The sequence below is a fragment of the Tamandua tetradactyla genome, chromosome 13 (assembly GCF_023851605.1).
Source record: "Tamandua tetradactyla isolate mTamTet1 chromosome 13, mTamTet1.pri, whole genome shotgun sequence".
Lineage (NCBI taxonomy): Eukaryota > Metazoa > Chordata > Mammalia > Pilosa > Myrmecophagidae > Tamandua > Tamandua tetradactyla.
In genome coordinates, this window is record NC_135339.1 from 53576866 (window position 1) to 53721044 (window position 144179).

At 40.4% G+C, this 144179-nt stretch overlaps 1 protein-coding gene and 2 long non-coding RNA genes across 3 annotated transcripts; 2 read left to right on the forward strand and 1 right to left on the reverse strand.

Moving 5' to 3' along the window:
• Positions 1-221: 221 nt before the first annotated feature.
• LOC143653152 (uncharacterized) lies at positions 222-57536 on the reverse strand. The gene is made up of 3 exons (XR_013161124.1): positions 57359-57536; positions 50915-51034; positions 222-650 (listed from the first exon to the last, which is right to left on the reverse strand). It is a non-coding gene; the product is annotated as an uncharacterized LOC143653152 (long non-coding RNA).
• PPP1R3C (protein phosphatase 1 regulatory subunit 3C) lies at positions 38877-43594 on the forward strand. Its single transcript, XM_077125454.1, has 2 exons — positions 38877-39092; positions 41134-43594. The coding sequence occupies exons 1-2, from the start codon at positions 39079-39081 to the stop codon at positions 42071-42073; spliced, it is 954 nt and encodes a 317-aa protein (XP_076981569.1). The 5' UTR covers positions 38877-39078; the 3' UTR covers positions 42074-43594.
• Positions 57537-57657: 121 nt separating the features above from the next.
• On the forward strand, positions 57658-62015 carry LOC143653153 (uncharacterized). Its single transcript, XR_013161125.1, has 3 exons — positions 57658-57788; positions 59596-59708; positions 61915-62015. It is a non-coding gene; the product is annotated as an uncharacterized LOC143653153 (long non-coding RNA).
• Positions 62016-144179: the final 82164 nt, after the last annotated feature.

Here is a 144179-nt window from a genome sequence, read left to right on the forward strand (position 1 = left end):
ACTCCAGGCCAGGGCTTAGTCCTTGCCGTTTTCAAATTTCTACCTGGGGAGGACAACACTTAACATTTTAATTTTAAATATTGAGAAAGCTATAAAAAATTTCTTTAGCATTTTTCATTCTGTACATAATGAGAAATCCTCTAAAGAATTCCAAATTATAGTTAAATTTCCAAATTTAAATTGGAGAGACATTTTGTCCTGTTTAATCTTACGCTGCACCCCAGTAGACGGAACTGGAACCACCACAGCAGCATCAAACCCTCCCTGATGATAACTGGCGGCTGCACCAATCCCCTTTCCCCAGGTCCCTTGGGATTTGCTCCACAGATTCCCATCATTTTTGGTGCCCTTTGGTTTTATTTCACGGATATCTCCCTCATGACCAATGCTCCCAAGTTGACTTCTTAGATTTGCAAGGTGTCCTGTTTTGGGGGAGAATTGGATGGTTTCAGTGAGTCTTTGACACAGAAGCCAGGGGCCTGGAAATTTTATCCTGCATGATTCAGGTATTGAGAGGTAAGTGCCTGGAAGCCCAAGATGCCACTCCTCATTTGACTTGGTGAAGGTCAGAAGGCTTGGCAGAGAATAATAATATTTTGTCAAGACGTTTGCCATTCAATAAATATAAATATGCGGCCGAGGTTCCTGAGCTGAAATAAATAAGAAAAACAAAAGAGAAACAAATTGATTATTTTTGTTAGTAGAGCTATAAAGAAGGTAAAGCAGGGTGATGGGTTAGCTAGAGAAGGGCCTGTTGGATAGAGTTGGGGACGGGAAGGGGGGAAGTTCTTTAGACTGAGCACTAGGGGATGGCCTCCCTGAGGACTGACATGAAGGATCTGGCCTGGAGAAAATCCTGGGGAAGGGTGTTCCTGGCAGAGGGAATAGCCAGTGCTAAGCCCTTCAGGAGTGTGCAAACTTGGCTCATTTGAAGAGTAGAAAGTTGGCCAGCTTGACAGAGACCTTAGTGATTCAGGGTACTGGGGGACAAAATGCACATCTTTGGATCCTATTCTAAGAGTAATGGGAATATATCAGAGGATTTTAAGATTTTCTTCCATCTGAGTCTCCCTTCCTTCTTCCAGTGTTTGGATAGCAAACATATCCAGAACATGAACAAATCCAGAAATGCCACTAACAGGTAATAGTAATGCTAGAGTTATTAGTACTTCTATTAAGAACTAAAACCTACAGGTATCCCAATGGACAAAATAATGGGGTTTCAAAAGAGCTAGAAATTACTAATTCATTTACCAAATGTTAATTTCTTTTTGTTGGCTTAGAGTCTATATTTTTAGCTGTATGACCTTGGACAAGTCACTTAACTTCTCGGTGCCTAATTTTTTTCCTTAGTAGAAATGGGATAATAAAAGTACTCCCCTTATAATGTTTTTTTGAGAATAAAACGAGGATAAGTATTTGTAAAATGCATGGAGCACATGTGAGCATATGCGTTTGCTATTATTATATTACATCTGACAGCTAGCAAACTAGAACAATTACTGAAGGGCTTTTGTGAAGATTCAATTAATGAACCCCAAAGCATTGAGCACTGTGCCCAGCATAGAATCAATACTCAACAAATGTTAGAAAAGAATCATCTATTAGTTTATTTTTACTGCTACTTGTTTGCTCAATCAGCCCCTCTTTAGATTTGCTGCTTCCAAACAGAAATGATAAACTTCCAGAGATTTGTATAATTTTCAGACATTAGCTGCAGGCATCCCTGTTCCACCAATTACTGTAAACATTTGGTTTCAGCTTCCTGCTACAACAACATCACATCCTCATTTCCTCAAATAATCCTTCAGAGGCTATGCTTTTTGTAGAGAAATAAGACTATTGCAGAAGTCAGCATGAGGCACCCCTGCCTTCAGGCCAGGCCCACAGCTTATGTGAATAGCTAGTATTGGTATTCAGGGTGGTAGGTTAAGTGATTCTGGGAGCTGGCATCCACAATTTTTTAAAATTCAAATTTAGCAATTAAAATAAGACGGCACGATAGATAACAATTTATCTGGATGATGTTTTCGGACAAAGTATTCAGTGGTAGAGGCACTCTGTCGTAGTCTGGTTTCCCCAGAAGGAAGATCCTGAGATAAAGGACTATTTCTTTATTAGGGAGTGTGCAGGTTTGAAAGGATGTGTGTCCCCTAGAAAAGCCATGTTTTAATCAAAATCCCATTTCATAAAGGTAGAATAATCCCTATTCAATACTGTATGTTTGAAACTGTAATCAGATCATCTCCCTGGATGATGTGATTTAGTCAAGAGTGGTTGTTAAACTGGATTAGGTGACGACATGTCTCCACCCATTTGGGTGGGTCTTGATTGGTTTATTGGAGTCCTATAAAAGAGGAAACATTTTGGAGAATGGGAGATTCAGAGAGAGCAGAGCAGAACAACATAGCCACAAGAAACAGAGTCCATCAGCCAGTGACCTTTGAGATGAAGAAGGAAATTGCCTCCTGGGGAGTTCCATGAAACAGGAAGCCAAGAGAAGAAGCTAGCAGATGATGCCGTGTTCACCATGTGTCTTTCCAGATGAGAGAGAAACTCTGACTGTGTTTACCATGTGTCCTTCCTCCTGAGAGGGAAACCATGAACTTCATCAGCCTTCTTGAACCAAGGTATCTTTCCCTGGATGCCTTTGATCGGACATTTCTATAGACTTGTTTTAATTGGGACATTTTCTTGGCCTTAGAACTGTAAACTAGTAACTTATTAAATTCCCCTTTTTAAATGCTATTCTGTTTCTGGTATTTTGCATTCCAGCAACTAGCAAACTAGAACAGGGAGCATGAGCCCAAAGAGCAGGAGCAGGGACAGAGGATGTAAGCAGAGATAGAAGGAGAGCCAATTCCAGGTTGCGATACCAAGTTGGTCCTGCTAAGTACTACTTAAGTGCTTGGTCCCTTAGGAGCATCATGACTGTCCTCTAGGAAGCAGAAGAAACCACATATCAGAATAGTCCATTGGGAGAATAAAGGGGGAAGACTTTATTTATTGATGCATATCTCCCACTGGGAAAGGTTTGTCCCAATGAGGTGTTAACTCCCCCATTCCTCCATGTTGCATATGTATGGATTCTAGGGGTCCAAAGGGAAGCTCCAGGTCAAGAAGCAGGAAGTCTCAATGCAGGTGAGGCATGTCCTTTACACATCTATGGAAAGTTGCTTAGAGCCAACTGTAGTGCTGGTCTCTGCAGCAGCTGGAACAATGTGAGGCTGAGAGGATGTAAAGTAGAAGTATCTGATACACATAAGAAGTATCTGATACACATTCATTCATTCAACAAAAAGTTATTGCAGACCTACTCTTTGCCAGGTAAGGGGATAAGAGATGGTCTATGCAGCAGTTACCAAGCAGATACAACCTTTACCCTTGGAAAATCCACTGTCTTGTAGTTGCTGTAAGCTTTAATGGAGGTAAGTACTTAAGTAAGCGTTCAATATCTAAAAGCTGTTATTATTGGTTTAATTTTGTGGCATTGCTGAAAATGAGTGAGTCTGGGGTAGCTCCCAGAGATCTCTCTCTATGACTTACAAGCTAAAACAAAATAATTCCATCATTGTTAAAAATGATGTATGCTCAGTATATATTTACTAGGAATGCAATATTAAGTTAGATGTTTTACTCTAGATAAATCAATTTTTAAAAATCCTGAAGTGCTAAAATGATGACAAAAAGTTTAGAATACCTGGACAGTTGCAAAAGTTCTCAAAAGGAAGTTGAGCTTTAGGGGAACCAGCTTGAAGTGAACTGGTTTGGGTCCCCCAGGATACCATACAGAACAGTGAGAACTTTGATGACTTTCAAATGTTTACTGATTGATTGAGCCTTGCTAGGACAAGAGCATGAATTTGAGTTTTAATTCAGAGCTTCTCCTAACTTTGTAAAACCAGATCAACGCTTCATTCTATCTTCCTGTTGTATGGCCCAGACTCCAATGATGGGGGGATATTTCTAGCAAAATGCATGGTTTATGGAGTCATCCAGACCTGGATTCAAATTCTGGCTCCACCACTTTATAGCAGAGTGATTCTGACAAGTCACTTAAGCTCTTTTACAATTTCTTATTTACATATGGGGTTTGTTGTTAACCTTGAAGGAGGTAAGTACTAAACATAAGGCCTGATAAAGAAAGTGCGCAATAATTATTAGCTATTATTAATAGTTTTATTTTGTGCTTAAAATGCATAATACTCTAAAACACAGAACAAACGCAAACATTCCTATTTTGATCATTCCGTTCTACATATATAATCAGTAATTCACAATATCATCACATAGTTGCATATTCATCATCATGATAGTGTCTTGGAATATTTGCATCAATTCAGAAAAAGAAATTAAATGAAAATAGAAAAAAAAATTTATATATACCGTACTCCTTACCCCTCCCTTTCTTTGATTACTAGCATTTCAAACTAAATTTATTTTAACATTTGTTCCCCCTATTATTTATTTTTATTCCATATGTTCTACTCGTCTGTTGACAAGGTGGATAAAAGAAGCATCAGACACAAGGTTTTCACAATCACACAGTCACATTGTGAAAGTTATATCATTATTCAATCATCATTAAGAAACATGGCTACTGGAATACAGCTCTACATTTTCAGGCAGTTCCCTCCAGCCTCTCCACTACATCTTCAATGACAAGGTGATATCTACTTAATGCGTAAGAATAACCTCCAGGATAACCTCTTGACTCTGTTTGGAATCTCTCAGCCATTGACACTTTGTCTCATTTCACTCTTCCCCCTTTTGGTCAAGAAGGTTTTCTCAGTCCCTTGATGCTGAGTCTCAGCTCATTCTAGGGTTTTTCTCAATCCCTTGATGTTGAGTCTCAGCTCATTCTAGGGTTTTTCTCACTCCCTTGATGCTGAGTCCCAGCTCATTCTAGGATTTCTGTTCCACATTGCCAGGAAGGTCCACACCCCTGGGAGTCATGTCCCACATAGACAGGGGGAGGGTGGTGAGTTTGCTTGTTGTGTTGGCTGCAGAGAGAGGCCACATCTGATCAACAAAAGAAGTTCTCTTGGGGGTGACTCTTAGGTCTAATTTTAAGTAGGCTTGACCTATCCTCTGTGGGGTTAAGTTTTATATGAACAAACTCCAGGACTGGGGGTTCAGCCTATAGCTTTGGTTGTCCACACTGCTTGTGAGAATTTCAAGAATTCAAGTTGGGGAAGTTGAATTTTCTTCCATTCTCACCATTCCCCGAAGGGGACTTTGCAAATACTTTTCCACTCACTGATCAAGTCACTCTGGGTTCTCCCTCGTTTTAAGGTCAGAAATTAGGCTCTGCTTCATGAAATCCCTGGGAACTGGGCTTCTGGTTTATTTTGGTGTGTCCTCCATTTCCAAGGTCCTTCGTGGCCCAAATGTTGACTAATTCGAGCCAGTAGGAAGGAGGAAGTGGTTAAGAAGAACAAAGCATGATACCAGCTGTCCCTTAAGGCTCCTGGAAGGTGTCACCTGAATTTCTGCTTACATTTCATTGACCAAAATGTAGTTACATGACATCACCAAGAAACAAGGGAAAATGCAGTGTTTATTCTGGGTAGCCACGTGTCCAGCTAAAAGTTCTATTATGATGGAAAAAGTGGAGGATATACTTTAGAGGCCAATTATCATTCTGTCACAGAGAGCCATTCTCAGGCATCCAGACAGGGGAGAGTCTTGGGAGACTGATGGAGTGTGATGAAATAGGGGAAAATAATTCTTATAAGTAGGTAGCATCTGATAAATTGGATTTTCCTTTGCTCTTATCAAGAAAATATTAAATGGAAATATGCTGTCCAATATGATAATCACTAGCCACACATGACTACTGGTCATATGAGATATGGCTAGTTCAAGGTGAGATGTGCTCTGAGTGTAACATACACAATGGATTTCAAAGATGTAGTATAAAAAAGAATGTAAAATGTCTCAATAATTTTAATAGTGCCTGCATGTTGAAATGATACTTTGCATGTACTAGACTGAACAAACTATTTTATTAAAATTAATTTCATCTTATTACTTTTTAAATTTAAAATTATCTATGTGGCTTGCACTATATTTCTATTGGAAATGCTGATCTAGAATGTCCTAAATGTTATATAGAATCAGCTTCCACAGAAAGGAGATTGTACATAATACCAAGGGGGATCATTCCCTGAATGAGTGATTAAAATAATGATACATTCTCTAACATGGTGTTCAAAGAGGAAAATTTTGGCACCATATCTGGAAGTGCTGTCCAGGGGAGGGGATTCAGTGTTCCCCACCCTTGCAAGGGACAGATCTGAATTCCATCTCCCCTAAGAGCATCAATTGTCCTCCACTTTATGAGTGTTGCTTCATTGACCTCTAGTTCATTGAACCACTGTAAGGTTCCATTTTAGATTTACCTTTAGCATTTCTATGAATATATTCCCCACACTGAGAAATGAACTAGTAAGTCAAGTAATCTGCTTGGAGGAGTGTATTTCTGAATTTCAATTTAAAATAATGCTAATTAATGACAGAGTCTGTGCATTTTTATTTCTCTTCCTGTCACGGCTCCCCAATATCTAGGGCAGTGTTTCTCAAAGTATGGTCCATGGGCCAGCAGCTTCAGTATCACCCGGGAGATTGTTAGAAATACAAATTTGCAGGCCCTACCCCAGACATAATCAATTAGGAATTCTGGGGGAGGGGCCCAGCAATCTGTTTCAACAAGTTCTCTAGGTGATTCTGATGTAAACTAAAGTTTGAGAACCAGAGGGTAAAGATATCTTTTTCTTGCCAAGTAGATCTTCTTTACTTACTCCCACAAGATGGACTCAATAGTGTTTTGTTTTTTTTTTTAAAAAGGATCCCCCTGTTTATTTGAGAGGAAAAATACAAAGAATTGTTAGTTATCTCTAGGTTGTAAATAAATGTGATATTACATTTCCTGCTGGTTTCCACATGAATGAAATTTGGTGAAAAAAAAGAAAAGAAAAAGAGAACTTTGAAGAAAATGTAAGGGACTGGAGGTTCTTCTTTGGAGTACAAGCTCCAAAGCCCACCTTTTCCAACCTCACTGCTCAGCCCTGCTCTTTGCTTTACTGGAATTCCCCCCATAAAGTGGGCACGGCTGGTAGCAGCTAATCTGTCCAAGCTCCACTTGGTGGCTCTGATGGTTAACTCGTCTTTCTGACCCCTGTCAGCCTCTGTTCCCATTCCCCCACCCGCTAGCCTGACACCCATCGCTGATGGACATTCTTTTCTTTCCCAGGCAGCTGTTCTGTCTTCCCCACTTAGATTCATCATGAGCAGTTTCAACATGTAAGTAAGACCTTTCCTCTCTCCTAATCCCTTAATAAGTCTTTGGTGTCTACAGATATCTGAACCTAGTTCTTCCAAGGCAGATTCTCTCTCACTCTTGACATCTGATGAATAATAATGGATTTAGCCAGCAGCAGTAGGGAAAGTGATTGTCACGTTTCATCACTAAACTCTTGGGAACCTGCAACAGTGCCAGGCACACAGATGCTGGGTCAGCCTTCCCTCACTTTATGACCAGCAATCTGAGTCCCCTTCACCTTGAATCCGACCTTCACTCCAGAGACCACTGCTGAACTTTGCTTTTGACTAATTAGTCTTTATTTCCCCAATTGGGTTGTTCTCATCTAATTTGGGGGATGAATTATAGGTTTTCTCTGACATCAAACATGCCACTGAACCTGGATTGCTGGTTGTTCATCTGACTGGTTCTCTCAGCCATGGTTTTTCATCTGGACACTGCAGAAGTGTTCTAGCTGGTCCCTTCACTCCACTCTAACCACCGGCATGGGCCATTCTCCATATAGCACTCATGATGTCACCTGTTAAAACTCTGTTGCTCAAATTCCCCAATGGCTTCCCATTACATTTATAACCGAAATTTAAAGTCCTTACCGGAAGCTATAAAGTTGTCCATGATGTGATCTCTGCCTATCTCTCTGAGTTAATTGCCCATCCTCTTCTCCTCACTCACTACTCCTCTAGCCACAATGACCTCCTTTCTGTCCTTAGAAACGCCAAACAAGCTCCCATCTGAGTCTTTCTCCACTCTCTCTCCAGCACCTAAAATAGTGACTGGCACATAGTAGATATTCCACAAATATTTGTTGAATGAATTAATAAGAAAAGACCTGGACCAGAACTGAATATCACTCAAGCCAAGAGGAATCCCATAATCCTGGGTATACCAGCTGGCTTTGGGGATCCTGTATTGACGACAATGAAGCACTTTGCTTACACAGCTCATCTTTACCCTGAGCACACGCCCAAACTTCGCTGCCAAGCAACCACTATTTGCTTATATAACACTAACAAAAATAAAAGTGTGCATCATAATAAAATAGGTAATAAAGCATTTTATTGTTATGGTTTACTAGACTTTGGGCAAAAAAAGATGCAGCTAATGACTTCCTGATATAAAAGAAGGGGTCACAAGTTGTTTGTTGTCAGGAAGAATAACTCAATTGCAATTTAGTATTCAGAAAGTGTTACCTAAGCAACCCAGGACTTTTTTTGCTTTTTTTTTTATTAACGAAAAAGTAAAGGAATTGAAAAGAAGTAAATGACAAAAGAATTGAGGGCAGGATTTGTTCATCTAATTCTCCACTGTATCTTTAGATAGTCTAGTGTCTAGCATGGTTACTGGGGGATAACTAGGGATAACCATGTTATATTTTTCCAACCCAATTATTAACACCTCTAATTAGTGAGCCACGTGGTAAACCTTAACATACAAATATACAAACATTCTATTTTTTTATTTTAACATTTGTTCCCCCTATTATTTATTTTTATTCCATATGTTCTACTCATCTGTTGACAAGGTAGATAACAGGAGCATCAGACACAAAGTTTTCACAATCACACAGTCACACTGTGAAAGCTATATCATTATACAATCATCATCAAGAAACATGGCTACTGGAACACAGCTCTACATTTTCAGGCAGTTCCCTCCAGCCTCTCCATTACATCTTGAATGACAAGGTGATATCTACTTAATGCGTAAGAATAACCTCCAGGATAACATCTTGACTCTGTTTGAAATCTCTCAGCCATTGACATTTTGTCTCATTTCACTCTTCCCCCTTTTGGTCGAGAATGTTTTCTCAATCCCTTGATGCTGAGTCTCAGTTTATTCTAGGGTTTTTCCCAATCCCTTGATGCTGAGTCTCAGCTCATTCTAGGATTTCTGTTCCACATTGCCAGGAAGGTCCACACCCCTGGGAGTCATGTCCCACATAGACAGGGGGAGGGTGGTGAGTTTGCTACAAACATTCTTAACATACCTCCATACATGGTGTAGAATCAATGGCTCACAATATCATTGCCACATTACATTTTTGGCACACAACCTTCCAGACACATGATTATATATATCTCTCTCTCTATATATATATAGCATTATACATATGAAATGAGAATGAATATATGCTAAGAATTGTTTCATATGTTTCAAACACTTCATGTAGAATATTTTTTAGTCTTCACAACAAAAAGAACCTGGGAAGTTACAGATAAAAAGGTACTTCTTAACATATTATAAGGATTTCTAATTTAATAACAATACTTAATAATGGATATTTGTGGTATGCAAAAAAGTTTCATAAATAATCTTACCCTCAATCAATCTTTTGTATTACGTGTTATTATTTACTTTATTTTACAGTGAGTTTAAGTGACTTGTCTTGGGGCCAGATCTAGTTTAACTTTTCTGTCATCAAACCTGTACCATCACATTACTGATTCATTCTGAGCATGAGGCAAGCCAAAACTTCTTTTTCCTACTTGTCTCAATGTTTTACCATGTCATCCACATTTTATATTGGTGCAGTTATTGAAGTTTAGTAATGTATATATTTTTCTTTCAATAAACACTCAAAAATCTTTACCAATAAGCAGCTACAATTCTGCTCTGAGTTTGGTTCACATTAACGAATAAAACTTATGTGGTCCCTGTCTACACATATAACTTATAAGTTATATAAGTCTTATAAGGCTACAATCTGTTCAAATTATTCTAGTTGATTGACTAGGTTACCGTGCTAAAGATTTCTTGAGTTCCATTTTGCCATGCAATCTATCAGATGCACTTTTATATCATTGTGATTTGGGAACCACATTTTGTGTTTTGTGTTCTCATCCAAGTCTTTGGCTTGGATATTTAACTAGATCTCCATGTCAATTCCTTCCTTGTTGGATTTAAAGAATAGAGCTAAAGACCATGCACTTTAGAAAAGGTTCTTTGGCAAGTTTTGTAGCTGTTTGACATCTTTTCATCTTATTCACAAGGATATCATGAAAGACTTATTAAATAGTTTTCAGAAGTTGAAGGACACTAAGTATCATTATTTTCTGCTCACTAATGGTTAAGTACAAGGACTTTGTAACCTGGTCAGCCTAGGTTTAAATCCTGGCTCCCTCCACTATTAGCTATGTGATCTTGGGCACATTACTTGATCTCTCTGTACATTGATTTCCTACATTTATAAATATATTTATACATTTGAATTTATTGATAAATTATAAATGGATAAATTTCAGTAAACTGAAAGTCTAAACAAACTGGATGATTTTCTATCAAAATATAAGTGAGAAAAATGGGTTTATTAAGAGATAGAGAACCTGACTAGAAGAAAAAGACAATATAAGAAACAGAAAAGATTGTTAAACTCTCCCTTTAAGGAAAAAAACCCCACTTAAATGGTTTAACAACTGAGTTTCCTCTAACCTTCAAGGAAGAGTTAGTTTCTATGTTATTCAAATTATTTTAGACTATAAAAAGTATGGGAATTTCCTTCATTACCATTATGAAGCAAGGATAACTTTAACATTAAAACCTGATAAATAGCACAAAAAGCTTCTGATATCCAGTTTATGACTATTCATGAAAGAATTCTAAATAAAATTTTAGCAAGTCTACTGAAAAATATGAACAAAGTTGGTGGACTCACACTATCTAATCTCAGATTTAGTATAAAGCCACAGTAATCAGACAGTGTAATAATGTAATAATGTGAAAAAGAATACTCTTATAGATCAATAGAGTAGAACAGAGAGTCCAGAAATAGACCCACACATATTTATGAGCAATTGTATATTAACAAAAATGCAAAGGATATTCAATGGAGCAATGTTAGTCTGTTCAACAGATGGTGCTAGAACAAATTAGAAGGCTATATGCAAAAACAAAAAACAAAAGAGTAACAATAACAAAACAAACCTTGACCTTCATATCACCTCATATAAAGATACTAAATCAAAACTGATTATAGACATAAATACAAGAGTGAAAGTTAAAAACCTTTTAGGAGAAAATCTTTATGACCTCAGGGAAGGCAACTATTCCTCACACAGTACACAAAAACATGAACTATAAAATTAAAAATTGACAAAATGGGCTTTATCAAAATTAAAATCTTCTGTCCTTTTAAAGACAGCCTTTAGCAAGGCACAGAATAGAACATATTTGCAATAAACATATCTAATAAAGGACCTGTAGCAGCATATACAAATAACTCAGCATATATAAATAACTCAGTTCAGTTATAAGTAATAAGTAACTCAGTTCAGTAATAAGTTAAATAATCCACTGACAATACCAAATGCTGTCAAGGTTGTGGAGTAACTGGAACTCTCATACTTTGCTGGTAGGAATGCAAAATGGTATATCTACTTGGAAAATAGTTTGATAGTTCCTTATTTAGCATCTTTATAGTATTAAATGGGTACTTACCATATGACTCAGAAATATCACTCCCAGGTTATTTCCCCTAGGGAATTAAAGTATTTGTCCAACCAGGACCCACACCTGAATTTTTATGGAGGATTTATTCATAATAGCTGAAAACTGGAAACAAAAATTCCCAAAGTACATCAGCTTATGAATGGATAAACAGATTGTGGCACATTCATATAATAGAATATTATTCAATAATAAAAAAGAATGAACTATGGACACACACAACAACATGGATGAATTTTAAAAGCATTATGCAGAGTGAAAAATCTATTCACAAAATCTTAAATGCAGTATAATTTCATAATATGACATTCTGGAAAAGGTAAAACTATAGTCAAGAAATCAGACTAGTGGTTGCCAGAGGCTTGGGATGGGACAGAGGATTGACTGCAAAAGGCCCCAAGGAACATTTTAGGGTGATGGAAATATTTATAGTTTCTTGGTGCTGGTGGTTCTATGACTGAATACTTTTGTCAAAACTCATCAAAGTACACACTTAAAAATGACAAATTTACTATCTTAAATTATACTTCAATAAGCTAGATTCACAAAATTTAGCATGTCTAGTAGTAGTTTTGGAAGACTAATATACCTTAAATATATTTTAGGAATGCCAAAAGGATTTGTCATTAGGAAATCCAACAATATAATTCCTATACCAACCAATTAACTCAAAAATGATGTCATCATCATTTAATGATGTCATCATTTTTTAAGTCAGAAAAGATTTTGATACAATCAGTGGCCATTTCTAATTAAAAGTTTAATTAAAATATTGAATGTACAAAAGAAACTCTTATACAAATAGAGTGGGAATCATGTATAATGCTGTTCATAGTAAAAAGGGGGAAATAACCCAAATCAATCTATCCACAGGAGAATGGATAAATAACATGGCTTATTCATGCAATGTATTATTATATGGCAGTCAAAATTAATTACTCATAGCTACATATGAGAATATGGATGAATTTTAACAATTGTATATGGAATGAAAATGTGAGTCTCCAAAGGCTACCTGCATCATAATACTCATTTTATAAGTTAAAAACAATTATGATTTCTGTTTCTGGTCCTCAAGGATTTACTCACTCACCTTCAACTAAACAAAATATCAATTGTTTTTAGACATTTTTAACAGGCATCATAGGACTATGATCCCTCAGAGAAGAGAAACAAATAAAATGAACTCTATGATTGTCCTGGTTTTCTGCCAGAGGCACTTTCTATATCACCGAGCAGGAAGAGGAATCTCAAGTAGAACATGGTGGAATCACTGTTGAGGAGAGAGAGATTAAAGTTCACAGAGTCTAAAGTGGCTTGAAATTATAGAATAGAGTTCCATAGAGGAGAGTTCTGTAGATAAAGACCTCCAGAAGTCTGCAAGAGGTCCCCTTGAGCCTTTACTGAGTACTAAAACTCAAATATATAGAGTAAAATCCTAAAAGGTACAGACTAAGAGTAACTGGACAGCTGTGAGCTGAAAAGGTCTCAGAGCTCACAGAGATCTGGGATCTGTCAAGTTCCCACTGGCCGGAAATGAGAGTCCTTGTCAATCATTTAGGGCATTCAGTAGAGACATTGGCATGACCGTGGCTTACTAAGGGGGATAACTTATCCATAGAGAAAAGGCTACCATAAATCTTCTTTAATAAATATGAAAAAATCTATTTGAACCTCAAATAAATTAACTTCCTACCAGACAAAACTCAACATGCTTTAAAGGAAGACCCAATTACTTGACAACTTAAATCCTAATGTCCATCATCTAAAAAAAAAAAATTACCAGTCATGCTAAGATGAAAGAAAATTTGACTAATAACTAGGAAAAAGCTCAGTCAATGGAAATAGATCCTGATGCAATAGGATGATGGAATTAGCAGACAAGAATATTGAAACAGTTAATATAGCTTTGTTCAAGTATTTAAAGGAAAGCATGAAGTCAGTATTTAAAGGAAAGCATGAAGTCAGTGAGGAGTGAAATCAAAGATACAAAAAGGAACGAAATGGGGTAATGCCAGCCTTCCATACAGGAGACCTGGGTTTGATTCGCAGATCGTGCACCTAAAAAAAAAAAAAAAAAAAAAAAAAAAAAGAATGGAACTTTTAGAGAAAAAACACATGAACTGAAAAATTCACTAGGTGGGATTAATATCAGATAAGATATCATAGTAAAAAAGATAATGATACATTGCAGGCTTTATAATACACGCAGAATTAAAATGTAGGACAACAATAGCATAAATGATAGAAGAGAGAAATAGGAACACACTGTTGAAAGGTTCTTATCTGTGAAGTGGTTAATATTATTTGAAAGTATATTGTGATAAGGCAAAGATACATACTGTAAGCTCTAGAGATACCCCTTAAAAAAAAAGTGGTACAGAAAGTAAGCCAATTGTTGAGATAAAATGAAATTCTGAAAAAATACTCAAGCAAAAAGAAGGCAGGAAAAGATACAAGAAAGGGAATAAAACAGATGGACAAATAGAAATAAATAGTAATATGGAAGACTAAACCCAATTGCATTGGTAATTATATTACTGTAAATGGTCTAAACATTTCCATTAAAAGGAAGAGATTGTCAGATATGATTTTAACAAGCTATATCTAACTGTATGCTGTTGGAAGTAGCCCACTATAAGTAATAAAGGCACAGGTTAAAAGCAAAAATGTGGAAAAAGATATATCATGAAAGACTATCTACAAGAAAATTTGAATGATTTCTATTTCTGGTCCTCAACGATTTACTCACTCACCTTCAACTGAACAAAACATCAATTGTTTTTAGACATTTTTAACAGGCATCATAGGACTATCAATATCAGACAAAAGAGACTTCAGAATAAGGACTATTGCCAGGAAAAAAGAAGGGCATTTCATAATGATAGAGGAGTAAATTTATCAAAAAGACTTGATAATCCTAAATGTGTATGCACAATAACTGAGCTTCAAAATATTTGAAGCAAAACCTGACAGAACTGAAAGGAGAAATAAACAGATCCACAATTATAGTTGGAAACTTCAAAACTCTTTTTACGGTCATTGATAGAACAAATAGATAGAAAATTAGTAAGGTTACAGAAAACCTGAACAATATCATCAACCAACTTAACCTAATTATCATTTATAGAACACTCCACCCAACAACAGCAAAATACACATGCTTTTAAAGAGTACATTGTACACTGACCAAGATAGGCCATACACCATGTCACAAAACAAGTCTCAATAAACTAAAAATTAAAATAATAAAGAAATTAAAAATACAGAGTGTGTTATTTTATCACCATGGCAATAAATTAAACATTAATAATGAAAGATATCTGGAAAATCTGCAAATATTTGGAAATTAAACAACACTTCTAAACAACCCATAGGTCAAAGACAAAATCATAAGGAAAATAAGGAAATATTATGAACTGAATGAAATTGAAGGCATAACATATCAAAATTTGTGGGATGCAGATAAAACAGTGCATAGAGGAAAATTTATGGCTGCAAATGATTATATTGAAAACATTTGATATCGGCCAAGAAGAGAGGTCCAAAATTAATGATCAAAGTTTCTACCTTAAGAAGCTAATAAAAATAAGAGCAAATTAAACCCCAAATAAGTAAAATGAGGGAAATAATAAATGTAAAAAAGCAGAAGTTAATGAAATAGAAAATGAAAAAATAGAAAAAAAATCAATGAAACCAAAAGCTGGTTTATTGAAAAAAATCAATGGAACTGTTAAACTTTTAGCCAGATTGATCAAGAAAAAAGAGAGCAATTAAAATTTCTAATATCATAAAAATAAATAAATAATAGGGGAACAAATGTCAAAATAAATTTAATAGATTGAAATGCTAGTGATCAATGAAAGGGAGTAGTAAGGGGTATAGAAAAAGAATAGGGGAAACAAAGGCTGAAATATATTGGGTAGATGGAAATACTAGCAGTCAATGAGAGGGAGGGTAAGGGGTATGGTATGTATGAGCTTTTTCTTTTTTTTTTTATTTGTTTTGCTGAATTGATGCAAATGTTCTAAGAAATGATCATGGTGATGCATATATAACTGTGATGATGTTGTGAGCTATTGATTATATACCATGAAAGGAATGATCATATGGTAAGAATGTTCGTGTTTGTATGTTCTTATGTTTACAAAAATTTTTTTAAAATTATCAATATCAGGAATGAAAGAGGGGACAACCATACAGCTCCTATAGATATTAGAAAGAATATTATGACCAAATATATGGCAACGATTTGACCAGATGGAATAAACAAATCCCTTGGTAAACACAAATTACTAAAACCAATTCCAGAAGAAAAAGAAAATCTTAACAGTTTCATATCTATTAAATAGATTGAATTTGTAATTAAATACCTATCCACAAAGAAAACACTAAGAGCCAATGACTTTGCTGGGGAATTCCATCAAATATTTAGGGAAGAAATAATACTGGAAGTACATATTTTTTTCCAGAAGATAGAGATGGAGGGAACAATTTCAAATCCATTTTATGATGCCAACATTATTCCGCTTCAAAAACCAAAGACATTACAAGAAAAGAAAGTAAACCACTGATCAATATCTCTCATGACTCCAAACAAAAAATTCCTTAGGGAAATATTAACAAATTAAAGTAAACAATATTTAAAAAGGGCAACACACCACAACAAAGTGGGGTTTATTTCAATAATACAAGATTAGTTTGAAAAATCAATTTATTTAACCATATAAAGAGAACATCACATATCATCTTAATAGATGCAGAACAAGAATTTGATAAAACTCAAACCCAACCAATAAAAATAAAACCAAGCTTTCAGAAGAGTCAGATAGGAGGAACTCCCTCAACCTCATAAAAAACAACCTATGAAAAACTTACAGCTAAAATTATACTTAATGGTGAAAAACGGATAGATTTCCCTCTAAGATCAGAAACAAAGCAAAGATGTTTGCTTTCATCACTCCTGTGCAACACTGTACTACAGGTCCTAATGGGGAAAAAAGGTAAAATAAAATATAAAGCATACATATTTGAAAAGAAAAAAATGAAACTTTATTTTCAGATGTTACATTAGTGCATATAGAGAATCCTAAAATTGTTGACTATAGCAATGTTGAGTATATTCTAAACCAGAGTAAATCAATGTAGCAAGTACAAAGTCAATATATAAAAATCAATTGTATTTCTATATATTAGAAACAGCGCATTTAAAATTGAAATAAAAAACAACCATTTACAGTAACATTAAAAGATCTAAAATACTTACGGATAAAAGTAACAAAATAGATATAAGATTTGAACTCAAGATTATAAAAATGTTAGATCTCCCCTCAAATGACTTATATTTTCAATAGCAATCCCAATGGGCTTTATTCATTTATATTTGTGGTAATAGATTAACTAATTCTAAAATCTTATGTGGAAATGCAAAGTGACAAGACTGGCCAAGAAAATCTTGAAGAACAACAATGTAGGAAGACTCACATTACTAAAATAGCAAGTCTTTTTATAAAGCTATCATAATTAAGCTGGTTCAAGGACAGCGAAAGAAACCAGTGGAATAGAAAAGAATCTTGAAACAGACTCACACACGTATATTTGGGGGATCTGGTTTACGACAAAGATGGCGCTACAGAAAACTTGGGAAAGAAATTTTTGTTTTCAATGAATTGTGCTGGGACAGTTGGATATTCATATAAAAAACACACCATACACAAAAATTAAGTACAGGTACATTGTGGGTCTAAATACGGAGAGTAAAATAACAAAGCTTTCAGAAGAGAGCATAGGATAATATTGCCATGGCCTTGAGGCAGAAAAATATTGCTTAAATAGGATAAAATATGTCTTAACCTTGAAGAAAAACTTTCGGACGTTGCGATAGGTTCAGGTGTCAACTTGGCCAGATGATGGTGCCCAGTTGTTGTGTTGCTGCGGATCTAAATCATCAGCAAGCGGAATGCATCAATGGCTGGTTACATTTGCAGTCAGCTAAGGGGAGTGCCTTCCTCAATGGGTGACATTTTAATCTAATCAGCCAGAAGCTTAAAAGGAAGAGCCAGAAGAGAGAATCTCTTTCCCCATTTCAGCCAGCTCACCTGGGGAATTCATCGAAGGTCTTCATCTGAGTTGCCTGCTTGCAACCTGACCTGCGGAGTTTGGATTCATGCATTCTCACGGTTGTGTGAGACACTTTTATAGAGACTGATATTTACAGATATCTTCTGTTGGTCCTGCTTCCTTACAGAACCCTGACTCTTACAGTATCCATTAAATTTAAGAATTCCCATTCACCAGAAATCTCATAATTAGGAGAACGGAAGACAAGTAACTAAGTGGAGCAAGATTTGCAGCACATTATCACTGGTGAAGAATTTGTACCCACAATACACACAGAGCTTACAAATATGAATCAGAAAAAAGACAGGCAACGCCAAAGAAGAGTGGGCAAGGTATTGAATGGACACTTCACGCCATTATATAGATGAAAAGGTGGTCAAACTCATAATTGGGGAAATACAAATGAAAACCATATAACGTGATTCTGCTACAAATCCATCAGAATGGCTAAAATTAAGAAAGACTGATAATCAAGTGTTGGCGAGAAGGTGTAGCAGTGTGCACTCACACTGTTGGTGAAAGTGTACATTGTTGTACAACTTTTGAAAAGAGCCTGACATTATCAACTAAAAGGGAACATACTCATACCCTACAACCTAGCAATTCCAGTCCTAGGTATGTATCCAACTGCAAAGAATACCCTTGTACATTCGGACACATGTAAAGTAATGACAATAGCAATACTGCGTGTAATTCTCTGTACTGAAAACAATCCAATGCCCATCAGTAGTAGAATGGATATTCATGCAACAGAATATCATACAGCAAAGAAAATGAACTACAACTGTATGCAAAAACATGAATGTCACAAACATCATGCTGCGCACAAGAAGCCAGATAGATATATAAAATCTAATTTATAGAAAGTTCATAAAATAAGCAAAATTAAACTGCAGTTTAGAAGTCAAGATTGTGGTCACCTTTGGAGAGGAGAAGGGGGATTGGGAGGAGACCTGAGGGGGCATCCAGAGTGCGAGCAGGTTCTGTTTTTTGATTTGGATAGGGATCACATGAATATTTGATTTGTGATAAGTATTTGAGTGATAGTGTGTTTATATGTATATCCTGTGTACTTTCTGTTTGTGTATTTTATACCTGAATTAAAAAGAGTTTAAAAATATACTCATCTATTAACAAAACAATCTCACTTTTGGAATCTGTCTCTTAGAAATAGAAATATTAGTACATAAAGATTGTAATAACATTGTTTGTTGAGGCAAGAAACTGGAAGCTGCCGGAGTCTTTATCACTAGAGAAATGGTGAAAAATGATACTACAGCCATTAAAATTTTATTAGAGCTAAGTGTTGTGACCTGTAGGGGAGTTCATGGAATTCATAAGTAAAGCAAAAATAGAAAACAAGTCATACTGTAAAGCTTTTAGATCATGACTCCATTTTTTTAAAGGAAGGGATAAATATGTATTTGACCTATATGCATGTATATGTTTGCATGAATGTACAGAAAGTATGGAAAGATCTATACCATCCTGTTAACATTGATTAGTTGAGGGAGATGGTGTGCTTTGTGAAGAGTGGGCAATATTAGAGAGAAGAAGCAATTACTAATTTTTTCTATATATTTACTAAAAATTTATAATCAATTTGTAAATTTCTTATTGGACACTGATTTACACTTTTAATTATTATTGTTAAAATATTACTACAAAATTTATAACTTACAAAATTTATAATTTAAACAAAAACACTTCTAATGTATGACAGAATATCGTGCAGCAACAGAAAGGAATGAAATTGAGGTGAACGAACCCTGAGGACATTATGTTGGGCAAGATAAGCCAGAAACAAAAGGACAAATATTGTATTTACAAGAAAATCAGGGCCTAGATTGTAAGCTCTTACAACAGTCACATTTATTCCTGTGTTGTAAATGTTATTTCTAAATTCTGAAATGCGGTGCTCAATGTGTAAAACTTGGCATTTCCCTGGAACTCTGGGTACCTGTGTGACAACTAAGACGCTGAGTTAGAGTCTGCAGCTCTGAAAGTCAGCATTACTTCATACAGCACCTGTTAAAGAAGCCAAAACAGAGATCAGACTTCAATTAGAGATAGAAAAAAGGATGATCTGTTGGAACTAAGGTAAATCAGAATACAAGGAAAAGGACGATAGGGTCTGTATTTCTAAAACTTCACCTTCTGTGTGAGACCAAAGGAAGAGATGTTTACTCTGTTCAAAATTTAAATTTTTTGTAGGACACTAATCTAACTTAACCTGTCTGGCCAGTTCCTTTAAACAATCTAAACACACAGAGCCTAGAATGGGGAATGAGATCTTGTACTTTTATATAGCTTAGTGTAATACCCTGATACACTCCAGAGTATTTTGGGCAGATAATAAAAAGATATTTGAAAAATCACTTGATACCTGGAGAAAAAAATAAGGATCTATTAAACTTTTCCACTTGGGAAATTCCTGATAATCTCTCAAACATTAGGGACTCCCAAATTAATAGGCCAAGTCTTTGATTTGGAGGCTTGCTCTTACAAGATTCATATCTGTAACAGGGAAGCTAAGCCTACCTATAATTATGTCTGAGAGTCACTTCCAGAGAGTCTCTTTTGTTGCTCACATGAGGCCTCTTTCTATCTCTAAGCCCAACTTTACAAATAAACTCATTACAGACACTCCTACGTGGTACATGACCTCCAGGGGTATAAGTCTCCCTGGCAATATGGGACATGACTCCCAGGGCTACGCCTGGCCCGGGCATCAGGGGATTGACAACACTGTCTTGACCAAAAGGGGAGAAAGAATGCAACAAAATAAAGTTTCAGTGGTTAAGAGAGTTCAAATCAAGTTGAGATGCTATTCTGGAAATTACTCTTATGTAAATTTCAGCTAAGAATATATATCACAGATTGCCACATTATGCCAAGCCCCAACCAACAGTATTCCTAAAAACCCAAAAGAATACCCAGGGAGCCATTTGAGACTCTTTAATAGTTGCACTCACTAAGTTTATTTCTCAGAAACCTAAAACCTCCAGATTGTTTCTATGCCATATGACTTGAAACCCAGAGGTATCACTCTTTTCAAGAACCTCAACCAGTTGCATCCCTTATCCTATAATGTTGTCACCCCTTCTCAACATGAAAAAGTTAGAATGGTCATTGTCCAATATCCCTAAAGACTGGGAGAAGATCAAATGAGAGGGAGGACTTGTAACAGAGAAGATGGGATTTAACAAATTAGTATGACTACAGAATCTTTATATTGATATTTCCTTTTAGTCCTCAGTACATTAGAGCAGCTAGAATGAAATTGTGGTACTGTAACTTACAGCAGCCAGAAGGAAATTGTGGAACTATAACCCATACCATACTTTGAAGTTTGCTCCATAAGTACTTGTTAAACTGTACTTTGACATCTATCACTTTTCTGCATATATATTTCACAATAATAATGTTTTGAAAAAATATTATCCTTTCCTCATTAAATTGCTTGGAATGTTTACTGAAAATAAAACACACACACACACACATTCCTAGCAAACACCATACCTAATGGTAAGTAGGTACATGTAAAGAGGTCACCCACTTTTGTGCTTATGGGTATAAATAAGAGCAAGTGCTTTTGCTTCTTGATTTAGTTTTCAGGATGTTATGAAAAATATCACCCAATGGGTTGGCTTAAGCAATGGGAATTTAGTGGCTCACAGTTTAGGAGCTGAGAGAAATCCAAAATTGAGATGTCAGCAAGGTGATGCTTTCTCTCCAAAGTCTGTAACATTCTCATGCTGAATCCTGGTAATCCTTGGTTTGCATTCCTGCCTCGCATCCCACAGGTACCTCTTCTGAGTTCTGATGATTGTTGGCTCTTCACCATGGTTTTCTCTTTACAAGGCCTCCAGTAATAGGATGCAGACCCATTTCACTTGGCCACACTTTAACTAAACATAACCACCTCAAAAAGTTGTATTTGTAATGACTTCACACCGACAGGAATAGGATTAAGATTAAGTTTTTAATGGGGGAATACAATTCAACCTGCCACACTTCTCAAACCATTTTGTGATTCCCTCTCCTTTCTAGAAGGGTTAGGGAGTTACAAGAATGTGTCATGACATCCAGGGTTGGACAGTGATGTTACTGTCACTCATATTTGGACTATGGCTCATGTCCCTGTTTTTACCTATACCTACCTTTAGGGCTGCTGTCTGAGCTGCCTGATTCCTGCTGTTAGATACCCCAATGGGTGCCCTGCTCCTATCACTCTTTTTTGGAGGCCAGTGAAAGTGCCTTGCTACCACTGCCCTCTGGCTCTGGATGCTCCTTATTTCACTTCAGGATAGATGTATGGAGAAATTACTTCCCCTCAGGGTTAGATTCTACTACAGGGGTCCTATAGCAGCATAGGTTGGTGTCACAGCTCCTATAAATTTATATACTTCCTCCAGGGTAGGGTGCTAAGTAGGGGTGAATTCAAGTAACACATGTGTATCGGAAACCATTTCTCCCTTCTCACCTCAGTCCTTTTGCCAAATCCAGACCATAAAGCCAGACTCTTCTTTTCTCCTAGGTACCTCACAATCCCTTATCCCTCATGTGATTTGGCCCCTATGGGTCCCTCACACTCACGACCACTGTCCATACCAGCATGTACCTGAATGCCATCACTGATACCACAACAGGAATTGATTGGCTCATGATTTCAGAGGCTAGAAGGCTTGCTTCTTTCCAGGATCAGTATCTTCCGACTGGCTAGTAATCTTTGGGGTTAAAAACCCAAAGTTTTTCTGGTTTATGGCAATACACATGGTGACGTCTTCTCCTTTCCCTCCAGGTTCCATTAACTTCTGGTTTCTGCCTACTTCCTAGGGCTTCTCTTTCCGTGTTCAATTTCTTTTGCTGATAGGGACTTCAGTTATGCTGGATTAAGAACCACCCGCATTCCGTGTGGGCACACCTTAACTAATAACGTCTTCAAATGTCCTATTTCCAAATGTGTTCATATCCACAGGGCCAGGGGTTGGGACCTCAACATGCCTCTTGTGGGGAACCTGAGTCAATCACTACATATCTATCATATATAGCAAGGCAATCTGTGGAAAATCAAAAAGTAAGATTTGCCTTAGCTCGAGTCTCTTATAAAATGTCGTTGTAAAAACCATTCATGGCTAATTCTGTCCTTGGAACGGATTCAAAACGAGGCACATCTGCTTCCATGGTGGAGACTGAGAGGCCGCTGGGAGGTCATGCTGACTCCTTGATCGTCAGACCTGCCAGCCTTGGATCTGAAGATGGCTTCTGCTGGCGGGAGACACCTTCGTCAGGGGAGCCGCTCAGGCACCACGGCCTCCTTTACACAACACCAACCCCACTGTTAGTGGAATCACATATGCCATTATCTTTCACCTAATTTGGATCTCAAACAGATGGTAAATAAAATGCTTCCTATAAAATAATTCAGTTGCTTAATTTGGGATTTTGTTTAATAGAACTTAAAATATTTGGTGTGTTTTGTCAGTGTGTTTACTATTATATCTCTTCGACACAGTGAACATGAGTGAGGTCTTTATCTGTGAAGTAGGATTAATGGTAATACCTGCTCATTATCAAAGGATTAAATGATTAAATATATATAAGTGCTTAGTGCCTCTTGCTCATGGCCTTCAAAGGCATGCTGTTGTCCACAGTGGGAAGTTCATATGCCTTAATGCACTATTCTAGGATAAGGCACTATTTTTGGCAATGTGGTTTCATCCCCCGTCCCCCACTCTTCTCCCTTATCCTAGCTGAGCTACTTAATGCAAACACCCTACATTTCTTCATCTTGGTGCTTTCATTCCCTCTGTTTCTTCAGCCTGAAATATCCTTCTTTCCCATGTTTACCTCTCCTCTACTGCCAGGTTCAAACCCCTCAGATTTTCCTATCACCTGGGTGGGAAGGCAGCTGCTCTTTCCCTGTAGTCAGATTACTCTAGCTGGATCTCTTATGGTACCCCTACTTTCCACATTTTGTTTTATGAATTTACATACATATTTCATCTCTGCAAGATTCTAAAGGGCAGGATCTGAGTATATCTCATTTTAAGTACCCAGGCATCCGTGGCACTCAGTCTTGCTAAGAGAAGGTTTTAGTATTTTATGAATGAATGGATTAAACCTAGAAGTTAGTCTGGTGTGGCAGTGGTTGAATGTATTATTATTATTATTATTATTATTTTTGAATGGGCAAGCTCCAGGAATCAAATCTTGGATCTCTGGCATGGCAGGCGAGAACTCTGCCACTGAGCCACCACTGCCCGCCCGTCATCATATGCTTTTATCTCTGTTATGCAGTATCAATTTTCCTTGTACACTGCTATTCGAATAAGAAGTGTGAATTGTTTTACTGGTTGAAGGTATTTGATTAAAAGTTGGATTAGAAGACCTTGCAGGTTCCATCAACTTTTCGAAACTATGAGTCCATTGTCTGAACAGATGCTAAGATGACAGGCCCTGAAGCATCTCTGCTGGTATTCAGGGATAGGAGCCAACATGGATATGGGTGGAACTAGCCCACTGCAACTGATAGATTAATTTGTACCACCCTAGAATTAATAATCTAGTGCATGGTATCCTTGGACTTTCACTAGCCAACTTTCCGATGTATATTCGTGTTTATAGACAGAATCTTTGCATTGGAATCAAACTGCCTTGCCACTGAGGCCATCCTCCCACATAAAGCATGCTGCCTTTGGCATCTCTAATGCATCTTCCAGCCTCTGCCTGAGCATGTCCAATGAAGTAAACTGTCACTGGTTTTCCCATCCATTGTTGGAAGTTCAGTTGTCAGAAAGGTTTCTTTTACATTGAATCACAATTTGTGTCAATAACTTCACCTGTTAGTCCTGTTTTAGCTTCAGAGCCACAGAGAAGTCTGCTCTCTCTTTCCATATATAAACCTTATGAATCTCTGAATTTCTGCATTCTCTGAGTCGTTGCAGGCCAAACTCTTCCAGCTTCTTTGACAACATGTGGAAAAACCCTCTAGTCCTCTTTTAGATTTCTTGTTTGGCAATGATCTGAAAATGTGGTGAGCAGAAAATACTACTTTCACATCTAATTATAAGTACCACTACCACCTAGAAACATTACTATAGATGCTTCACTTGTATTGTCTCACAACAGCTCCATGCTGTTGTTCTTACTACTTTGAATTTATAGATAGAGAATCTACAGCTATAAGAAGCTGTCATCGATGGGCTCAAGGTTACAGAGCAGTAAAGAGCGAGCTCAGTGCAACGGCTTCTCAGACACACAACTCTCTACCACTGTGATTATATTTTGCTACAACAAGCTAGTTATAACAAATAGAAGTCTAATTCCCCACTTCTGCTCTGCAGTGTACACAGTCCCCATATTTAATTTGCACATAATTCAGAAAGGCTGGTGACAGAGATAACAGAGATAAAGGCCCAGTGGTGTGGCCTAAGCAAATGCAGAAGGACACTGTGTCACTCCCCATCACTGGCTGAGTTCCTTGATGGCATTGCTGCAGGCATTCCTGTGTGCATTTGTTAAATGTTTTGAACATGCTTACTTGGAAAAAAGAAACTGTCAGGGGTTAGCTGAGGGAAGAGGGAACCATGGGCAGGTGCTTCGGAGAACTGGTAGTAAATCAAGCTCAGGTTGCTTTTATAGACTATGATATTTAAAAAAAGGTGATACAAGATAAATAGCAACAATATGAAGCAGACAGTGGTGATGCTATGACAGATGTACTACAAAGTGTCTCAAGATTTCAGAGGACGGAGAAATTGCTGTTCAAGGGTGCTGGGAATCTGGAAAAACTTTGTGGAGCAGGTTGCATTTGAGCAAATTCTTTCCCAACTTTAGTTTCATACTCCAAAAAATGATACTAAAATTGGTTCTTTTCTCATAGGTCCTGAGGAGCAATTCAAGGGAGTGCTTAGCACAATGCTGACATTCAGTAAAATGTCAATAGAGTTAAATATTATTATTTGAGAAGCATTGTTAGATCAGCATCAACTACAGTTTTTAAATCATCCTGGCCTGGGTTCAAGTTCAACATGGTGTGACTAAGGACACTTCATTTCTCTGAGCTTCGGATTCCTGATCTGTAAAAGGGGGTTAACGATATCTCATAGGTAGGTAGATTAAATAAGCTAATGTTGCAAACATAGAGCCTGGAATTGTTAGCTGTGATTACTTATTATCTTTTGAGCTGGGCCTTGGAAGATAGGTAGGATTTGGGTAAGAAAAAGAATGCTTCAGATGGGGTATACCAGATGCAAAGTGTACTGTAATTCACAAAGAGATTACTTCATCTAGACTATATATGATGCATAAGAAGAAAAAGGGAGTTCAGTGATCAGAGCGGAGTGCTCTTGTAAACCAGAATGAGGAGTCTGGAGTCTATCTCTAGTCAATGAGGCCACACAGTCATGTGTACTATGTTCAAGGTCTTCCTAGATTTTCATTGCCACCTTTTCATCCTACTTCTGTGTCATAATGTCGGTAGCCAATCTCAAACTGTTCCATTATGGCCCATCATTTACCATCCTTATGACTGCAACTGCTTCTAATTGGACTCCCTGCTGCTTCTCTCGTACCTCTTTCCAACTCTTCTCTACACAGCAGCTGCTGTAGTGATTTTTTTGTATTTTTTCATGGGCAGGCCCCAGGAAACAAACCTGGGTCTCTGGCTTGGCAGGCGAGAACTCTGCCTGCTGAACCACCATGGCCCACCCTGTAGTGATTTTTGAAAGTAGGAACCTGATCATATCTCAGCTGCTTAAACCCATGGCACTCAGGGCACAATCTGAAACCCTTATCATAATATTAAAAAGCTCTGCATTATGTAGCTTCTTATTTCCTTGGTATCAGTTAAGATTCTAGTAAGAAGACAGCAAAATCCCAATGGTTAATTTGCTAAGTGTTAAAAAAAAAAAAGGGGCTATTTATAAAAGTGTGGGCAGGATTTGAGGAAACTAACAAGGGGTAGCATGGTCCCCTAGGAATAATAACTCCAGGAGCAGTAACCAGCCTTAGGTTTGAAGGACAAAGGGAGAGAGCCATTACCGAACCAATGGAGTGTCTGTATGGAGAGGTGGAAAGTGCCACCTGACCAAAGCCATGGCTGTCGGGGAATAAACACTTCCATCTCATTCTTCTCCTACCCTCTGCTCACTTGCTAGTGCTTCTCATTAGCCAAATCTAACCAGAAGCCAGAGGTCATGGGAGCCCATCGGTGAGGTCCATATCAGCTTCTTCAGGCACAGAGTAAGTTGGGATAGGGTGGCAGGGGCATTTGGAGCAGCAAGTGGAAAAGTCTCCAATTGGCCCTTTTATAGTCTGTCTAAGGCACTTTGTACCTCAAATAAGCTATTTCCTTCTGACTCCCCATCCTACCCTCTACCTACCAATGCCCTCTCTTCTCTCTAATCTCAGCATGCATATCATTTACTCAGGGAAGAAGCCATCCTTTAATCCCCCAGTTTAGATCATGTCCCTTCAGCACACAATCTCAAAACACCCTCTTATTATGTTTTGATATCCAATGGCAATTGCCTAACAATTAATTTTATAATTATTTTCCAAGTAATAGTCTATCAGATTGACAGCACGGGTCCATGTTGGTCTATTTTTTTACAGCATCCCCAGTGCCAAGCACAGTGCACTTCATAGTAGAAGCCCAATAAATATCTGTGGAATAATCGAACACCTGATATCCACATTGTCTAGTCTTCAAATTTCCCCTGTATGTCACTTAACTTTGATTAGTATAGGTCTTGCTAACTCTAGGTATGAACTTGACACCTTAATGGGCAAAGGAGACTACAGACTCTTTCAGTAAGTATATTTTGAGTGTCTACGATGTTCTAGGCATTGATAAATGCAAGGCATACAGATATAGGTCATATTTGGTACCTGTCCATAGGAATTCATAGTCTAACACAGGAGACAGTTATGTAAGTGAATAAGTACCACACACCATTACAAAAACTATTCTTGCTGTCTAAACAACTCATGTTTGGAGCACAGAGGAGAGAACAGGGCATTCAGTCTCTGTCTCTAAGGTTGAGGAAAATTTAACATTGGACATTTGAGCCAGACCTTCAAGGATGGGTAGGATTTGGCTAGGTGAAGGACTTCCCGACAGAGGGAACAGCATGAACAAAAGGGGAATGTGGCACATTAAGGGAGGGACTTGAGTGATCTGTGTGCTTTCCACAATTAGAGGTGTACATTAGCCAGCAGAAATTTCCAGGTTTGAAAGTCAATGGTGATCTAACACAAACAATAAAGAAAGGGATAAAAAAAGGAAGGGGGTCTTGGTGGACAGGTGAGGAAGGAGACATTTGGAGGCCCAAGAAGAAAAGGGGAAGTTGGACAAAAAATAGAAGTAGTAAAGGATGAAAAATGGTTTTATATATATTAAAAGGATGCCTGATGAGTTTTTTACTTAAAAAAACCCAAGAGTACATCAATCCTAGTTTTAGTATCTGACTTGTGATCTGAGAACAAATCTGCCATGTCCCAGGACAACTTGTGCTTTTGCTGAGGCTTCTAAGTATGGGGCATTGGGTACTTTGTTTGGCACCACTCTGTGGTCTTTTTGAAATAACTGTTCCTCTTAACTGCCAACTTAATAGTACACTTTATTCATTTAGTATTTTTGTCGACACTCCTCTTTAGACTGTTCCTGAAAGCATCTTTGGACAATTCTTGCCACCTCTGAATCATTAAAGAATTCACATTGTTTCAATGGCATCTTCACATTTTCTCTATAATCCGTTCAGGATACTGAAACCAGCAGCTATTTTAATTAATTAAAAGACCTGAACTTGGTCTTTTCTTTGTTGGGAGGTTTTTGATTACTGCTTTATCTCTTTACTTGTTATTGGTCTGTTGAGATTGTCTCTTTCTTCTTGAGTCAATGTAGGTAGTTTATGTGCTTCAAGGAATTTGTCATTTCATTCAGGTTATCTGATTTATTGGCATGCAATTGATCATAGTATTCTCTTATGATCCTTTTCATTTCTCAGGGTGGTGTCATGTTCCCTTTTTCATTTCTGATTTTAGTTATTTGCAGCTTCTTTTTTTTTTTCTTTATCAATCTAGCTAAACGCTTGTCGATTTTATCAATCTTTTCAAAGAACCAACTTTCGGTTTTGTTCATTCTGTTTTTTTAAAAATTTATTTATTAATTAAAAAATAAAGAAACAAAATAAAACAACATACATAATCAGTAATTCACAATATCATCACTTAGTTGCATATTCATCATTTCTTAGAACATTTGCATTAATTCAGAAAAAGAAATAAAAAGACAATAGAAAAAGAAATAAAACGAACACAGGAAAGAAAAAAAAAAGATTATATCTACCATACCCCTTACCCCTCGCTTTCATTGATCACTAGCATTGCAAACTAAATTTATTTTAGCATTTGTTCCCCCTATTGCTTATTTTTATTCCATATGTTCTACTCCTTTGTTGACAAGGTAGATAAAAGGAGCGTCAGACACAAGGTTTTCACAATCACACAGTCACACTGTGACAGCTATATCATTATTCAATCATCCTCAAGAAACATGGCTACTGGAACACAGCTCTACATTTTCAGGCACTTCCCTCCAGCCTCTCCATTACATCTTGAATAACAAGATGATATCTACTTGACGCATAAGAATAACCTCCAGGATAACCTCTCGACTCTGTTTGGAATCTCTCAGCCATTGACACTTTGTCTCATTTCCCTCTTCCCCCTTTTGGTCAAGAAGGTGTTCTCAATTCCTTGATGCTAAGTCTCAGTCATTCTAGGGTTTTTCTCAATCCCTTGATGTTGAGTCTTAGCTCATTCTAGGATTTCTGTCCCACGTTGCCAGGAAGGTCCACACCCCTGGGAGTCATGTCCCACATAGACAGGGGGAGGGTGGTGAGACCGCTCGTTGTTTTGGCTGGAGAGAGAGGCCACATCTGAGCAACAAAAGAGGCTCTCTTGGGGGTGACTCTGAGGCCTAAATTTCAAGTAGACTTGACCTATCCTTTGTGGGGTTAAGTTTCATATATGAACAAACCCCAAGACTGGGGGCTCAGCCTATAGCTTTGGTTGTCCACACTGCTTGTGAGAATATCAAGAATTCAAGGGGAAGTTGAATTTCTCCCCGCTCTCACCATTCCCCGAAGGGGGCTTACAAATACTTTTCCATTCACTGATCGAATCACTCTGGGATTCATCGGGGCATCACTCTGGACAAACCAGCAAAATCTCATGTCCTACCTGAGATTCCAAGTACTTATGGCGTTCAATCAAACTATCTACATAAGTTATATTAGGAAATGCACTAGTCAAAATATAAATTTTGTAACAAATAAACATTTTTTGCTTTAGTCTCACACAGAAGGTGACATTTTAAATATCAATTACTATCTATTTTCAGTACCGTGCAATAATGACATTCCTTTGTTCTTCCTTATGCAAAAACATTTTTAAAATTGTACCTTGTACATTTCACTATTATTATACACTCTAGGCATTCTTGGATTATACTATCTCAATCTTTAACATCTTTCTTTCTAATTTCATTTATGTCCCCAGCCCTCCTCCCTCTATCATTCTCACATGCAGCTTCATTCAGTGTTTTAACATAATTTTATTACAATTAGGTAGTATTGTGCTGTCCATTTCTGAGTTTTTTGTATCCAGTCCTGTTGCACAGTCTGTATCCCTTCAGCTCCAATTACCCCATATCTTACCTTATTTCTATCTCCTGATGGTCTCTGTTACCAACGAAATATTCCAAGTTTATTCATTAATGTCAGTTCTATCAATGAGACCATACAGTATTTGTCCTTTAGTTTTTGGCTAGTCTCACTCAGCATAATGTTCTCAAAGTCCATCCATGTTGTTACATACATCATAAGTTTATTCTGTTTTAATGCTGCATAATATTCCATCATATGTATATACCACAGTTTGTTTAGCCACTCATCTGCTGGACATTTTGGCTGTTTCCATCTCATCGCAATTGTAAATAATGCTGCTATAAAATTGGTGTGCAAATGTCCATTTGTGTCTTTGCCCCTATGTCCTCTGAGTAGATACCTAGCAATGGTATTGCTGGGTCATATGGCAATTCTATATTCAGCTTTTTGAGGAACTGCCAAACTGCCTTCCACAGCGGTTGCACCATTTGACATTCCCACAAACAGTGAATAAGTGTGCCTCTTTCTCCACATCCTCTCCAGCACTTGTCATTTTTTGCTTTGTTGATAATAGCCATTCTAGTGGGTGTGAGATGATATCTCATTGTGGTTTTGATTTGCCTTTCTCTAATGGCCAGGGATGTTGAGCATCTCTTCATGTGCCTTTTGGCCATTTGTATTTCCTCTTCTGAGAGGTGTCTGTTCAAGTCTTTTTCCCATTTTGTAATTGGATTGGCTGTCTTTTTGTTGCTGAGTTGAACAATCTCTTTATAAATTCTGGATACTAGACCTTTATCTGATATGTCGTTTCCAAATATTGTCTCCCATTGTGTAGGCTGTCTTTTTACTTTTTTGATGAAGTTCTTTGATGCACAAAAGTGTTTAATTTTGAGGAGTTCCCATTTCTTTCTTTCTTTCTTCAGTGCTCTTGCTTTAGGTGTAAGGTCTATAAAACCGCCTCCAATTATAAGATTTATAAGATATTTCCCTACATTTTCCTGTAACTGTTTTATGGTCTTAGACCTGATGTTTAGATCTTTGATCCAATTTGAGTTAACTTTTGTATAGGGTGTGAGATACAGGTCCTCTTTCATTCTTTTGCATATGGATATCCAGTTCTCTAGGTACCATTTATTGAAGAGACTGTTCTGTCCCAGGTGAGTTGGCTTGACTGCCTTATCAAAGATCAAATGTCCATAGATGAGAGGGTCTATATCTGAACACTCTATTCGATTCCATTGGTCAATATATCTATCTTTATGCCAGTACCATGCTGTTTTGACCACTGTGGCTTCATAATATGCCTTAAAGTCAGGCAGTGTGAGACCTCCAGCTTTGTTTTTTTTCCTCAAGATACTTTTAGCTATTCGGGGCACCCTGCCCTTCCAGATAAATTTGCTTATTGGTTTTTCTACTTATGAAAAGTAAGTTGTTGGGATTTTGATTGGTATTGCATTGAATCTGTAAATCAATTTAGGTAGAATTGACATCTTAACTATATTTAGTCTTCCAATCCATGAACACGGTATGCCCTTCCATCTATTTAGGTCTTCTGTGATTTCTTTTAACAGTTTCTTGTAGTTTTCTTTGTATAGGTCTTCTGTCTCTTTAGTTAAATTTATTCCTAAGTATTTTATTCTTTTAGTTGCAATTGTAAATGGAATTCGTTTCTTGATTTCCCCCTCAGATTTTTCATTACTAGTGTATAGAAACACTACAGATTTTTGAATGTTGATCTTGTAACCTGCCACTTTGCTGTACTCGTTTATTAGCTCTAGTAGTTTTGCTGTGGATTTTTCAGGGTTTTCGACATATAGTATCATATCATATGCAAACAGTGATAGTTTTACTTCTTCCTTTCCAATTTTGATGCCTTGTATTTCGTTTTCTTGTCTAATTGCTCTGGCTAGAACTTCCAACACAATATGAATAACAGTGGTGATAGTGGACATCCTTGTCTTGTTCCTGATCTTAGGGGGAAAGTTTTCAGTTTTTCCCCATTGAGGACGGTATTAGCTGTGGGTTTTTCATATATTCCCTTTATCATTTTAAGGAAATTTTTAACTTTCTATTTCATTAATTTCTTCTCCAATTTTGCTATTTCTTTATTTTTGCTCATTTTGGCTTTACTTTGCCTTTCTTTTCCTTGGTCTTGAGGTGAGAAGTTAGTTCTCTGATTTGAGCTCTTTCTTCTTTTGATTTTTCTTTTTTCTATTTTTTTTTTTAGCTTTCTTCTTTTTTTTTAATGTAAGCATTTAGGATGATATATTTCCCCTGAACATTGTCTTTGCTGTGTCCCATAAGTTTTGATATGTCGTGTTTTCATTTTCATTTGTCTCAGGATATTTTCTGATTTCCCGTGTGATTTCTTCTTGACCCACTGATTGTTTAAGACTGTTCAAGCAGTTACTGACAGTTTTGGTTACAGTTGTTGGGGGTAGGGTGATGTGATGTGTTTGTATGCATATATGTGAGTGGGAGTGATGGGTAGAGGAGGGGAAGTTTAATTTTGTCATATATGGAAGGAAGCATGATGCCTTATAAAGAGGAGACCTGTTTTCAGTTTGAACTCCTTCTGCCAAAGGTGTTTCACAACTCTTGCAATAGTCACAGTTCATAGGTGAGTCCAGAAACCAGAGTACGGAGCAGAAAAAAGCTAGTTTCAAAACAAAGTGAGCCTGGAGAGGAAAGAGTGGTCTGGTTGACAGAGCTGCCTCATCTCATAGGCTTTTGGGTTTGCAAGGCCAGAATCAGAATGCAAAAGCATAGAGATTCAGAACACTTAAGATTTAATAAAATATGGGACTGAAATTAGGGGTGTGCATCTCAGCCCAGAGAGAGCAATGAGAACATGCCTAAGCATCCAGACCTACCTAGCACAAACCAACCGAACCTGCCACATCAATGAACGGTTTTCTCCAGCTTCTCAGAGAGGAGAAACTGGAGTCCAGGAAGAGTAACATGTACGAGTATAGAGTAACAGTTCTCTGCTACTGAGTCATTGCCTCAATACTTTTTCCCTTTTCCAGAGTTTAATAGAAACCCTCCAAGCCACCAAAATTATGGTGTCCAGAGTAGATGAACCAGGATGGCAATCCTTCTGCAGAATTCCCTCTCAGAGTCTTATATGAGCATGTTGCTGTCAGTGAGCAATAGTCCCCTTCCATGAGGACACAAACTGAAAAATAGTTTCTGTACATACCCTTCCATTTTTTTCTCCAAAATGGCTAGTCAGCTCCCCATTTATTGTATAATCCAGTCTCCCTCCCCTCTTATTAGAAATGCCCACCTCTATCATATATTAAATTCTTATTTGTAAGTAGGTCTATTTATGAAGTCTTTAATTTCACTGGTCTGATTCTCTATTCATGCACCAATATCAATTTAAAAAACTCTAACTTTATGATAAATTTTAAACAGGGATCTTGTCATTATTCTTTTACAGAATATTCCTTCTTCTCATTTTGATTTTTCCTATGAGTTTCAGAATATTTTGGCTAGTTTCCATCCCTGTCCCTGCACAATCCATCTCCTCTCCCATTTTTTCAAGAGTAAGGACTTTTTATAAGAATAGAGTGTTCTTCTATATAGTCATATTAAAGTTTTAAAAACATCCTTCAGTAGTGTTTTAATGATTTCTTCATACAGCCTCTCTAACATGCTCTTTTCTTTGCCCTAACCCTCCAGTGAATATGGAGAAACTGTAAAGGCTTGGACATGTAGCTATCCATATGAGAGGATGACTCCTCCCCTATAATCAGCTTGATCCATTCTTTTCTCATTTTATTTTGTAGCACTTAGATCTCTAATTCTGTTCAAACTAGGCTGGAAACTTTAAAATACATGTATATATATTTAGTTTTTTTACTGTATACTATAACATATACACAAAGCAAAGAGATAAAAAAGCAATAGTTTTTAAAGCACTCTTCAACAAGTGGTTACAGGACAGATCTCAGAGTTTGTCATGGGCTACCATATGATCCTCAGATTTTTCCTTCTAGCTGCTCCAGAATATAAGAGGTTAGAGGGCTTAAATACTTTTTCATCATCATAATCGACTTTTTTTCCCCTTTTTTTTTGTGAAAAATAACATATACACAAAAAAGCTCTAAATTCCAAGGCACAGCACCACAATTAGTTGTAGAACAGATTTCAGACTTTGACATGGGTTACGATTTCACAATTTTAGGTTTTTACTTCTAGCTGCTCTAAAGTACTAGACACTAAAAGAGATAGCAATTTAATGACTCGGCATTCATATTCATTTGTTAAGTCCCATTTGTCACTCAGCCTACCTGATATTGTTACTTGTCTTTGGAGTTCATATCCTTCCTCCCAAAAGATTATTAGCAGGACCAGAAGGGACATCTTTGTCGTCCTCCCTCCCTCTCCTTCTCTCTCACGTCTCTTAGGTGGTGCTCTGTGCTTTCCTTAATGGTTTGCTGTTGGTGACGATAATTGTGTCTTTGTACCTGCTCAGCCTGTTCACTGCTCTTAACGTGATGTTTTAAAAGTGGGGTAAAAGGTAAAAACTCAGACACCAGAGGTAGTGAAAACTACACTTGAAACATCCCTTCAGTGTAAACTGAATGACTAGTAGCATAGTTTCTTCAGCAACACTTTTCTGTTCTCAAGCCCTCTGGGAATACACTAAGGACAGTGGCTGGCAGCTGGCACCGTTTCATTTGTAATCTCAATTGTCCCCTCATTTGTTTGAGCCACACGGTTGGAATTTTATCTAAATGTCCTAAAGATGGTGCTCCACCATATTTAAATTCTTCCCATTTTCCTGGCCTTTCCAAGTCCCACTTGCTCCTTGAAGCTTCCACAGAGATTCCATGGGGAATCCTCTTCTTTCTGAGTCCCTCTGGCCTCACTCTGGGTTTCATGTTAGTCCCGTGCGGTACTTGAATTTTTCCCAGAAATTCACACACTTGGGGCATGGACTCTAGAGCCAGATAGCCAAGGTTTGAAACCTGGTTCTGCCACATTCCAGCTATATGATATTGGACAAGTTACTCAAACTTGTCAGACCTAAATTTTCCTGTCTATGAAATGAGGATGACAATCACGGTTTCTGTCTCACAGGATTCTTAGAAAGATTAAATGAGTTAATAATATTGGTTAATATTTATACTATTAACAAATAATAAAAAAATAATGAAATTACCCAATGAGAACAATGCCTAGGACTTTTTTTTTTTTATTAATTACACCCCCCCCCCCCCCCAATACTGGTGTTCCCGGTCAATGTGGCTAAAGAAGGAAGAAGGCATTGGTGAGGAGAGAGCTTACCATTCACCGAGAACTGTGAGCTGGCATCTCTCTGTGCTCAGAAGTAAAAACCCTGCCCCTTTTAATCAAAATGAGCAGTTCTTAACCTCATGGATGCCACACCGTGGGTCTGTCCCAAGATACAACATGGTTAGGGTAATGACAGCTTTATATGAATCACATTAAGATTAAGTTCTTGAATGGGCACTAAAAATAGGGCAAGGTTGCAGAAAGTGAGTTGGCAATCCTGGGATTGCCAACCCCTGCACCCCTGAAGGGAAATATCCCTGGTAATGTGTTGAGTGGATGGTGTAAGAGACCTCCTTGTGTAAGCCATACAACCATCAGCTTCTTGTTTGGTAGCTCCTTAAAATATTCCCCGGGTGTTTCATGAGTTTAAATTTGCTTTTCTGTAATAAAGATGGTAACATCCTTGAGGTCAAAAGGTTATGGCTCACACGTCCTTGGAACCCCCACCCCTCCCCTACCACATACCCAGTCCTAGAAACACCGCGCAGCTCAATAGGTCGCTGTTCATAGATTTGTTAAGGTGGGCAGGAGAATGCAGTGTTTGGATGCTGCCAAACCACAGGTGGAGAAAACCCACAAATAATAATAAAATTCTGCACACTTCCTAACCCATATCACTGTGCAACTCCCAATAACACTGATTCAGTGTCAGGTCTTCGCATCCCATAATGAAGGGCAGTAAAAGCCAAGAAGGAGCTAAAGAGAGGGGTCTGGACTATTCAGATGAGAGGTTTGTTGAATGTCGACTCCTCTTAGGAGCTGGTGCTATTTTCCCACATCTCCCATTTGAAGGAGTGGGATGGGTGAGTGCTACTAGGGCATCAGTCAGCACCAGGGGGCAGGAGAGAAAGCAGCATGAATGGAAACAACGCACCCTCAAAAGGGCTGTGGGAGCAAAAGCATAAGGTATGCGAAAGTCTCCAACACAGTTCTTGGCACCTAGTAGGAAGGCTATTCATTTTAATTGAATCTGAAGGTTTAAAAACTCTCCTAAAATTACTTCTTAATTACAGAAGTCGTCCACATCATACACCAATGGAAAAAAGACAGAAAAGCAAAACAGCAAAGAAACTTTGAATTATGCATAACCTCACCACTCAAAAACAAGCACTGTTATTATTTGGTGGAGCCTATTCCATTTCCTTTGCATATAAACTTTCCTCCCAAATGGAATTGTAATAAATTTTTGTCATTTTATGTTCCTCCATAACTTTAACTGTCAGCATACATTCTTTAGCTCAATATATGGGTAGAGGAAAAAGCTCTGCCCAGGGTTCTAGCTTTGGTTCTGAAAACTAAACAGCCACTGGCAAGCACCTTCTCTGGGTGTTAGATGCCTTATCTGAGGAGTCTGAAATCCATTAGTCCTAAGGCACCTCTCACCTCTATCATTCTAATCGTTTATGGATATTAAAGGAAGGCAGTGTGGTGCAGTGATTATGGTTTGGGCATCATTAACAATCCCATCTCTGCTTGGGAGATCCTGGACTGGTTTCTTGACCTCTCAATGCCTCAGTTTCCCTATCTCTAAAATAGGATTAATAAAAGTAAACACAAAAATGCAGGGTTATTGTGAGAAGTAAATGGATGACACCGATTATATAAAATACTTAAAACAGTGTTTGGCACATCGTAAAGGCTCAAGAAGCATAAGCTATTATCGAGATCTTATCTCAGGCCCCCATCCTCCTGTGGTAATGGAGTGAGAACTAATCTTAGTGATCCAGTAACGACTTGAGAACTAACACGGGTTGAACACTACTATGTGTTTTTTCATCTGCACAATCTTATTCAATCCTCAGAACAACTTTATTATCCTATTTTTCAAGTGAGGAAATTGAAATTAGATTTACATAGCTATTAGGCATCAAACCCAAAGAGTATGTGTGCCTTTTCAGCTAGTTTTGCGTGGGCTGAAGGCAAGAAGCCCTTTCATTAGTGGGGATGTTTCACTTAAAAATCAAAGCCCAAACATCAAGTACCTTTTCCAGTGATATTCAGTATGAATTATTTTTCTGCACTCTAATAACCTCCTTTTGACAATTCCACCGTTTCAGTTATTTAAAGACACAGGAATACATCTATTTGTTACATTATAATTTTTAATTGACTACAGGATATCTAAGCTAATACAACAGAACTAGGAAGTGGGTTTTATAAAAAAAAATAATTTATACTTGACTTAGAAGTTTAATTCTATGGTGGTAACTGATGGCCTAAATATCCCCCGAACTAAACAAAATAACTAAACCTCATTGAAAGTAACTGTCTCAGAGTCATGAAACTTACAGTGTGATATTTTAATATTTTGATTTCCACACCACTGCCAAAAAAACTTCAGAACTGAGTTGAGGGATTTAGGTTAACTAATTTCTCTTCTAGGGAGAAAACAAGAATCGAAATACAAAGTGCCTTTTACTTAAATGTCATCTCACCGTTTTATGGGGCTCTCAGGCTTTCATAACAACATTGGCTAGGGAAACTGGTAATTCCTGGCAGCCTTCGACTATCGTGTGGCGCATTTGTGGTTTCACCCTAACCAGAAAATAATGCAACCAACTTTTGATTGCTCAGGCTAAAGTGAGGGAGGAGATGCAAGGATAACCTTAGACAATGAACAACATAAGCATGTTTAAAAAAATACATACATTTGGACCGAGCCTCAGCTTTCTGCACCCAGACTGAACTGTGCAGACCAAAAACAGATTTCAAGCAATCGACTCCTCCAGAAGCAAAAGTCAGCCCCGATGAGCTGGCGCCCGGCCTGGTTGAGGTTTGTTACTTTCCTTGCTGGCTAGCACTAGCTACGTGCGTTCCGAGCTGCCTCCACGCCCCCTCGTCCCGTCCAGGCTTAGCATTACATGGGTCTTTCCAGCTGGCCTGGGAGTCCGAGCCCCTCCCTCGCCCGTCCCGCGCCGGGGGCCTCCCAGCTCGCGTTGCGCGCGTGCAGCCAGCCGCGACTGCCTTCCCCGGCGGGAGGCTAGTGCCCCAACTGGGCGCTGGTTGGTCGCGTCGTTGGGCCAGGGGCCGGGCGATTGGTCTGAGGGATTGGTTCACGTGGTCTGGGGCAGATAAGTGGCCTCTTAGGCGCAGGACCAGCAGATTGCCGGAGCTACCGCCGAGGTGGGACGTGCCCAAGTGCGTGTGCGAAAGTGCGCAGGCAGCGGGCGCGCAGGCTCTCACAGTCCGCCGCGGCCTCTCTGCTTAATGAGCTGCACCAGGTAGGATTCGTTGCAACCTCTGCCCTGGCTTAGAAGGGAAAGCGCAGCTGCGGGGCCCCTCATTTTAAAGTGAGGGGCTTCTCCCTCACTTTAGCCTGAGCAATCAAAAGTTGGCTGCATTATTTTGGGGGCAGCGTTTTCGTCCTGTCAGTGTTGTAAATGCAGACCCCAAGGGAAGGCAAGTTGATTGACGGCTGAGTTGCTGAGTTGAATCTGGCACCAGGGAGGCCTAGGAGGTTTAATGTTTTGGCTTCCCAGTCCCCTCCAGTTGTGTTTCACAGGCAGAACTTACTTGGTAATCAGCATCCTAAACCAGAAACTGTCTTAAAATGTGTCAACTGTAGTTCTGATTCGTTCATTGATTCTGTGTGTTGTCTCTTGGTCCTGCACAAACGTACCTAGGATTTGGGTAGCTTAATTTGTGAGACAGCTGGTAGTATTGACATTGCTGGTTAGTTGGTTTAGATTGAGGGAAAAAAATTACAGAACTATATTTGCATTCATTCGTCCTCCTGCACTCTTCTTATCACGGTTTGCCATAGTAAACCAAGTCTCAGAGTTTCAGCAAATTATTATATTTAACTCTTGGCCACGATTTAAAATGCCAGGGACATCACCCAACACTAAAACTGTTTTTCTATAAATGCAGAAAAGGAAAAAAAAATTGTACTTGAAATAGCTTCTCCAGACATAACTTAGCAGAAGAGTTCTCTAAAAAATTCTGCCAGTTAACTATTATTAGGCCCATAAATATAGCGTTAGCTTTCATTTGTTCTAAATCTGTAGGTCTCTACCAGAGCAATACAGTAAAGTCTGTGAATGTTCTTTATTGTCCATTTTGTGATAATGACCACTTGTCTACATGCTTAGAGCTGCTGTGAATAGAATTACAAATCCAGATTGAGAAATGTCATGTACAGTATGTACACATTCTCTTATCTCTAAGGCTAGGGGAGAGGAAAAATTCCTAATTCCATAAGCTTGGCAATAATGTAATCATGGCTAAAGGCCAGATAAACACTCTTGGTTTAATATTGCTGAGTATGGTTATGTTTAAAGTTTTAGATAAGTTTACTGTCTTCCTAGTTATAAAAATAATGTTCACTGCCAAAACATTAGAAAATACAATAAAAGCACAAGAATAGCTTACCTATAATCCTATCAGCCAGAGACAGTTAACTTTTTAGTTTCTTTTCTATAATTTTCTCAGACTATGTAAGACCATATGGGTATATTTTATGTTTTTTAAAAGTCTACTTTCAGGTAATCAGCTTTTCCCACTTAAATATGTACTTGTCATGGACTTCTTTCTATATTAAATATAGATGATGCAAAAGTTTTGAGTGTATAAAATGCTGATATGTTTTAGTCGGTTATTTATGCAAGATGAGGAAGAGCATGATAAAGTACAAAGACAATCCTCTGACTTCCCTCCTTCCAGCCTTCTTCTGTTCAAAACCATCCCATGAGAATTTTTAATGCTACTTTTTCTTTTCAAGTGAGTTACCTTTCTAGAGAAGCATACTCAGTTTCACAGCTCCCTGTACCAGCTATAGGGAATACAGGGTCTGGAACCAGTAGTTTCTTAACTGTCTGGTCATCAGAATCATCTGGGAAGCTTCAAAAAACTGGGCCCCGTCCCCAGAGGTTTTGCCTCAGTGACTCTATGGCCCAGGAATCCACATTAAAAATAAATAAATAAAAAGAAAAAAACCCATTCCATAGGTCATTGTGACCAAGACAGTTTTGAGAATCTTTGGAGATGGTCAAATCCAACCCTTTCATTTCTCAGATGGGGAAACTGAAACCCTGAGTGTTGTAAGCAGTTAGCCCATGCCCTATAGCCAGCCTGGAGTAGAGCTAAATGTAGAATGCAAATATGACAACCTAAAGCTGTTCTCTTTACTAGATATGATAGGGCTTCCCTGATTGTTACTGTGCCACCTATATTTCAGTCAATACAAAAATAGCATATATGTATTTGGGTTCAGTGGGGAGCGTCCAGATCCACGTGATAATCCTTCTTCCTATTGCATTTCAGAATGATCCAGGTTTTAGACCCACGGCCTTTGACAAGTTCAGTCATGCCAGTAGATGTGGCCATGAGGCTCTGCTTGGCTCATTCACCACCTCTCAAGAGTTTCCTGAGCCCTTACGATAACTTTCAACGAAGACATTTTGTGAACAAATTGAAGCCTCTGAAACCATGTCTCAATATAAAACAGGAAGCCAAGTCACAGAATGACTGGAAACACTCACACAACCAAGCCAAGAAGCGGGTTGTGTTTGCTGACTCCAAGGGTCTCTCTCTCACTGCCATCCATGTCTTCTCTGACCTCCCGGAAGAACCGTCATGGGATCTCCAGTTTGATCTCTTAGACCTTAATGATATCTCCTCTGGCTTAAAACTTCACGAGGAGAAAAACTTGATTTTAGATTTCCCTCAGCCCTCAACCGACTACTTAAGTTTCCGGAACCACTTTCAGAAGAACTCTGTCTGTCTGGAGAACTGTTCTTTGCAAGAACGAACGGTGTCTGGGACTGTGAAAGTTAAAAACATGAGCTTTGAGAAAAAGGTTCAGATCCGTATCACTTTTGACACTTGGAAAAGTCACACTGACATGGACTGCATCTACATGAAAAATGTGTATGGTGGCTCTGATAGTGACACCTTCTCATTTGCCATTGACTTACCCCCTGTTGTTCCAACTGAGGAGAAAATTGAGTTCTGCATTTCTTACCACGCCAATGGGCAGGTGTTCTGGGACAACAACGAGGGTCAGAATTATAGAATTGTCCACGTGCAGTGGAAACCTGATGGGGTACAGACACAGACGGCATCCCAGGACTGTGCATTCTACCAGGTGCCTCCCAAAACTGAATCGGAGTCAACAGTCTTTGGCAGTCCAAGGCTGGCTAGTGGGCTCTTCCCAGAATGGCAGAGCTGGGGGAAAATGGAGAACTTGGCTTCTTATCGATGAACGAGCAACTACCGACTGGTCTTGACCTATCATATTCCCCAATGTAATTTTAGGTCTGTAATGCTCAATATTAGGAAGTTTCTGCTATTTTCCTTCAGTAGGTTTAGGTTTGAGCTTTTGAGACCTGGCTATCAAGAAGACAACCAATTGAGAATTTAATGTTCAGGTCTATAGGGATGACACTGCCCAACTTTGCTTTGGAGGATCAAGTAACAGCCTGAGTCCTGTTTTTATAAAAGCAATACTTATACCATTTCCCCTTCCCTCTCAATTTACTAGCTTTCATGTTGGGCAAGGAAAGATTGAGGAAGGACCATTGATAGAGACAGAAAGCTGTGTTAATGGTAGGAGGAATGTCTGACAAGTATATACAAGGAGCTCTGCAGTTCAAGTCAGTGGAAGTGAGACGTCTGATACTTAATTGTTGGGGGGAAAATGAAAGGTTATTTTGTGTTTTTAAGTTGGTTGCACAATTTTCTCCTGGAGTAATAATTTTTAGAGGGGAAAAAGATCCTTTCTATGCATTCTTGTGGAGGAAAAAAAAAAGCTTCAGGGTGTAGTTTGGTGTTGTGAAAGGTGATTATAACTGTGGAGAATCAGAATCTCAAGTGGCGCTTTTCTGGTCAAATGTGGTTTATCAAAAACCATGATTTGAGGAAAGTTTAAGCAAATCTGGCTTCGGAGTCCCAATGTTATAAGTGACCTTGTTTGTAGTCAAGGCGTCAAGCTCTAACTCTCACTATAGAACGCTGCCTGACCAAAAACCACGCCACCATCAATGGCTAACAACACAGAAGGACTTCATGTCATGAAATGATAGCTCTTTGCATGTGCCTTAATTAAATCAGAACACTGCAGTTGCTTAACCCAAATATCTGAATGGTCATCTAACTCATAAATTTTTGGCCTCGTAAGAAGGTCCACTCTGTAGACTGGCATTCTTCCTGCAATACTGTTATACTTTCGGGAATATTGTCAGCATACACATTTGCATCCTTCATATTGAAGGTGACTCATGTTTCTGCCACACTTTTTTGATGTGATATTTGAAGTGAGGGCTGACACTAGGATTCTCTAGGCAAGAATCCAGTACCTTGCACATAGAAAGGGCAGTCTATCTCTTGCCTATTTTTGTCTTGCTTTTTAGTCCTTCTATCTAATTTCTTTTGAAGTAAAAATGTTTTGTTTTGTTTTTTAATTGACATCAGTTGTTTTGGATGTGTTGTAATACATTTGTTTTGGGTGTGCGTAAATCCATTCTGTTAAGAGCCACCTATCCTTAAGGATTGGAGTCTCTGTTTGCTTCTCTCATTGAGTACTTCTATTGACAGACATTCAGAGAATGCAGTTAATTTTAACATGTGTGATCTGCCATGCTGAAAAAGTACTATAGGAATAACCCTGCTGTGATAGTATTTGAAGTTTGGCTAGCACTCACAATTTTCCTTCTGTAAATATTTCACTCTCCTATAGCTATCCTTTATGAGCTTTTCATTTGAAGAATAAATGTGTTTGATATAAGACTTGAGTATGTTTTCTTTTTCAAAACCATTGTTAGTCAAATAAGAAATCCTCAATTGAGGGTTTCCTGTTTGTTTAGGAGCTGAGCAGAGGTAGGTAAGACCAGGAATTAGATCCACAGGAGCTAGCCTCCTTCATATGGTGCTAGCCTCATCAGTGAACACTTGTCCTACCCCCTGATCATTGGGGTTGGGGGTCCAGGTGTGGTGATGAGCTGCTGTGACTCTCTCCCTGTCTTCATCTGCCATTTTTGCCCATTACACACATTCTTCTGGGGTGGGGTTTATCTTGGATGGTCACTCTCAGCTTTAAAATGGGCTGAGAAGACAGCATGGGAAAGGCCAAGGTGGCTTCTGCCTCTTGAGTTCTAGCATCTTCCTCAAGGGGCAAATCTTGAAACTGCACAGAAGAGGTGGAGAAAAATAAAATTTTGGACCCTAGGGAACTTGGAAGCTACATTACTCAAATACCCAACTTTATAAAAGAAGAAACTAAGATTCGGAGAGGGAAAAGGATTTGTCCAAGATACCGGACCCAAGTTAGGTCAGGCTGGACAATGACTTCCAGGCTGGTCAGGGACTTTTGCCTACTGTTCCTTTCCTTCTTGCATCTTCCTTGAAATCCCCTGTGGAGACCCTTCTCTAGTGGTCCCCCTTCTTCAAGAGAGCACCATTTCCAGGTAGGCATGACTCCGATCAGCTCTTGTTTGTTTCCTATGCCAGTTTGACCCAATACAGGCAGTGTGTTCCTCAGCTGCGTGTGAATGATTGAAGGATAGCCAGATCAAGGAGCAGTGCATTCCTCAGCTTTCAGTATAGGACAGAATCATCCACTTTTCACATCCTGATACCTCACCTAATAGCAGAAGTAACTCTACTTTTAAAATTTAACTCGGGAGAATGGCTTGGATTTTGGGCATATGATATTGTCTCCCCCGCAATGCCTGCCCCAAAAAAGGTTCAAATTTGGTCATCTAAGGAAGGATGCTGTTCTTTTCTACATTTATGACTCCTTTCACTTTATTCCTAAACTTAAAAGGCTGGAAGTCCCTTTGTGGTTAGTGAACTGTACATCTTCATCAATATGAACTTTTGTCCAAAAGTTCTGGACAACTTTGAGTGATCCTTCAATCTGCAAAAAGAGTTTCCTCAGCTTTCCTCTGTAGGTTTTAGTATCTTTTAATAGCTAACAGAAGCTATGGCCTGAGCAGTGCTCTCACGAGTGGGCTGGGATCCCAAACTCAGAGCAGTCTCCCACATGCTGTGTTGCTGACTCTTGGGCTCTTGAGCCACCCCTCTTCCTGCCAATGAGTGGAGGCCCACTGCTGGAGGTAGAGGATTCCTTTAAACCAGTGGTTCGCAACCTTGGCTGCACTTTGGAATCACCTGGATAGCTTTAAAAAGTACTGATTGATGCCTGGGTCCCATCTCCCAAGATTCTAATTTAACTGGTCTGAGCTGTGGCCTGGGTACTGGCATTTTAAAAATCTCCCAGGTGTTTACAGTGTGCCATCAAAGTTTAAGCGGTCTGAAGTGAAGGGTCTTTAGCCACTCCATTTTAGAGAACAGAGGGAAAAAATGACTCAGAGGATTTCTCCACCCGTTTCTTTTGATAGATCATGAAATAGAGGCCCAGAGAAGCTGCAACACATTCAAGCCTACAGAAATAGTAAAGCCTGACCTCTGTCACCTTCTTTACTCCCATACCATCTTCTGCTGAACAACTTGAACGAGGACTTCTTTTTTAGTTTTACTAATCTGTCTCTTTTTCTTCCCTGACCTTTTGCAGACAGAAATATATTAATTGAGATCATTTTAAGTGGAAGTGATGTGATAGTCTGACTCACTTAGCTTAAACAATAAGGAAGTTCATGACCTCACATTGTAAGTTCCAAGGTAGGGTGTTTTCAAAGTTGGTTAATTGAGTGGTTTAAACTTAGATTATTTCTATATCTTTGCTATCCCGTTCTCATCACTGTTTTTCCCTCTGTTCATTTTTTTTGGGTGTTTTCCCCCCACCGTGGGAAGTGTTTCTATTGATATCTATAATATATTCACATACCATGTCATTATCCAAAGTGTACAGTGAATGGTTCGCAATGTCACCCTGTAGCTGTGCATTTATCATCATAACTGACGTTCTCTTTTTTTGTGAAAAATAACATATATACTAAAAAGCAATAAATTTCAAAGCACATTGCAATAATTAGTTGTAGAACAGATTTCAGAGTTTGATATGGGTTAAAATTCCACAATTTTCAGGTTTTTACTTCTAGCTGCTCTGAGACACTGGAGTCTAAAAGAAGTATCAGTATAATGTTTCAGCAATCATATGCATTCATGAATCCTGACCTTCTCTGTATAACTCCACCATCACCTTTGATCTTTCTTCCACTCTTTAGGGCTATTTGGGCTAGGCCCCTTCTAACTTTTGTTGGTAGGTGCTGTTGATAATATGGGGTAGGGAGATGGAACTAGTTCATGTTCTGGAGAGGCTAGGCCTTCTAGGTTTCAGGACTTAGCTGGTCTAGGGACCAATCTGGAGGCTGTAGGTTTCTGGAAAGTTACCCTAGTGCATGTAATATTTGTAGAATTTTAAGTCTTTTTTTTTTTTTTTTTTTTGCACGGGCAGGCTCTGGAACTCAAATCTGGGTCTCCAGCATGGCAGACGAGAATTGTTTTTTTTTAAAGGCTTCTTTTTTCATAGAATTTTATATAATGACCTAGCTGTTCTTCAGGAGTGGCAGGAATAGTTTTGGTTGGGGTTTGGCAAGTTATGAGAGAGCGATGTCTAGCTGAAGCTTGCATAATAGTGACCTCTGGACAAGCCTCTCAACTCTATTTGAACTCTCTCAGCTACCGATACCTTATTTGTTATACTTATTCCCCTTTTGGTAAGGATGGCATAGTTGATCCCATGGTGCCAGGGCAAGCTCATCCCTGGAAGTCATCTCCCACTATGCCATGGAAACTTTCACCCCTGGATGTCATGTCCCACATAGGGGTAGGGCAATGATTTCACTTGCAGATTTGGGCTTAGAGCGAGAGAGGCCACATCTGAGCAACAAAAGAAGTCGTCCAGAAGTAACTCTTAGGCATATCTATAGGTGGGCTAAGCTTCTCCACTGCATACATAAGCTTCATGATAGTGAGACTGAAGATCAAGGGCTTGGCCTATTGATTTGGGTGTACCTAATGTTAGACACAGTATCAGGGTTTCCCCCAGAGGTAAAGTTTAATAGCTACATAGTTTTTCCTCCCATCCCTCAAGAGACTTTACCAACTCTTTTTGATTATCTGCTTAATATACTGTGGGATTTATCCAGGCATTATCAGGGTTAAAGACCCTCATTATTCTTCTGGGCAAATTGTGTTTGGACTGTTTAAATGATCTATCCAGACAGGTTGAGTTAGATTATGTGCTACAGAAAATTTAGGCTCTGGACAAAATAAACCTTTCCTCCTTTGGTCTCAAAGAGTAGGTGAAGTTCTAAAATACAGGCAATGTCTTCCTTACCTCTGTATTCTGAATTACCCTAATCCTGAACTGATCAGCTTCATTCTTATCTCTAAATACCATGTCATTCTCATCACTTTTGATTGTTCTTGTACTAACTTGCTTCCAGATTGCAAGTTGGTTGCCATGGTTTCCAGACATTGCATGTAGACATGATACCACTCAGCAAAAGAAGGGGTCCATCTCTTTCTTGTATTACTTTCTATGGATGAATAAACCTTTCTCAGAGGTTCCCCTATGCCTGCTTCCTACAGATTCCCACGCCCCACCCCTTGTCTCTTTGACCAGCACTGAGCCACATGTCTGTACATGAATAAACCTTGGAAAAGGAATGGGAATTAATGATAGTCTCAGACATATCAGTATGCTACCATCTTCAGCCTGTACCTCTATCCCTCCAGGGGCTTGAAAAGGTCCAGCTTTCTGAAAAACAGAGTTGTGTGGACAAACACTGGAACTTCACCACACAGCTCTTCTTGTCACAGGCTTTCATAAAAGGCTGAGGCCTATCATTTCAGCGGCAACTCAAAAAAATTATTCATGGGGCCAAGGTAATAGGAGTCATTTTTTAGTTTGAAATTAAAGGTAGAATTGAGTTATCCAAGGGAGTAAATAGATCACGTAATTTCAGTAGGGGTTAGGGCTGGAGTCAGGTAGAACTAGATTTAAATCTCTGCTCCAGCAGTTGTGGTGTAACCTTTACCAAGTAATGTAATATCTCCAAGCGTTGGTGCCCCCTCTTTAAAATGCAGATGATAACGATTCCTACCTCACAAAGTGATAGAATAAAATGAGGTCATGCCGACGCAGTGCTTAACAAATTATTTGGCCAATAATATGTGCTCAATAAATGTCAGTTGTTACTAATCATAATGAAAAGTTTTCCCACAAATACTCCTTTTCACAGTATGGTTCTGGTTGAAAATGAACAGCAGTGTTTGAGGTTCTTTTTTGATGAATGACAAATGTGCATAGCAAAAATAGCTATTAATAATAACTTCAAGAAAATACAAGAATAGATGGAGAATTTTACCAGATGTGTAATCTTGGTCATGAGAGTTTTGACTAGTAGTCATTTCCTCTGCTAAACAGATCACCTCACTCCAACCTCACTCCAAAAGCTTTGGAGCTTTTATCTTTACTTTGTTTCACATCCACTCCTAGCTTTCAGTTCTCCAGGGCTGAGAGTTTGGTGTATTTATTAGAGTTCTTCTTCCTGGCAGGTTTTGAATTTTAATCCACGTTTCCTCACTACACTGCGACTGCAAAAACACACACACACACACACACACACACACAAAAACCCTCTGCTCTGCTTTTCAGTGTTTTTAGTAAGTCCCTTAGCTTCCTGCTTTGTGAAGCTTCAGAATTTGGCATATCTCTTGATGGGAAAATAGGCTGAGTGTCAGGTTCAGTTTTCTGCCCACCACCTCCTGCCACATTCTCACCAGGATATTGACTCCTGAAATCTTCGATTTTCAGCTTCTTGCCTTTTCCAGAATCATCATATACATCCAGGTAAAAAAAATAGCTGCAATGTATCAGCTCATCCTAGCCATAAAGTCCTTGGTTGCTTCAGTAGCTATCTAATTCTTTAAAATATTTTTTGTGTGTGTTATTTTCTTCAAGTTGTTCTAGTTGATTGGGGGTTAGGAAGGGACCACCACAAGTTAATCTCCCATATTCAGAAGTGAAAATCTATCTGATCTTTTGATTCTCTCTGTGCTATTCCTCTTTATCTCAAGTCCTGGTTGTTTCAGTAATTCTCCAAAGACTTTAAAACAATTCTTTTCTGGTATTTTTTTTTATGCATTCATTTTTTTATTAGAGAAGTTGTGGTGTAGAGAAAAATCATGCATTGAATTCAGGATTCCCATATACCACACCATTATTAACTCCTTGTGTTGGTGTGCATTGTCACAATGGAAGATAGCACATTTTAATAACTGTACTATTAACTATAGTTTGTGGCTTTACTTAGTGATGACTCTTTGTATAGTGCCGTTCCATGGGTTTTCTGTTTTCTTTTTTTTCACTGTTGCCATACACACAATCTACCATTGCCCCCTTTAATCACATTCATATATATATAGTTCAGTAATGTTAATTATAGTTACAATGTTGTGCTACCATCAACCCCATCCGTTACCAAAACATTTCCATCAACCCAAATAGGAACCCTGTGCGTTTTTGTTTGTTTCTTGTCTTTTTTTGGCTTTTAAAAAAGGGAATTTAATAAATTGTTAGTTAACAGTTTTTAGGCTTTGGAAATATCCCAATTAATGCAAGTCTATAGAAATGTCCAATCTAAGGCATCCAGGGAAAGATACCTTGATTCAAGAAGGCTGATGAAGTTCAGGGTTTCTTTCGCAAGTGGTAGGGCACAAGGTGTCTTTTCTAGTATTTTATATGGCTTTTCTAGTTGTTCTCATCAAGCACATTAGTTGCCACATGCTACCCTGTCATAACCTAATAATTATGTCTTAAATGAAATAACTTGTTTAAAATACTCAGTCCAGTACCTCACCCTTGTGGATTTCTTCTAGAAATCTATGAGGAAGGGTATAAGCATAATTTATTACTGTAAAAATTGAAAAATCAGTATCTTTGCCTGGACAGAAAGTTATTTCACATCTGTCTCTAGAAGCATTTTATTGATTGCTCTAGTACCTAAACAAGGGGTTTAATAGTGTCCCCAGTTATACTCTGGGGCCTTGAAGATGTAAAAATTAAATATAGAGTCTAAATGCCCCCTAAAAATATCTGCCAGTATAAAACACCTAAAAATGACAGGTACAGTATTTTCTAATTGTATTTTTTAAAATGTTGCTGAGCTGGGAAGAAAGCCAGGTGATTTTAAAAGACTTTCTGCCCCCTAAAAGAAACGCAGGACTCCATAGAGATAATTGTACACTGAGGTTGGCACATGCCCTGAGGTTACTTGATAATCCCTAGGTGACTAACATTTGGTTTTGACAGCTATGGCTGCTAAGAGGATGGAAGAGAAAGGATTTAGGCTCATTAAGGGGCAGTAAGAGTGATATCCAGCCTGATTCCAGGACTAAGAAAAACACCATCAGTGAGAAAAGAAACTAATCCTGAGCACAAACAACTTTCGACTTGAAAAGATGCCTGCTTCAACATTAGTTCTGGGTAGAGAGAAAAATAAAAGCTTCTCTTAAAATTCATAACTACAGTCTGGCCCTTACATAAATTTGCAATCTGAATTCACATTTCTTGTTTTCTGAAAAACCTCAAGCCTAGAATTTATTTTAAAAATGGTCCTTGATTGCAGTACCCACAGGTGGTTGGCAGAAGCAGACACAGTGCTCTCTGTAAGAATGTGCCTTCAACCTAAGCTTCAAAGAATTTCCATCAAATATAAGCTCACACGTAAACAATAAAAAGACAAATCTTTGGCAGGATATATGAAGATAAAAGTGAGAAAGCTAAAAAGGAGAAGATTTAAAAGGTCATAACCACCGGATAGGTACTACAGAAATTTAAAAAATTACTAACAGACTATTATGAACAACTTTATGCTAATAAACCTCAAAATGCAGATAAAATGGACAAATTTGTAGAAAAGTATACAGTTATTCTTGTTATTCACAGTAGATCTGTTTTATAAAGTCATTGCAAACACTGAATTAACAGATATTGAACGATTTGCTCCTAGGGGAGATACAGGGTTAGGTTCCTGTGGGGCTCTAGTCACAATATTTTTGATATTGTTTTATGTGTATTTTTATTTCAAGACACCTTATTTAATATATACTGCTGATTCATCAACATTGAACTTACAGCCAACAGCACTATAACTCATGCTTGAAAGAAGCTTCTCTAACACACGTGTTTTCTCCGTAAGACACATCACAGACTTCTTTCACTTAAGGAACACTAGACAGCGCTTCAGCACTGCACCTGAAGATTAAAAACATCAAAAAGCACAAAAACGTGAAAAATATGGTGCTAAACGGACCCTGAAAAGGACACCTGTTTATGGTATGAGAGCTGACGCAGGGAGGCAGAGCATCGCTTTGTTTGACTTCACTGGCACACGTGCGTCTGGTGACTCAAATTTTTCATCACTCTGTACGCATCCCTGAATGGCCGCAAGAGCACCGCGTGCATTGATTTTGGGGTTACAAATAATTTTTAGTGAGTAGATGAATTCACATATAAGAAATTCACAAATAATGAGGATCAACTGTATTGTATCAAAATGCTCTCAAGAAGAAATATGAAATCTGACCAGTCCTATAAATAATAAAGGTATTGAATTGGTAGTTTGAAATCCACCTACAAACAAAACAACTGATCTGGATGGTTTTACAGGTGAGTTGTATTAAACATTTTTTAGGATAAAATATTTCCAATCTTATAGAAAATATTCCAGAGTACATTTAAAAAAGAGGGAACAATCCCAACTCACTGGGAGTTTGTATGACCTTGATACTGAAACATCACAAGGACATTATCGGAAAGGAAATTATAAGCCAATCTCACTTGTGTATAGACACAAATATTTATAAACAATAAACTATTCAAATGAAGCTGACAATGTGCAAAAAGTGAGTGTATTATGGTCAAGTTGGGTTTATTCCAAGAATGCAAGGTTGATTCAACATGAGACCATCTATTACTGTAATTTCCCATATAAATAGATTAAAAGAGTAAAAACATGGTCAATGCCACAGATATTAAAAAGCATTTATACAATTTTGTGCCATTAATGAAAATGCTCTTTCAAATTAGGAATAAAAGAGAACTTTCTTAATTTGAGAAGGTATCTACTAAAACCAAAAACAAATGAAATCTACTACAAATATCTATAGTAAATATTAAAACTCTTTTTTTTGGGTGCGTGGTCCGGGAATCGAACCCAGGTCTCCCACATAGAAGGCGGGCATTCTAACCACTAAACTACCCGTGCACCCCTAAAACTCTTTTTAAGACACGGTGCTCTATCACCACTTCTTTTAAACATTGTGTCAGAAATCCTAGTCAGTGAAATAAAGCAAGAAAACAAATGCGATTGGAAAGAAAAAAATAAAAGTCATTATTTATAGATATGTCTGCATACAAATCAAAATAACAACTATCACTGAACAATTAGAATGAATATGAGAATTTAGCAGGTTGTTGTTATAACACTGTGGAAGTCAGTCTTTAAGACAGGCCCCAGTGATCCCCACCATCCGAGAGTCACACACTTGTGCAGTCCCCTTCCGTGTTATACCAGGGTTGGTCTCTGTGACCAATAGACTATGGCAGAAGTTAGGGTATGCAGCTTCCAAGATTAGGTTATAAAAGACATTGTGACCTTCATCTTAGCTGTTCTGTCTTCTTGGATTTACTCGTTCTGGGGGAAGCCAGCTGCCTTGTTAGGAGCGGCCCTATCGGAGAGGCCCATGTGATGAGTGACTGAAGCTTCTGGACAACAGCCATCAATGAGCTTGGAAAAGGATCCTCCAGCCCCAGCCAAGCTTTCAGATGACTGTGGTCCTGGCTGACATCTTAATTGCCACCTTATGAGAGACCCTGAACCAAAACCTACCAGCTAAGCTGCTCCTGAATTTCTAACTTAAGAAAACTGTGAGATAATAAATGTTTGTGGTTTTAAACCATAAATTGGGTTAATTTGTTACTCAGCAATAGATGACTAAATACAAAGATTAACATGAAAAAGTGAACTTTTTATCTCTATATAAGTGATAATCAGAAAATGTAATTTTTAAAAATTTTTTAAAAAAGGAATATTTTACAACAGCAGTAATAATATAAAATTCTTTGGAATAAATATAACATAAGTTTCACATGACCTTTATGGAGAAGAGTATAATAACTTATTGAAAGGCACTTATACTTACAAATGAAAAACTATTCCATATTCATGCTTAGAAAGACTCTATATCATGAAGATATTTATCTATCGATTGTATGCAATGACAATAAAAATCAAGATACCAATACGTTTTTGTTTTTGTTTTTGTTTTGAATTCAACAGATTGCTTTTAATATTTGTGTGGGAGTAGAAAGGGCCAAATCAATACCGTTATCCATTGAGGGTAGGATAAATAATGAAGTTCTATTATATTATTTCAATGGAATACTAAACAAATGTAAATACAAATGAATGACAGCTACTCCCTACCAACATAAAAGAATCTCACAAGCAGCAAATGGAACAAAATGTGCAGGTTGCAGAAAATGCATATGTTATGATTCATTAACATAACATTTGAAAACACGTACAACTGAATATATGTATTTATTTTAGGAATTATATATTTGGGAAAATAACAAAGGAGAGCAGAGAATAATAAAGTTCAGCACAGTGGTTATGTCTAAGGGAGGAGGATAGATAGAACAGGAGGGGGGCACAAAGGAAAATTTAAAAGTATGGCTAATATTCTTTTTCTTAAGCTAAAATTTCTTTTATATACATTATATCTTTTATTTTGGATATAAATAATATTTATAATAAATTTTAAAATAGATTTTATTAGTATTATAAGCACCGGAGAAACTATCCCATTCACACTATATAATGTTTTATTTTCTTTTCCCTTTTTTTTTGCAGGGGGAGGGAGTGGGAGTGGAAGTTGATCTCTGCCCTATATAACCCTTAAGAATGAAAAATTGTTCTAGAATGTCTTGGATTTGAAAGCATTTTTCTGTTATCCTTTAGAATGTGGCTTGAATTCATGATAATAGATTATTTTTATTTCCCCCTCCTAGTTGCCTTTATGATTTTGAGACCCAGACTGAGTCAAATTGAGTAGAAGTTCTACTTCTATTTCATGGAAATAAATGCTAACTCCTTTTATTCTGCTAAGGCCCAGCAATTCTCTAGGTCCTTAAAGACAGAGAAGGGCTCCAGGTGGCAAGGAGGGAAATCCTATTATATTTAACAGGGCCACCACCCTTTCTTATATTCTAAATAGTTCCAGTGTGATGGAAAGCTGCCTGCTGGTATCACCACCGACAGCTACAAGCCTACACATCCCGGTCTTTCCGATTCCCAGCAGTCTCCCAGTCCTTATGTGTCTACACTGAATAAATTTAACCTGGGTAGAGAGAGGCACTCTTTTGTCTTGAGATAAGTTCCAACTCGGTTATATCACTGTCCAGGATCAGTGTACTTGAAAGCAATGATTGTGCCACACTATACGAAAAGCTCATCATTATAGCAAAAAAGTTGCTGAAACTACTTATCATTTAAAGATACGGTAATGAAGACAGGTAGTGGGGCTCCTGGCTTTTTGCTGGTACTACTCTCATGACCCCTTTGCCCCACTCATGCACTGTCAATGGATCTCAGTATTAAAAGCTCATGACAGGTAGGGTTCCACCGAATCACATGTGCGGGTGAGTCACCCACATACCTACTCTTCCAGCAGATATTTTATCCCAGCCGTTTATAACGCTGACCAGATCCAAAGTAACTAAAAGCAGCTGTAACCACAGACACACAAAGATTCAAGTGCAGGATGATGCAAGCTTCAAAATCAATCTTTGGATATTCAAAGATAGTTAGTAGTGTGTAAACTGCTTGTTCATATGTCTACCTCTGGATTTATGATAAACACTCTCTTCTGCCATTACTTTTAGATGATGTGAAATCAGATCTCTAGCATCTAGCCAGAATCTTGGTCTTGCTGCTAAGAAAGTCCTTGCCGACAACTTAAAAAAACATGGAAATGAAACAAAAAACCACCACCTCGGTAGCAAACAACAAATATTCTATGCACACGCAAACTATTTTCATGAAGGCTATCATTGTCACAAATATTGTTTTAGATCTTAAAGCTTTATGTTGGAAGTAACTTCAGTTGGCACTGAAATGCCATTTGAATTTGACTATGCTTATAGGAGTGCTGCAGCTGGACGTAGCCACCGGATGCCTGTGATTTAAGACATGATAGGGAGGTGGGAGTCTCTTAGTGCTCAAAGGTGGAGGTTGCTTTGAAATGCTATTTTTTTCAAATGAAATGCTGCATTTCCAAAGTCAGACCTCTCACAACAAATAGGTTATATTTTTGTTTTATTATACCTTAAAAATTTTAGCTAAATGGGTTCAGACAGAGATAAACAGGGTATTAGGGAAGGTGAAGGTTGCAGAGTCCCTGTTTTAGCTATGGACGTGGGGAAATGATGGCATTATACACAGAAATGGGGCATTTTGTGAAGTTTGGGACAAACTGTATTTTTGCATATACTAAGTTAGATATGACAGTGTAGCATCCTTAGAAAATTATTCTATGGATAACTGGAAATGCAGATGAGTTTTGAGCTGGATATATAAATTTGTGTATGTATGTGTGTGGGGGGTGTGGATGTGTGCAAATTTTCTAAGGCAAATTTTCCTAACTTCTATATACTTGTCCCAGTTCCACTTTCTTGTATAAGTACGTGGTAGCATCCTCAGACCTCCTGCCCTCTGACCTTTCTGCATCCACTCCACTCTCTATGACGCCATCGGGACATGTCCACCTGGAGTATACACACATCCCTTTCTAGACCATGCTCACTGTTCCCTGGGGCTCTGGAATTCCTTCATCAAACCTTGCGAGTCCACATTATGGCCTCTGTAGGCCTCAGCTCTGAGTGTGTCCTCCTAAGGGTAGAATATATCACCAGCGGCTGCTGATTTGAGTCTCTGAGATGGCTGTGTGTGGGGTGGGGATGGGAGAGTGCACATGCACAGGGCTTGAACATGTGAACTGGAGTGTGTGCTACATGAGGGTTAGGTTCCCAGTGGTGCAAGATGGATTCAGCTTGGGAAAAGATGGGAGACTGGCTGGGTTGGTGCCTCCATTTGCATTCTTGTCCTGCACCCATGAAGACTTGGGAGGCTTAGTCAGGGTTCTTCGGGGAAACATAATTGTGGGTGTATCCACACCTTTCTTCACCCTGGTCTTCTGTTCTTGCGGCCCTCCAAAAAGTGAAATGGGAGCAGTTTGCCGTCTTTTACAGGAGGGCATAGAGAAGAGGTCATGGAGACAGCAGACCAAAGTGGAACTCTGCAGAGTATCACAGGTTTGCCTTGGGTTGGGGGAGAAAGAACTCTGTCGGGGAGTGACAGAGCAGAGAATACAGAGGTTTGGTCTTTGGACTCCCTTTTGGACAAGCAATATGTCCTGGAGAACATGGGAACTGCTAGAAGGTTCCTGACCAGCCCACCAGCAGAGAAAATGATGCCGCACTGTTAGAGCTGCTGTGTTGGGGACAGATGGTCCCACAGGCCTTTGGCTCCTGGGAGTTAAGACAACTTTTAGTCCAAAGGGAATTAGCATTATCCCCTGACCCCTCTTCCCTGACCTATTCCACTGAGCGAGATTTAGCCTATCTGTGGGAGACCTACTGGAGGGAACTCTCTGGGCTCTTTCGGCCTCTTCCCCTGACGGAGATTCTTTCTGGACCTTTCAGTGAAGCCTCTGGCTTCTCTTTGTTGAGTTCTAATTTAAATTTTGATTTTTCTCTACTAAGATCTTATTTAAAATTTGGTTTGTTGTTTTACGTCTTCCCTCAGTATGGGAAATTCTCAGTCTTTTAATTCTCCTCCTTGAAAGACTCCTGTTGATGGTATTCTTTGCCCCTATGGTGCTAATGCTGTCCGCTTCCCTTCTCCCTGGAGGATGCCCCAGAGCTATGATGGCCTTTCTGTGAAACTTGAGATCTCTCCAAACGGACTCATCCAGGACCTCTCCCTTCTCATTATCCCACACTCCTCCTTCCTTCTTTTTATCACCTAAAATCTGCCCTTTAGCAAATTGGAATCCTTTCCCTTCCCACTCCAGGCCCTCAACTCCCAATAGTCACTGGAACTTCAGCCCCCTTCTCCCCATTAGTGACTCTTCAGGGGCTCAGGGATACCAAAAGCAATCACCTGAGGCTAAAATAATTAGTTGGAAACGGACTGGATATTTGGTCCATTCAAATGGACTTTGGGGGCACCCAGATGGCTGCTTGGTCTCTCTTCAGGCCCATGTCCAAAATGTAGTCCACTGCTTTCATAAATGACCTATCAGGGCAATATATATATATATTTCAAAGGTCTTCACAAGGATTGGTGTGGAAGCTTTTGCTCTCATATTAAAACGAGTGTTTCCATTTGCTAAAGCTGCCAGAATGCAATATACCAGAAATGGGCTGGCTTTTTCAAAAGGGAGTTATTAGGTTACAAATCTACAGTTCTGAGGCCATAGAAATGTCCAAACTAAGGCATCAACAGGAGGATACCTTCTCTGAATAAAGGCCAAATGCATCTGGGATTCCTCTGTCACAATGGAAGGCTCATGAGGACATCAGCTGGCCCTTCTCTCCTCGGGTTGGTTTCAAATGGCTTTCTCAGCTTCTGTGGTCCTTCTGGCTTCTCTTGGGGCATTTTTCTTTACACTAAACGTGTTTGGCTGCCTCATAAAGGACTCTCAGAAAAGACCCACCTTGAATTCCATGTCTCCATGGAAGCAACCTAATTAAAAGATCCCACCCACAATAGGTGTGTACCCACGAGGTTGGATTAAAAGAGCATGGCTTTTTGGGGTACATAACAGTTTCAAACCAGCACAACAAGTAATCTCAATTGGTCCCATCTGTCAGGAACAACAACAACCCTCATAAAACATAAAAAATTGGACAAAGACTAAAAGCTAGATCTTTTATATATCCAGTGAGTTTTGTGATTCTGTATTTATATCCAACTCACTGATGAAAGTTATAAAACTAAAGCTATAAGCTCTTTATTTGTGTCTGTCTATATGTTAATGTGTACACGTAAGGTTATATATGTTATATATGTATGATATTTTCTACCTCTGAATGGCATTACTAAATTAATTCATAAAATTCCTTCAAAGAGGGTTATTCAAATTGTTTTAAGATAAATAAGTGCTATAGAAATGAAATACTCCTAAAATCGCAGGAGTTGAAAAAATTAAATGTGTAATATTTTTTTTTAAAAAAAGCACTCATAAAAAATAACCCCAAATATTTTAAAAATTCAAGTTCACATAATTTAGGTAAATCTTTGGCAAATGAGACTTTATTGTTGGTTTAATAAAAATAGCTATGTCTTCTGAGTTATCAGTGTTAGGTACAATACTAATATATATTTTTATTCTACTTCAGCTGTTCTTCCTAAACTTATACAAGTTTACTGATCAAATAAGCTAGTATTACATCTACTAGATATTTAAGATGACAAAAAAAGTAACTTTTCATTCAACCAAATTGAGACATTATTCTGATAAAGTTTATTTCAATAAGCGGTTGTGTTTTGTAGGATGTCAGTCAGCCCTAAGATAGATTCCAAGATCTTTTGATAACTTAAAACCTTAGACTTATGATAAATCATATATGAGAGGTATGAAACATGTGTTTTTGTTAAGAAAAAGAGAGTAGTTCCGTCCTAAAGTAAAATGACAGGGTGTTGCAATAAGAGAAAGAGGAAGGTGTAGGATAAAACATGAACAGATTAAAAAAGCCACAAAAACTTTACAGAAAAGGAATTTTATTTTTTGTGGTCAAAGCTGGGTAAAATTTAATGGATTTATTGATAAAACTTTTAAAAAGAGCTTTTGTAGCAAATAAGATGCTACAATAAGCAAATAAGAATTTTTTTTTTCAGTAAAAATGACAAAATCTTCTTGGATTATTGGTTTGTTCTTGATAAGAAATTGTGGAGTAATTGGCCTAGAACGAAGAGATTCTGTTTTATCAGAATAATTTCCGGTACTTTATGTTGATTTTATCATGCCCTTGATTAAGAGAATTATGTCCTTTCACTGTTAAAAGAACTAAGCTTGTTTTTGTTTTTGTTTTTTAATAATCAGGTTACTTCCTATAATATACGCTAAAAATTGTTTTGCACTTTGGTTAAATAGAGAGTCAAGTATTGTTTCACAGTGAAATATGATCCTCTTGACAACTTTTGACATTTTGCTTTCCCCAAATCAAATACTAAATGATGTATTTTTTTTTTCAAACAGTCTCTGGGATATTCCAGAGGGCCCCTAAAAACCACAAAGAATATATTCTTTGAACTTGTAAAAAGAGTGGTACTAGAAATAGGTTTATTTGATATGGTGTGAATTGCATTGAAAGTGTTGTTAAATTAAAAGAGATGCTTAACCTTTCTTAGGTAAAATTTGTATGGACAAAATATTACTAAATATTTCAGAAATTGTATAAAGTTCCTAGAGATTTGCCAATGCCCTCACTGTCCATATGAACCGGTGTTGCTTTGCCTGATGTTAGACAATAACAGTGTCATGACATCAGTCATAACTTCAATTACTCTTAAAAAATGTTACATACCACAAAAACAACGAAATTTCCTTGTCAGGTACATGGTTTTTATAATGAACTCTCATAAGATCTGTCACTTTTGTAAAAGGTTAGTAAGTTAACCACATCCACTTTAAATGTTTTGTCACCCACAATTTTTTTTTTTGTTTTCGTCTGATGCTTCTCTGAAGGTGCTTGTAGCCAGTTACAGGCCACACAGAGCTTCATTTTCAACATAAAAGGGACTGTCTCAAAGATACATGGAAAGACTATGCCTGGTACTCTGAAGCACAGGCTTCTAAAGGTATTGTTTAAAAAACTGAGTTCATACTATTGGACTAAGTTAAAATTTCCAGAACTCTAGCTTTTTTAGTGGAAAAGCTGATGAGTTCATGCAATTGCTAGTGTAAGATAAAGGTAGAACAGAATCAGTTACATAGGACTAAATGACCTAATAAAAGACAACTATAGACTTTGTTTAAAATGTTTCTGATGCTTTAATGTCTATTTTCTGGATATAAGCAACCCCTTCTTTCTCTTTTACTTTAAGCTATCTGTAACTCATATTTTTTTTCATTTTTGTTTTAAAATAATTTCAAACTTACAGGACAGTTGCAAAAATAATACCAATCTCTAACAATGAACTTCAACATGTCGCCCACTGAGATACCCGGTTCCACCAACCTTTAAGGTTTTGCCACATCTGCTGTACCTATCTGTCTGTCAACCTGTTTCTCTGTCCATCCATCCCTCCATCCCTCCATCCAACTTTCTATTTTCTAAACATTTGAGAATAGGTTATATACAGCATTCTCTTTGAATACTTAATATTTGTAACACACAATAATTTAATAGACCAATTTTGTAAACAAAAATGAAACATTTATCATTTTCCCCCTGTCTGATCCTTCCAGAATTTAGAAACTCTCAAATATTCTTATTTTCAAGGTAATGTAATTATTTGCATTGGTTAATTAAGAATCTGTCCTCCTTGTTAACAGGATAAAATGCATATTGGCTATATAACCAAGACTTTAAAGGAACTAAGGTTAACTTTATGGAGCCAATGCTTACAAAGCCATCTTGGAAAAACTGCCTGATACTGGCTTACAGGGTTCTTATAGGTGAATAAAGAAGATCAATTGCTGGCAGGCCCAGGAACCATACAATTTTTTAGGAGAACCTCAAGGAGAGAGGAATTCACCCAAATCTATAGGTACTACAGATTAAATTTGGTGGTGAGTTCTTGGCCTGCTTTTTATTCTGGAGAGGCTTTTAAAAGTTCAATCTAAAATTTCTCATAAAAACTTCCCACGAGGCAAACTTAAGGCTTGTATGGTAATTAGCATTCTGGCTGCATTTGTGTAAATAATCAGGCCCAATTTAATTAATCCAGCTTTATTTTATAATTAAGATAATCTTTCTTTGGGATTATCTTTGATCAAAAAGTAGGTGACTGTAGAGAGATTTTACACCTTTTTGCAAACTACAAGTAACTAATAGCTTTGTGATCTATTTGTAAATTGGACTAAATTCTGTCATCTTCCATATATTGTCAACCCTCACCAGTTTTTCAATTCTTACAGTTTCTTTCAATATTTGGTTATAACTTTCCAAACCAATGTTCCCAACTTCCCTTCTACCCTCTTGACTTGATGTCACTGACAACTGAAATCTGACTGCCTAATTCCTTATTGAGACTCTAGGTTGTTTTGTAGTTGTCCTTTCCCCCAGGACATAAAGGAGTACTTCGGGCTAAAAAGCCTGATGACTTGATAAATACCTTGAAGGATTCATGGTTTCAGCAGGCCATGTGTAAACTGGGTTTCTACCTGGACAAGTTGCTTCTGCGTCATTAAAGAAGTCTGGTAAAACACTCAGGTCATTCACACCCTCGGTCATGCACACCTTCGGTCATGCACACCTCTGGTCATGCACACCCCTGGTCATGCACACCCCTGGTCACGCACACCCCTGGTCACGCACACCCTTGGTCATGCACACCCTCAGTCACGCACACCCTTGGTCATGCACACCCTCGGTCACGCACACCCCTGGTCACGCACACCCCTGGTCACGCACACCCCTGGTCACGCACACCCTTGGTCATGCACACCCTCGGTCACGCACACCCTTGGTCATGCACACCCTCGGTCACGCACACCCCTGGTCACGCACACCCCTGGTCACGCACACCCCTGGTCACGCACACCCTTGGTCATGCACACCCTCAGTCACGCACACCCTTGGTCATGCACACCCTCGGTCACGCACACCCTCGGTCATGCACACCCCTGGTCACGCACACCCTTGGTCATGCACACCTGTGGTCATGCACACCCTCGGTCATGCACACCTTATATTGACTGTGGGCAACATCACTGAGCGCATCACATCTCAACTTTAGGAAACTCAAGGAGCAGCATTGCAAAATCAAACAATTTTCATCCACCAACCTCTTAGACTTTAATACAACTTTTTTATATTAGTGCTTTTCTTTTTCATTTTAGATATACCTTTTTGAAGACGTCTGACCCTAAAACAACTGACCTTTTGCCATCACCTCTCAATAAATAATTCAACTTGTTCTCCACCAACAAAAAAAGGTGCCCTAGCTTGATGTTTTTCATTGAACAAAAGGAAGAACTGACCGAGATTGTTTATTTCTTTCTTAACCAAGCTGCCAGCCTTGCTCCTTGCACTCCCCTACCCATTCTATCCTCAGCCCTGACTCCCTTGAAACTAATCTTGCAGCTGTGGGACTGCAGAGAAAAACATTCAGGTTGCAGGGGGGATAAAAGGGAAAAGGACAACTTCAGATACCAGCTATTCCACATTATCAGCAATGCCAAGACTCCCCACCTCTTTCCCAGATGGCCTAATGGTGCTTTCTCACTGTTCCTACCCTGACTATAAAACTCAATCAACCCCCCTGTCCTCTCCAGTATTGCGTTCTATCATTTCTTGCCTACCATGATAGCTACAAATAAAGTCTTCCTTGTTCGTTTAAACCTTGTCCGGTGCAGTTTTTTGACAGCATCTTAAAGCCCTGTACTTACACATTGGTTTAAAATGTTTAAGGCAACATTTTTCTAGGTCTCTTATGGAATGCGATGATACCACTACAATCTGACAAAATTGGATTTGGGAGAAATGTTGCCACAAGGAGTCATAAAGCAATTGATCCCGTTGTTCACTTCACCTTTCCTTTGCTCTTTGGCTGGCTGACTCCCCTCACTCTCGTGTCAAAGTGTGAAGGCCACTTCTTCAGAGTCGTCTTCTTGACTACCAATCTCAAACAGGTATCCCCACGGTCTTAATTTCTCAGCTGCTACGACACATCACACTCACTGGCCTGGCTTAAACAACGGAATTGTCTCACGGTTTTGGATGCTGAAGTCTCGTTTCATCCCGAGGTCGGGAGTCCTCGACTTCCCGGTTACGCAGCGATGTCCTCTCCTTCTTCTTCTGGGTTCCTGATGACTTCCAGGTCCTTCCCCTGAGATTTCTTCTTCTAAGTCCTCCAGTAGCAGGACAGAAGCCCATCCTGATTCAGTTGGCCACACCTTACCTAAAAATAATATCTTCAAAAGGTCCTAAGTACAATGCCCACAGAAATGGGAGTAAGATTAAATACATGCTTTTTCTGGGGCTCCTAACTCAATCTGCCATATCCACCACCCTCCCTCATTTACTAATTCATCAACTATTACTGAGTGCCTCCGAAGAGCCTGGATCCAAGAATCCATGTTTTTGTGGAGCTTATATGCATTGAACATTTATTAATGTGCCAGGCACCATGTTAAGAATTTTACTTGAATTTTCTCATGTAATTCTATGAGCTGAGGACTATTATTATCACCATTTTACAAATAAGAAAGCAGAGGCCCAAAGAGTTGAAGCAACCTGCTCATCAAGGTCACTCAGTAAGTAAAGGAAGCCCAGGAAGTCTGATTTCAGAGCATGGGCATCTAACACTTCATCTCGTACCACCCTGTTCTTTTCCTTTGTCTTCGTCATATGTCTCACATTTGTACTTTTATCTGTAACATGAAATTGAGTGAGATTTTTTCTGTTATCTTGGGATGGCTGCCAATGCCCAAAGGTGAGAAGAGAGGTGCTACGCATCCCATGTTTCTAACAATTGAAGTAGTAGAACTGGTTCTAAAACCGTAAACCCTGTCCCCAATCCAAGGTTTAGGCAGAGAAGGCTGAGTTGGAGAAGGGGGCAGGGATCCTTGGAGCCCTCAGATTGGGGGAGGTGCAGAGTTAGGGGCGAGAGTATTCCCTCATCCAAGCCAAGGCAGAGCTGAGGATATGCTAAGCAAATCAAATTTCCTGGTATCAAATTTCCTGGCTGGACTGCTCACTGCCCTGGGTCTGAGTTCCAGGGGAGAAAAGTAGGGGGGAGAGAGGGCAGGGCTGAAAGAAGGGATGGATGGCAAAGGGGCAGACTCCCTCAGTGTGACATGGCAGGATGCTTGAATTTCCTATGGGTGAAATGCACACAAAGGCAGGTGCTGGGCTGGGGCTGATTTACCAGGCACCTGCTCCCCCCACCCCCCGCCCCCCGCCCCCCGCGCCCCCACACCTCCACCGCCCCGCCGCAAGACGCCCACCGTCCGGATGACAGTGAGTCCATGAGGTGGGCTACAGTTGACAAGGGCTAAGGGCCAGGAGGAAAAGCCCCAGCCCTCCTTCCTCTTTCAGAGAGCACTGCAGCCCAGAGGCGGCCGGCGGGGAGGTGAGCACAGAGCAAACCACTTCCCCACCCCCGCTTCCGCCCTGGGTCAAGCCCTCCAGCTGCAAGTTTTGGTTGCTCTGGGGGCGGTGGAAGGCTTTGTTTCAGTTATGAGATAGGATTTTAAATTGGTCTGGTTTACATTTTAATAGCTGAAAGTGTCAGGGAAGTAATGGAATCTGTCTAAGTGATCTTAAAGAGAAGAAAAGAGGAAAGGGGATGATTTGACATAGCACAGTTGGGGAAAATGATGTCACGTTTATTCTTTATTGATATGAAACTCTTTGGTGAACTGCTACGTGCATTTAAGCATGTGTTCATTTAGGGACTGTCTTCTCTAACTAGACAGGAAGTGCTGTGAGGACAGGGCAGTTCTGTCTTGTTTACTGCTCCATTTACAGTGCTTAGGACAGAGTCTGGCATTCATTTCAATGAATGAAAATAAACATTGATTGAAGTAAAAAGACACCACCGCGAGGGTGGGGAAGTTTAGTTGGTTATTAATCCTGGTATTCTGGATCTCTGACTGGACCCCTCAGTAGATGCTGTGTCAGCTTAGCTGTCAAAGGACTTAAGTAAGAGGATCTCAGGACAATGGTTAAGAACATGTGTCTTATGGCCACACAGCCCTGGATTCAAAACCCAGCACCCATTGGGGTGGTTGGAGGGACGTACCTGGAACTGTTGAACTGTATCCCAGTAGCCTCAATTCTTGAAGAAGACTGTATAATTTACAGTGTGACTGTATGCTTGTGAGAACCTTGTGTCTGATCCTTCTTCCATCAGGGTATGGAAAGATGAATAAGAAAATAAGGACAGTAAATAAATAAATAAATAAAGGGTGGGGGAGGGTGGGTGGCAGATAAGGGGTTAAAAAAATTAGGTAGATCGAAACACTAGTGGTCAGTGTGAGGGAAGGGGTACGGGGTCTGGCTTTTCTTTTTTCTCTTTATTGCTTTTTCTGGAGTGATGTAAATGTTCTAAAAATGGTCAGGGGATGAATACACAACTGTGTGATGATATTGTGAGTCACTGATTATATACTATATGTATGTAAAGACTTCTCAATAAAAATATTTAAAATGAACAAAGAAAAAAGCAAAAAACCTCAGCCCCCCACACGGGGTGCTTCGTGTCTCAGTCAAGCGACATGACATCAGAGCCTCTTTTTCTTGTCTATAAAACAGCCTCGGTCATATGGACGCCTCAGGGCTGCTGTGGAATTAAGATGAGACCTTGAATGTAAAGATGGAGCAAGTGTTCAAGAGGTGATGGTTCTGATTATTAGGTGTGTGTAAAGAATGTTTTCAGGTGGATATAGCCTGAACCACAAGCGATTTTTTGAGTAGTGTGACTTTAAGCTTACAGTGTGAAAGCTAAAACATTTGAGATTTTGGGTGTGGGACAGCCATAACTCTGTGCCTGGGACTCGGTGAGGAGGGGCTTGTAGGACCTTTAAGGTGCGTGTTGTCACAATCAGCTGGAGATTACACATGGAAAGGGGCTTTGCTAACCATGAAGTATAAACAAGTGTGAAAATGTATGTGCTCACAGCCGGGATGCTGCACGAGTTAATCATGGGCTGCTGGCTGGCTAGGGTCTTATTTATTTATAGAAATGCCTTGGGGAGCTGCAGAAGGGAAGGGAAAGGAAAGACTGTATTTCTGAACTGGAGTGTGTGTTTGAGGGACAAAGGGAAAGGGAGGGGGAAAAGGGGCAAGAGAGGAGCTTGTGGGTTCTCCTTCTTCTGGGCTTCCATTTAACACACACACACCCTGCCGGCTCCCTTATCCCCTTCGCCACTCCCTCGTCTCCCAGCTGTCTCAGTGCCTCCACCTCCTCTGGCCGGTACTGCCTGGACACCTTGTCTGACCTTGAGCTCTCACTCAATCCTTCCGGGTACTGCCTCAGGCAGGGAGAGCTGAGTCCTGGCAGAGGCAGCACTGAAAATAATTCATAATGGAAGCTGGGCTTGTTCTCTTCAAAACATGAAGAGAAGGGATAAGAGAGTCCCCCTAGCCCACCTCCATTCCCTCCCAAGTCCCTTTTGGTAACAAAGCTTGCCCTTCCTGGGATGACCTCCATCCTTAATGGGAAATGGGAGAAACATAATATCAAGACTTGTTTCCTTTCCAAACAAAAAGAAGAACATGCTGAAGTGCATTTTAAATGCTGTCTGGCAAGAGTGGGGTGAGTTGGGGATGGAGGGGGAAGGCCGACTTGCCCGTTCCTTATTAAGATATCTGGGATCCTAGCCCACATCCACTTTCTGCAGTTTCTCCAAGTACAAACCTTGCTGCTCGTAGGGCCTTCTTTCTTTCTTTATGAGGTTAGTGGTGCTCATTAAGCACCTACTATGTTCTCTTTACCATATTAGACTTAGAAGGATGGAATTGGACTGGAGCCACTAAACAAATTTCAGGTAAGACCCTACTCTACTCCAGGGCCTACCCCCAGGACAGTTAGAAAATAGAAGGGACCCTTAAGACGTTTGGAACTGTAAGGAAATTGAATGAAAGGAGCAGCCCTTATGGGGTGAAGTGGCTGAAAATAGCTTCCTGAGTGGAGATATTAAAGATGGATGACATTGGACAAAGAGGGGGGACAAGAGAGGGAGTTCTGGAAAGAGAACAAGAGCCAAGAAAAGGCAAGTAGTGGCAATGACCATGGAAGGAGGTAAATGTGCTTGACCATAGGGCTTAATTAAGCTGCAGTGAGGTTAAGGTGCAACAGAATGACAGAGGTTGAAGAAATTGCCTTTTTTTTCTGTAGGTAATAGGGAGACAAACTGAATCTTACCTTCATTTAGAAGCAATGAGAACAGAGGATTAAAAAGTTTAGCAAATATGACTCAAGGAGAGAGAGGTGGGAGGCAGGAGACTAAATGGAACTCACTGTAATAGCCTAGGTGAGAAGTGATAAAAACCTAGGCTGGAGTGGGTGGGGGACCAGTGTGCCCGATCGATGCGTGGGAGAGCAAGGCAGCCCCAGCTCCTCTGAGTCAGCTGCTTTTGTGTGAGCAGTCCTTGGCTAGACTAGCTTGGCCGTAGCTGCCCATTTAATGAGAAGTGGCTTGCACAAATGTTCTTGGTACCTGCTAATTAACTTATGTCAGGACCAAGGGTATAGCATCTGCGGTTGTTGGTTTTAGTTGTTTTATAGTTGGCAGTGATGGCCAAGGATTGAAGGTCAGTGGGCATGCATTTTATTTGGCTTAGTGAGTAGGTTTTTGATTCTTCACAAGAAATCCAGTTCCGAGAATTTTGATTACTAAGTCTTTCTTTAGACAGAAGTCTTGTGTTTTTTTAAGAGTCTATAATTGAACAATGATGGTTTCTGAGCAGACAAATGGTGAATGAGGAACTTGCATTAGAGTTTATCCATTAGTAAGAGGTATCTTCCTTAAGGACCTCCTATCTCAGATCCTATTTACTATTACTTTGCACACAATGCTAATCAGATTATCTTCTTTTTCCCTAGTTTAACAGTCCAGGGTTAAAAAGGGTTTGTTTGTGCCAAAATAGTTGTGTGTGTGTTTGGGGGTGCTGGTGGTAGTCATGCTAGCAATAGTGAAATGCAATAATAAATCAGAGAGGATCAATATAAGATAACTTTAAAAACAGAAGAAGCATAGTAGCCTGGGACCACTGAGTGTGCAAAAATCTGAATAATTTTTTTTTTTTTTTTGCAAGGCACAAAGGCATTTATTTGGGGTTTTAGAACTGCAATTTGAGAAGCTCAGATTCAGGTAGTAATCCAAAATGTGTCCTTTGTTGGCATTTCTAGACAAGGTTTTTTTTTTTTTTTAACTTTTTTAATTATATAAGATAAGATATATACAAAGCAAAGAAATAAAAAGCAGTAGTTTTCAAAGCACTCTTCAACAAGTAGTTACAGGACAGATCCCAGAGTTTGTCATGAGCTACCATATGATCCTCTCAAATTTTTCGTTCTAGCTGCTCCAGAATATAGGGAGCCAGAAGTCTTAAATATTTTTTTATCATCACAATCAAATTTTTTTCCTTCTTTTTTTTGTGAAAAATAACATATATACAAAAAAAGCTATGTATTTCAAAGCACAGCACCACAATTAGTTGTAGAACATATTTCAGAGTTTGGCTTGGGTTACAATTCCACAATTTTAGGTTTTTAATTCTAGCTGCTCTAAAATACTGGAGATTAAAAGACATATCAATTTAATGATTCAGCAGTTATATTCATTTGTTAAATCCTATCTTCTCTGTATAACTCCACCATCAACTTTGGTCTTTCCATCCCTTTCTTTAGGGCTTTTTGGACTATGACCATTCTAAATTTTTCATATTGGAAGGGTCTGTCACTAATATCGGGGAGGGAGATGGAACTATCTGATGTTCTGGAGAGGCTGGGCTAGGTTTCTGGACTTATCTGGACCAGGGACCCATCTGAGGGGGCAGGTTTCTGGAAAGTTACTCTAGTGCCTGGAACCCTTGTGGAATCTTATAAATTGCCCTAGGTGTTCTTTAGGATTGGCTGGAATGGTCCTGGTTGGGGGTTGGCAGGTTATGATAGGTAACAAGGTCTAACTGAAGCTTGCGTAAGAGCAACCTCCAGAGTAGCCTCTCGACTCTATTTGAACTCCCTCTGCAATTGATACTTTATTAGCTACACTTCTTTCCCCTCTTTTGGTCAGGATGTAATTGTTAAGCCCACGGTGCCAGGGCTGGATTCATCCCCAGGAGTCATCTCCCACATTACCAGGGAGACTTTCACCCCTGGATTTCATGTCCCACATGGGGGGAAGGCAATGATTTCACTTGCAGAGTTGGGCTTGGAGAGAGTGTGGCCACATCTGAGCAACAAAAGACATCCTCCAGAAGTAGCTCTTAGGCATGCCTATAGGTAGACTCTAAGCTTCTCTGCTATCTACATAGGCTTCACAAGAGTAAGCCTCATGATCAAGGGCTTGGCCTTTTGAGTCGGGTGTCCCTAAAGTTTGACACAGTTCAGGGGATTCCCTGATGGTAAGGTTTAATAGTTCCATATTCTTTTTCCCATCCCTCAGGGGGCATTGCCAATACTTTTTGATTGTATACTTAATATACCCTAGGATGTACCAGGCATTGCAATATTTTAAACAGGATTAAATGACCTCTTTCTTATACTGGGCCCCCTGTGTTTCAATTGTTCAAATGAGCTGTACAGATAATTTGAGTTTGATTATGCCCTACAGAAAATTTCAGTTCCAGACCAAATAAACCTTTCTTCCATTGGTCTCAAAGAATATGTGTGGTTCTAAAAATAGACACTGTCTTCCTTACTCTAATTTCTGAATTACTTTAAACCCAACCTGTTTGGCTTCGTTCTTATCTCTAAATATCAGGTTGAATATGTAAAACAGCCTCTCAAAATTCAGAAATAATAATCACCACTCTGGACGTAATGTGTCTGCTCTAAAAGCTTACAACCTAGGCCCCTGTGATCTTATAAGCATTTTCTAAAGGTGACCATACTATTCCTGTTCTTTTGTTTCTGACTTATTTTGTCTCGCTAAATGTCCCACATATTCATTCCCATTGTTCCATGCCTCACGACTTCGTTCTTTTTTGTAGAAGCACAACCTTCGTTCATAAGTATTCACCATCATTTGCCAATCTACTTCTCAGTCGGTGCATCATTCAGCCACCTGCATCATGGGGCATCATGTATAGTGCCCAAAATCCACAGTGTGGCATAATTTTATTCTTGGCCTGGTAGCTTAGTCTTTTTCTCTCCCTCCCTCGCCATTTTGGCACGTCCGGTTCTTCTAGGCCTCTGAATTACAAGCCTCACCGGCGACTAGTGATGATGCATTCTTGTCTCTTTAACCCTATTGGCCTTCTCCTTAGTCCTCCACCTGCCCAACATCCACTGCTACAAGTACACTCAGGAACAGCATCTCTATGGTCACAGTCACTCATCCGTCCTCCCTGTGTGATTGGCTACCCTCCCCTGGAGGCCACGCCCTAACTCCGCCTCTCCTCAAACTGTATATAATCCAGGGCTCGCCGAGCCTCGTGGTCTTTAGCTTCTGGTGGCCCTGGCATAAGCGTCTACCAACAATAAAGCTACCTCGCTTCGTGCCTTAATTGACTTGGCCTCCAGTCCTTTAGACCTGCAGCGAGGTCTCCTGGGCGCGCCCCTTGGACCCAGACCCCCGGCTCGAGCCCCTTTTCTGCGTGCGGCGGTGTCATCTAGCAAGCAGTGAGAAGCTGAGGAGTAGAGGTTCCCCGATAGTTTAGCGGTTGGGCCAAACCGCAAGTGGCGTCCAATGTGGGGCACCTCTCTCCTCACCCGGCGAACTCCCACGGCACCCTAGGACCTCGTCCAAGGTAAGCACCCTCGGCACTAGCCACCCAGATAAACTCCAAAGGAAGTCCTAGGCCCTAACTGGAGTGGCTAGTTGTCTCCCTAAATTTTGGTGAACATGGGTAGCAGAATTACTCGGCAGCAGGCACCACAGGTCCGTGCCCTAGCGGCACTTTTAGACACTTATAAGCAGCTGCAGGTTTATTGGGATCTCCTGCTCCCTTTTAACCCGTGGCTAGTGACTTGCCACCTGTGGAGTACAGATGCTTATGATCAGCTAATTGCTGGAGTAATGGACAAAATGGAGCACGAGGGTAAGCGTTTCCCTCCGGGGTTGCTCCCCACTCTCATTGCCATTCGCTCCTGCCTTCAGGGCTCCTCGCCGCTGACAGACGGCCGCCCGGCCCGAGCGATGGCCGCGGAGACTGATGGCTCCGATTCTGAGTCAGACTCGGTCGCCGAGTCGCTGCTCGATCAGCTTAATAATTGGCTAGAGGTAGATCCTCTGAGGGATACAAATGGCGGCCTTCCGGCTTCTTCCTCGAGTAAAGAACAAAGCCACAGGAAGAACCTCTACCCCGCCCTCCCGAAAGGGAGTGGCCAGGAGCCATCTTGTAACTCACTCCCTCCCAACACACTTCCGCCTCCTCTGGAGTTAAAAAAGCGGAATGACACTTCCTCGGCCCCTCCTCTCACAGGGGAGGAGCCTGGTCCACCATCTTATGCCCCTCCTCCGCCATTTTCTAAGGGGGAGGAGCCTAATCCGCCATTTTGTGAGACCTGTCCATCATTTTGTGACTCCGGGGCCACGGCCGCCGGCCCAGTCTGGTCTGGTAGCCCACCTGTTCAGTCCGCTGCAGCGGCATGGCCTACTGAGCCCCAGCGGCCCCTCCCGCTGCCCGTGGTTGGATGCTTCCCTATGAATCTCCAGCCGATGCAGCAGCGCCCACTTGCTTGGTATCCTCACAGTGCAGAGGCAATCAAGCAACTGCGCAAAGCGGTCAAGGAAGATGGGTTTGCGAGTCCATACGCGACCCACCTGCTAGAGGAAATGTCCACGCAGCTTAACACACCTCATGACTGGACAACTCTAGCCAGAGCTATTCTCACCCCAGGCCAGTATGTTGATTGGAAGGCGCACTTCAACTCAGAGGCCGAGCGGGCTGCTCGACAAATAGATTACCCAGGAGGGCCCCCGGGCCTCGGCATCCCTCTCAAGTCTTTCCTCGGGAGCGGTCGGTACTTCGACCCAGCGGTCTATGCCGCTGCCCCGTATGGGTTTTGGGTTCAGTTACGAGAAGTAGCCATGCGGGCCTTCCGTAATTGTTCAGCCTCCAGACCAGAACAAATTACCAAGCTAATTCAGAAAACAGACGAGGATTTCACCTCCTTTGTCTCTAGGGTACAAGCGGCTTGCAAAAACAAAATACACGATTATCAGGGGCAAAATGCGCTGGCTAAGGAACTCATATTTGAGGGAGCCCGTCCCATCTTCAGACAAGTGCTGGCAGGTGTTAGAGAGAAGTCCATCTCTGATTGGGTACTTGCTTGTTCCAACATTAACCCTTCCGCAAGAGATCTTGCTGACTCCCTAGCACTCGCACTTAGAGCTACTAATGAATGTTATCGGTGCGGCGAGTCTGGACATTTTGCTTGGGAGTGTCCTAATCAAGAGTAATGGAATTTATGAAGCAGCAGATACACAGAGTGGATAGGGAGATTGCTCACATTCATTACATGCGTTTAAAAAGGGAACTCGTTTGAGCCCCCCGTGATTGCATAAAATAAGTTCTCCTTTTAAGTCTTGTTCCTAGGAATCCAGTAACAACTTGCCCAGCGCGACACGTAGCCCATCGCCGCCGGCAGCTGGTACTGTTGCCGCCGTGACCTTCACTCAAGCCTCTGTCACTGCGGAAACTCTCCTCAACCTGACCCAAACGACCTCTCAAGCTTTGGAGACGCAAGAAAATATCAACCATCTGATGCATAGCGCTGTGTTCAATTTACAACAGCAAAGAAACTTAATTGTTCTAAATGTAAAAGCTGCTTGTAAACTTGCCTCCTCTGTTTGCAATGGACGGTACCCCTTCACTAAAATCTGTGTTACTCCTATCCCGGCTAACCATTCTATGCCCCGTCTCACCTTGTGAGACTAAATTTTCACTGCATACCTAAAAACTTCTTGCTCTAACAACTCTAAACCCTTTCTCTTATGCAGGCAACCGGCAGCAAGCGCAGGTATAGTTAGCTAGCGTTGCTCACCCACGCAACCTATAGCACTACCTTTCCTATAAAATTCTCATTATTGCTCCTCAACATTTCTCGTTTCTAGGCTGCTCATTCTCTGTCGCTGGTCTCGAGCTAAGTCCCAAGTTTTGGCTGTATGTTCAGCCTACTCGCCCGGACTGTTCTGTGGAAGAACGCAGACAAGCCCAGGTTTGACTCGCAGGCCTAGCCTCTCCTGAGGACTGATCACCCTCGGGTCGGGGACAGTGGAGGACTAGTCTCTCCTGCTTCCCTAGGCTATAACAGTCATCGCCTGCCCACGTTCCTCACACTCCCCCACGGGGGCTGCATGTTGCCAGAGTACGTGCATCTGGGTCCACCAGATGGGCACCGCTGGGTGCGACGCAAGAATCGCAGAAGAGGGTCACTCTAACAGACCTCCTCTGGCTCTTCTGGGGCACATGAGATTTGCATAAGGGTCGGCTCAGCACATACCCTTCCCCTGAAACCCTGAGCCTTGCACACAAGGGGAATCTTATCACTGCCCCTCCCAGCAAAGGTTCAAGCCCGCCACTTGTCACACAACTGTGTTCTTTAAAAAAAGGAAAAAGAGAGGAATTGTGGCATAATTTTATTCTTGGCCTGGTAGCTTAGTCTTTTTCTCTCCCTCCCTCGCCATTTTGGCACGTCCGGTTCTTCTAGGCCTCTGAATTACAAGCCTCACCGGCGACTAGTGATGATGCATTCTTGTCTCTTTAACCCTATTGGCCTTCTCCTTAGTCCTCCACCTGCCCAACATCCACTGCTACAAGTACACTCAGGAACAGCATCTCTATGGTCACAGTCTCTCATCCGTCCTCCCTGTGTGATTGGCTACCCTCCCCTGGAGGCCACGCCCTAACTCCGCCTCTCCTCAAACTGTATATAATCCAGGGCTCGCCGAGCCTTGTGGTCTTTAGCTTCTGGTGGCCCTGGCATAAGCGTCTACCAACAATAAAGCTACCTCGCTTCGTGCCTTAATTGACTTGGCCTCCAGTCCTTTAGACCCGCAGCGAGGTCTCCTGTGTGCGCCCCTTGGACCCAGACCCCCGGCTCGAGCCCCTTTTCTGCGTGCGGCAGTGTCGTCTAGCAAGCAGTGAGAAGCTGAGGAGTAGAGGTTCCCCGATAGTTTAGCGGTTGGGCCAAACCGCACCACAGTCCATCAACATGCTCAATTTTAGATAATTCCATTGTTCCCATGAGGAAGCAAACCAAGAAACATCCCCTTGCCAAATAGGAAATCTAAATCTCCTCTTAACTCTTGTCCCTTCCCCATTATTTACCTCTGCTGTTGCTGTGGTAGTGCTGATGGTTTCCTTTTGAACATAGCTCATAGCATGCAATAGCAGTTTTCCTCCTGTACCCTGGACTTAAACACTCTTTGTACAAGAATCATATCTTTGAAGTAATTCTTGCAAGAACTAATTCATTCTTTTAGTGTTAATCAGTATAACACGTAGGTCTATACAACCTCTTTCAATCTTGTTCATATTCAATATAGTAGTATTAATTTTAGACCCACTAGAGAATCACTGTCACTCCTATCTATTCCCTTACACTGGAGTTCAACCTCATTAGCTAACGGTTCACCCATTGCTAGCTTCTATGTATTTCTAAGTCCCCTATATTCTGTATTATAAGCCTTTGATTATACCTTTATGCTGGTCATAAAAGTGGAATCATACAGTATCTATCCTTTTGTGTCTGGCTTATTTCACTCAGCATTATGTCCTCAAGGCTCATCAACTTGTCATGTGCTTATATACCACATTTTGTTGATCCACTTGTCTGTTGATGGGCATTTGGTTTGTTTCCATCTTTGGGTGATTGTGAATAATGCTACTATGAACATCAGTGTGCAAATGTCTGTTTGTGTCATTGCTTATAGCTCTTCTGGGTATATACCAAGTAGTGCTATTGCTGGGTCATAGGGCAACTTGATATTTAGTTTCCTAAGGAACCGCCAAACAGTCTTCCATAGTGGCTGCACCATTATACATTCCCACCAGCAGTGCATAAGTGTCCCAGTTTCTCCACATCCTCTCCAACATTTTTAGTTTCCTGTTTGTTTAAAAGTAGTCATTCTTATAGGTGTGAGGTGGTATCTCATTGTAGCCTTGATCTGCATTTCCCTTATAGCCAATGAAAATGAGCATCTTTTTGAGTCATCTGTATTTGCTCTTCAGAAAAATGCCTATTCATATCTTTAGCCCATTTTATATTTGGATTGTTTGTTCTTTTGTTGTTGAGTTGTATGATTTATTTGTATATACAGGAAATCAGGCTTTTGTCTGATATGTGATTTCCAAATATTTTCTCCCATTGAGTTGGCTGCCTCTTTGCCTTTTGACAAAGTCTTTTGAGGTGCAGAAGAATTTGATTTTGAAGAGTTCCCATTTATCTATTTTTTTCTTTTGTTGCTTGTGCTTTAGGTGTAAAGTTTAGGATGGTATCTCCTATTACTAGGTCATGAAGATGCTTCCCTACATTTTCTTCTAGGAGTTTTATGGTGCTAGTTCTTATATTTAGGTGTTTGATCCACTTTGAGTTAATTTTTGTGTAGGGTTTAAGATAGGGGTCCTCTTTCATTCTTTTGGCTATTGATATCCAGTTCTTCCATGCCCAATTACTGAAAAGACTATTTTCTCCCAGTTCAGAGCATCTGGTGGGGCTTGTCAGAAATCAGTTGACCAGAGATTTGGTGGTCTATTTCTGCACTCTCGATTCAATTCCACTGGTCAATGCTTTTATCTTTGTGCCAGTTCCATGCTGTTTTGAACACTGTGGCTTTACAATAGGTTTTAAAGTCAAGGAGTATTAACTCTTCCACTTTGTTCTTCTTTTTTAGGATGCTTTTAGCTATTTGGGGTCTATTTCCCTTCCAGATGAATTTGGTAGTTAGCTTTTCCAAATATTCAAAGTAGGTTGTGGGAATTTTGATTGGTACTATTGTTGAATCTGGAGCTCAATTTGGGGAGAATTGACATCTTAACTATATTTAGCCTTCCTATCCATGAGCAGGGTATGTCTTTCCATCTATTTAGATCTCCTTTGATTTCTTAGCAATGGTATGTAGTTTTCTGCATACAAGTCCTTTACATCCCAAGTTAAGTTCATTCCTAAGTACTTGATTCTTTTAGTTGCTATTTTGAATGAAATTTTTTCCTTAACTGACTCCTCAGCTATGTCATTGCTTGTGTATAGAAATGTTACTAATTTTTGCACATTAATTTTATATCCTGCCACCTTACTGAATTTATTAGCGCAAGTAACTTTGCTGTAGATTTCTCAGGATCTTCCAACTATAGTACCATATCATCTGCAAATAATGAGAGTTTTACTTCTTCCTTTCCAATTTTTATGCCTTTTATTACTTTGTCTTGCCTGATTGCTCTAGCTATAACTTCTAGCACAATGTTGAATAATAGTGGTGATAGTAGGCATCCGTGTCTTGTTTCTGATCTTAGGGGGAAGGCTTTCAGTTTCTCTCCATTGATTACAATGCTGGCTATTGGTTTTTCATATATTTCCTTTATCATATTGAGGTAGTTACTTTTGATTCCTATCTTTTGGAGTGTTTTTTTTTTTATCAAAAAAAGATATTGAGTTTTGTTGAATGCTTTTTCAGCATCAATCGAGATGATCATGTGATTTTTCCCTTTTGATTTGTTAATGTGCTTAATTGATATCTTGTATTGAGCTATCTTTGCATTCCTGGTATAAACTCCACTTGGTCATGGTGTATAATTCTTTTAATGTGTTGTTTGATTCGAATTGCTCATATTTTATTGAGAATTTTCACATCTATGTTCATCAGGGAGATTGGCCTGTAGTTTTCCTTTCTTATAGAATCTTTTCCTGGTTTTGGTATGAAAATGATATTAGCTTCATAAAAATGAGTTAGGTAGAGTTCTTTTTTCCTCAGATTTTTTTAAAAGTTTGAGCAGGATTGATGCTAGTTCTTTTTGCAATGTTTGATAAAATTCTCCATCTGGCCCTGGGCTTTTCTTTGTAGGAAGACTTTTAATGACTGATTGGATTTCTTTACTTGTGATTGGTTTGTTGAGATCTTCTATTTCTTCGAGTCAGTGTAGCTTGTTTGTGTGTTTCCAGGAATTTGTCCATTTCATCTAAGTTGTCTAGTTTGTTGGCATATAGTTGTTCATAGTATCTGTGTATGATTTCTTTTATTTCTTCAGGGTCTGTGGTAACACACCTCTTCTCATTTCTTGTTTATTTGTATCCTCTCTCTTTTTCTTTGTTAGTCTTGCTAGTAGCCCATCAATTTTATTGATTTTCTCAAAGAACCAACTTTTGGTTTTACAGATTCTTTCTATTGTTTTTTCATTATCCCATCCATTTATCTCTGCTTTAATCTTTGTTATTTCTCTTCTATTTGCTTTGGGATTAGTTTGACATTTTTTCTCAAATTCCTCTAAGTGTGCTGCTAAGTCCTTGATTTTTGCTCTTTCTTGTTTCTAATATAGGCATTAAGGGCAATAAATTTCCCTCTCAGCACAGCTGCTGCTGCATCCCATAAGTTCTGATAAATTCTATTCTCATTTTCATTCATCTCCAGGTAGCTACTGATTTCTCTAGCAATTTCTTCTTTGACCCACTGGTCCTTTGAGAGTGTGTTATTTAATCTCCATATATTTGTGAATGTTCTTGTTCTTTGGTGGTTATTGAGATCCAATTTTATCCCATTGTGATCAGAGAAAGTGCTTTGAGTAATTTCAATATTTCTAAATTTATAAAGACCTCTTTTGTGCCCCAGCATATGATCTATCCTGGAGAATGTTCCATGAGCACTGGAGAAGAATGCATATCCTTGTGTTTGGGGGTATATATTTCTGTTAGGTCTAATTCATTTGTCAAGTTATTTAACTTCTCTATTTCCTTGGTGATCTTCTGTCTGGTTGTTCTATTTATAGAGGAGAGTGGAATATTGAAGTCTCCTACTATTATTGTTGAAACATCTATTGCTCTTTTCACTTTTGCCAATGTCTGTGTTATGTACTTTGGAGCTCCTTGATTGGAAGCATAAACATTTATGATTGTTGCATCTTCTTGGTGAACTGACCTTTTAATTAGTATATAGTGTCCTTCTTTGTCTTTTATGATGTCTTTACATTTAAAGTCTATTTTGTCCAATATTAGTATAGCTACTCCTGCTTTTTTTGGTTACAACTTGTGTGGAAAATCTTTTTCTATCCTTTCATTTTCAATCTATTTGTATCCTTTTGTCTAAGATGAGTCTCTTATAAACAGCATATAGCTGGATTGTGTTTCTTAATCCATTCTGCCAATCTGTATCTTTTAATTGGTAAATTTAGTTCATTAACATTCAAATTTATTACTGGAAAGGTGTTTCTTGATTCCACCATCTTATCTGTTTTATTTTATTTGTCAGATCTATATATTCTTTTCCATCTTTCTCTTTGTATTCTTTAAATTACCCTTCATGGTACTCTTCAATTCTGTGCCCTCCTCCAGAACTCCCTCTCCTGTCTTTTCCTGTCTTTTTTTTTTTTTCAGCAAGCAGAACTTCTTTTAGTATTTCTTGTAGGGCTGGTCTCCTATTAACAAATTCTTTCAGGACTTCTTTGTCTGTGAAAACTTTAATCTTACCCTCAGTTGTGAAGGACAGTTTGGCTGGGTACAGAATTCTTGGCTGGAAGTCTTTCTCTTTCAGGATCTTGAATATATCATACCACTGCCTTCTCGCCTCGATGGTGCTAGTTGAGTAGTCTGAACTCAGTCTTATTTGGTTATCCTTGTGTGTAGAAGATTGTTTTTCTCTCGCTGCTTTCAGGATTTTCTACTTCTCTTCAACATTTGACAGACTGATTAGTATGTGTCTTGAGGAAGGCCTATTTGGATTTATTCTTTTTGGAGTTTGTTGGATTTCTTTGACTTGTATATTTACGTCCTTTATGAGGGCTGGGAAGTTTTCCCCATTATATCCTCAACTACTCTTCCTAGCCCTTTACATTCGCTCTTCTTCTTCTGGGACACCGATGATTCTTATATTTGTGTGCTTTGTTTTGTCTATCATTTCCCTGAGATCCAATTCCAATTTTTCCATCTTTTTTACCTTTTGCTGTTTTGATTCTTCAAAGTCAGTTATTCTGTCCTCTATATCACTTATTCTTTCTTTTGTCTCTTCAAATCTGGTGTTTTGTGCCTCTAATATGTTTTTAATTGGTCAACAGAGTCTTAATCTCTGTGATATCTGCTCTTTTTCTATTTATTCTTTCAAATTCCTCTTAATGCTCTTCTACTGTTTTCTTGATCTCCTTTATGTCATTTGCTATCCCACTTATTTATTAAGTAGAGTTGTATGAATATCTTTGGTTAGTTGTTCCAATGTCTGTGTCTCCTCTGGTGTTTTAATTTGGTCATTAGGCAGGGTTATAGCTGTCTGTATTGTGATATGCTTAGTGATCTTCTGCTGCCTTCATGGCATGTAAATATCTTGATTGGTTTACTTTGGGAGTTGATTTCTTTCAGTAGTCTGAGGCTTTGTGTCTGCAGAACGGATATACAGCATGGAGCAGGGTACGGGGTGGGGCACTCAGTGCAGTGATTTGTTTCAGGGCAGGTATAGGTGCAGATCAAAACACACATACTACCTTAATTCAGTCAGGAGGCTGCCACTGGGAGATTCCTGTTCTAAATGGCTAATTTTCAATCTCAGTGCTGGGAGTTTTTGCAAGTTCCTGAATGAAGAAGATTTTGCCTCCTACGTGCAGGTAAATGCAGTGTAAACTGCATTTCATACTTTCCCCTGAGTTTCATGTGGCATGTCCAGTGGTAGTGACAAAACCAAGTTGGCTTATTGACTGAGACTGGCCAATTAAGAACAGGTTGTGACTGCTTTTAAGAATTTTTCCTCTATATAATTGGTGAGAGGTTTTAATGTCTTAGGAAATATAGAAATGACTGAACTGTGTATAAGAACTCTCGAGGAGCGGTTAAGAATGATGACAACATAAGATTGAGACCTAAGTGAAACTCAGTGTTGAAGATAGTAAACATTGAAGAAAAGCAATGATTGCAAGGGAGGTCAAATCATAGATGATTTGATTAGAAGTGCAAGATATGAATAATTAACACACAGGGCTCAAGGTAGAGAAACATGAGGTGGGAGTTCAGATTGCAACCCCATACACCAGCCCTGATGTAGAGCTTGGCACCAGATAGGGATTCAAAACATAGCTGTTGAATAAATGAATGCATAAATAAATGCCTCTCATTCCATCTGTGCAAAGATGACTTTTATCTTAAAAAATAAGACAGATTCCTATCTGTTTGGCTTGTGCAACGACCATTAGCACACCACAGAGATAGACTTTTGATAAAATTTGTTTATATTTTGTAAAATCTATTTTGTTCCCAATTACATGTATGAGCCAAGAAGTTCTCTTTTGGGCTTATTGTGTAGCATCTGAAAACACAAATTATAGGGATAAACAAATAAAATATCCCTGTATTTTCTTAATGACTACCAAGAGCTGCTAAGAAAAATGTGTTATATCATGAATATTTTGTTTCCCTTAAGTGAAAATTATTTCTTATTGCTGCTTTTAGAAAATAATACCTTTCAGATAAGAGTAATAACATTGTCCTTGCTTCCTTACACTCCCTCCCAACTCCTAAGAATATTGTGTTATAATGTATTAAGAACCTGGAAACAGGAGCAGACAATGCAAGGAAGGAAGTCCAAAGGTGAAAAATCTACTCAAGTAGTTTTCGGTCCCATGTGCACATTAGAGCCACTTGAGGGATTTTATAAATACAGATACCCAGGTTTATCCTCCGGAGATTCTAAATCTATTGCTCTGGGTTTAATCTCCCCTAATAATTCTCATGAGCAGCCCAGATTGAGAACCACTGGTCTATAGGGAACAGGAGAATACTGCAAGGCTTTTTAAGGTGCTCTGTAAGGGGGGTGGTTAAAGTGTCAGATAAAAAAAGAAGAAAGCGCCAAGAGAACACTTGTTTGTACTCCCAGGAAGGGCAGGGCACAGAGACGAGCTTCCTATTGCCTTTTCTTTATTCTTTCTTGTGGAAAGAACAAGTCCCAAAGTGCTGGAAAGTGCAGAGTAGGGAACAGAGACTATGTGGAGTAGAATTTATTTATAAACTGCATCAGCAAGGAAGGACTGAGACCCAGAGTACTGGGCTAAACTTTTGAGATGCCTCATTTGGCCTATTAAAGGTCTCTGTTAGTGACTTGGGCTGCATCTAATCTGGTTTCTTAATAAATGTGTATTATATTTTAATCTTATATCTTTTTAAGTCACCTCTACTCCTTTTTGCAATGAGGGGATTTGAATAAATTCGATTTAAAAATCTGTATATGGTTTGTATTTGAGGCTTTCCTCCTGTTGGAATATGTATTGCACTTAAATGGCTTACAAACTGGAGACTATGCTGGAGGAAGAGGCCAAGCAGAGAAGAGTTGTGGAGAGCAGTGAGAGGGAAAGTCTGTGGTCCCAGAATGAGGACTGGGGCACAGAAAGCCTGGGTTTCTCAGGTAGATGAGCTAGCATTTACTGACCACAAATATATGCTGGGTATCCTTGACCGATAATGCTTAACAGGAGTTTGTCAATCATCTGCCTCAAGGACCTCGATTTATAGGGGAAGAAAGTAAGGCAGAAAAGAGGGTGCAAGGCCAACACAGAAGCTTGCGTTAATTACCCTGAGTGGGTGTCAAAGCTGCAAACCTACCCCAGATGCTTTACCTGTGGCTATTCACATGTTAGTGAAAATTGCTTTTAACCCAAAAATGAGTTGCTTGACTGTCAGCTATGTTTTATTTGAAAGAGAGGATGGGACTTTGTAGGGAGTGGGGGAGGCAGGTAGGCTAAGAGAAAGAACTAATAGGTAGGCATATTAGGGCCCTTGGCACAGGCAAACTTTGGCAACTTCCCCTAAGGGTATTTGGATATTCAGAAAATTACAGGAGGGCAGTGGTAGCATGTGGGCAAACGGCCATTAATATTGAAATTCAACTAATATTTATTGAGGACATTTTGTGTGCCAAAAATTTACTTAATTCTCACAACAGCCAAGGTAAAATTCAATTATTCCCATTTTATAGAGGAGGAAACAAAGTACAGAGATGATAAGTCACTTTTACAAGGTCACACAGCTTGTCAGTGGTAAGGCTTGGCGGGAAGCCCACCAAGTCTGGTGTTCTTTTTTCACTGAGCTACCAGTGAAATATCATAAATTTCCAGGCAATATCATAAATTCTAAAGGGGACTCCAGGTTTGGAATTCGTAATTGTCATATATGCAACTGCTTATTTGGGTTTTTAGTACTTTATTTGAGAACTCAGAAAGAACGATTTGTTCACCCATCTTTAGTAGAGAATGGACCTTGTTCATGTATAAAAACCACAGGCCCACTTGTTTTTGGCTTCTCAAAGCTCAGCTGGTTAGTTTCGTTTTGTTATGACCTCCTTTTCTTAAGTAAAGGATTAAAAAATGCAATGAATATAAATAATGCTTAAGAAATTGTTGATAAACGTAGTTTATTAAATTCTTCATGGCTTTATTTTTACATACAAATTTCTTCAATTATTCTGAGCTTTAAATGATATAGTAGTGTTAGGAAAGGGGTTTGCTCCGGATTTGAGCAGAGTTATCACCGTCTTCGCCCTTCCACTTCCCACACAGTCTGTCTTCTGTCTCTTTGCTTCTTTCTCTTTTCTTGATTGTCCTGACTACACAGGTGGAACTGGTCCCTCTTGATGAGTGGGGAACAGGGAGTGTACTGTGAGGAGTCTGGAGTTAAGGGTATTTCCTAGGTGAGATGAGTGACACTTTAGAAGAAGGGATCTAAATCCCCAATAAACATCAGTCAGTAATATTTTCAGTGCCTTGATGTACTATTGTAGGCATGAAGGATGAAATGGGGAACAAGAAACGCAATTTTTGTCCTCCAGAGTTTATAATCTGGCAGGGAGATAGGTGTAAAATAAACGGCCTCAGAAATAAATATATAATTACAAATTGTGGCTGGCATGTGAAGGAAAAGTAGGAGTGTGATAAAAAATTATAATAGGAGGACCTTATTAATTACTATTATTATTTTATTTTATTGGGATTTTAAAATAAAGCTTTATTGAGATATAACTCAAGACTGTACAATTTACTCATTTAGAATGTCCACTTTAAGGGTTTTTAGTATATTCACAAAATTTTGCGACGACCACCACAATCAATTTTGGGGCATTTTCATTACCCCAAAGGAACCTCATACCCATTAGTAGTCACTCTCTGTTCCCCTAATCCTTCTAGTTCAAGGCAACCACTAATCTACTTTCTGTCTCTATGGATTGCCGATTCTGGACATTTCATATAAATGAAATAATATCATATGCAATCTTCTGTGGTTGGCTTCTTTTATTTAGCATAATATTTTCAAGGTCCATCCATATTGTAGCATATATTAATACGTCATTCCTTTTTATTGCTGAATAATATTCCATTGCATGAATAGACTATTTTATTTATCCATTTGTCAGTTGATGAGCATTAGAATTGTTTTCAGTTTTACCCTATTATGAATAATGTTGCTATGCATTTGAGTACAAGAGTTGTGTGGATATATGGTTTCATTTCCCTTGGATATATACTTAGGAGTGGAAATCCTGGGTCATATTTGCACTCTATGTTTAAGCTTTTGACAGACTTCCAGATGATTTTCCCAAGTGTTTGCGCCATTTTACATTCCTACCAACAGTATAAGAAGATTGTGATTTCTCCACATCCTCACTATCACATTGCTGTCCGTATTTTTCACTAGCCTTACTAGTGGCTGAGAAGTCGTATCTCATGGTGTGTTTTTTTAAACTGCAAATTTTATTGAGATAGATTCACACACCATATAATCCATCCAAAGTGTACAATCAATGTCTCACCGTGTCATCACCTAGTTCTGCAATTATTATCACAATCAATTTTAGAACATTTCATTACTCTAAAAAGAAAAAGAAAAAACAGACATCGAAAAAGAAAACCCTGAACACCCATACCCCTCATCCACTCCTATTATTGACCCCTAATATTGGCATGGTACATCTGTTATTGTTGATGAAAGAATATTAAGATATCACTGTTAACTATAGTCTGTATTTTGCAACAGGTATTTTCCCCCACATTTACCACTCCATTACTGATTCTTTGTATAAAAAGTCATACATTTGTAGTAGTTCATGAAAGAACTTATTTATATTTGTAGTGTTCATCATAAACTTCGTCCGCCGCAGGGTTCACTGTGTTAAACAATCCCCTATTTTAACCTTTCACTTTCCTTCTGGTGACATGCATGACTCTCAATAAACCCTTTCAACCGTATTCTCATTGTGCTTTATTTTTGTGTGCATTTCCCTAATGGATAACGATGCTGAACATCTATTCATATGCTTATTGGCCATTTGTGTATTTTCTTTGCAGAACTGTCTATTCAGATCCTTTGCCCATTTTTAAATTGAGTTGTTTATATTTTTATTCTTGAGTTGTAAGAGTTCTTTACATATTTTAGATATAAGTTCCTTATTAGATATGTGATTGGAAATACTTTCTCCCAGTCTGTGGTTTGCCTTTTCAATTTCTTAATGGTATTGTTTGTAGCACAAAAGTTTTAATTTTGATGAAGTCTAGTTTATTTTTCCTTTTGTTCCTTGTGCTTTGGGTGTTATATTTAAGAAGGCTTTGCCTAAGCCAAGGTCAGGCATATTTACTTTTTAATTTTCTTCTATCATCCATTTTGAGTTAATTTTTGTTTATGGTCTAAGATAGAAGTTTGACATCATTCTTTTGCATGGGAATATTCAGTTGTCCCAGTACCGTTTATTGAAAAGATTATTTTTAACCTATTGAATTGCCTTGGCACCTTGTTGAAATTCAACTGACTGTAAATGTGAGGGTTTATTTCTGGATTCTTAGTTAAATTCCACTGATCTATTTGTCTGTCTTTATACCAGTACCATTCTGTCTTGATTGCTGTAGCTGGGGATCTGTTTTAATAGAAAGAGTATAATAATATAACAAAGTCTCAGGTGAACTTTAATAATTTCCCTGTCCAGTCCTTTTCCATCTTACTCCCTGAAATAATTCATGTAAATTATTTGGTGTATAATGTTGACACTTTATCTCGATATTGTACAAATATGGACAAGCACAGACACTCATGTACAGAGTCTGTCTTCTGTACCTCTTCTTCCTCTCCCTTTCCTACATGTGTCTATATTACTACATCTGCACATACTAGTAGTAAAAACTGCAATGATATCTATAGCAATGATGACAATAATAATACAAATGAACACTTACTGAGCTCTTATTCTAAGCCAGTCACTATACCAAGATCTTTTCAGGTATGAGCTCATTTTGTCCTTATAACTCCCATATGAAGTCGGTGTAATCATTTCCTCTATTTTGCAGATGAGGAATCTGAGGGGGTAGAGATATTAAGTGTCTTTCCCAGGGTGACCATGAAAGTGAGTGGCAGGCAGTCATGGAGAAGGCATAGTGGACATTCCATTACTAATAGCTAGTACTGAATTCATGAACAGTCTGTAAATCCCTTGGACATCTTTTCCAGAGGAATGCTGGAATGATAAATTTCACATGTGACTCTCGGTGAGGCCAGAGTCTTTAGCTGATGCAAGTCATCTGGCTGGGCTGTAGTGCTGCCTCAGCAGACCTGCACGGAGCTATAGATTTGAGGTAGTATGCTCCACAGCTCAGGCAATTGTTCTGTATTTTAGTTGAGTCTCCAGTCCAGCAGACCTGGCACCTTGGTGTTCAATTCAATTTGGGATGATCAGACCTGGAGAGAATGGTTTGCACTGCCTTTTATCTGCCAGGCTTATTTATACTCATGTCATTTTGGAGTTCCCAAGGAGAAATAAAATTACTGTCAAGGGTATTTGCATTGACTACCTAGCATACTCCCTTTTACTAGCTATGAGGCAGTCATTATAGCACTTCAAGGGCTAGCAGCCACTTGGTGAATATGAAATCAGAACAGAAAATGCCTGTGGCAGTTCCCAAATTTGTTTGGTGGACCATTAGTTCTTTGGAACAACAGATGTTATATGAAAAAATGTTATATGGTCAAATGAGTTTGGAAAACCCTGGTTTATACTAAACTGTCTTCACTATAAAACTTTTCAGAGTTCACCTTGACTCTCCAGGAAGAGACAATCATGAGCACTATTCCCTAAGCTTATTTGAACATGGATTTCTTTTTCATAGAATATCTTATGGTGCTAGTATTCTATGAACACAATATGGGACTTCCTGATTTAGAATTAAGTTTGCGCCATTGTTTTGATGGAGATGCAGTCTCTGCTGGTTCTAGGATTTGAAATAGATTATTCAAGTTTTTGTGTGTGTGTGCTAAATTTCCATATTTCCCTCAATATTTGGCAGCTATTTATATTTCATCAAGATTTTCCCTGAGCTGGTGTTGATTTCTAACTGCTGTTCAACAGCTCCTGTAACATAGGGCAACCCAATGACCTGTTCTAATTGAGGAGCTTTTGTGTCTTAGACTGGGTTATGAGCCTCTCTTGCAGCATGGACTGTGTCTCACGCTCATCTTTGACTCCCTGCCTAGCACACTGTACAAGCTCAGTAAATGTTTGATGAATGAATAAATGAGTGATTTCGAGTGATTTTGGAGGATTTACTTAAGAAGAGGGTAAAATTTTAGTGATCCTGAAAGTTTCAATGTAGTCTTCTCTTTGCTCTCTGTTTTTTTTTTTTACCTTGTACATTTCACTATTATTATACACTCTAGGCATTCCTAGATTATACTATCTCAATCTTTAATATCTATCTTTCTTTCTAATTTCATTTATGTCCCCAGCCCTCCTCCCTCTATCATTCTCACATGCAGCTTCATTCAGTGTTTTAACATAATTTTATTACAGTTAGGTAGTATTGTGCTGTCCATTTCTGGGTTTTTGTATACAGTCCTGTTGCACAGTCTGTATCCCTTCAGCTCCAATTACCCCATATCTTACCCTATTTCTATCTCCTGATGGTCTCTTTTACCAACGAAATATTCCAAGTTTATTCACCAATGTGAGTTCATATCAATGAGACCATACAGTATTTGTCCTTTAGTTTTTGGCTAGTCTCATTCAGCATAATGTTCTCAAGGTCCATCCATGTTGTTACATACATCATAAGTTTATTCTGTTTTAAAGCTGCATAATATTCCATCATATGTATATACCACAGTTTGTTTAGCCACTCATCTGCTGGACATTTTGGCTGTTTCCATCTCATTGCAATTGTAAATAATGCTGCTATAAAATTGGTGTGCAAATGTCCATTTGTGTCTTTGCCTCTATGTCCTCTGAGTAGATACCTAGCAATGGTATTGCTGGGTCGTATGGCAATTCTATATTCAGCTTTTTGAGGAACCGCCAAACTGCCTTCCACAGTGGTTGCACCATTTGACATTCCCACCAACAGTGGATAAGTGTGCCTCTTTCTCCGCATCCTCTCCAGCACTTGTCATTTTCTGTTTTGTTGATAATGGCCATTCTGGTGGGTGTGAGATGATATCTCATTGTGGTTTTGATTTGCATTTCTCTAATGGCCAGGGCCGTTGAACATTTCTTCATGTGCCTTTTGGCCATTTGTATTTCCTCTTCTGAGTGTTGTCTGTTCAAGTCTTTTCCCCATTTTGTAATTGGGTTGTCTGTCTTTTTGTTGTTGAGTTGAACAATCTCTTTATAAATTCTGGATACTAGACCCTTATCCAATATGTCATTTCCAAATATTGTCTCCCATTGTGTAGGCTGTCTTTTTACTTTTTTGATGAAGTTCTTTGATGCACAAAAGTGTTTAATTTTGAGGAGTTCCCATTTCTTTCTTTCTTTCTTCAGTGCTCTTGCTTTCAGTGTAAGGTCTATAAAACTACCTCCAATTATAAGATTTATAAGATATTTCCCTACACTGTTTTAACAGTGAATATGAAGCTATAATTTGATCGATGACTTCACTTGTTACCCTTATGAGGGATATTACATCCAAGACAAGTACCCAAGGTACATTTAGACTCCCTCCTTCTCAAACATGGAAGAGTCAAACTTTGCAGTACTTACTTTTTCTTTCCCTCCTCAATTCTCAGGGCTTAAGTCAGCCTTGGGCAGCCCTGTGAGATGGGGACTGAGAAGACAAACTTAGAGCTTTCTTAGCCTGGAGGGAGGATGAGGAGGTCTGTGAGGATGGAAAGCTTCCATGGAACAGACCCAAGGCGTTGGCCTGAGGCCTGTGGTAAACAACCCTAAATTGGAGAGGGAGGTTAACTTAGGGTGGGGAGTCAGACAGACCTGGAGTTAACTTCTGGCCCTGTCTTTCACCAGTTCTGGGCAAGCTATCTACATTTAGAGCCTCATTTTCCTCATCTGTGAAATGGAGTTGATTAGGTTCCTGCATTATTAGGTTGTTGTGAAGATTAAATAAGATATTGCCTGTAAAACACTTACAAAAGGACCTGACCCTCAATAAGTACATGGCATGCCCTTTTTTCAGCAGAAAAAGTCAACCTCTCTGTTTTCCTTAATGCCCAAGGCCAGAAAGCAGAGGGTTGAGCCGAGGCATAACTGAATTACCCCTTCCCCACCTCCTTAGAGATCTCAGAATTACTTAGCAGGTAGAAGAAATTATTCTTTGAATTCCCCCAAATTCCTGTCTTCTTGTGAACAAACTAGCCAATAAAACACAAATGTTCCAAAGGGCAGCTGTAAACATGATTCTTCTCTTTATTCAGAGAAATCCCTCCTTCTGAAGTCAATTATTCCTGACTTCACATTAACCCACTCAACTGCACTGAGCTACTGGATATCTCTGCTTCAAATTATATTTGCTTCAGGCAGCTCAGAATTACAGGAGAATTGAATGTCTCTTAGCAGATCCTTTGCCATATTTGGAGAATAGAAGAAACCTCTGCCAGGAGAGAGCTCACAGCTATATTTATGATTTGTTTTCACTGTCACTGGGCTTCTTAGTGGTTTTCAAGTGAATTTCTTTTCACAACACCAGTATGTGTGTGTGATGGGTTCTGATAAAGCCTTCCTACAGGAAAAAACAACATTCTGAAGTTCTACTTCCTTTGAGAAATCCTTGGCCCTAAATTAAAGTTGGAGGCATATTTATGTTTGGGGTAATAAAGTCCAACTGAGACTCAGTAAACAACCACATAAACATGAAATAGACCCTGAGGGAGTAGAATTGCATCTTTGAAAAATGGCAACCTGATCTGGGAAAGAGATGTCTTTGTTTAAGCATCACCATAGCCAAGCGGCCTGGGATGAAGGGTTCCCAATAGGCTCCCAAGCAGACCACATGAACCAGGCTGTTGACTTGAAACGAATCCTTTCATTTACCACTAAATTAATTCCTTATCAAAATGGAGCTGGCTTCTGAATGAAGGTCTTCATATTGAAAAAAGAATTGACTTGCAAATGCATGTTGAATCTACTATAGAATTCAGAGTTTGCCTCTTCAGGTCAACATTAGTGGCATTTGAACTAACCTCACAGTACCTTAAACACAGGAGGATTCAATTTAGTTTCATTCCTTTTTGATCTGGATTTCTGGAGACACCATAGGTTGATGGAACTTGCTTCACATTTTAAATTTAAATATATGATGTATCTTTTATGCTTTAGAGGTAACAGTACATTTTACAGGTAACAGCCACTAGGATTATGAACAGCTATTTGTTTGTGCTTATTGTGGCTCTAAATTAGGAATTGGTTGAAATGGATAAATCCAAGGAATGCACGTTTGGCAGTGTTCTTGTTTGTCATTTATTAATCAAGCGGAGGGTGGTTTCCTGCTTTGGGTCACTGCCCATTCTCCAACTTCTGCATGGCGGAGGGGATGGGCGATGATAACTGAGAACAGCAGATGATCTTTGCTGCACATCTACTTAACAGCTACTGAGTGCTGACTGTGTGCCTGGCACTGTGCTGGACCCCAGGCATATAAAAGTAAGTAGATAAAGGGCGGGCCATGGTGGCTCAGCAGGCAGGGTTCTCGCCTGCCATGCCAGAGACCCGGGTTAAATTCCTGGTGCCTGCCCATGCAAAAAAAAAAACCAAAGTGAGTAGATATAGGTACAGTCCTTGCTCTCCAGAAGCTCACAGTCTAGTGGGATAGTCAGATCGACATTAATCCATTGGAGACTCTCACACAATAGATGTTTACGTCTATTACAAACGGGCGAAAGTGTCATGAAGGAAAAGCCATTAGTGTTAAGAGAATTCTCAAGGGAAGCCTGACCTAGTTTGGAGGTCCTGGAAGGCTGAGATCTGAAGAATGACTCACCAGAGAAACTGGTAACCAGGTTAGGCTGCTACAGGCAGAGGGAACAGCATGGATACAGGAGTGCACAGCGGCATGGAAACTTCCTCTTGGTTGTGGGAGCAGCCTTCAGACTCATGGGAGGTAGAACAGCTTATAACTCCCAACAGCTTATAACTCCTGTCAAACTCCTACCCGTCATTCAAAGACCATTTAAAAGTTACCTTCTTCATCAGGCTTTTTGCAAACTATACAGTCAGATCGAATTATTTTTAAACAGAGCCTCTTTTATTTACCTGTTGTACCATTGTGAAGATTCTGCACCTTGAATCTGAAAAGCAGTACATGGCTATGGAGCCAGGCTCTCTGAGTTTGAATTCTGACTCAACTACTTATTTGCTATGTGACCTTGGACAAGTTGCTTAACTTTTCTGACTTTCAGTTTTAACATTTGTAAAATAGAGATATTAATAGTGCCTTCCTTATAGGTTCTATGGGAGGGTTAGGAGAGTTGATACATACAAATTGCCTGGTTTGGTACTTGGCACATAGTGAAACCTCACTAATACAACTAGTCTTATTAGTTAGCTCTGATCATGCCTATTTCCTTATTAGTTTTGCCCAACTGCACAGAGCTAGCTGGAGTTCAATCAGGATCTCCACTCATATTTCTTAACACATGAGACATGAGTCTGCCTTCAACCACAGTTCCTCTGAAGTTTAATGTGTGTTTAAATAACCTAGTAATCTTGCTAAAATGCAGTTTTTGATTTGGTTGGCCTGAGGGGATCCCTGAGCTTCTGAATTTTTATTAAGCTTGCAAGTGATATCCCTGCCGCTGATCTGTGGACCACACTTTGAGTAGCAAGCATCCATCACTTTTTACTTTACTGAGCATTCTGAGATTTCCTGGGTCTCTGGGGAAGAGACAGGAGGCTATAGAAGAGGGGGCTCACTCTATAAAGCCTGAGCACTGAGCATCATGGTTTGAGTCTCTCTCCTTGTCAGACCCAGGACTCAGCCTGCAGAAGCTTCTCAATGTGAGATTATGAATCTCTTCAGGCCACCATCTGAGGGTCAAAGAGCATGGCCTGTCCCATGGCCAGATTATACCTCTCATCCTCACTATGTCAGAGCACAGACGAGTCCCTGCAAACCTGCCTCCCCTTCTGGACAAAAACTCCATGGGCCTGACCCCCACCTTGGGGTACGAAGAGTGGCATTAGAAATGAAGAGTTGCCTGTAACTGTGGTTTGTGCTCTGTTATGCCCAACTTAAACTCAATTAATCAACTCTTCTGGCGTTGGAGGCTAAGTTTCTTAGTGAAAAACAAGAAAGTTTGTCCAATTCAAACAACCACCCACCTTGGAGTGCCAAGCTCAGGGCTGAGAATTCAGATCCTGTTTATGTGGGGCCACAAAATCACTGGATTGAAAGCAGCAGGCAGCTCCTTCCAGAGGGTCTTGGACAGCTGCAAAGACCCTTGCTGTGGCTATGGACCAATTCTGGCCACAGAGCAGAGGTGAAAAACCATTCTGTAGTCCTTGGGGAATGCCCAGGGAACAAAGAGCACACTGTGGGTGGTCACAGCAGGCACCTTCAAGATTTCACATTCATCCTTGAACATATTCCCCAACACCTTTCCGTCTGCTGTTTCATTTTATTTTCAGTAGAATCTGGTGGGATAGGCAGGGTAGAGATGGAAACCTCCATTTTTTCCTAACTTGATGTGATGGCATCATCATCTGGTACAATATTCTTAGGCTGGATGGCAAAAAGGAAAGTGTACTAGCTGTGGAAACTGGCAGACATGGAATTCCTGCTCCAGTTAGCTGAGTGACCTTAAATAAGTTACCTCTACTCTATAAGTCTCAGTTTCTGTCTCTGTAATAACTGCTTTGAATGTTTGAAGTTAGGTTTACATGTGCTAATGCTGCTCAGAGTCCATCATCTAATATGTGCTTGAAAGCTGAAAGTGGCTTTTTGATATTACTGTCATAGACATGTCTTGAGGGGATGCTCACCCACAGCACCCTTCTCTGGAGACTCCTTCCCCTTGTAGCCCTTGATGAGATGTTTGGCTGAGGTGCCTGGGTTTGTCCCATGTGACCTACCCCTCTGTCACAGCTAATGGGGTGAAGCAGGGATACCTTATCCAGGATGGATTCAGATTCCTTTCCTGAGAATTTGAAATTGGAACACTGGGGGACTGAGACATTTAGCTGTGGGGAACTCAGCTGGTCTTAGGGATTGAGGCCACCATGATGATTGCTGTACTCATTGAAGTTGTGGTATAGGAAGTTCTTTGATAGATAGCAAGAGGGAAAGTGAGCAGAAGCAGAAGGAAAGATGGATCATGCAGCCCTTACATGACAGAGCCTCAGTTCTTAATCGCTCCTTGCTTCCAATGAAGCCAAATGGCTTTTCTTTCCTGCCTCTGGATTCCATGGACCTGTGTCCTTAGAATGAGTTGGCTTCCCCCTTTCCCTGGCCTGGCTTGAGTGGGCATCTGTTTCTTGTAACAAGAAGATCAGTGATGAAGTAACAAGGGTTCTGAGAGGTATAACTAGTTGGCGAGCCTAGACACCTAGTGCAAGGTCCTTTCTACTGCTCTCTGCTGCCTTGTCATATTTCTTGTCTGGAAATTACAGTTCTTATGACCGCGATTCTCTTGGTAGTCTTGGGCTGCCAATAGAGAGTCTGTGGAGGTGGGTTGGGGGAGAAGGCATGGCCTGGTGGGAAGATGTGGTGCAACCCTGCACTGACACTTTCCCCTCCCTGACTTCTGCTTTCCTTTTGGGTTCCATGCAGCTGTGTCCCCAGGCTCAGCTCCATGCAATGAGTCTGTCTCTGTTATTTTCCTCCTTGAGCTGGGCACAGACATCAGTTCTCAGAGGCCTCCTTGTCCACATTTCCTGAAGGGGAGAAGTTATTGGGTTATTGGAGTTGGATTCCAGCGGATAAGGCTTAATTAGCCCCCACCCAGTAAAATTGTCTGACTTGGAAGTCAAGTTTCCCTGATGCTGGCTGTGGACTAAAGGAGGGAACCCAGGACATGGGTGTATAGAAAAATCTGGGACTCCCTGGGCATGCTCATCAAGTATTCCAGAAGTGTGTGGTCTGAGCTTAGAGCTCACTATGAATATTATGGGGGCTGGAGTAATGGAGGGAACCTGGGACCACCTCTGAGGCACCCCACTGTCACAAGGGCTGGATGGATTGTTGAGCATCGCATGTGAAATGAAGATTCCATAAGGCAGGGGTGCTGCCTCTGAGAGAACTACTAACCTAGTCTCTCTAAGACTATTTTCCCATCAAGAAAATGGGGTGCATGATGTTATTCAATAATAGAGCAGTTGTAAGGATTAGTGGTGTGATGAATGGAAGCACCTAGCCCATTGGTCTGTATAGAACTCAGGAAATGTTAGCTGTTACTAATGTGAATCAATTCCTTCCTCCATGCTTGGTTCATTAAGATATCCCAAGATGTTTCAGAGTCAAGAAACACTGGATGGGGTCAGAGAAATGTTACCTACTCTTGGAGTTTTCAGAATACTAAATTATCCTCCTGAAACTCAGGGACAACTATTGCTATGCTGAGATTGCATCTCTCATCTGGGTCAGCCGTTAGATCCCAAATGAGGCTTTTGGTAAAGATGAGACAGGAAGGTAAGGAGGGAGGTTGGTTCTGCCCTTCAAGCTAATAAAGTAGAGAACCTTGACAGTGCTGCTCAGGAATTTGTGAGCACTCAACGGTGCCCAGGCCTGCAGCTGGCAGCCTCTCCTGCTCCATGCAGGGCACTGCCCATCAGTTAAGAAAACATTCAACATTTTGTGCCCTTTCCCACACTCCCAGCTAAAGACGGTGATTATCTTGGTGTTCAAGCATCAAGTTCTTGGGCCTTTCAGAAGCCACTGTATATGTTTGCCCTGTGTCTCCTACAGTCTGGGCTGAGCAGAGACATGCAGACTCTTAATGGATTGGCCTTCCTAACACAATATGACATCCTGGCACAGAATCTTCTCATTAGCACTGTATTGGTCTTTGGGATTCCAGCTTTGGAAGTAAGATAGTTAATGTGGTTAAATAATGTTTTGTCTCTGGGATTCTGACCCCCTCAAAGAACAGGGGCTGTGGTTGGGAGCTGCTGGCTTGTTGCAAAGACTCTTGGAGCTCATCCAAGTTCACATTTCCCAGGATGCCTGAAAATAGTTACTGATTACAAAGCTCTGAAAATGTATATGCTGGTTTCATTTCAATGCAGCTTAAAAAAATTAATAACCAAGAGGAGAATATTTCTATATTTGTTTGGCTTTTGTGGTAGTTGAACTTTAAAGATAAAACTGGAGTCCTTTTTTCATGTTTGTATTGTTGAATGTCTTCCTTTCAATAAAATGAACTTTTCCTGAGCACCTACTAAGTGCAAAGTAGCAATGTGAGGGGCAGTAAGAAAAAGGTCAGATCTTTCCAGCTTAATCGGAGAGGAATGTTCCCAGGGGAAGGGCTGTGATGTAAAGGTACAGAGAGGGACAGCTAGCTTTGGAGAGATAAGATATAAAGATATTCTCCTCTCTGTTTCATGTTTTAAAGTTTCCCTTGCCAAATCATTCTAACATATCTTAACACATCTGCCCTTCCCTGTGGCTGGGCTGCTTGAACATTTTGGAAAAGATTTCAAAAGACTCCTAGTAGTATCTTCTTGAAGCCAAATTGTCGCTAAATTATACCTTCCTCCCTGAAATCCTTGTTTGGCTCCACATGTAGACTCACCATGTGTTCATGGGAGGATGATAGGAAAATTCATTTGTTTTCTTGCCTACTTGTATGTGGTCTTTCCCTATCCAGAACTTGCACCTTATTAAAAATTTTATTTGTCTATTTGTTCATTGTCTCTCCTACTACAATATATAATCCCTATGGGTAGGGACCTTTTTCAAAATAGTTGGTCTTGGCAGCCAAATTGAAAAGGCTATAATGAAATCAAGGGGACAATTATATATAGCATATTATTCACTAAATTCAAGTGTACCAGAATTTAGGAATAAACTTTAAAGCTTAAACACTTTGTTCAATACAAATAAAAGCATGCTTTTAATATGTGGGGATTAAACTCATAACTTCTTTATCCAATCCCCTATTTTTTGAGACAATACAGCCCAGAAAGAAGTTTTGAAAAAACGACCTCGATCAATTTTTTTATTCACGTATCCATTTTTATCCCCCAACAAGCCTTTATTGAATACCTAGTATGTGTGTGATAAACTCCAATTATCACCCTGGTCACACACTTGATCTAATGGCACTTGTGTACAGAGAGGTAGTTCTAGTTGTATTACTTAAAGAAATTCAGTTCTCTCCGAGGTTGAAATGGATGATAGCAAATGTCAATGGCACTCAAGAGTGTTGCAGAAGGAACTTCCGGAGAAGATGGCGGCTTAGTAGGACGCGCGGGTCTTAGTTCCTCCCCCAGAAAAGCAACTAAAGAAACAGAAACAATATGAAACAGCTCCCGGAGTCACGACAGAGACCAAAAAGACAGCGTACCCCATTCTGGAACAGCCGAACGGGCAGGGAGAATCTGCTGCGGTGAGATACCCGAGGGGCGCGCGTTTTCCCGGCCGGGGCGGCTGGCGACTGGGGTCCCCTCCACGCACGTGGCTCCCCGGTCTGACTGGGAACGTTGGATAGCGGGGCCCTCCCGTCACGCTTGGCGTTTCGGGCCAGCTGGGCAATTAGGACCGGCACTCTCCCAAGCCGCGGCGGCCAGCGACCCCCGCCTCCACACGCGGTTTCCCGGGTCGACTGCCGTGCAGACAGACGAGCGCCACGAGCGCCACCTACTGGGCAGGAAAAGAAAAACAGAGCCCAGAGATTTCACAGAAAAAGCTTTCAACCAGCTGGGTCCCACACCCAGGGAAATCTGATCAAATGCCCAGACACCAGCAGAAAATAATGGATGACGCTCGGAAAATTGAAGATATGGCCCAGTCAAAGGAACAAACCAATAGTTCAAATGAGATACAGGAGCTGAAACAACTAATGCTGAATATACGAACAGAAATGGAAAAACTCTTCAAAAACCAAATCAATAAATTGAGGGAGGACATGGAGAAGACATGGGCTGAACAAAAAGAAGAAATAGAAAATCTGAAAAAACAAATCACAGAACTTATGGGAGTGAAGGACAAAGAAGAAAAAATGGAAAAAACAATGGATACCTACAATGGTAGATCTAAAGAGACAGAAGCTACAATTAGTGAACTGGAGGATGGAACATCTGAATTCCAAAAAGAAACAGAAACTATAGGGAAAAGAATGGAAAAACTTGAGCAGGGGATCAGGGAACTGAATGACAATATGAAGCACACAAACATACGTGTTGTGGGTGTCCCAGAAGGAGAGGAGAAGGGAAAAGGAGGAGAAAAACTAGTGGAAGAAATTATCACTGAAAATTTCCCAACTCTTATGAAAGACCTAAATTTGCAGATCCAAGAAGTGCAGCGCACCCCAAAGACAATAGACCCAAATAGGCGTTCTCCAAGACACTTACTAGTTAGAATGTCAGAGGTCAAAGAGAAAGAGAGGATCTTGAAAGCAGCAAGAGAAAAACAATCTGTCGCATACAAGGGAAACCCAATAAGACTATGTGTAGATTTCTCAGCAGAAACCATGGAAGCTAGAAGACAGTGGGATGATATATTTAAATTACTAAAAGAGAAAAACTGCCAACCAAGACTCCTATATCCAGCAAAATTGTCCTTCAAAAATGAAGGAGAAATTAAAACATTTATAGACAAAAAGTCACTGAGAGAATTTGTGACCAAGAGACCAGCTCTGCAAGAAATACTAAAGGGAGCACTAGAGTCAGATACGAAAAGACAGAAGAGAGAGGTATGGAGTAAAGTGTAGAAAGAAGGAAAATCAGATATGATATATATAATACAAAAGCCAAAATGGTAGAGGAAAATATTATCCAAACAGTAATAATACTAAAAGTTAATGGACTGAATTTCCCAATCAAAAGACATAGAATGGCAGAATGGATTACGACCCAGCAATACCACTGCTAGGTATCTACTCAAGGGACTTAAGGGCAAAGACACAGACGGACATTTGCACACCAGTGTTTATAGCAGCATTATCTACAATTGCAAAGAGATGGAAACAGCCAAAATGTTCATCAACAGACGAGTGGCTAAACAAACTGTGGCGTATACCTACGATGGAATATTATGCAGCTTTAAGACAGACTAAACTTATGAAGCATGTAATAACATGGATGGACCTAGAGAACATTATGCTGAGTGAGTCTAGCCCAAAACTAAAGGACAAATACTGTAAGGTCCCACTGATGTGAACCGACATTTGAGAATCAGCTTGGAATGTATCATTGGTAACAGAGACCAGCAGGAGTTAGAAACAGGGTTAGATAATGGGTAATTGGAGCTGAAGGGATACAGATTGTGCAACAGGACTAGATACAAAAACTCAAAAATGGACAGCACAATAATACCTAAGTGTAATGTAACTAGGTTGGAACACTGAATGAAGCTGCACCTGAAATATGGTTTTTTGTTTGTTTGTTTGTATCTTTTGTTTTTGTTTTTTTCGTTTTCCTTTTTATATATATGTATATATTATTAGTATTATTATTTTAATTCTCTTCTCTATATTAACATTCTATATCTTTTTCTGCTGTTTTGCTAGTTCTTTTCCTAAATCGATGCAAATGTACTAAGAAAGGATGATCATACATCTGTGTGATGATACTAAGAATTACTGAGTGCATTTGTAGAATGGAATGATTTCTAAATGTTGTGTTAATTTCTTTTCTTTTTTTTGATAAATAAAAAAATTTAAAAAAAAAAAAAAGAGTGTTGCAGAAGAGGCCCCAACCTTTGAGGATGAACTCAAAGGCCAGGTGTCCTTTCCATTATTCATAGCCCCAAAGAATAATAACCTCTAGGGCTCAGTAGATTCTGCATATGAGAGTGTAAATGGAGATACCCTCTGCTAATATTAGGTATTATTATTATTACAGTCACAATGACATCCAGAATGAAATTATGGAGCAGAACTCTGGCTTAAGAAATAATGTATTCAAGGGGATGTATTGATTTGCTCAAGCAATGATACCACATCTGGAAAAAAAAAAAAGAAACAATGTATTCATTCATTTTTCTAAAAAAGAGTAAAACAGCTTAAGCACCCTGTCCCCCATTCCTCAGGTAAAGGAGAAAGCCAACATCAGTCATTAGTGGGTACCTTCCTTCCATTGGACTGTACAAGATTCCTGGTTCTGGGAAAACCTGGGCTGCAAGTCATGGTACACTCTCCCTCTGAGCAAGAGAACCCCAAATTTCCTAGAGTAGAGTCAACGGGCATAGCGGGGAGAGCAGTATGTAAGAAGGCTTTTCTTTTTTCCTGAAGAGAATCAACAATACATTTCCTAGTTAGGTTATCCTGCTACACTGTAATTACTAATGGCAAAGAATTTGGCTATCTGTATTTTAAAAACAAAATCAAATTTCAGTTCATGTCAGACTTGGGGCTCTGGGCCCAGGGCCTTTAAAAGAGGCCCCACCACGTCAGACATCCATTGACAGTGTAATCTCAGCCACCTGGAGTGATTCCAAAGTCAACACAATAGTTAAGAAGCGTATACCATCAAAATTCCCTATGATTTTGCCTTAGGAAAGTAACCCTTTGTAGAATTTCATTGAAGTCATCTCAGAGGCCTTATTTTCCAGCATTGAAACAGACCACTCTTTGCAAGAGCACAAGGCAAATTGGTTGGCTTGCATTTGTAGAGCATAATGCATGAAAAAGACTTAACTTTAAACATACGAATCACTATTGTCATGAGATGTTCTTGCTAAGGGGGGCCTGAAAGAACTAAAACAAATTTCCCATCTCACATTCACTCAGGGGCATACACTGTGGAGGGCAATGGCTGGTGGAGTCAATGACTTTGTACCAGTTGGGGTTCTCCAGAGAAACAGGACCAACAGGATATATGTATATGTATGAAGAAATTTATTTTAAGGAATTGGCTCATGCGATTTTGGAGGCTGGCAAATGGGAGCACCACAGGACATGTTGGCAGGCAGAAAACTCATAAGAGTTGATGTTGAAGTCTTGAGTCCAACATCCGTTGTGGAATCCCACAAGCTGGAAATCCTGAAGGCGAGTTGATGTTGTAATCTTAAGACAAAATTTCATCTTCTCTCTGGAACTCTCTCTCAGTTCCTTGTTCTAAAGACCTCCAGCTTATTGGATGAGCCACCCACTTATCAAGGGTCATCTTCTTTACTTAAAGTCAACTGATTGTAGATGCTAGTCCCATCTACAAAATACCTCCACAGCAACATCTCAAATAGTATTTGATCCAAACAACAGGACACCATAGAAAAGCCAAGTTGACGCATGAAATTAACCATCATAGGCACCACTTCAACTGTTCTCTCTCTGTCTTGGCATCTCCAACTCCATATCCATCTTCACTCTCCCAAGTGAAAATATATAGTTGGCTTGGAATATTTTAAGTGTAACCATAGAGGGATTCCAGTGTACTACAAGCACCTCCCTGCTCTGTGCCAAGCCCTGGGTGAGTAGAACAAGCCTTGCTCTGTCAGTCTGCTTCCTGATCTCTTTGACTTGCCTGTTGGCACTCTCTGTGGGCTTTCATCTTGGATTGCCACTTGGTGGCTCTTGCTGTTTTCTTGGTTGTTATATTCAATGATATACTTTTTTCTCCATGTAGAATTGGTTTGGTGGCCACTTATGCCTTTGGGTAATCTGGCTTTGTTTGTATCTTGTTTGGCAACCCTGCTATTTTTGGGCTGGCAATGATAGCTGAAGGGGCCTCGACTCTACTGTGATGCTCCAAGAGATCTGTTGTCCCAGTCTCATGGGCCCATTCTTGTCAGCCTTTTTAGAAACAGTCTCTTGAGTTCCTGTCTCAAGACAAGCCCAACTCAACTGAGGACAATTTCTGAGGCCCTTTTTCATTGATTTTCCTGGAGTTATAAGTAACAAACCAAATGGTTTGTACTTATTACTTCTTCTAAGATGGGAACAGTGGGGACAAAAGGCTTGGCAGCAAGATGGACTTAGAATATTGATTGTCTCTATCTGTGACCCAGCACAAATTCTTTAGCCTCTATGGGCAACTCTAAGGCCCCCCTGTAAAGTGGGCTCAGATTCCCACTCCACCATTCACATGGTATGACACTTGGTGTGCTGGTTTGAAAGGATGTATGGACCCTAGAAAAGCCACGTTTTCATCAAAATCCCATTTTGTAAAGGCAGAATAATCCCTGTTCAATACTGTATGTTTGAATCTGTAATTAAATCATCTCTCTAGAGACGTAACCCAATCAAGAGAGGTTGTTAAGCTGGATTAGGGGAGATGTGTCTTCACCCATTTGGGTGGGTTTTGATTAGTTTCTGAAGTTCTATAAAAGAGGAAACATTTTGGAGAGAGAGAGAAATTCAGAGAGAGCAGAGCAGAACGACATAGCCATGAGAAGCCACCCACCAGCAACCTTTGGAGATGAAGAAGGAAAATGCCTCCTGGGGAGCTTCATGAAACAGGAAGCCATGAGAAGAAGCTAGCAGACGACACTGTGTTCACCACATGCCCTTCCAGCTGAGAGAGAAACCCTGACTGTGTTCACCATGTGCCTTCCACTTGAGAGGGAAACCCTGAACTTCATCAGCCTTCTTGAACCAAGGTATCTTTCCCTGGATGCCTTAGATTGGACATTTCTAGAGACTTGTAATTGGGTCATTTTCTTGGCCTTAGAACTGTAAGCTAGCAACTGATTAAATCCCCCTTTTTAAAAGCCATTCTGTTTCTGGTATATTGCAATATGCAGCTAGCAAACTAGAACACTTGGGTTAGTCTTGAGTCTCTCTCAGTTGCAGTTTCCCATTTATAAAATTTGGGTAATAATGTCTATCTTTATGGCTATCGACAGAGTAAGAAGTAAAAGTACGTAACGTGGTTAGCACAGTGCCTGGCCCATAGTACGTGTTCAGAAAAACTTAACCTTATATCAAGTGTACACCCATCTCTCCTCCTGGGTCATAAGTTCTTTGTGGGCAGGAACCATGTCCCAAGCCTTTCTTGACCCAGTGGTTGGCATGATGAGAGGCTTCAGCAAAAACAAATAACCCTTCTTTCCGTGGCTCTCGGGAGATAAGGTTTGAAGGCTGTAACATTAAATCCCATAGCAATTTAAAAGATAAACACCCTCAAAATAGGTTCCTATGGCATTAAACAGGGCAATTTTCAAATGGGTTATGATGGAAAAGGCAAAAATCTCAACTGTATTACATAAACAAAGGCTCACATAAGGAAAAAACTCTGGAAACTTGTACTAGGAATTTCAAACTGAAGGCAAATACATTTATAGTAAAAATCTTAAACCTTTGTTAAAAATGTTGTTACCGCTCCCCCCAAGCCCCCAGCATTTTAACTAAAAACAATGTGATCACAGCATCTCCATAAATATCACTACTGAATTGAATTTCCCTTTTTGCCAAGTTTGAGGGCTTGGTTATGTCCACGGAGCCTCATAAGTCTTGATAAGATGTCTCCATTTTTTTTTGTAAATATAGAAGGCTCTGGTGTTTTTTTTTAAGTAGGAATAGGCTAGTAGCTAATTTAAGTCTTAAAAGCCAAGACTTTTTCTCACATTTCCTCTACTGCCCTATGGTCGTTCTAAATCCTGTCTCTTGTGCTCTATTGCCTATCAGTTTTTCCTTCTGCAGAATACCCTCCCTGCTCCAAATTGTTCCAGCCACAGACATTACTTCTTTGAGCTCTTAGCTTTTGCCTGGATCTTTATCACACTCTGTCCCATGACATCTCTTGCTATTATTATCTTCCGCCTATGCTAGTTAATTAGTTAACTCAACAAGCATGTATTGAACAGCTGCTGTGTGTCAGGCAGTGTGCTAAGTGCTACAGATAGCGAGATGATTAGGAGATGTTTCCTGCTCCCAAGTAGCCTGGAGTGGGGGAGTGGGTTGGGGGCAGGGCAGTAGGAGGCAGTTGTATAAATAAATCACTGGAGGCCGTAGGGTAAGCCCACTGATAAGCATGGCAGGGCTTTATTAGACTGGAGATGAAGGGTCCCTAATCAAATATGGCTCAGGGCAGGGGGCAGTGGGAGGATCTAATAGAGACTTTGGGTGAGAGGCGGTTGAAACTAAATCGTCAAGGCTGGGGGAATAGGGTACACATGGGGGGCAGAAATAGAATGGTGGGAAATTACAAGCAGTTGACTTTGTATGGAACATTCTTTAGTGGAAGGCTGAGAAGAATAGGAGCTATGGCTAGAAAAAAACAGGTAGGAGCAGAACACAACACAATACAACATCCAGGATATTTCTCATCTGGAAGGAATTCCTGGATCAGAATTGGGGAAAAGCACCAGAGTGGGATATAGAGGCTAGAAGGTTATTCAATCATTTCTTCACATTGGGGATACCACAGTGATCAAAAGTGACAAGATTCCTGCCCACAAGGAACTTGTGGAAGACTGACCAGGGACCAGGTCAGTAATACAGGGCTGAACCTAGGAAGGCTTCCTGGAGGTGGTGACCCCTGGTCAGCTCTCCTGATAGATGAGCTTCATGGGGTTGAATAGTAGGAAGTGGGAAAGTTGCTGTGCAGGGAGAGTGCTTGGTGACTCACCTTCCCCAGAACCTCCCACCCTTCCAGGCCCAAGAAACCAAGCCACAGGCCTAGGCTGAAGCAAGGGATCAGACGTAGATTGTGGAAAGGCCTGCAGAGAGATCTGGCTGTTTTGTGGCCTTTCTGGACATCTCCTGGAGCATGGGTCTGTTTTGTAAACACAGCAAGTTAGGCCAAATATGTGGGGTTTGGCCCTGGCTCACTAAGCAAACAGTAAGGGATTTTTTTCCCTCCCTTTCTTTCTGAACTAAATCTTCTCTGGGTACATAATTTATAGAACTCCAGTGAACGGCAGTTTGGCTTTCTTCCCAAGAAAGAAAAAAACATCTCCTCAGACTTTCCACACAACCTCCCCATCCTCCTGGCCGAATGCCAAGACTTTCCAGCAGACACGGTGACTGTTGCTCTAGAAAAAAGGGGCCGTGGGCGGATAGACCAGCACCCCAGGGGTACGAGGACAGGAATTTCAGGGCAGTTCAGCGTGCTGGTTGGTGTTCCATCTAGAAGTGGGAGAGTGGAAAATAGCGTGTGGGGGTGGGGAGGAGGCAGGAAACTGTGACAGCAGTGCTGCTAGAAACTACGCTGGGACCAGCAGACCCTGCAATAGCTCATGAGGGCTTACGGAGCACTTTCTCATCTCTTCTGAGCCTCCCAACAACCACGGGAGGCAGGTAGGACACAAATGCGTGCTATTTCCATTTAACTGATGAAACCAAGGGAGCTGTGCAGAAGGGAACAGGCAACTTGATATTAGCCTGAGCAAGTTAAAATCCCGCTTCTGCCATTGAGTGACCTTGGGCAGGTTGCAACACTTCTTGAAGGCTCTTCTTCGAGTGTCATGGGGATACTAGGAATACTTTCCCCAAGGTGCTGTGCTCCGGATGAAATGATACCCTGTGGGGGAGGAGCACTCACCATACCAAGCCCCTGGTACGTGCTCACTTGTTTCTATTGTAATGCGGGAGAGTTTCCCTAAACCCACGGGCACTGCTGGGCCTGGGACCCAGGTGTTTTCACAGCCAGCACTGCCCTATATGTCACCTCAGCCAGGCCTGTGCCCCCCAGTCCTTCCATCCCCAAGCACAGGCTGCGAACTTTAATGTTTGAGGTTGGCTGGATGTTTTTGGCTCAGAGATCTGGGCTGTTGCTGAGTAGTTAGTAAGTCCAGTACATCAGTCTGTAAGTCCCCATTTCTGCCCTACGCTGTGGGAGCAGGGGGCTCTAACACTCGGATATCTGGTGAAACTTAAGCGTCATTACACAAGCCCCAATCCGCCTGTTTCCTCTTATAGTCAAGGGCGGGCGCACGGCCAGATTCTCCTCCTTCATTTATCACTGTCACTGCCGCTCAGAAAGGTCAGCGTGCATTCCTCTGCCTGCCTCCAGACACTTGGCGCTGCGGCGTAATTCAGACTCAGAGGCGGGATGCCTCGTGTGCCGTAGGCACTGGCAAATGCTTGCTGGGGTGGGGGTGAGGGGTCAGAGTTGTGCCGACCACCAGGGACTGGAAGTTCGGTGTCAACACAGCATTTGTAAAAACAGCACTTCCTTCTCTGAACTGCTCAATGACCTCTGTGTTACAGACCCACATTGTTTCCCCAGTGAATAAATCTACAACTTTTACAACTGTTCCCTCTTCCCGGGACCCTCTTCCCCACAAACTCCCCATGGCTGGCTTCTTCTCACTCAAATCTCAGGCTAAGTGTTGCATTTCTAGGGGACCTTTGACTGACTGTCTCCTATAAAATGAGACTCTGCCCCACCCGAGGCACTGTCTAACTTGTCATCCTCCTTTATTTTTTTCAAGGCACTCATTTGCTGAAGCTATCTCTTCATGGTCTCTCTCTTTCATGACTAGAACATAAGCCCCATGAGAGCGGGACAAGACCAGCACCTGGCATACAGTAGAATCTCAACAGTGATTTGTTTGATGGATCAGTGAAGCAAACCTTAACATCATGGCGTTCACTGCCTTCATTTTGCAGAAGAGGCAGCAGCCGCACCGAAGGGTTAAGATGCCCAGTGTCATCACTACCAAGGACTCTCTCTAGCAGCTTCCTCCTTAGCTCTGAAGGGTCTCTGGAACCAACGTATGGTGATGGTTTCTCTTTAGGAAGGAGGGCTATTTCACGTGCACACCAGTAAGCCAAAATTTACTTATTTGGGCTCAAAATGGGATATACACAAACACACATCTAAACACCCCCAAAAGAAATTAAAACAAACAAACACTTGGGTAAGGAATGAGTACATACAATGATGTCATCCTGCTGCGTGTCTACTAGCCAGGAGATGACCACATCATTGCTATTGGGGGACGAGGAGGGGGGCTCATGTGGAGCCAGTGTAGAGCCCGACTGGATATCTTCCTCAGAGAGTCATGGTGGGGATTAACTATGAAGAGGCACCTAAAGGCCAGCACAGTACCTGCTCAGGAAAGGGGAGTTCTGTCATCCCTGAAGCTGGAAAAATCTTGCTGAGGATTAACTCACTTCTGCGTCTCACTGCCTCCCACTGCTTTTCTCATGGGATATGACAGGAGATGACTCATACAAAGAAGCAAAATGTGTGTGCTAGCTCTGGTAAAAGGTTAAGTAGGGCAGGGAGAAGCTAATAATAATTATTATAGCTGCCACTTATTCACTTATTTTACACTGACTCTGTCCCAGGTGGTGTGCGAAGATCTTTAGGTATATTACGTCATTCCATCCTATGAGGTTGGAACTATTTTTGTTCCATTTAACATAGGAGGAAATAATCACTCAGTTCTCTGAGGAAGGAAGTATTTTTACCTCTATTCTACAAATGACAAAAAAAATGAAACTTGGAAAAGTTAAGTGGCTTGCTCACGGCTGCTCGGTTAGAAAGGGGCACAGCCAGAATTCCAGGTGCGGCCCACGGGTTGATTCCAGAGCCCAGGTACAAAGTTGCTTCTCTATCCCGCTTCCCAGGAGACTGAAAGTGGTGGCAGATGTAGGTTGGAAGGGGTGAAGTTTGTTGACTGTCAGTTGTCTATCTTGTCTCTAGCCCTTTGCTTTCAGTAATTAACTATTGACAGCATTTATCTACTAGGGACTCACAGGGTGCATTGTTCTAAATTAAAAGGGGGTGGATTTTGAGAGAAGATATCGAGGCAAGCACAAAATACTGTCCCAACCACAATGATCCACTGAAGTGACGTCCCAAGCACCGACAATCTGCTTAGCGCATCACCTTGTTCATAAAAGACATGGATTGTATGTGTGTGCGTTTTTTTGTTTTGTTTTGTTTTTTGTCTTTCATTACCGGAAAAAGTGTATATGGAAGCACCGAGCTCAGGGCTGGTACAAATAGGCACTTTGCTATAGTTGCTGGATAGTCCTTTCTGTATCTTTGGTAGGTGCTTAACACATGTTACTTATATGCTATTTTACTATTATTATTATTACTTACTTAGCACTTAACGAAACCTAATATTTATTGAGGCTCCATACTAAGCATTTTCAGGCCTTATTGCTTTTGTCTTTACGTTCATTCAATGAGGTAAGTGTGGTTAATACCCCCATTTAGCAGTGGGGTTTCCTTTAACAGAACAGAAAAAAAAGGCTCCCAGTTTTCAAGTAATTTGCTCTAGGACCCTGAGCCATCAAGCTGGTAAGTAGCAGAGCCAGGGGTCTGAATGAAAGGGTTTTCAAACTCAACTCCCATGGTTCCCAGACTGACCACTGCTGAGGAGGACAGATGTCTGTCATCCTCCAGCAATCTGTCTGGTCCGTAGTGTGAAGCTTAACATTTCTTAGAAATCTTATTTCTTTCAAACATTTGCCGTCTTTGCTTTCTAATATACCCATGATTAATTCTATCTAAGCTAATGTTTTTGAACTATGACCAGTTTCATTACTTCACTCATCTCTTCTCTCAATCTTCATCTTATCCTGATACTTCTGAAAGAGGCACCTTATATTTTCTATGGCTTCTCATTTTCCTGGCAACCACTGTGTGTCTCTGAGGGTATGTGTGACCCAGATCAAGCAAGAAGCTGGAGGGCTCGAGTAAGCTTCTTGAGAGAAGTGAGCTGTGACTGGAATTTAACTGGCTGGCAGAGGGCAAACTGGGATCTGGACTTAACATTCTTATTCCATCCCCAGCCCCCTAATCCTCCCTCACTTTATCCCCTGGTAATGGCAGAGCAGAGTGGAGGCCCAACACAGAGGCCGGCATTTAGTAGGACCCCAGCATCAGTAAATGAATAGTAGGCTGGCTGGATACAGTTGATGTTAGGCACCAGGATCCCCTTGGTAAGGCCAAAGGCTTCGGGGAGGCTAAGGGAGGCTTTTAGATTATGAAGGGGCTCCCTGGAGGAGGAGGCTGAAACCACCAAAGACGCTCAAGACTGACCACCTCTGGATCTTTTCTAGACCTTCTCCGGGTGTCATTGCTGCTGGGGATGAGATCCCTGGCTTGAACTATAAATGTCCGTTTGGGAGCCTCTTTTTACCGTGAGTACTGAGCACTTACAATCAATTAAGAAGGTAGATATATTAATCATGATATAATGGAGAGGGTCCTAGAGATCTTCGGGACCAGTCATTCCATTTTACAAATGCGGAAATTGAGGCACAGAAAGGGAAAATGAATGACCCAAGGTTATATGGTGTGGTGCAACTATTCATTGTCTGTCCAACAGTTATTCTCCTGCCCCTTGTTCTTTTCAACAGAACTGAATTTTGCTTGTTATTGGGCAGCTATGGTTTCAAGGAAGACCGATAGCCCTCTCCATCTCCAGAGAATCTTGATATATGTAAGTCAATTATGGTAATTCCATTTCCCTTATCAGTCAGTGGTTTGGGGTGACCATGTAATGCAGTTTCAATCAATGGAACATGAAGGCAAACTTTGGGGAATGTTTTCCTCCACTTTAAAGATTAATAATACATGATTTTAGGAGCTTTTTTTTTCCCATGAAGATGAGATGTTTGGAGTAATTTTACTGAAGAAAGACCAACTTGAGGACAAATGCCAACACATTGCAGATGGCAAAGTGGAATGATAAGAACCTGAGCTCATAATGGTGTCCTTGAGCCTCTGGGTTAACCATCACATCTATGTCCAAACAGCCAAAGAAAAAGGAGAAAGAAGAGTGTTAGTCCTCTTTTATGGCTGAAATAGAATTTTATTGTTCTTTGAACTGCTCTTCCTCATTCCTTTCCCTCTTTTCTCTCTTTCCCCAAAGACCAGCATAGGGGCTCAACGTGGATTTTACACATCTACTATATTTTGGATTTTGGCTTCTAATATGTAAATGCTTAAGACATGTTTGTTTCTGATAACGATGTGAGCAGATGGCTCTCCTTACATTCCAGTTGCTAAGGCATGGGGCGTGGTCCATACTCAATGCCTTATAGGCCAAGCAGAAAGAAATGGAATGGTGAAAGCAGTTCCATGTAAAAAAATGAGAAATGGTGGTAGCTGTCATGAACTGGAGAGTATAATCCCCTTGAAAGGAGGTATCATTATTTAGCTCCAGAAAATTGTCAACTGGAAGTATAAACTCCATGTTGCCAGTTTTTCCAATATTTTGTAAGTGCTGAAAAATCTGTATTTTAATGTTAAATATTATTTCTAAATGTTAGGGCAACATTGTGTGTTTTTTGGGTTGGGACTTCCTTAAGGCCAGATTTTGTGTTTGATTAATCGAGCAGAATCTGACTTGTAACAGGTAATCAGTTTTTGTTAAATGAATAATAAAGTTTTTCCAAATGCGTTCTTCCTCCCAGAAGACTAGATGAAACATCCAGAACAAATGATAAAGAAAAAGACACAGGTATTTGTAGTGTATAAGTAGTTGTTTCAGTGTCTCCTCTTTCTCTCTCAAACTAGACTCTAAGCAACTGAAAGGCCGATATCATGTTATTCACCTCATCGGTCCTTCCAAGGTTCCACATGACACTCCCCCTTCCATCTCGTTGGATAGTTTTTAGCTCCATTTCTGGGAAATTTACTCTTCTAGCCGAGAGACAACTGTTCAGTGGAGAACTGGAATTCTTTTACCAACAAAGGAGGGGGAAAGGGTATTGGGAAATCAGGAGCAATCTCTTCCACATGACATTGAAGAGAAAATAAGGGATGTTGCAGCTGGCAGTCACTTAATTCTAGGCTTTAGTAAACAGCATAAATTATAGGATTTGAGAGCTAGAAGTAGTCATAAAGGCTTCCATTCCAACGCTCTTGTTTTATAGGTGAGGATATTTGAGCACTAAAGTAGCAAAGGAATTTGCCCAGGGTCATATGATAAAAGAGGCAGTCATTCTAACTCTCAGTAGTGACCCACTAACTCATTAATATCCAAATCCCAGCATTCAGCGCTTATTGAATCCTCCCTGTTGTCATGCTCAGCCAGGCTCTCTTATCTTACCACCACCCACTGAACTCGTGACCATCTCTCCTTTCCTAATCAATTCTCCACTAATAAGTCAGTCCTCCAGCCTCAGGGTGGCTCATAGTTTTCATCTTAAGAGAGCAACTAGTATTGGTTGGTAAAGGCTTCCAGGAATAGTCTTATATGGGAAATTTTGAAGACTTGGTGGGAAAGAGTACTGGGATCGATTAATCAGGTCTGCAGGGTCGTTGCTAGAGAAATTATGATACCTGGGGCAAGAATTCGTTATCTGAGCCCTGGCTTCTTTACCGATAGAAGGGAGGAAAAAGTCCTGTTCACGGGTATATTCTATAAGGCTTCTGGCACTCACAGCACGGCCCTTTTCCTGCAAGCTAGGTGAGCGTCCCGCCACCATGCAGCCAAGTGTGAGGTGAGTGGGTGGCAGTGTGACCCATCAGAAGCTCAAGGCCATCCATTACCCCATGCACAGATTGCAACAGGCCACCTGCCGCAGGACAGCTGATCCTGCCTTACACCAGGAAGATAACTCTTATCACCACTCCACAAACTGAGCTTGTAAAAATAGACAGGATTAGACTGTGGCCAGTGTCCTGGAGTTACCAAGGCAGCCACTCAGTTTAGCTCTGGTGACAGCTCTGTCACAGGCCTGATGCTAAATATATCTTCCTCATATTGACAAGCGCTGTCAGGGAGCACACCGGCTGCATGAGCTTTCCCATCACGAGGGGAGGACCTCCCGACTACTCTGCTCTCATAGTCTATTCCTGAACCAAGCTTATGTCCAGACTGAGAATAGATTCCTGAATCCTGGTCAACTGTCCTACTTGTGGCCTCCAGCTGGGAAACCACTTGTCACACCCTGACAAGCATGTGGGCGGCTGTGGAGAAGGTAGAAGGACCCTTGAGAGAATTCATTAGGTGAGGGAGGGCAAACCTCCTACCTGCCTCATGGACTGGAAAAAAGGAAGGAAAAGGAGGAAGCTCTGACCCATTCCAGGGCTTGGGGGGAAGGAAGGAAAGGAGGGGAAGGAGGGATAGGAGGGCTCCCTCCACTTCTGCAAATCCACAGAAGATGCTAGCCTGATTAATTTCTACGCAAAACCCTTGTATTTGGTTGGATGTGAGCATTCTTCCCCTAACACTTCATTTCTTTGAATAGCATACATGTGTTAGCCAATGTGGTTAAAATTTTAACTACACAAATATTATACTAATGCATTTCTATTGTAAAAACCTTCAAACAATACAGAAGTAAACAGAGAAAAAAAATGAAAGTCCCTTCCCTCTTAGCTCTAACCTCTTTCCCTCTCCAGTTTCCTCACCAGAAATAACCGTGGTTAACAGTCTGATATGTATCTTCTGTACCTTTCTGATGCAAACATCTTCCAGCACACCACAACACCTGCAAAACACACACACACACACACACAGTATAGTATAGTATAGTGCAACATAATATAAGAGGTTTAAGTAATCACTTTAAGATATAAGTAATAAGCAATCACTCTAAGATGACTGGGTTCAAATAGCTACATGTTCTGGGGCAAATTTCTTTGCTTCTTTCTGTCTTGGTTTCCACCTCTGTAAAATAAGGATGGCATTAATGAGTCTCTACCTTATAGAATTGTTTTGAGAATTGAATGTTGGTACTTTTAAACCAATGAATAACAGAATAAGAGCTTTAAGTCTTGTTATAAGACTTAAGACAAATGGAGATTATAAATGAGTCTTCATTTGTATATATATATATATATATATACACATATATATGTACACATTTGTATATATATATATACAAATGAAGAAGTCATATTAGCTATCCATTGCTGTGTTACAAATTATACCAAAATTTAGTGGCTTAAAACAACAAGCATTTATTATCTCATGGTTTTTGTGGGCAAGAACTTAGCTGGGAATTCTAGCTTAGAGTCTCTTGGATTGTTGGATGTTGGCAGAGCTTGGAACCATCTGAAGGTTTGATTGGATGGGTAGAACTGCTTCTAAGATGGCTCACTCGGATGGCTGCTGGCAGGAGGTTTCAGTTCCTTGCCACATGGGTGTCTCTATAGGCTGCATGACTGTCCTTGTGACATGGCAGCTAATTCCCCCAGAGTAAGAGAAACCATGAGCTGTCTAAGAGAGACTGAGTGGGGAGGGACACATAGTACGTTTTATGACTTAGTCTTTGGCATCATACACTATCACTTCCACTTCATTCTATTCACTAGAATTGAATCATTGAATCCAGCCCACACTCAAGGGGGAGAGGGATTGATGAGAGTTGCATCAAATTCTTTGACATATTTTAAAACCATTACAGAGGTTATCTTATACAATAAAAAGAGAGTCCTTTATGTGTTGTCTTGTAATTTGCTTTTTTGCATTTAACAAAACATGTTGGAGATCTTTCCTTATCAGCAGGGATACAACTGACTCATTTTCTCTGCCGTATGCTATTTCATGATAAGGATATACAACAGTTTCTTTAACCATCTCCCTTTTGGTGGATGTTTAGGCTTACTTTTCTTTCTTTGCAAAGAGGAAGGACCCTAAGGAGGAGAAGGGTTACTTCTCAGAGATCCATAGTGCAGAGGAAAGCTTCCAAATACCTAATTCCAACAAATTAGTAAATGTAGTAGGGAGCAGAGACTTGGAGATTCCAAGTGAGCTAGACTGCTTATAAGCTCAGGCTGTCTAACACATGGACAATTAGTTACACAAGGAACAGTAACACACAGGATTGCCGCCGCTGATACCAGATCAGCTGCTGGTGCTTCTGGCCTTGCTTTTGTGCTCCCTCCTGAGTGAGGCATGCCTGGGATCCCAAGGTATGCCTCCAGCTGTGATCATCAGGTGTTTACAGCATCAGACATTAAACTTCAATGGGGTCTCCTCATGCTGGTTTGACCATTACTCACTGGACAGATTAATTTAGTTGGCTACACCATATCCACTTCTTGCTTCTCCTCCCACACTCCAAGCTCTTCTTACTGCCCAGGTTTTGTTAGGGATGGTGTCATGGTCAGGTTCATGTATCAACTTGGCCAGGTGGTGGTACTTGTTTGTCTGGTTGGGCAAGTACTGACTTGTCTTTGCTATGAGGACATTTCATAGAATTAAATCATGATCATGTTAGCTACATCCACAGATGATTCCATTTGTAATCAGCCAAGGGGAGTGCCTTCTTTAATGAGTGATGCTTAATCTAATCCCTGGAAGCCTTATTAAGGAGGATTCAGGAGAGACAGGTTCTCTTCTTGCTTCGGCCGGCAAGCCTCTCCTGTGGATTTTGTCCAGACCCTCCATTGGAATCGTCAGCTTCACAGCCTGCCCTACAGATTTTGGACTCTACGTTCCCTTGGTTACGTGAGACACTTTTATAAATTTTGTATTTACGAATATTTCCTGTTGATTCTGTTTCTCTAGAGAACCCTAACCAATACGGATGGCAATGGCCTAGCCTCAGGGGTTGAATTGGGATTGGATAAAGTTAACAAGTGTAATTCCATTCTCCAGATACATTTCAAGCCTCTCTTGCAGCTATGGGGGGTCCGTGAAACAGTTCCAGCCAATGGAGTGTAAGCAGAAGTCTGCTGAAGTACTTGAAAATCTTTTGCACTCCTAATAATCAGGTCTGCTATTACCACTCTATCTTCTCTTTCTACTTGAAGCACAGGTGTAATAGTTAGAGGGGTGGAAGTGATCTTGTGGCATGAGGTTATAAGTACAAAGTTAAAAAGCCACCATGCTGAAAATATGGGATGGAAGGAAGCTTCTTGGGATGTTGATGATATTGCTGACCTGCTGTAACAGCTATGGACTAGCTACCTGCAGAATTTTCTGTTACGGAGAAAAAGAACTATGGTTAAAAGTTACTGCAAGCTGGAATTCGTGTTTCTTGCAGCTGAGAGCATTCCTGATGCATTTCCTGCTTCTTTGTAAACTTTATGGGTGCAGGGATTTCGATATGCTTCCCGTTGAGTCCCCAGCGCCTAGAACTAAACCTGAAACACGACAAACACTTGATGAATGAGTAAACTGAACTGAGTATATTCTCAGGCTGGGAGTTTCTCTATAAGAGCTTTGGCCTTTGGGGGGCTCCTCTTTACTGATCCCCAGGTAACTACCAAGTTTTTGGCTAAGCAGAGGTGTGGATTCCCTGGACATACAGATTGGTTCAGGATACAAAGGTCATTGCAGTAACTACTCTGTTAAATAATGTCCTTCAACTTGCCTGGCCATAGTTCATCCCTGGGAAATTAAGATGTCAAATCACACTATAAAAGCAGAGAAATAACATTTCTCTTCACCCTTCTGGACATTCTTGGATAGGATCAGGGTAGACTAGTCATATCAAATTCTGCTCATCAGTAAGTACTGTTCTAGCAGTGGAGAGACCAGGGAAAACCTCCCACTTGCTGATAGCAAATTCGGGGAATGTTAGCTGGTACATTATCCAGCCGGAAGAATAATATCTCCCAGAAAGTGAAGTGGTTCTTGAGTGAAGTGAGAGAAAGTATTTTAAGAGTCTGATTAACCACTGACGTAAGGGGATACTGAGTTAAAAAAAGAGAGAGAGCAGAATTCTGAGTTCACTGAATGTAATTGAACCCTTCTAGAGACTACCAGAACCAACCTCAAGTCATTTATGGGTGCAAAATGAGGGCTGAATTAGCCTTTAATCATTGAGCTTCTGCTAAATTTAAGTTATAGCATCTTTATTTTATAGTGTGTTATACTAGAAATAGAAGGGTTTTTGGTGTCTGCAGATGTCGTTGGGTCCCAGCTTCCACTCTTTACTATGTGATTCTGGGTCAGTTATGTGCTCTGAGCCTTGGTTTTAACATTTGTAATAATATCTACCTTACAGGACTGCTATGAAGATTTAAATAAAATCACAGAAGCAAAATACCTGGTCTATAATATTGCTACCAGTACTGGCACTACCATTATTACTACAATTGCCACTACTATCGCTAGTGCCACTACTGTCAGTACCATAACCACTGCTACTATTACTACCATCGCCACCTGGCACAAAATACCCGGCACATAATATTACCACCATTATTACGATCACTACATTGCCACCACTACTATTTCCACCATTACCACTCCCTTTCCACTATTACCACTCCCTTACCACTACTACCATTACTATTGCTAGTAAGTACTACCACTACTACTACTCTCATTACCACTACTATTACTACCATCGCTACTACTACCATTGCCGCTGCTGCCACTACCTTACCACTACTACCACTATTACCACTACTAATATGACTACTACCATTATTACTACCACTACTATTTCTACCATTGCTGCTACTGCCACTACCCTGACCACTTCTTCCACTACTCCCAGTTCCACTGCTGTTACTGCTGTTACTGCTGCTGCTGCTGCTGCTGCTGCCCTACTGCTATTGTTACTATTTATAATAAAACACACAGCAGACTTCCCATCGCTGCTTATTCTCTTCTATTCGAGAGAGGGGTATTTTAAATGAGGAAGAAAACCCTTCCTTTCAATGAACTAAGAGGAAAAACTCATAGCCTCAAATTTCTCTCCCCTCTTGAAAACAAATCACCTTCCTTTGGGCTTTGGAAGGACCATCTGGCAGGTAAGTCAGTCTTACAGCTTTAGGCCGGAGGAGAAAATGCTGTCTCCATCGCTCGCCTCCCCCTGTAACAGTGCGTTGGACCCGAAGCCCTGGCAGGAGGCACCCCACGCACCTCTGCCGCGCTCTTGTGTGTCTAGTTCTGTGGACTTCCTGCCTAGTTTCCCTTCTCCTCCGAGTCTCTGAGTACAAAAGATGGCTCCCTGTCCTCCAACCCCACAAATGCTGCAGCAAATCATTTAAGGGCTGCTGGAAGGGCAGGTGAGAGGACAGCATGTGGCCGATGTGGAATTCTGCCCTCTGGATCCCCTCTCCCCCGTGGGAGGAACTGTCTCTAATAACGAGCACAATGATGACAAAAGCAGTACTTCGAATTTGCAAGGAACACGATGCCTTCCTTTTTAAGATGTACTTTTTCCTCTTCAGAGATGCAATGCACTTTTGTTATGGAAAGTACAGAGAAAAAAAAGAGAGAAATAAAACCACCCATAATCAGAGTTAAACAGTATTAACAGTGTACACGCTGGCTGTCTTTTTTATGCATATTTATATACTTTATTTTCACAGTGGAATATAATCATACTCTATAACAGTCTTTATATGTTTTCATTCATCAGCGAGAAATCAAGACCAGCTTTCCATGTTTTTAAATCTGCATCTCGGCATCGTTTTAATGGCTCATGGAATTCTATGTTAGGGGGTACCACCATTTACTTGTTTATAAACCAGTTCTTGGTGGTTGGGTATTTAGGTTTAGCTTTTCACTCTTACTAACAATGCCGAGGTTATTAGCAGCCTTTATAGTCAGCCATGATTACCCCCCAGGGTCTATGCTTAGCAGCTCGTTTGCTGGGTGGAAGGATATGCATATTTTAAAGGGTTTTTTTTTTTTTTTTTTTTAACATGGGCAGGCACTGGGAATTGAACCCAGGTCCTCTGGCATCACAGGCAAGCATTCCTGCCTGCTGAGCCACTGTGGCCCACCCAATATTTTAAAGGGTTTTAAAAATACATGTTGCCAAATTGCCTTCCCAGAAAGGCTCTGTCAATTTGCAGTATGCATGGCAGCACCTCATAGTTATCAAGGCGATTTCTCAGTAGATCTCAACACAACTCTGCATGACAGGCAGGGAAATTATTGTTCTTCATGTTTGGGATGCTACGGGGACCCAAGAGCAAAGAGGTTAGGAAAGGTACTCCCAAGCAGCAAATGAAATAAGTTGCCATATAGAGATACTGGGTGTGATAAAACAATTAAATGTTGGGGGGCAGTTAACAAAGTAAAATTACTATGGTAGTTGCTCTGAAGCTCTTCTTTTTGGTAATAATTAGATCGAGGGGACAATTATCTGTTGAGTGGCAATAAAACCATGTCATCAGCAATTAGGGAAAATTTCTATTTTGTGTCCTGAGAAAAGGTCCTTGGGAGTTAAGTGGCCAGCTCATCCAAGAATCTCCTGAGAGGTCACGTGATCTAGCCAAGGTCCCTCAGGGAGTCAGTGACCAAGTCACAACCAGAAGCTGGTTCTCCTGACTCCTGGACTCTCTGGGACAAATCGGGTACCTCTCCAAGAGAGGTGGGGCTGTTGGCAGTGACCAAGTCTCTGAAACACCTATAGTTGTCTAGCTTAGAGAAATGACTTAGAGAGCTTGTTAAAATGCAGGTTATGATTAAGTAGTTCTGGGGTGAGGCCTGAGTTCTTGCATTTCTAGCAAATTCCCAGGTGACATTGATGGTCCAGAACAGATCTCTGAGTAGCAAATAGCTAGAGAATGGCTTAGATAAAGACAAAGAAAATGACCTACATAGAGAGATGGGTTATTGGCAAATAGTACAGCCTTTTAAATGCTGATGACTGGTCGTTATGAGAGTCTTAAAAAAACACTGTGACATGGGTGGGTTTGGGAATGTAGTGGCCAGAAGATGTTCAGACACACCCACCAACAGCACAATTATTCCCTTCATTATGAGGAAGAAGCCCCAGAAAGGCAGTCCGAATGAAAGCCACTTTGTTTAACATTCTAAAGGCGTTTCCAGTGTCCTCCAGAGTCCTCATTAATTACCTGGAGAATTACCAAGGGGTTTTTGGATGGGATGTGAGTCTCCTTCCACTGCAACTTGCCAGCCCTTATGACACTTGGATGATGAAAAAGCAATACTTGACAAGGAGAGAAGAGGAAATGGAGCACAGAACAGAAACAAAAGTGCTTTGGCTTGAGAGATTTCTAAATCACAGGCATGGTTTGTCCTCTTGCAAATAGAGCCGAGAAACTGCTAGCATTGGCAGTTTTGAGGCTGGAGCTTTGAGACTGCGATAGAGGCGGGTGTAGGGAAGGGACGGGCATTTGGTGCCCTGGTGAAGTGAAGGGAGCAGGGGTAGGCAGGGCCTGGCCAGGGAGGAGGACTGCGAGTGGTTGCTGTTTCTTTTTAAGAGGAGGAACCAGGAAATGCTGGTCTTAAAACCAGAAAAACAGACTCACAGAGACGGATTTTAGGGGTCACATAGCCTTGACATTTTAGAAACATGTTCTCTGTAACTTTAAGGACCAAGTAGGGCTGGGCCTTCACCCCCACTTTGCATCACTTTGTATCTGTTTCAGACATTGACATTCTGAATATGACTCCCTTCTGCAAAAGGTTTTGTACTTAAGACTTGCTGTTCTTTTCCAACCTCTTCGTCTGATAGCTCAGAAAGGGGAGGTGACTTTTTAAAGACTTACAGCTAGTTCATGACATAACACTGTGCTGTACACCCCCCGTGTGGCGTGGGGTCTGATGGGATCCTAAACACCGTGCCTGGATTCCTTTACCCCAGAGCAGCCTATTTGTTTTTCTCCATTTCTCAGTTCCACCTGTCCTTCGCCAAAACCCAAACCAGTGCCCCAATTTACAGCATTCCATTGGTACTATGGTCTGGAAAGAGGACTGACCTAAGGGATGGTGGACAAGAGGGCTTCTGTAGAGTGATGTGTGTGGGCCTCAGCCAGCCCCCAAGAACTTCCCATCTAACTGAATTCCCACCATGGGTTAGACCAGTATTTACAGAGGAACTCAGGTGCCAGTGTACCATGGAATGCCATAAATTTTTGATATACTTAATTCCATCATTCAAATGAGAAGCAATTTTGCCAGCATTCATCCTGGAAGTACATACTGAGATGGCACCTCTATTAGCCAAGCCTAATAACAGGCTTGTTGTGATGATGGGTGGAGCCCTTGTGTCCACCCACATCAAACATGTAGTATGAACAGGAGATAAATCTTTGTTAAAGTCACAAATATTTTGGAGTTTTGTTATGACAGCAAAACCTAGCCTATCCTAACTGATACAGATATTTAGCAAAAATAAACCAACACGCTTTTACATGAAACATTGTTTCACTGTTCCTCACCTCCAATTTTGGAGGTCTAGTGCCAAAATTTCCTGTGATTGGAGAATTCATATTTAGGGCTCTATGCGAAAATTGTATTAAATGGACAATGATTATGGAAGAACTAATGAAAGCTTATGAAACATCCTAACATTCATTAAAATAAACCACTAAGACAGAACAAAAAATAGTGACAAAATCACTGATATTTAATTAATATTAATTAATTAGTAACAGTGGAGTCTGAATCATTCATTTTTATTTACCCTTCCTTATTCAAGAGGGCCTCTTCAGGATTACTCTGTTTAACATGCTAGAGACATTTTTCTGAGTCTTGTCCTCTATTTCAGACTTCAGGCCTTTCTGATTTAATGACAAGAAGTGACTGACATCCATCACCTTGAGTCCTGCCATGGTACCAGAGAACCAAAGTATTTGGATCTTTGAAATAGAAATTATTTTGTGCCACCCATATCTAATTTTGCCCCAACCTCTCTTCCAGGTAAATAGTCTTAGTTCTGCTCATGCTAATGTCACTTCAGCTTTTATGTGGCTTTCAAATAATTTGGTGCCAATTTTGGTTCCAATTTCACTGATGCAGCCTCCGTAGCAAGCTCAAATTCTTGAGAGAGAATCTGATTGGCCCAGCCTGGGTCAGATGTTCACCCCTGATCTACTCAGTTGTACGAAGCTCACATGGTACGTAGGGCTGACCCTGCTTAGCTGAGAGGAGGGTAGACTCTCAAAGAAGCTGTGGAAAACAGGGACATTAAGAGCCTGTTTAGCACAGGGAAACTGGAATATGTAGCTGGAAATTCTAGTCGTTGCCAAAAACATAACAAAAGAAAACTACGCCTTCTAGAATTCCAGATAAGTGATTGGAAGGGGTTACTGTACTGTTTCATATGCTACTTGTTTATCTTGTTTACTGCTAGCATTCACTAATGAAAAGCAGCAGTGGGTGCCAAAAACATAAGAAAAATTTACTGGAGAAGAACTTAAACTTAAGTAAAATTTTATTTACCAATCTATTTTTTAAAACTAAATTAGCAAAAGGCTTTCTTTTTAAAATTTTATTAGTGACCTAACAGTTTGGGTTGGCTTGCAGAATGTCAGAAAAACATCGAGTTAGATAACAAACATAAAAGCATTATCTTCACAAGTCTCATGTGAAGGTAGGTATAAAGCAGAGATTCTGATCCTTTGCTGGCCCTTAAATCATTAGGGAAACATAAAACAATGTACTATCATAAAACATAAACATGAAACAATCTCTCATACACACCAGAACAATTAAAAATTCATAAAATTGTTGATATCAAATGTTGGTAAGGCTTGAGAGATATGATGGTGAACAAGCCACAGTAAAGTATGGGGCCCCTGGTCCTTCTACTGGACCTTGCCACTGGAGACTAACCTGGTGTCCATTACCCTCACCCATGATTATTCCATGGGCAGAGTCAAGCTCTCCACAGTCACACTTGGGTTGGCATCTATGGCACTTGGCATGGTGGGACTCTTCAGAGGCTCTCCTCGCTGATGCTGGTTTAGGGGTGGTTCAAGGCAAGCTTGGCTGCAGGAGGTGTGAATGTTTGAAAGTGGTGCCACTCCAGTTTGTCCATCACTAAAGGGTGTCACACAGTCTGGGTATCAATGACAAGAAATGGCTGAGCTGTGGGACACTGGGCATTAGCTTGCCCTCATGGGAATGCACATATGGACATGGGCAAGTAGTCTGAGAAGGGCACATAGAAGATGTGTGACCCATTACTCTAGTTGGGCCTGTGATCCCAGTTGAGAGGAGATACTCCCCTCAGTTCCAGAAGCAGCTGTGGTTTGGGAATCTGTATTGGAAGCACAGGCCCACAAGAAAGAAGGGACTTAGGGAGATCATCTATTCTGCCATAGCACATTTCCTACCTAGCAGTTTTTAAACCTTAAGTTACAGAGCCTTAGGTATTCCTAGGAGGTCCCTCAGCGCCTCCAGATAGAGTGTGGAAGGCCACAAAGGAAAGTCCTGGTATCCAGAGCGTAATAGGCCTTCCTGCTGATTCATTCCAAACTACTCAACTTCCTCTAGTTTAAATACTCAAATTCTGAGTAAGATGTTTTTTCATAAAGGGTTATATGACTAAAAATGTCCTACCCAACCCCTTTCCTGATGACCAGTGAGTATCAGTCTTATTATTTTTTATCTTCCTAGAATGCAACCTTCACAATCTTTCTAGATAATCCTGTATTAAATGAGTCTTCCTTACATAAACCTTAAATTCCTTGTGTGATAAAGTCTAGTCTAAAATTTCTAAATTCTTTGGAAGTAGAAAATGGGGACTTGCTGATTCCAGAGGAGGCCCCAGATGTAAACAAAGTGTGTCTTTCATGACGTCAGCCTGCTTTTAGGTCTCCTTCCTGCGGTCCCAGCACTGCTTCTCGCCCGGAGACCCACTTGGAGGCACCCCTTGTGGCCAAGGCCCCTTTCTCTTAGGTTCCTCCTTCTCTCTAGCACGCTGCGACTTACCGGTCTCCTGCCTTACTTCTGCAGAAGATGGCGGGGGGATGAGTTTGTTCATCTTTGATAGACTGTAATAATTAGATTGAAGTACAAATTAGGTCATATCTCAGTTCTTTTTTCCAATTAGTTATTTGAGCTCTTCTCCTTCCTCAATGGCTAAAAGTCTAGTATTTCCTTTTTAATGCTTATCTTTTCCAAATTAGCCGGAATCCCAAGAGGTTATCAACATTGTTTCCAAATCTAGGCAGAGAAAGAACTGGAATGTTATATTATCCCAGTGGCTTTCCTATTTTGGTCATGGCATTCCGTCTCTCACTATCCATGGACATCAGTCCTATGATGCATAGATCTCTGGGTGATCACGGTGAGGCAGCTCTCTTGAACTCCAGGGTCATAGTTCTCGGTTCTCTCTTGTGCTCAGTAGATGCTTCCAAAGTAGGTGGTACGTTCCAAGGGATTCCAGCCTATGTCCACCCTGTGCTGCACTAACTGACTTAACTTTGTTTAAACTCAAGACCCAGCTCAGGGCCCCTTTTACCTTGTGGTGAGTCCTTTCTGGGACCATTGGTGTCCTTTTCTGCTCCTGGGCTGTAGTTAGGGCTACTTCCTTTTGCCCTTGTCCTCAGGTAGGAAGGGTTGGGGTGTGTTCACTTCCCTCCTAGAAGGGCTTCTTTGCAAGTTGGTTCTCATCTTTCCCAGTCTCACTGCTCCTGGACTCTGCAAACAGAGGGAGGCCAGCCCTGGCGAGGCCGCAGGAAAAACTCCTTGTTACCCCTTTCCCGGGACAAGGGACCACTCAAGTGAATTTTTCCCGTAAAAGCAAAAGTCTGCTCCAAGGTGGTTTGCTGTCTCCACGTCCGGACACAGAAGAGGGCTGGCACTGTTTGCATAATCTCAGCTCCCCAGCTGTCCCCTTGTTGCAAAACTGATTTCAAATATGCGTTAATGGCCAGCACTGACTCAGTATGTCATACCCTGGGGAGTTCATGCCTTTCCAGGCCACACGACTTGCTGATCCTTAAACACAGTCAGCCTTTGTTCTACCTCCTTCTGTTTTCAGGTCTTTGCTCTCTGCCTCTGTCCTTATTTCTCTTCCAGAAATGCTTCCTCCTCAATCTTCACCTAAACATTCTCCCCATCCTTCAGAGACTACAAAGAAGCCCTCTCTTCTGTCCAATCTTTCTTGGATACCTAAATCACAAGTCACAAAATACCCAATCTCCACTCCTTGGAGGGCACCATCCTTTCCTATCCTTCTCTTCCTGCTCCTTCATTGTCTCCCTGGCTTGCCGGCTGGATTATGTAGCATGGTGGGTATGGGCAGTGGTTTCGGAGCTACTTGGTTTGAATCCTGGCTCACCATTTTTCCACTATATGCCTTTTTGGCTATATTCAGAGAGTTTAAAATATGCCCTTAAACTCTCTGAATCCTATATGTAAAATGAAGATGATGATTGTTCCTGCCTCAGGGGTTATCGTGATGCTTAAGAGGGATAATCCATGTCTGATTCATAGAATTTAACTATTCGTTCAATAATTACTGTTTCATTCACTAATTTATTGAAAGTCTGCTATGTGGCAGGCTCTGAGAATGTCATGGTGAACAGACCAAGTCCTGCACTCATGGGGCTCACATTATAATGAAGAATATATACAGTAAACAAACAGATAAACAACAACAGTTGTCACGGATTAAGCAGTTTCTATGTACCAACCATTGCTCTCAGTATTTTGATGAATTATTCTATTCTGTTCTCAACCCCCCGTCTTCCCGAGCTATATGTAATTATTTTCTGCTTAAGGAAACTGAAATGCAGAGAATTTAAATAATTTGCCCCAAATCACATAGCTAGATAACTGGTGAAGCCAGGACTAGAAACCAGGCAATAAAACTTCAAAGCCTGCACTCAAGTATTATGAAGAAAACAAATCCAGGAAATAGAGTGATGGGATGAATGTAAGGGGACAAGAGAGGTTGGAGAAGGGTTCTATGAGAAGGTGACATTGAGCTGGGGGGAGGAGATGGGGTGGACAGAAGGGCAACTATAGTGGCCCAGAGGCAGGAATGAGCCCGTGGTATGCAGACCACCAAGAAGGCTGGGCTGATCGGGGCTAGTAACCAAGGGGAGGAGGGTGTAAGATGAGGTTGAAGAGCTGTTAATGTCAACTCTTTACACTGCTATTTGTCACTGCCATTATATTTACATGTCATGCTTTTCCCATTAGCCTGAGAGGCAGGGACTGTGCATCTTGCTTATATTTGTATGTGCCCGGCTTTGTATCTTGGCCACAGTAGATGTTTATGGTTTGTTGTTGTTGTTGAATTGAATTAACTTTTCAATCTGATTGGGAAAATCAAAGGCTTTGCCATAAATGAGAGCTAGGTTTCCATCCTGATCCTGCCACTTACTAGTATTCATGGGCAGCTCACTCTGCTTCTCTGAATTTTGTCAAATGCAGAGAGGACACATTTACTTTATAGCTCTTTGTTAGGATTAAGAGAGAGAATGCACACAAAGCAACTGGGGCATGGTAGACATCCAATAACTGTTATTTCTTAACCCTTTACCTTTTCCTAAAACTTTAATCTTCTAACACTCTGACTTCCTCGACCAATCACGCCGAAGGAATTTTTCTTCTAATTCCCAGAATACCTTGGAGACAAACAATTTTTAAGTCTGGCTCACTTCCTTGATGCTAACATTATTATCCAGGACACCCTTAAACTGGAACTCCCAGTTTCTCCACTGGTCAACCCCATTTCTAGCTATCCCAGGAATTCAACCTTGTCCTCCTTTAAACCTGTGGCCTGAGACCTAAGATTTGACTCCTTGTTCCTCCTTCCACCTTAAACTTGTTTTGTGGTGAATCATTTGAAGCATATGACCTCTGCAGAGCTAAATTTTACTACCCTGTGAGAAATTTCAGAAGATATGTGATATGCAGAAATGCAATTTACAAGTATGCGCCAAAGCCACCGAGTCCAGCTTGGCCCAGTTCACACATTCTGCTCATTTCACGGTATGGCCAGTGCGTTTGCTCAGCCCTGGCTTTCAGTGAGACTGGGTCCTTTTTGGGGACCTTGAATCCAGCTACTTTGCAGCCACTAACTGCTTCTAGATTTCACACTCACACAGAAATGTGTACTAATTCCTCCACCTAGACTCCCCAAGCCTGAGGAAAGTTTTATCAATGTTCATTATGTCCCCCCCATATCTCGCTCACCAGACTTCAAACTGCCTTTAGCATCTTTTTGGTAGGCAGATACCCACTTACTCCCAAGTCTTCTTTGGGGACATATATCTTTCTTTCACCTCCCCTTCACTCAAAACAGGGATTTATGTTTATAAAACAACTATATTTCTACTAGGATTAGTATAAATAATCCTGTATTAGGATTAATATAAATAAACCAAAAAAAGAAGATCTGCAATGCTTATTGCATCCAAGTACTCATCAAGTCTATAACATTGGCTGTAAAAACATTTGTGGAATTGAATTTTCTTTTGATGAATATACCAGCTTATGTACCTTTCAGATCCAACCCAATTTTTAGTGTTTTTATCTTAGCTAAGATGCTTCCACTTACAAATACTTCTGTAAAATGGCAAGAAAGCCTTTTTCACAGTCCTTTCTAAGGTTGAAGGCGCTAATGCACTGAGGGGGCAGAAAGAGGTAACACTAATGGAAATAGTAAGGGGAAGACAGAAGCTGAACTATAACCTGATATAAGCTGCAATCCTATCTATCATTTACCAGATTAACTGTAAAAGGGCAAGTGGGACATGGCAGTGCCTGGGCCTGCCTTGCCTTTTGGCATTACAGCTCTGGGCAAAGGGCTTTGGCAATGTCACAATGACCAACATAGCTCAATATAGAATCCACTAGCTTGGTAGGCCCTGGAAGCAGAGGCTGTGATTCATTTAACTTTGTACCCCTAATGTCTGGACCTGGTACATAGTTGGTGCTCAATAAATATTTGTTCAAAGAATGAATAAAAGACATGGACTGTAAGCACTACAGGCGTTTTGGAAAGAAAGTCTTATATAGACTTTTCAGGGCCTTGAAGGATGATGTGAAATAGCTAAGTAAGAAGTAGCTGGGTAGGAAACAACTTTTGAAAAAAACTCAGAGTGGGCAGCTGCCAGCAGTTGGAAATCTAGTGTGGGTGGGCAAGAGTGGCCAGGCCTTTGGGTTGATTGGCAGCAAATCACTCTAAGGTCATCAGAGAGAGACTTACTGTGAGTGAAGGGGTTGGGGGAGTCTGGCTTTGTGACTTTGGGGTTAACATGAGGCCTGAAAGTGGTTGTGGAAGCCACTAGAATCAAACTTTGGGGACATGGTTCAGCATATAGGTGTGATTAGAGGAGCTATAACCTGCAATCTGGGTCATGACCTGGGCCAGGGGCATAAGGACAGGGTAGAAAAATGTCCCCAGATGATGCAGTGCAAGACTTCAAAAGCAGGAGGTAACAAGAAGCAATGGCAATAGTGAACAGATTCGACTTTCTAGTTATCTCCTCACATACACTTAGAAAGGCCCTCAGATTTTTGAACAAATTTGGGGAGTACACAAACAATTCTATAAGGAACACATAGGACCTTTAGAGGACAAATTGAAAATTTTTAAAAAATGTGACTAGGTTTATAGTCCAAACTAGTGAAGTAGGTCACACCAGTGACAGGTTGAAAAGGAAAGGGGGTTCGTCAGGTGGGAGGCACCAAATGAACAGACGGGTGGAGATAGAAACAAGCCAGCTGTGGGGTGTGTGGGACTGTGAGAGGTCTGGACCCCACAAGGAGGAGGCGCGAGTTGGCCAGTGGTCAGATACGAGCCACGTTCTTTAACCCTGATTCAGTATTGCTGGGTGGGGTCTTTTGATTAAGTGGTTTCCATGGAGATGTGTCTCCACCCATTTTTAAGGTGGGGTTGCTTACTGGAGTCCTTTAAGAGGGAACCATTTTGCAAAAAGCTTTAGAGCACATACAGCCAGAGACCTTTGGAGATGAAGAAAGAAAATGCCCCTGGGGAAGCCGTATGAAGAAGCCAGGAGGGAAAGCTGGCAGACATCACCATGTGCCTTCCCAGCTGACAGAGGTGTTCTGGGTCCACTGGCTTTTCTTGAATCAAGGTATCTTTTCCTGGATGCCTTAGTCTGGACATTTTAATGGCCTTAGAACTGTAAACTTGCAATTTAATAAATTCCCTTTTAAAAAGCTGTTCTGTTTCTGGTATATTGCATTCCAGCAGCCCAATAAACTAAAACAGCATGTGACCTGGTTCTAGTCAGTGAGACCTGAAGGGATGCCAAGACGCTTGTGGGAAAGTTTCTTCTCTCCTAAAAGAGGTCATGAGGAATTGGTCTTTCTTCTTTCTCTGCCATGGTATCAGGCCTGAAGGTGACACCTGCAAATGCCATCTCCTCATCAGCCTGAAGATGAAATCAACACCAAGACTGCTAGAGAAGGAAAATGTGAGGGAAAAAAAAGCAATGCCTGCCCTACCTCTCTGAACATTTCTTTTGTGAAATACCAGTGTCCTTATTATTTATCCTGTTTTTTAGTTCGTGTTAAATTCTGTTACCTGCGACTGTATCATAACTGACACCGTTCTAAAATAAGGTCTGGGCTTGGTTTAAACAACGTCAGTGAGGTTTTTCTTTATTCCAGAACTTCTCAGTGCAACGGCATTTATTGTGTGGGATGCGCCTTGCAAATCTCCAAGAGTGGGCTTTAACATGCAACATTTTCCAAGCACATGTGACCACGTAGACTTTTTTAGAGTAGAATCCCATAGGACTGATGCTGCACAGGAATGCTAGGACAGGCAATGACGAGCTCTGTGAGACATTAAAGCAGGTGGTGACAGCATTCAGTCTCAGCAAAGCCCCTCTTTTCTTCTTCAGCCACATCAAGAGTTACATCTATAGAAATTAAGGAAACTAAGAAGTAGCTCTCCAGAAAAGAGGCCCCTCAGCAAAGAGGTTGCATGCCCTGCCTTACTACAGTAACTAATTTCTTAGTCTCTTTCCAGTTTTCAAATTTGGTGATGCTTGTGTAATTCACTGTAATCATTTCTGTGCATTTATCAAAGTTTCCCTTCTTTTTAAGTCTCTTGTCAACATCTGTGAATGAAGCTGGTGATATACACACCCACCAAACATATTCTCAAGCTGTCTTTTTTTCTGGAGTGAATTATATTAAAGAAAAAACCAACTGAATGAATCCTTGCTTAGTGAGTCTCTAACATCTCACATTCATGTTTCACTCAGGTTCTGAACATATTTTTTATTTTACTGTTTTGTGCTTTTTTTTTTTTTTTAAGCCCAACATCCCCAGGGAAATGCATTGTGTCCACAAAGGGCATCTTTAGAAAGTTTTCCCTGTAATTACTGACAGGGTAGAGAAATGGCATAAAAAAGAAGGATATACTCCATCCCAGATTGGAAAAGATTGCTTCTGCTGGTTTTCCTGACCTATATTATAAATCATCATGGTTTTCAAAACTGAATCTGCTGAGGCCCCAAACAGCAAAAGGAGAAAAGGAACAGCAAAGGAAAACAAGAGATCTCTGCAGTTAAGTGACTGGACCCCTTAAAGATTCCAAGAACTGTGCAGCCTTGGGCCAGTTAACTTTCTCAGCTCCCTTCTTCACACCACGAAGGTAATAATAATTGCAATCTCTTGCTATCTTCCAAGATGGCATGATATTTACATCAACTATGGTACTCTGTAAGCAGTAGAGCTTTTGTGTAGATGAGACGGATAAATTGCTGTTCTCTTTTGTCCTCATGTTGTGTTGTGGTCAAGTCTCCAGAGAACAGCCTTGGCTCGGATGGGGAGGATGTCTGTGGTAGTTGATGACTTATGTGAACTGAGACCCTGGAGGGAGACATTTTCTCTGTCCTTTGTTAGAAGAAAGGCATCATCCCTACTCAACAACCAGACCCCAAAGGAACCCCACTTTATCCCGGAGAGCACCACGCTGCTTAGCTTACGAATCATGCTGATTTAGGGTCGCTCAACTCAGAAGTCCCTCAAATCTTTACCTGTTGACTGAGGCAAAAGCAACATGGAGCTTCTTTGAAAAGCACAGGGAGAGCCAGGAAGGCCACATGAAAGGACGAAAGGACTTTTATTGCAAGGTGAGGACTGTGTGTTTCTTTTGACCAGGTAATTATTGGTTAAGAAAGACTGATCCTCAGTCAACCAAGTGAAATTAAAAGTTAACATTCTTTTGTTTGCTCAACTGTAATCTTTGCATCAGTCAATATCTAGAGGCTGTGCCAGTAACCTGATTTGAGGGCAGCCACAGATCCTGCTCGGAGACCTGCCCGGATAAACAGCCAAGGCTGAGACCAGTTGGGCAAGATTAGAACTTCTGCTTAGAGATTTCTTGCTGGGGGCTGGCATTTGTGGTGCTGGTTGTGGCGAGCTTGAGAGGACCCAGAGCCCCAAGCTTTCCCAGTGATCTTAACTCCAGTCTCCCATCCCAAGGAAAGGCCAAGGGTACCAGGCAATACCTTTTTCTTTTCTCTCCTTGCTTCTGTCCCTATCTCTCTTTCCAGTCCCAGCCACCCAAAACCCAGTACGGCAGCCAGCCTGGTCAGGGTGTAGGGCCAGGAAGCAGGGAGGGAGCTGGTCAGAGATGACAGCAGTGGGAAAGGCAACTGGCTGGAATCGGGATGTGTTCTGTTCTCACTCCCTCTCTTCATTTTGGGGGTCTGAAAATACACATGGGGGATGGAGAATGATAAAAGAAAATAGTTATAGTTAGTTTAGTATTTTAGATAGATGTATGAGCACAGTTCCTGGCACACAGCAGGCACTCAATAACTATCTGGTAAATGAAAGAAAGAATGAATGAGTGGGCTAAGACTACACAAGACTAGGAAACAGAGAACAGAAAACTGTATTTGCAGCTATACTTATACATCTTTGACTGTGCCTATATTTATCTCTTACTGTCTCCTCTTTCTCGCTCTTGCTTACTTGTTCACTCTCTCTGTAGATGTATCGAACAGTGTTCTCAGCCCAGGATGATTTCGCCCCCTGGGGACCTGTAGCAATGTCTGGAGGTATTTTTGGTTGCGGGGGATGCTAATGGTGGATATTGGCCAGATATGCTACCAAACATCCTGCTACAAGAATTATCTGATCCCAAATGCCAAAGTGCAAGGTGGGGAAACTCTAGTATAAAAGAATGTCACCAAACTGTTAAAAATGATTATTTGGGTAAGGGGGTGCGGTGAAAAAGGAATTATGGGAAACTTTCCATTTTCTAGTTTTCATCATTTATGTATGGTTAGGACTTTTAAGATAACATGTTGTGTTTCACATTTGTAATCCGAATCAGTTAGAAGGACATGGGAATATTTACTGTACACTTAACTATTTCTTAGGTAGGGTCTAGTCCCTGGGGATACTGAGGATGCAGAGGCTGCACTGAGGGGCCCACAGTTCCATGCAGGACATCAGTCAAGTACTCAGCGGTAATTCAGGGTAGTGCGCAGAGCTTTCTGAAATATTACTTTTTTTTTTTTCTGATTAAGAAGAAACAGGGCTTGGTGTCACCAGGTGCCAGCACCGTGCAGCGTGTCTGAAAGCACCTGCTGCCCGAGGGGTGGAAGGAAGTAGGGTGGTGAGGCTCTGCCCAAGCCTGGGAAACTCTAGTCTCGTTCTGCCTCTGATCAGGCCCAGCTTCTGCCGTGGCCTCACCAGCTCCTGCCCAGTGGCCCTCAGCACTGGGGGCGGAGGGAGAGGGGGCTCCCGGCACTGGGGGCGGAGGGAGAGGGGGCTCCCGGCACTGGGGGAGAAGCAAGGCTCACTGACGGACCCAGTATTGGGGCAGGAAGGGCCTTAGGAACATCAATGCTAACCCGTCATTTTATGGAAGAGGAAACAGAGGCCCAGAAAGGGTAAAGACTTGCCTCAGGTCACACAGTGAGTAAATGGCAGGGTTGGGACTGGAACCCAGGTTTCTGCTCTCTGGACTTGGGGGTGGGCTCCTGATCTAGGACACCCCCTGCTTCTTACTAGGTTGGCCAGTTTTCTTCTTGCCCCTCCATAGTCACCTTGAAATGGGTTTGCCTGGCCCTGAGCTTTGTCCAAGTTCCCAGGCAGCAGATTTTACCCTTCAAGGTCCAGATAGGGGTTGGAGAGATCACAAGAGCAGATCACAAGGTGCTTAGCATCGGCTGGGTGGATCACCTTTAATCACCTATCACCTGTGAGAGTCAAGCCAGCAAGGTCGGGAAGGTGGTTGTGAGGGAAACCACACAGCAGGAACGTCATGTTCGGCAGGCTGGGGGCCAAGGAAAGGGGCAGTGCTAATATGAACTTGGGGTGGTGTGGACATGGGGTGGTGTGTGTGTGCGCATATGCATGCATAAAGCTATCTGTGTTAGCATAAGGAGATGTTCATTAATGCACATGTGCAGCTTTCAGAATAAGTCATATCCATATGTACTGAGAAGGAATGTCTGAAAAGTGTTTAATGAAAGACGCAAGTGGCTGAAAAATAAGTTGAGCAATGATCCCATTTTTAGATTTAAAAGTCGTTGATGGGGGTTAGGGAGGGTAAGGGTAATTCAGTGGTCGAATTCTTGCCTGCCATGCGGGGGACCTGGGTTCAATTCCCAGCCCGTGTACTCCGCAATCCGGCACCCCCTAAAAAATTCAACAAATGATGCTGCAGTAATGGGATACTCCCCTGGAAAATAGTGGACTGTGACTCCCACCACACAGCATACACACAAAAATAAAACAGTCCATCACAGATGTTCATATACGCTTGCATCAGAACATATAGATATAGAAGAAAGTACCCCAACTGCTACCACTGATTGTATCAAGGGATTGAGATTATTACTTTAAAAATTGTCTCTGCAGTATTTAGTTTATTACAGAGGGCCTATTATCCATGTAATTGTTTCTAAAAAGCTTAAATAAGATAGAAAAGAATAAAATGCATGGGATTATGTGTGCATGAGAATGTCTTAATGTGTGCACACGTGCCCGAGCCTGTATGCGTATGTGAGCATCTGTGTATATGTGTATGTGGGGAAGTCTCAAGGGAGAGCAGTAATTTTGGTGCAAATTCCAGGCACTGGAACTCACACATGTCGTCCAACCTCTGCACTCCGGACAGAAACCCCAAGGGTGTGCACCTACTGAGAGCACTGACACAAGCACCCCTGCTCACAGATGTGGGCTTCCCCAGCTCTCCTAGTGTAATTGAATGGCCTCAGATAAATTATACTTGGGAAAGACTGGCAAAGAGGCCAAGACCATTCACTGGTGGTTCAGAGGCTTCTCTGGAATAATCCACATTCCTTTGTTGGGTGTTTGCTGCACAGAGCATGACGTGCAGTAGGAAATGGTTCTCCTGGGAAGATGTCTGCAGCACAAAGAAGGGGCTTAGGAGACTCAGTCTATGTAGGTTAGATGCCTTCCACAGGCAGGACAAGTAATGTGCTCCCCTCACCCCCACTTTTTTTCTTTGCTGGCATCATTCCTGAGATCCAGGATTTCCCAGGCACCAGAGGTGACTATAAGTGGTGAAGGCTGGTTTTGGTGCTGACCTGGGCTCTCAAATTCCCATCCCTTCTGGAGCTGCTAGAGTCCATTCCTGGAGACTTCCAACTGGTGGGTTAGAATTACTTTTTCTTAATGTTGGGCCAGTTTACTGAGTGTCTGTGTGTGTATGTACAGCTCACCCGCAATTGCATATCTATGTAAGAAGAGACAGTTCTGTTCCCTGGAGGAGGCATGCCAAGACCGACAGAAGGTTCTGCTGGTAGAAGGTGGCCACAAACCTCTGAGCACATGTGCTTCCCCTACAATTGTTCTTTGCCACCTGTTCTAGTGAGCCGGGGCCCTTCCTGCCCTAAATTCCACTGTACTGCATCCCCATGCCCCCAAGCAGGTTGTGGGATGTGGAGAGCAAAAGTAGCGTCCTTTGTGCTCTGGGCCCTCCTATTTGGACAGATTTCTAGGGGTGGTAGCTGGAGCAGGGTTGGTGGTAGCAGCAGACAGAGGCGTTTAGGCATCTTCCTGGTATTGCCTGGTCCCAGTGACAGGGTGGGTCTGTCCTCCAAGAGTTGGAGGCAGAGTGGGAGGGAACTGCGGCTGCTTTTCCCACTGAAAGTCAGAAAATTAGAAGAGGAGTAGGAGGAGGAAGAGGGTGAGAAGAGGGCAAGAAGGAAGAAAGGAAGAGGTGGGTATGGGAGAAGGAGGGTGGGAGGGAAAAGGAGAAGGGGAAGGAGGTGGAGTGGAGAGAAGAGGAGGAATAAGAGTAGAGAGAGGGGTGGGAGGAAGAGAGAGGAGGAGGAGGAGGAGGGAGAGACAAGGAAGGGCAGGAGGAGGGGAAGAGGAGAGGGTGTGTGACAGGGTTCAGGAGGAGGTGAAGCCACACAGGAAGGAAGAGATGGGAGGAGTGGTAGGAGCAGAAGGAAGGGGTGGCAGAGGGGGAAGGAGCCTGGGAGGAAGAGAAGACAAAGGGAGAAGTAGAGTGGGTAAGAAGGGGGAGAGAAGGAGGAAGGGGAGGAAGGGAGAGGGGAGAATTAGAGGGCAGAAGTGGGAGGGAAAGCAGGTTCTCTCAGAGGGATAGCCAAAAAGCAGGAGGGACCTTGCCACATCATTTCTTGACTATCCCATGCTGTTATCACATGTTTAATGGGGCTGGGTGTGTACTCAGGCCTGCCCAGGGAGACTGTGGGAAGATGGTGGGGCAGGAAGCCGCAGGAATCAGTACTTCCACCAAAACAATGAATCAAACTGGTGGGAACTGCATGAATCTGTAACCAAGAAGTTAGGAATTAACAAATTATTATGATTACTGCATCATTATATAGATCATTTTTTCTCACTTTGTAGTATATATTGGAATAGCCAAAAGGAAATACCTAAAATTACTGAACTATAACCCAGCTGATGTGGTCTTTGAAAATGATTGTATAATTATACAACCTTTACTTTGTGATTGTAAACACCTGCCGTTTTTCTTTCTTTGCTTTGTATATTTGTTATTTCCTACAACAAAAAGTTAAAAAAAAAATCATGCCCCTTGTATTAAGGGGCACTTTATATACATTCTTTGATCGAGCATGTCATCAATCTGCATGTGCTCAATAATTAGATCATCTCCAATTTTGCATATCGAGCCATTATATCCATTATCCTAAAATCTGCCCATCTTTTGATACTATAAAACTATCAGAGTAACTGCAGTTCAAGAAAACACATATTTTAGGCTGACTGGCTATCTGATCTCCTGCTTCACACTTAGCTATAAACCCTTCTTCTCTTTAAAACCCGGGTGTCACAGATGGGCTGTTATGCACATTGGGCAGAGAACCCCACATTTGATCAATATCAAATCCACTAGTTTGAAATTCCAGAGTCCAGGAAAATGTCAGTCAGCATCCAGGGAAGAGGAGGAGGAAGAGGCTGGTAAATCACGGCAAAGACTAATAAATTCCTCTCTCTGTGCGGCAGTTAACGGTGCCCATTCCGTACCCTCACGGCAGGCTCCAGTGGGGTTCAGTCCCTGGTGTAGATTGCTGGTGCCAGAAAGGGATATAAAAATCTACTTCCTCAAGATGAAGGTCAGGCATGGGTCAGTCGCTGATCAAAGCTTTCGAATGGCCACAGCAGATCACTGGGGGCCGGGCTCTGAGGGCGGCTATTGTTCTCACCTGCCCTGGACAAAGACCACAGAGGATGCTACACTTCTTCAGGGCTGCTGGGGACAGTTGAAGGGCTGCATCTGTTGGGTCTGTCAAGGAAATGCAGCTTTGAGGTGGCAGGAAGAAGCTCCTGGAGCCCTTCCTGGCTGTGCTGGTGTGAAAGGACGTACGCCCCCTGGAAAAGCCACGTTTTAGTCAAAATCCAATTTCATAAAAGTAGAATAATCCCTGTTCAATACTGTATGTTTGAAACTGATCGGATTGTCTCCCTGGATGATGTGATTTAGTCAAGAGTGGTTGTTAAACTGGATTAGGTGATGACATGTCTCCACCCATTTGGGTGGGTCTTGATTGGTTTACTGGAGTCCTATAAAAGAGGAAACATTTTGGAGAAAGAGATTCAGAGACAGCAGAGAATGCTGCAGCACCACGAAGCAGAGAATCCATGAGTCAGCGACCTTTGGAGATGAAGAAGGAAAGTACCTCCTGGGGAGCTTCATGAAACCAGAAGCCAGGAGAAGAAGCTAGCAGATGATGCCGTGTTTGCCATGTGCCCTTCCAGATGAGAGAGAAACCCTGACCGTGCTGGCCATGTGCCTTCTCACTTGAGAGAGAAACTCTGAACTTCATCGGCCTTCCTGAACCAAGGTATCTTTCCCTGTGATGGATGCCTTTGATTGGACATTTCTATAGACTTGTTTTAATTTGGACATTTTCTCAGTCTTAAAACTGTAAACTAGCAACTTATTAAATTCCGCTTTTTAAAAGCCATTTCATTTCTGGTATATTGCATTCTGGCAGCTAGCAAACTAGAACACTGGCCCTTCACTCATCCTTACTCCAGAGCAATTGGCAACTGGTCTGTGCCTCCTTTGTGGGTCCCTAACTTTGTTTCAGCTGGGAAAGACTAACTTAGCAAACTGCTCATCGTGTGTCCACCCCTACCCCCATCCTCGCAAAATTTGCCCTTCAGGCAAAAGCAGCTTGAGACGATGAAAGCAGTTGTTCTAGTTTGCTAGCTGCCGGAATGCAACACACCAGAGACGGATTGGCTTTTAATAAAAGGGGATTTATTTTGTTGGTTCTTCAGAGGAAAGGCAGCTAACTTTCCACTGAGGCTCTTTTCTTACATGGAAGGCACAGGATGGTCTCTGCTGGTCTTCTCTCCAGGCCTCTGGGTTCCAACAACTTTCCCCGGGGTGACTTCTCCAAAGGCCTGGGCTGAGCTGCAAGTGCTGAGATGAGGAATGCCGAGCTGCTTACAGTGCTACGTTGCAATCTCCCATTTAAGCACCAGCCAATTAAGTCAGACGTCACTCATTACAGCAGACATGCCTCCTAGCTGACTGCAGATGTAATTGGCAACAGATGAGGTTCACGCACCATTGGCTTATGTCCTCAGCAACAAGACTAGGTATGCTCACCTGGCCAAGTTGACAACTGAATCTAACTAACACAGCAGTATAAGAAACACTTGAGGCAGATGGAGCAAAGACTTACCTACCTTAAACATCCAGGAGAGGGAGAAGGTCTGTTTCCTGGAAAGTAGAGGGGGCATTCAAACTCCTATAAACAGGAGAAACCCTAAGCAACTAGAAAGCACAAGCCCGGACAAGACACCAGCCCTGCAAAGGAAAAGGAGAGAGTTCAGAAAACTACAAAAGAAAAGCAACATTTTATGTACAGGGGAGTCCAGTTAGATTGAGTGTCAATTTCTCATCAGAAACCATGGCGGCAAGAAGACAATGAAATGCCTAAAATGCTGAAAGAAAACAACTGACAACCAAGAATTTTATAATTGGTGAAACCTTTCAAAAATAAGGGGTGGGGTGGGGAATGAAGATATTCCCAGATAAACAAAAGTTGAGGGTGTCACAGCTAGACCTGCCCTGCAAGCAATACTAAAGGAAGTTCTTCAGTTCTTCAGATCTGAAGAAGCTAGCAGATGATGCCGTGTTTGCCATGTGCCCTTCCAGATGAGAGAGAAACCCTGACCATGCTCGCCATGTGCCTTCTCACTTGAGAGAGAAACCCTGAACTTCATCAGCCTTCCTGAACCAAGGTATCTTTCCCTGTGATGGATGCCTTTGATTGGACATTTCTATAGACTTGTTTTAATTTGGACATTTTCTCAGTCTTAAAACTGAGACTAAGACTAGACACTAGACTAGTGTAAGACTAAGACACTAGACGGTGGATCAAAGTGGCATAAAGAAATAAAGACCTGCAGTAAGGGTATCCATTTGGGTAATTATAAATGCCAGTATTATTATATTATTGTTTGATATGTAACTCTACTTATTTCCTACAGGTGCTAAAATGCAAGTACATACAAAGTAATAATAAGTTTATGGTTCCGGACATGCACTGTATAAAGATATAATTGGTAATAAGTACAAAAAATGTGGAAGGACAAAGGGCTATAGGAAAAGCGTATATGCATCCTAGTGAAGTCAGTTGGTATCACACAAAATATGACTGTTATATACTTAGGGCGCTAAATTTTAACCCCGTGGTAAAGGAAAATAAATGAAAAATATATCCAGATAGAAATGAGAAGTCACTAAATATGTTACAAAATATGCAAAAAATAGCTATAAAAGTAGGCATTAATGGAAGATTAAGGGACACAAAAGTATAAGTTTTACAAAGGCGAAATAGCAAAAAGGCAGAAGAAAGTCCTATGTTACCATTAGTGATTTCAATTATAAATAGATTAAAATCTTTAGTCAAAAGGCAGAGATTTGCAGAATGGATTAAAAAAAGTAACTATATGTTGTCTGTAAGAGATTCGCTGTAAATTCAAAGACAGAGGTAAGTCGAAAGTAAAAGCATAAGAAAAAATATATATACCATGCAAGCAGTAACCAACAGAAAGCTGGGGTAGCTATACTGTTATCAGATAAAATAGACTTTAAGTCAAAAACCATTATGAGGAATAAAGATGATCATTATATACTGATAAAGGGGTCAATTTAATAAGAAGTCATAACAATTTTAAATATGTGCATACCTAACAGCAGATCACTAAAATACATGAAGTAAATACTGATAGATTTGAAGGGAGAAACTGGTGGTTCAACATTAATAGCAGAAGACTTTAAATAATTCATAAAATATCCAGACAGAAGCTCAATAAGGAAATACAAATACCTGTTATTCTAACTCAACTAGACCTAACAGACATACATAGAACACTTCACCCAACAACAGAATACACAGTCTTCTTGAGTGTACATGAAATCTCCAAGATAGACTGTATCTTAAGTAAAAAAACAAGCCTTAATAAATTAAAAAAATATTGAAATCAATCAATGTGTCTTCTCTGACCACAAAGGAATGAAGCTGAAAATCAATAACACACAGAGAAATGAAAATTCACAAATATGTGTGAATTAAACAACATATTCTTAAATAGCCCATGGAGAAAAGAGGAAATTACAAAGGAAATTAGGAAATATCTTGAGGTGAATGAAAACAAATACAATATACCAAAACATATGGGATGCAGCAAAGGCAGTGCTGAGAGGGAAATTTATAGCTCTAAATTCTTAGTTTAATAAAGAAGAAATTTCAATTTAGGGTCCTAGCCTTAAAATTGGAAGAACTGGAAAAAGAAAGGCAAACTAAACCCAAAGCAAGAAGAAGGAAAGAAATAATAAAGATTAGAGTTGAGGTAAATGAAATAGAGAACAAAATACAATAGACAGAGTCAACAACTGGTTCTTTGTAAAGATCAGCAACATTGACAAACCTTCAGCAAGACTGATGAAGAAAAAAAGATTTGGTGATGACTTTTTAGATACAACACCAAAAGCATAATCTATGAAAGAAAAAATTGATAAGTTGGACTTCATTAAAATGAAAAACTTCTGCTCTGTGAAAGACACTGTTACAAAAATGAAAAAACAAATTAGATGAGACTAAAGATATATTAAAACTAAATGCAATGCACAATCTTGGATCCTGGATCCCTATCTTGGATGGGGAAAAATAGTTACGAAGACCATTATTGGAACAATTGGTAAAACTTGTAAATGTACTGTATATTAGGTAATAGAGTTATATTAATGTTAAAGTTCCTGAATTTGATCATTGACTTCGGTTATGTATGAGAATATCCTTGTTCTTAAGAGAGAAATGCAAAGTATTTAGAGAGTAAAGGATCTTAATGTCTGCAACTTACTCAAATAGTTCAGTAACAAAAACAACAACTAATAACACAAAGTATAATTACAATATGATGTGATATATGATCTAAACATACACAGAGAATAGGAAAGTATGGTAAAGCCAATATAGCAAAATGTTAACCTAAATGAAGGATATATTGTTCCTTTGTTCTTCTTGCTACTTTTCTATAAGTTTGAATTTTGATTTGAAAATTTAAATTAAAAAAAAAAAAGATGTTTTGATGGCACCCCTCTTTCTCTCATTGTCCATGAATCAATCAGTGGAAAACTCTAATTGGTTAGCTGGGACCACGTGCTTACTTCATTGAGAGGAGAATTTAGACACTGTGAGTGACAATCTTACCAAGAACCTTATGGAATGGGGAGAAATTCCCCCAAATAGTTCAAAGGTAGGATTGTGGGAGAGTTTGCTGGAAACACAAAAATGAAAACTAGCATCCCCATTACAACCCTCTCTCCATCTCCATTCTTTTCACAGCTACCAGTGCCCCAGAACTTCCTCAATGGATCACCTAGTGTCCATTTGCTGCCTGACCCTGTCTTTCCCTTCCCCAAAAAGGCACCAGAGGCCAATTCCATTCAACACATAGCTTCACAGTTAGGGCTTTTCTTCATTTCTCTCCCCTCTCAACCATCTGAACCCCATTCGTAGTCCGACATCTTATTCGTTCATTGATGAAGAAATCCATGCTCAGGTGAAGTGTTGAGAAAGATTGTGCGCTTTCTCCCACAGGTTTCAAGGTTGTATTTTAACTAGGCCTTAATTCAAGGAAGAAAAGTCAATGGCAGGAGATTCAAACACAGGAGCAGCTCAAGGAGGCAAGTAATTTTGAGTAGGTTGGTCTTCTGGCTTCTTTCACATCCCACTACGTAGGTGGCTTTTTCCTCCTCCTCAGGCCAAGGTTTCTGATAGGGGCTGACTGCTATCCCTCTCAGTTGGAGGAAGCCAGTGGGGCCAGAGGGAACCAGGCCAACGTCACTTCATTTCCTATCAGGCAATTTTGACAATCGGTTTGTTGTCAGCAGTAAAGTGGAGTCAGCAAAGAGGTTGCTGGAACTCAGTCAGCGCAGTCTTGGCATGGATGCATCTGCATTTGGCTTTCTTGAGAACAGGGCAGGATTTAAGGAGCCCATCTGCTGAGAGGGTGGGAGGAGTGGCAGGGTGTACTCCCTGAATCTGGAGACAGGTTTTAAAAAGTCACCTACAGAAATTTAAACTAGTAAGGAGAAAGGATTCATTTATTCCTTATGGATGCATATATTAGGGTAGGGCCACAAGTGCATTTTAAAGGTCGTACTGTGTTTTGCACAACTCTAGGGGGTGCTATTCACAAGGAAAGTATGTGGCAGCCCTAGTTTAGGAGCTAGATTCTTCATGTCTCTGTGACTTAGTGATCTCATCTGTGTCTGTAATCCTCATCTGCCTCATAAGGTCGTTGTGAGGATTGAGTGAGTGAATGCATGGAAAATGTTGAATAGACAGTGGCATATAATAAGCCCTCAATAAGTGGTGTGTGTGTGTGTGAGAGAGAGAGAGAGAAAATGTATTCTTTCATGTATTCATTGATTTATGAATCAGTTCATAATCAGTTAATCATCAATCAATCAGTTAACAAACACTGATTGGGTATCTACCATGTGCCCAGCAATATACTTTGTACTAAGAATCCAGAGTCGTATATGTACATGTACAAATAGGAAATACTCAATGTTTACAAATATGCTCAAACATCCCTTGTAGGAAATTATTTTGTAAGCCCCACCCAAATAGAATTAATCACACTTTCTTTTGAGCCTCCATGCACCCTCCAAAGAAAGGTACCATGGCTCAAAATTTAGTTTTTTTTTATTATGGCAAATGCCACATATTTTATTAAATTAGCACTTAGAGAAATGACTAACCGTATTGCTAAAGATGTGCTTTTTATATGCATGCTCGCTGATATCAGCAGGGATGCTCAGGGACTAGATCATCAAAAGCTTTGCTTTGGTCACCATCTACCAACAGTGGTGTCTTAAAACCTCAGCATAAACTGTCTTCCTCCAAGAACAGACTGAAAATGGACAAGTCTGGCAAATGAAACTACTTTGCTGAAAATATATAGGCAACGATATATATTTGAGCTATATAACTATTGCATTGTCTATGTGAACGCTGTACTCAATTGTAACACATACAATAAATAGTTTAAATCTCAAAAAAAAAAAGATTGAAAAGAGTTTACAAGAGCAGTGCATTAAAAATATACTTTGGCTGAATGCCAGCCAAATGGCTGTTAAATATATAGTTAAAGTAAGACTGAAGCCAAATATCACTACTATAAGTTTATGCATTAAAGCAATCTAAGATTTTATCCAAACATTAATTTCATCAAAAGCTTATTGTTAAAATTTTATTTATAAAAATTTAGAGATCTAACATTATAGGACAGTAATAGTAATTTCCTGTATTGTCAGCTGCCAGGTTGCTCCTCTGAGTACCATACCATATATTTGCAAAGTTGAATAGATGCTCACTTTCAACTCTTCTTTCTCAAAATTTTCTTAGCTATTCTTTTTTTCCCTTTCAAATGCTATATGGTAGGGGTCACATTTCATTCTTTTTCCATGTAAGTATCCCCTTATTGCAGCACCATTTGCTGAATTTTTTTGTTTGTTTTATTTTTCGTTTGTTTGTTTGCTTGTTTGTTTTTGGGGAAGTGCATGGTCTGGGAATCAAGCCCAGGTCTCCCGCATGGCAGGTGGGAATTCTACCACTGAACTACCCTTGCACCCCCTTTAGCTATTCTTGATTGTTTTAGTTTTGTTTTTTCTGTGTGAACCTCAGAATCGGTTTATTTAGTTAAAATTTGATTTTATGCTAACTTTATGTAAGAACATAGAGAGGACTGGGTGGTAATTTGAAGCTATTTTGTAGTCCAGAAAAGGCCAAATTCTTTTACTCCATTCCTGTGGGTGCAGACCAATTGTAAGTGGGACCTTTTAATTAGGTTATTTGCATTGAGATGTGACCCCACCCCATTCAGGGTAGATCTTATATCTTCTGAATGGAGTCCCTTATATGAGGATAAAACACATGCAGAAGCTAAGAGATGAAATTAAGAGAAACTCAGAGAAAAGCCCTGGAGAAGCTAGGTGAGGACCCAAGTTCAGAGAGGAAGCCACTGGAACCAGAAGCTGAGCAGTAAAACCCTGGAGCCAAGGACCAGCAAATACCAGCCATGTGCCTTCCCTTGTGACAGAGGATGTCAGGGGCCTGTCTTCAGAGTCCAGGTACTGTCCTGTGGATGCCTTAATTAGGACATTTTCATGATCTAAAAACTGTAAATTTTAAGATAATAAATCTTCTTTGTAAAAGCCAACCCATTTCTAGTATATTGCATTCCAGTAGCTTTACCAAACCAAAAAAGACTGGCTTCTTAATAATGTTGTATTTCTCAGTTCTTGCCATTTATTCAAAGTTTTCATCATAGAGAGCTTGCACATTTTTTATTAAGTTTATTTCCAGGAATATTATCCTTTTGATGCTATCATCAATGGTGTCTTTATATTTTCTAGCTTGTGGTTGTTTGTGTGTTTAGGAAAGCTTATTTAAGTCTGTGAATTAATTTTGCATCCATACACATTATTGACTTCTGATAGATCTTATTGAAGCTTTTAACTGATTGTGAAAATGCTAGTAATGTTATTTTCATCTTCCTCAGTTTTAGATTTCCCATTTCTTTTTCTTGGGTAGGCTAGAACTTCTAGTTTTGTTGAAGTGAAGTGAAAGTTCCCTGCTTCCCAGCTTTCATTCCTGCATCCTCTATCTCCTCTGCCCCTGTGCCCCCAGCCCAGCACAATTTTTCACCTGGACTACCGCGATTGTCTTTCCCCTGACCTCTCTGACATCATTCTTGGACCTCTCCAACCCATTGTTTATAGTACAGAGTGAGCTTTCCACGACACAATTGTGATCACTCTGCTTCTCTGCCTAAAACACATCAATGGAATCCTCTTTTCCTCTAGATCACACCCCAAATCATCCATGTGCTCACAGAGCTCTGCACGAGTTGAGTCGTACCCATTCTCCACCCTCATCTCATGTCACTCTTTTTTTCTAACAAAAAAATCAAATTTTATTCCAAACAGAATTACCAAAAAAGCACATTAACTCTGAAACATATGGAGATTTCATTAAACTCATATAGTCAGAAAATACAAAATATCAAACAAAAATAGATTGTGCGCTCAATCACTTTTAATACGGGAACTTTAAAAATGGAAATGGAGAGACTCCCATACAATTTGGAAGCCATCAAGGCAAGCAAATATTTAATAATAAGCAAAAGGACAGCATTAAAAACTAGAAATGTTCAAATTTAGGGAAAATGTTTTTCAAGTCCTGATACGTATTTATTTGCCAAAAAAAGGTACAGAAATACTTTTAATTAAAAAACAAACCAAGTCTGAGTGTTTATCCTTTCCTCAAATGGAATCTCCTATCTAACCTTCACTTAATGACTGCATACCCCTTGTATTATGGTACTTCATTTATTCTGGACTGGTGTTAGTGCAACATAATTGGCTTAATGTGAAGCCCTCTAGATCCCATTTCACACATCCTCTCTACCACCTGCTATTCCCTTATATGTTTGCATTGCCTTACACTGAGTATTACCATAGTAACTGAGATTGAGACTTTCAGGTCTCCAAAGGTGATTATATATGCAATTCTGTTTACTGCACGGTTCACAATGTATAATATGTGATTACATAGCCAACCCATAAATTGAATATTGACTACTGAGACAAAAACACCAACTTTGTCTCCCTATAAATGAGACAAGATACAAATTTGTTTCCATATAAAGGTTGTGTTTAGTCTGTGGTACAGTCCTGAGGGCTCACACTACCTCTAATTGTGTTAAATACAGAATCCATACATATTTCTCGTGGCATCAGACATGAAATATAGGAAGCAAAACCCAAAGTGTCCTGTGCTCATGAGTTGCCTGTGTCATACGTGTAGCAGAAAGGCCACTTTTAAAGCTTTTCAGATGAAGTTATTCAATCAAGTTTGCCTTTTCAAAATGTTTACACTAGTTTATTTTGAAGGTAAACGCAATTGCCAGAATCTCTTACTGATTTATAGCACATTATAATGTATTTTAAAGTTCAGACAAAGCATTTGGCTACCGTAAATTCTGTCCAGTCTTTTGTCAAATGTAGGGAGTCTACAGGATACACAAACCATTCCTGGTAATGAATCTGAAGTAAGACCTTCAAAGATGAAAAAAGTGACAAGGAAATAAAAAAATATTATAGGAGTTATAAAACAACAAAATGATTAATTTTTTAAAATGCTATATATTTGAGACAGCAGAAACCAAAGCATTCTCCTTAGAATTCTCTTGTATTTCACAAAAGTGCTTTAGAACTCAGATTTCTATAATCTACATGGAATGTAAAGAGAAAAGGAAGCACTGTAGAGTGATGAAAGCTTTGGTAATGGTGGTGATGGCAGCACACATTGTATATAATGCCTCTGAACCATACACATAAAAAAGGCTAAATTGAGAAATTTTGTGCTTACATGTCACTACAATGAATTTTTTTTTGAAAGGTAATAGCCAACCTTGAAAAAGAAAAAAGGAAGCCCCATAGAATCAAGGCCCAGTGGAGTTCATTCTGAAAGCCAGGCACTGCCCTGGACTAACTCACTGCCAGGTACTGGGCCACCCGGAAATGCCTGCCTGTGCTCAGACACACACAGGTGTGAAGCAGTGCCTTCCTCATTCATTTCTGAAACTCAACTCCTTTCAGTTCCTAACTCCAATAGGCCAATGGATGCTACTCACATTTATTTGGTGTCAACTCTAAATCTACATTTGGGTTCAAAAATAAACTGTCATTTCCAACAAACATTGTTAAACAAAGCTGCTATAAAGCTATTTAGCTTCTCTACTGCCAGACAGATGATTGATAATGTTTCCTAAACCTTTACAGTTGGAAGATGTATTTAGAAGTAAATAGCTAAAAAAAAAAAAAAAAAAAAAGTAAATAGCTTTTTTGGACTATATGCCCAAATATATATTTTTTTCATCATATAGTTGTGTATTCATCACCAAGATCATTTTTTAGAACATTTGTATCACTCCAGAAAAAGAAATAAAAAGAAAAAAACCTCATAATATTATACCCTTTACCTCTCCCTCTCATTGACCACTAGTATTTCCATCTACCCAATTTATTTTATACTTTGTTCCCCTTATTAATTATTTATTCTTTATGCATATATATTTTTTACTCATCTGTCCATACCCTGGATAAAAGGAACAACAGACACAAGGTTTTCACAATCCCGTAGTCACCTTGTAAAAGTTTTATATTTATACAACATGCCCATAATTTGAGTAAACTATTGATTGAGGCCCTGATTTTATTTTGGTGAGTATATGCTCATATTCACATACATGTTATCGGGAATGAGGAAAAGCCTGTAATAAGAAATCTAACTACTCTATGCCGTGACAGATGGTGGAAAATAACCCTAACTATATAATATTTATAGGGGTGGATTTTTAAAAAACTGATAAACCATTTCTCCAGGAAGTTTCACACATTTTATTATTTATC